This window comes from Grampus griseus (genome assembly GCF_964374135.1).
Source record: "Grampus griseus genome assembly, chromosome: 4".
NCBI classification, from domain to species: domain Eukaryota; kingdom Metazoa; phylum Chordata; class Mammalia; order Artiodactyla; family Delphinidae; genus Grampus; species Grampus griseus.
Window position 1 is genome coordinate 141,931,613 of NC_138997.1, and position 113,849 is coordinate 142,045,461.

Genomic DNA, 113,849 nt, shown 5'->3' on the forward strand with positions numbered 1-113,849 from the left:
GGCACAGGATCCGTGGGGGCAGGCAGAGCCCTGGGCTGGATTCCCAGCTCAGCAGCCACCATGCTGGGCACAGAGAGGGCCAGGTCCTTCCTCTCTGGGCACCCACTCCCCTCCTCACTGTCTCTGGGGAGCTGAGAAGGCAGGTCCCTGGTGGGCACCACCCTCATTCAGATGCCCTGGGGATGTCTTGCCAGGGCGTAATGCAGAGCAGTGTCACGCCAGGCCCAGGAAGCAGCTCTGTGTCTCCTGTGTCCCCTCCTCCAGCACCACCTCCAGCGGCACCTGTGCAGCCGCCAGCCGCCTTCTGCAGAGCAGTTGCCCGACCACAGAGCCCCATTCACGCTCCCCACACATCTCAGGCCCCCAGGGGCTGGCCCAGGACAGCCGGCGTGGAGCCCGGTGGCGCTGGGGGCTGTGGCCACCAACACATCCGCCGCCCCAGGCGCCTGGCACTTGGTCATCCCTGCAGGGAGGGTCAGTGCCCCACTGCATTCCCGAGCGCTGGACCCGACCCAGGCTCCTGCCGTGCCTGGAAGCTGCACCTGCTCCTGCACTGGCCCGAGAGAATGCGGGCCGCCGTGGGGACAGACGGCTCCCCCCGCCCCCCGCCGGCTACTTAGAGGTGGGCTGATCTGCCTGCCTGGCTCCCACTCCCAGACCCTGGCTGGGCTCCTGGCCTCTCTCTCCTAAGTTCCTGCTGTGGACCGAATGTTTGTGTCCCCACCCCCCAAGTTCACGTTGAAGCCCAACCCCCAAGGGGATGGTATGAAGCGGTGAGGCCTTTGGGAGGTGATGAGGTCACGAGGGTGGGGTCCCCAGGACTGGATTACTGTCCTTATAAGAAGAGGCATGAGGGACAAGTTCCTTCTCCTCACCCAGCACTGAGGACACAGCCAGAAAGCAGACATCTGCATGCCTGGAAGAGGGCTCTCACCTGACCCCAGCCTGGCATCCTGATCTCTGACCTCCGGCCTCCAGACCTGTGAGAAATGAACCTGCTGTTTTAGCCTCGCGGTCTACAGTGTTTTTGTTGTAGCAGCCCGAGCGGACTAAGACAGTTTCCCCAGCTGTTGCGGCCAGAGTTGCTGGTTGCAAGTGGCAGAAGCTGACTCTGGCCACTGAAGCAGGAAGGAATCTGCTGGAAGAATGTCAGGTGTTGAGTAGAACCCAGGGGAGGTGCGGATCCAGCGGGAGCTGCAGGAGATAGGGCGCCAGGGGAGCACAGCCACGCTCGTGAGACCAGACGCCACGCCCGCCCTGCGCCACTGCCCTGCCGGACTCCACAGCCGCCTTCCAAGAAGCCCCCCGACCGTGGGTCAGAGCTGTACCACCGGCTGGCCACACAGCCACGGGCACTGCTGCTGGACATCACTGCCAAGGACACTGCCACCACTGCCAGACTCCATGGCCCCAGGGCAGTGTCACCCCATCTGTGGCTCTGCGGCCGAGGGACCTGCCATCAGACGCTGCACCTGCCGTTCACCATCCAAATGAACTTTAACCATCACACGACTTTTCTGGCCTCTTTCCTCTTCCAGCCTGACGTTATTATGATGAGCCCCTAAATGAGATGATGTATGTGAGGGTCTCTCAAAATGATCACGGGTTTCACAAACACAAGGGAGTGATGGGGACCAGGGCCAGGCCGCCTTGTCTCGTATCTCCAGGTGCTCAGTGAGGCTGGAGAAGGACACACACCAGCTGATCGTGGGAAACTCTACGCCTGTGTCCACACGAGCGATACCCCGTGTCACTCCTTCACAATTCCCAGCTCCCCTCGGTCGGGTGGGGCCACATGAAGGGGCTCTGGCCAGCAGAGTGGGAGGAGGTGATGACCGCCACCTCCCAGCCCTGCACGTCTGCCACCCTCCTCATCCACTGCATGGCGAGATGGGGTGTTATGGACCCAACTGTGTCCCCGCTAATCCATCTGTTGAAGCCCTAACCCCCAATATGACTGTATTTGGAGATGAGATTTTTTTTTAATATTTAAATATCTATTTATTTATTTACTTGGCTGCACAAGTCTTAGTTGTGGCACGCAGGATCTTTTAGTTGTGACGTGCGGCATCTAGTTGCCTGACCAGGGATCGAAGTGCAGAGCCTTAACCACTGGACCACCAGGGAAGTCCCTGGAGATCGGATCTTTAAGGAGGTAATTAAGGTTAAATGAGGTCATAAGGGTGGGGCCCTAATCCCATAGGACTGTGGCCTTAAAACACAGGGAGAAACACCAGAGCTCTCTCTCTCTCTCAGCACACACACAGGGCAAGGCCACGTGAGGACACAGCAGGACAGCGGCCGTCTGCAAGCTGGAGGAGAGGCCTCCCCAGAGATCAGCCTTACTGGACCTTCATCTTGAACTTCAGCCTCCAGAACCAAGAGAAATTTCTGTTGTGTGAGCCCTGCAGTCTGTGGCCTTCTGTTAAGGCAGCCCGAGCAGACTGGCACAGACAGTGTGGAAGATTGAGTAAATGGCTGCAAAGGCCCCTCCCCTGCACCCACACCCCTTGAAATGTGACCTCCTCCCACCGAGAGGTGGAGCCTGCCTCTCTACCCCGGAATCCGCTTTGAGCAGCTCACGTCCACTCTTTCTTTGGAACCCGGCCACCACCATGTGAACGGGCCCAGGCTAGCCTGCCGGATGACAGAAGACGTGTGGCCCAGTCACCCCACGGCCCCAGCCAGGAGCCAGCCAGCCCCCGGGGGCAGAACCGCCTAAGACCCGCTGACGACCCAGGTACGTGGCGGAGCCAGCCCAGGCGGCGAGAAGCACCCCGCCAAGCAAGGCCACGTTACCAACCCGCCCGGCGTCGTGAGCTCAGTACGTGGCTGCTTGTACGTCGCTGCGTTTGGATGTCATCTGTGTCATCGCAGCAGCACTCTGATACACAATGTCTGGAAGCTCTGCAGAGAAGGAGCCTGGACCCCGCCGAGTCGCCACGGCCAAGGGCACCGGCAAACGTCCAAGCTGAACAGGAGTCCGCACACAGCAGGCGGGATGAGTCGGGGAGACGCCCCCACCCGCACGTGTGGTGGTGAGGCCGCAGCACAGCAAAGACAAAAGGCACGAAGGCTGCCGGGCGGGGTTGGGGGGGGCGGAGTCATGGCAAGAGAACAACAGTTCGACTTAAAGCAGATTTCTCAGCAGGAGTGACAGCAGACAGCGGAACACCACCCAAGTGCTGACAGCGAGTAACTGCTGACGTGTGAGGTGCGATGCCAAGCGAACAGCTTTACGACAATAGACGTGGAAATGGAGACAGATACACTCACGGAAGTGTAACTTCCTAAAGCTAGCTCAAGGAGAAACAGCGTTCTCCACAAGTCCCAGAGCATGAAAAAATGACTCAGTAGTTAAATAACATCCTGCAAAGAAAACACTGGGCCCAGGGAATTTTACAGGGGATTCTACCAAACTTTCAAAACACAGATCATTCCAGCTTTCTGCAGCCCTCCAGTGGATCAGGAAAGAAGGGACATTCTTGATCTCTTTCTACGAGATCAGTACAGCCATTCAAAGAGTATAAGACAGTCATTCCAAGAGTATACGAGAGGAAAATGACAGGCCAGTGTCACTCAGGAACGTAAATGTAAAACCCTAAACAAACTTTAAGTCAATCCAAGAAAAGCTTATAACAAGTATGACAGAATGCATAAGCCGGGGCCCCAGCAGCTGACACTACGTTAGGGCAATTCAAGGAGGGATTACCCACAAAGGTGTGCTCTTGGAAGGAACCACACCTTTGTACGTAAGGGGCGCAGTACGTGACTGTGTAGCCCCTGGCCAGTCAGAGAGCCGTGGAAACACCTCTAGACCTGAGGTGGGGGGGTTCCCTGAACCACGAAGGGGCGTCATTTCCATCTTGGGAGGATCACGGCCTTCAGTTAAGGGATCTGGGTGTATCCCTTGCTGGGGTACCGTCACAAAGCACCACAGACCGGGGGCTTAACCAACAGAAATCGTCCCACCATTCTGGATGCCAGCAGGGCTGGTCCTTCTGACGGTTGAGGACCTGCTCCAGGCTCTGTCCTTGCCTTGTTGAGGGGCCATCTCCCCGCTGTGTCTCTTCACATCATCTTTCTTCTATGCATGTCTCTGCGTCCAAATTTCCCCTTCTTAGGGGAACGCACTCATATTGGATCAGGCCCCACACTCTCTAAAGATCCCCTTTCCACATCAGGTCACATTCTGAGGTCCTAGGGGTTAGGACTCCAATATACGAGCTTGGGGAGGACACAATCCAACCTATAACACTGAGGCGACCCCAGAAGAGGGAGCCAGGGAAATCAGCACCCCAACCTCACACTCCTCCCTCCTCTGACCTCCTGCTGGGGCTCCCCCAAAGGGCGCAGGAGCCCACTGACACAGCCCATCAAGATCAGCCTATGGGGCACCGGGCACGGTGGGGAATAAATCTGGAGAAGCCGACGGAAGGTAGCTGGCTCCCACCCTGACTCGGCACGGCTCACTACAGGAGTGCAAGGCTGGCTTGACGTTAGACCATCTATAAATGCACGTCACCTCTTTAACAGATCCACGCTCGGCACTCGCAGGGGAGGAGGTCAGGGAGAGCTCACGTCAGGCAGAGGTGCGGTGGGACTGAAGCAACACGCTTCCTGGAGCCGAGAACAGGCGGTCGGAGGTCCGAGAGTCACGAGTGGGAACCGCTCCACCCTCCACGCTCCTGGGCACCGGCACCCGCCTCCGCTGCCCTGGCTGCGGTCAACGTGGTGGGGCTTCAGCAGCACGTCCCAGTCCGCTTCAGGGCTCTGAGCCCCACCCCCGGCATTTGGGGCGATGGGCACACACACTGCTGTCCTCCCAGTGCCTGTCTCTCTTCCTCCGGCTTTGGTGGGGGCAGTGCATGTCCCTGGTGATTTGTCTGGTCCTGTCATGACAACCCTGTTCCCTGCCCTCCCGGCTTCCTCTGCAGCTGGGTGTGGCCAGGGGACCCCATTCAGGCAACAGTCAGGCCTCTCGGGGCTCCAAAGGCTGAGTGAAGGGGGAGGGGCGGTGCAGGAGGGAATGTTCTAGGCAGCAGTGGGAGCACCGCCAGCAAGGGCCCTGGTCAGTTTCACGAACACAAGGAGGCCCGAGTGGTCAGAGTGCAGTTGTGGGGGCAGAAGAGGGGCTGGAGGCAGGTGGAGTCAGATCACACAGAGACTGGGGGTAGGCTCCCAGATGGGAGGGGTGACATGGAGGAAGCCCTGGCGTGTCACCCAGGACAGGCGGCGAGACCCGGTCCAGGTGGAGCTGTGGAGATGACAGCAGAGGGGAGTAGGACTGTGGGGAGAAGGACCCCACCCTCTGGGCTGCTCTGGGCAGGGGCCCCATGCCCAGAGCAGGATGGGTGGGGCTGGGGCTGGATGCGCTGAATGCCACCCTCTTCCTGACCCTCCCTGAGACCAGGGGTCCCAGCGCCGGGCACCGCTCTGACCCACCCCCATACACCCAGGTCTCTTCTCCTGACCACAAATGTCATCACATCCCCACCCTGCTGTCCCATCAGGGACACTTGGGACACCCCCAGCACCTCACTACAGCCCCCCCCCACACACAATTCCACCCTCTTTGGCCTCAGCCACACTTCCTTACTTTGATTCAAATAAGCCACTACCAGGGGCTTCCCCGGTGGCGCAGTGGTTAAGAGTCCACCTGCCAATTCAGGGGACACGCGTTCGAGCCCTGGTCCGGGAACATCCCACATGCCGCGGAGCAACGAAGCCCATGCGCCACAACTACTGAGCCTGCGCTCTAGAGCCCGCGAGCCACAGCTACTGAGCCCGCGTGCTGCAACTACTGAAGCCCGCGCGCCTGGAGCCCGTGCTCCGCGACAAAGAGCAGCCCCCACTCGCTGCAACCAGAGGAAGCCCACGCGCAGCAACGGAGACTCAACACAGCCAATAAATACATAAATAAACAAATAAACAAATTTATAAAAATAAATAAATAAATAAGCCACCATCAGCCTCCTGTCTCAGGACCTTTGCATGTGCTGCTTCCTCTGGCCCAGGATTCTGGGCCCTTTGGGCATCTCAGATCCCGTGCCCACAGTGTCTTGCCTGGCTGGTGCAACCCGCTACCCTCCACTCACCCTGGCATTGGGGCTCCTCCCTTCCCCTGGCTTCCTTCAGAGGAAGTCTCCAGTTCTCCCCACCTAGAAAACACGGCTGAGGGAGAGCTGCAGTCGGGCGGGCTGCCTCCTTGAAGCAAAATGATAGCCAGGGGTTTTCCCAAATAACCTGTCTTAAGTTCTAGCGTCCGCTGCCGTGGGACAGCCCAAGGCGCCCGGACCCAAGCCCCACTTGCCTGGGGGAGGGTCTGAGCGGGGTCTGGCTGGGCACAGCTCCTGCTCTGGAGAAGGTCTCGTCTGGATCCCCGTCCTGACTGCCCTGGCCGTGGGGCCAGACCCTCCCTGTGGGGTCACAGGCTCCCTTCTCCTCTGAGCAGCTGGGGTGCTGGCTTGGGGGCCCCAGCCCTGAAGCCACAGCATCCACAAAGCTGGGTCGGGGGTCACGGCCTGGGGGCGGGGAAGGCTGAGCTGGCGGCAGCGGGACAGGCAGTGTGGGCCGGGGTCTTTTTGGAAACACGTTTATTGCCAGTGAGGAGGGAACGGCAGGAGGCACGATGTCCCCAGGGGTGGTCTCAGGAGGGATTCACGGGCCGCTTGGGGGGCCGAATCCGGTCGCTGATCCAGTCCACGTAACGGGTCACGCGGGTGTAGACGCCGGGCTTGTTGAACTGCCCGCAGCCGTCTCCCCAGCTGATGATGCCGTACAGGTAGGCCACGCCGTTCTTCTCACAGGCCAGGGGCCCGCCTGAGTCCCCCTGCGCAGAGCGGCCGGTCAGAGCCTGGGGCCCGGCTCAGGAGGCTCACGGCTCAGCTCCTCGACACCCATGAAACAGTCCACCACCCCCTCACCCCAGGCTCCCTCGCCCCAACCCGGAACATGCCTCCAGAGGGGTCAACGCTCGAGGTGGGCTTCCCGAGAGCTTGGGCACAGATGACATGGGCATTCCAAGTAAGGGGGCTGCCCCCCTTCCCCCAACCGCATAGGCAGGGCGCCCTCCCAGTAGTGGGCTGCTGCGGCCCCCTCTCGCCTCCACAACCAGCAGAGCCCTCCTCCATCTGGGTCCCCCCTCCGCCCACCATGTGCACCAGGCGGCCCCGCGCTCCAGCAGACCTGGCAAACCCCTATTCACCCCCTGGGACAAGTGCCAGCGCCCCTTCCTCCATGAAGCCACCCCTGACTTCCCCCAGGGCACTTGCTGTACCACGTGGTTGAGTGCCGAGCCCCCCCCTGCTTTGCCACCTGTGAGTTGTGTGACCTGGGAAGAGTGAGCAGACCTCTCTGGGCCTCAGTCTCCCCACCTATAAAAGTGGGGAGTAAAGCAGCTTCTCCGACTCAGCACTGATGTGCAGACCCGAGGAGCTCTTGAGAAACGGGACACTGGGATCGGCCGATCGCTCGAGCCCATTTGGGAGGACTCTGGGTGAAAAGGGGTTTGGCCTTCAACGTCACGTGGCCAGCCCTGCCCTTGGCTGGACAGCTGGCCCGAGCCTGGGCTTTGGGAGCCGGCCTCTCTTGGGCCTCAATCCCCGCCCCCTGTGAGCAGGGACCCCACTCCTGGCCCCCGGGCCTCCAGCAATAGTGAGCGCCCATCTGGGGGTGCTCCCGGGGCGGCCGTCCCGGCTCACCTGGCAGGCGTCAGACCTGCAGTCGAAGTAGCCGGCGCAGAGCATGTTGGGGCTGACGTCGGCCCCATACACCTCCGGGCTGCTGCATTTGTGGTCGGCGACCAGGGGGACCAGGGCCTCCCGCAGCAAGCTGGAGTATCCACTCACATCTGACGGCCGACAGGGGGCACTCAGCCTGGGCGAGGCTTGCGGGGCCGGGCCGCTGCTCCCGGGGGGCACGACGCTGGCCCCTCGCGCCCACCCCACTCACTCTCATCCTGGTGGCCCCAGCCCGCTATCTGGCACTTGTGCCCAGCCGGGAAGGTGCTGCCGGGCTCAGGCAGGCAGATGGGCTGGACGAACTGGGAGCGGACAGCACAGCGCTCCCCCTTCTTCTCCAGCCGGATCAGAACTGGACGGGAGAGAGGCAGGGGGTCAGCCTGCGGCATGGGGGCCCACGATGGGCCGAAGGTGGCTGCTGGGTCACACGGGGTCCAGCCCCACCGGGCAGAGGGGCTGCGGCCTGGGAGGCCCAGGAGGCGACAGGAGGGCCAGCAAGGCTGGCCAGCCAGGGTTTCCTCCAGCCGCGCCGAGGCCACTCGGCCACACCAGCTGCTCTCGCTGCCCTCCCCCCGCCCTCCCCCTCCCTCCCACCCATCCCCTGAGTGTCTGAGGACCCTCCCCTGCCTGGCACCCACTTCCAGCCTCTCCTGGCTCTGGCCCTGGGTGTGCACAGAGCACACAGCACCGGTCCCGAGCCTCACCGAGGTCATGGTCACTGGGGTTGAACACCGAGTACAAGGGGTACGGGAGGTACTTCTCTATGCCGAACGTCTGCGTCACGGCCGTCGTGCGGTTGAAGAAGTGTTGGCCGAGCACCACAGAGACACTTTCCCTGGGGGGGCTGTGCAGTGGGAGCTGGTGGCAGCATGACTCTCGGGCCCCTGAGGTCAGCTCGCCCCCTACCCACGGGACACGATCCCAGGAGGGTGACGCTGTGCAGGGCCCCCGCCCCCACCAGGCCCTGGGAGAGACCTGAGCAGGGGCTGGGGTGTGGGCCGTAGTGCAGCAGGGAGTGGGGAGCTAGGGCCACAGCCCCCGTCCTGGCAGCACCGCCTCTAAGGCAGCGGCATGAATGACCCTGGCGTGCCTTGTGCAGGTCTCGGTGGGGTCTGCGCTGACATGCACCCACGTTGCTGCGGATCCCAGCTCTGGGCACCGGTTCTGCCCCACGCCCCTGCTACAGGGGCAGGCCTCCTGTGAGGTCACCCGTGGGCCCAGGAGCCTGAGTACTCCCCTCACCCCCCGCACCTGCGCACGAATGACCTGTCCCACCCACCTCCTCCAGCCCTGCTTGGCCCAGGCCAGGGACCAGGGTGCTGGGGTCCAGCCCACAGGGGACGGGCCCCTCCATCCAGCTTGGCCCTCCCCAGCCCCTCCCTGGACGTGAGCAGAGGATGCCTGCTCCCCTTCTCCAGCCTCTTAACCACCCCCATCCCATCCATACTGGGGAGGCCTCAGGGGTCCTGTTTCACAGGTCGCACAGCGGTCAGCACAGGGCAGGACGTATGCCCATTGCCCCCCACCCCTACGCTGTAGTCCCTGGGGTGACTGATGGGGACTCACCGTCGGACTCTCACGCTGCCAAGCCCCCAGCCCCCGCTCACGTCCCACTCCCTGGGATGCCACTGTCAGGCCCGTTCCCTCCCACTGAACCCTCCCTCAGAGAGAGCCCCCCACTCCCCACGGCAGAGCCTTGTTCTCGTCACAGCCGTGAGGAGCGGGGGACGGGTTGGCCTTTCTTGCCCTGAGCTCGCTGTCCCCCACCCTGGGGTGTGGTAGTGGGCCTCGCACCCCTGACCCTTCCCCCAGCCGCCAGCCCCAGCGGGCCCCCCGCTCCGGTAGCCCGCCGAGTGGGCGGGGCCTCGGGCTCCCTGCGCCCCACGGTGCCACCAGCTCGGTCTGGGCCGGGGGAGCGAGGCCGGAAGGGGCGGGCCCTGCGAGGCACGGGCCACACCCACCACCCTGCCGCGCACGCGCTGGCCGCCCCGCCCCGCCCCTCCCTGAGCGGGGAGCCCTGGAGCTCCCGGGGCGAGGACCAGGGCTGCGCGGCCACACGGGCAGGGACAGGGACAGGGACAGCACCCCGGGGCAGGAATGGGGCGGGTCTCGGCAGTCTCCATGCCCAGCACTGGGCTGAGCGCTGAGTCCCACCTCAGTCAGAGGGGCAACGGGGAACGGAGGGACCAAAGGACGGGGTTTACACGGGTAGGTGGCGGAACGTGGGGACACATGGGTGATGGTTAGGACAGGCGGGTGGGTGCGTAGATGGGTAGCGGGTAGAGAGTGGATGATGGGTGTATGGCCGGGTGGGGGAGCGGAGGCCTAGATAGCGGTGGGTGGAGAGGTGGATGGCTTGAGGGATGGCGCAGGGGTCGTGGACACTGGGGCCAGAACCGCTCACCTGTTGGAGAAGCAGTGGGCGGCAGACACCACCCAGCAGGTATGGACAAGGCTCCCGGCACAGAAGCTGTTCCCGATGTAGATGGCGGCCAGCCAGGGGTGGGAGCCGGGCAGCGAGGACGAGCCACCGATGATGCGTGGCCGTAGGAAGCTCCTCTTCTTGTGCCTCTTGCCACAGGTCTGGCGTCCGGCTGGTCCAGCTGCCGCGGGCCCAGGCAGGCTCAGCAGGGCCTCGGTGGGCGGGGGCTGGATTCTGGCAAGGGATCCTGGGAACACAGGTTACCCGCTCACACACCCCGGGTCCCTTCTGCACACCCCAGGCCAGAGAGGGTACTGGCTGCGTCCACCATCCTCAGGTCCCCCGTGGTTCACCTGCCTCCTGACCCAGCCTAGGCAGTTCGTCTGAAAGAGGGTCCCCAGCTCTGCGCCTGTGGGCACATGACTTACTCTGAGCCTCAGTTTCCTCATCTGCAGGATGGTGAGAACCGCACCCAGTCACAAGGCTTTGTGGGAACCAGGGTGGCCTGGCACACCTGGCAGGTATTCGTGTCCTTCCCAGCAGCCTGGGACCCCAGAGCCAACTCGGGATGGTAGAGAGGCCTGGAGCACGGGGCCAGGGGGCGGGCTGGCCTCATGGAGCAGCCCACTGCCAGGGTCTGACTCCAGGGTACTCACATTATCCACATGCACCCACACTTCCCTGTCTCTGGGGACCGTCCTGGCACAGTGCAGCCCGGCTGGACCACCCAGAGGACCCGGTGACCAGCTCGCCTGCTCTGACCTCTGGTGTCAACCCACTGCGTGGCCTTGGACCAGCCCTGCTCTGGTGAGCCTCAGTTTCCCCATCTCTCCGATGGGGCCGTGGTCCTCCGGAGAGAGGAGGCCTGGCATGCGGGTGGAGTGGGTTGGGCCACGGCGAAACCACGGTGATCTCAGCGGGGGCGGGGCCAGTGCTGCCCCCACCCTGCTGCTTCCCACCCAGCCACTAGCTGCGCGCACCGCAGGCTGCCAGGCGGCAGTACTCCCAGGAGAGCGCGCTGTCCTTCACCACGTAGCACCAGGGCTTCTCGTCCTTGTCCGGGTTCCTGGGGTGCAGGGAGAAGCAGGTGGGCAGGGGAGTCAGTCACGGCTCCTCAGTGACGGATGGGAGGAGAGAGCTGGGGACCCCTAGCTGGGTGCGGCTCCTGGCACTCTGCCCACCCGCACCCCACAGCCTTTGGCCCCTTCTGCAGGTGGTTCCGATCCCTGGCCCTGGGCTCCTCTCGCCACAAAGCCTCCCAAGCCGAGGGGTCAGGACCCAGGGACAGGCCCCGCCCACCCGGTGCTGACCGGCAGTAGGCGTGGGGCCCCAGGCCGAGGAGGGCCGCGGCGCCCACAGAGTCCACGTGCAGCTCCTGGTAGAGCAGGTCGGAGTTCCAGGCCAGGCAGCTGAGGCCCGAGGCCGCCGTGCTGGCCACGCCTCGGTACTCGGTGCCACTCCCCACAAAGCAGGACTGGGCCGGCACTGCGGGCGGCACGGTGCGTGGTGAGCCTGGGCCCCAGGACGCGGGGCCACGCAGCTCTGAAGTCGAGCGACTCACCAATGTTGCAGAGCCGCCCGGCGTGGTCTGGGGGGCAGGCGCATACAGTGGTCCCGGTGGCCACGATCAGGTGACAGGTGCCCCCATTCAAGCAGGGGCTGCTCAGACAAGCTGGGGGGAGGGCTCAGAAGCTGGGCCTCGAGGGGCAGGGGCAGGGCCTGGTTCCCACCCAGTGCCCGTCTCTGGGTGGCCCTGGACGAGCCCCTTCCCTGGGTGGGAGGCCCAGCGATACGGCCCGCCCCCCCGTACCTGTGTGGCGGGTGCCCTGGCACCGGACCTGGCCCCCCGCACACTCGCACTGTTCCACTTGGCCCCGGTGCACGCGGGCCCAGCGATCGCCCACCTCCAGGTACTCGTAGCGGCTCTCGTCAAAGCATTTCCCTGGGGGCAGCACAGTGAGCCGCTGCTCCCCGCGCGTGCGCCTGGCGGCCCCCTGCCCTGCAGCCCCCACCCTGCTCACCCGTGCCGCAGTCCTTGCCAGTGAAGGCCACGGGGCAGGTGCAGTGGTACGACTCGGGGTCCTGGGTGCTGGAGCATGAGCCCCCGTTGAGGCAGGGGCCAGAGGCACATGGGTCCAGGGCAGCTGGGCACACGCAGCAGGGAGGGGTGTGTCTGAGAGCCCGGCCGGGCCTCGTGACTCCCTCCCCACGCCATGACTCTCGCCACCTTAAAGATGCCCCTCCTGAGTTCCGTGGTGTGTACATGCCCTGGGAGTGAGCGCAGGCCTTCCCCCTCCTCACCACATCCTCTGCCCAGCTCTCAGACCCTGGGCAAGTGGGCCTCTGGCTCTGCATCCAGCACCCTGAAAGCCCGACCCCCATCAGGCAGCGCAGTCCTTTTCCGTGTGCCCTGGGACCCTTGTAAGCGGGGCTGCCAGCACCACACCCTGCGGACCCCTTGGGCCCCCTCCACGTCCAGGGCTGTTCCTGTGCAGCCGCAGGGCCCAGCCTGACCACCAGGGGGCGCTATGACCCCCGGCAATGGCCAAAACAGTTATGTGGCCCCCCGAGAGGGCAGGACCTGCGGGGCAGGGTGTTCCCCACTCCCCACTCCTGCAGGCCCCGAGGCCTGCAGTGGGATGAACCCCGAAGCCCCCTCCTGCACACCAGGCAGGACCCCAGCCCCGGGTCAGCTCTCAGGCCCCTCAAGCTCACCGCCACCACCGGCCCAGCCCCCTCCTAGCTTGCGCTCGGGCCCAGACCCCCGGCACCCACCTGGGCCCTCCCGGGGGGTGGAAGCCTGCACACAGTAGCCCCAGGCCCTGTCCCGGTCATAGTTGTGAGTCGTGGCACACCTGGGGGTGACGCATGCGGTGACGTGGGGGTCCCAGGCCAGAGACCCGCCCACCGTAACCCCAACTCACGCAGGGACCCACGCTGACCACTCTGGGGCTTTCTCCCATGCACTCCCTCATTCATTCATTCACTACATCCGCTGTGTGCCAGGCTCAGTGTGGAGTACGGAGGGCAGGGAGCGGAAGCGTCTCCAGGGCGGGCACGGGGCACAGGGACTGGGACCCACCACTTCCTGTGGGCGCTTCCCTCTGTAGTGCAGGAGTGGACCATGCGGCCGCCGTAGCGGAAGGGGAACCTGCAGGGCTGCCCGGCCTCGGTGAGCACTGCCAGAGGAGACACGGGGGTCAAGGGCTCCCGCGCTGGTCACCTCCCAGCCCCCATCACATACCCCACTCCCTAAGTGCTGCTGTGTTCCTCCAGACCCCCCATCTAGGTGTAGCCTGCCACCTCCAAGAAGCCTTCCTGACCCACCTGTGCCCCCAGGGCTGCTATTGGAGGGGGCTGCCCTGGGCAGGTGGGTAAGTCCTCCTCCACGGGGTCCCTCTGCCCTGGGTGCTGTCGCTGTGGCTGGGGTCCTGGGGGTCACCGAGGTTACGGGGATCGCGGGGGTCCTGGGGGTCACCGAGGTCACGGGGATCGCGGGAGTCCCAGGGGTCACCGTGGCGTTACATTCTGGGGGTTCCGTTGGGTTCTAGGAAGAGCCGAGAGGCCTGTGATGGGGTCAGTGTGGGATGAACCCCGCTCACACTCAGGCCCTGACTCAGTTTCCATATTGGGGCCCTGAGGTCTTGGAGTAGGGACCAGGGGACACTGGCTCTCCCACGGCCTCAGCTGGACCCTGTCCCCTCCCCTCCCACCGAGTCCAAGGAGTCAGGCTGAGCTGGCTCAGGGTCTGCCAGGCTGGCACCACTGCCCTCCAGGCTCGAACCCTGGGGGTCTGTTCTGGGGGACGGACGAGAGCAGCTGCGAGGCCTTCAGCGGCCCCCCCCCGCCCCCACCTCAAACACGTGGGCCCAGCAGAGGCCCAGAGAGGCGAACAGTCTCCATGCCCCTGGGTGGGGGCCAGCAGGTTGGATCCCCAGGCCCCCTGTCCCCCAGGCCAGCCCAGCACGCCCACCTCACCCCCGGAAGGCTGGCCGTCGCCACGCTGGGCCCTTCACCCACCCCACACCCTGCCCTGGCCTCAGCCCCAGGACCCAGAGTGGGCACGGAGAGCCCATGATCACAGTGCAGTGGGGTCAGTGCTCACCCTGCCAGCCTGGGGCTGAGCCCCTCGAGGCACCAGCAGCAGCAGCAGCAGCAGGAGCAGGGACAGCCCAAGTTGGGGGCAGGGGCTGGGGACCCAGGCCCAGCGCCCCATGGCTCCTCCTGGGCTGGCGTGAGGAGCAGCAGGAGGCGGGAGCAGAGTGGCCAGGGCAGGTGGGGGTCAAGGCCGCCTGGAAATGATTAACCCTGGCTGCCTCCCGTGCCAGGCCCACACGTCCCCCAGGTCTGCTGCCCAGCTCACCCTGCCTGAGCCAGCCGGCCCCTCTGGCCTCAGCCATGCTGGTCCTGGACCTGACAATGTCCTCGAGTCTCAGCTACGACACCTCCTCCAGGAAGTCTTCCAGGATGACACGGCAGGAAGGGGCCTGGACCCCCACAGCCCCAGCTTCCGGTCCCTACCTGGCCACAGGGTTGGCCACTGTCTATTTGTGAGCTATACTAACCAGAGCACCTACACATGCTGAGCCCTTTTGAGGGCCCAGGCCTGGAGCATGGGATGTGGCCCCTGGCCAGCAAGAGGCCAGGCACAGAGAGGAGGGTGTGTGCACCACTGCACACAATGCCCCCCTGGGACAGGGACCTCTGCCACCCTACTCTACAGCACCTCTGCCTGTGGCTCCCAGGACGAGCCTGGGGTGGGGCCTCCGGGGGGAGGGGGAGTGGAGCGGAGGAGGTGGGCAATACCAGAGCCCCTGCCTGCTGTCCTAGCTCCCCGTCCCCACTGCTCCTGGACCCGCTGGGGCACCCCCTCAGGAAGCCCTCTCGCCCCTGGGCTTCCCCTCGTAGCCGGGACCACCCGTGCCATCCCGCCTCTGTCCTGGGCTGCCCTCCTTCCCATCCCAAGCCCCGGCCAGGCACCAGGGCCACAGAGACCTGGCTTGGGGTCCTGCCCAGGTCTGTGAACGGACGCTGGGGTGTCACCCCCCAGACACGGCCACAGTTGTCGCCCCAGCTGGCCCCTGGTTCGTGACTGCACCTGCAGGCAGAGCTGCCACGGGAACCTCTTCTGCAATTTGAGGGGCCGCGGAGGCGGCGGGGGTGGTGGTGGTGGGTGGCCCGGTCCCCATGAGTCAGCTCAGCTGCCTGCATGGGGTGGAGAGAAGGGCTGGCCTGGGGATGGGCCCGGCGCTGCAGCTGTCTCACTGTGCACCCCCAAATCGCACTCTCTGGGCCCCCGTTTTCCCCTCTGTGCAGACGGAGCGAGAGCAGAAACCGAGTGGGTACCCAGCTTGGCACGCGGTGGGTGCCGGGCCCTCTCTTCCACGCGGGCACCCCCAGCTCAGAGCACAGCTTCCTGGGAGGACCCAGAGCAGCCCAGCGGCCAGGGCGCGCTCAGGCCTAGAGCCCTTCTGACAAACCTGACATGCATCTCAGAGGAGGGAGGGGTGCCGGGGGCCCCTCAGCTGCTCAGCGCCGGGGTTCCGCCGAGGCACCTGGGCTGATGGTGCCGTCTCTATCTGCCCTGCCCACCCAGCGTCACACGGCAGCCCTGCCCACTGGCCTGGCCTGCTACCCCGTCCCCTCCCGGCTCGCTCAAGCCTCAGGACCCCTGCACAGGCTGACACTCTTTCCCAGGCCTTCTGGGCAGGGCAGTCAGGCTTCCCCTGAGGTGGTCCCTCCAGAGACAGGCCCTGCCAGACCACCTCCCTAAATGAGGCCAAGGGCAGGGGATTGGGTCAGAGTGGCCTGAAGGGTCCCCAGGCCAAGCTCTGCCCCCACCGGCGGCCACCCCAAGAGGAGACCCTGCACCGAGCTGCACGAGGCGCTGTGACGTGGACAAGACCAGGGCCCTGGACGGGGCAGGACCACGTCCCACTGCCCACAGGCTAAGCCTCGTGCCCCGCGAGGCCAGCCTTATTTCCCTGCTCACCTCCGACCTCACCCCCAAGAGCCGGTTCTCCCCAGCCCCCTGCCGATACACGCACAGGGTCACGGGAACAACGGCTCCCTGAGGGCAGGGTCCGGGCCCCAGGACCAGGCACGAGGCCGACGATCTGGTCCTCAAAGACGCTTTATTGCTGGACACCGAGCGGGAGCTGGGGGGGGGGCCAGGGAGCCCTGAGCCAACGCTGGCGAGTGTCCGGGGCCAGGACCCTCCCCGCCCTCTGCTGGTTCGGCCCCCAGGAGTGGCTGAGGAGGCCCGTCCGAGGCCCTCGAGATAGGCTCAGCAGCTCCCTCGGGATCTCTGCTCTCCACGTGTGTGTCCAGGCAGGCGGCTGGGACGCCGGGACGGGAGGGAGGGCCGGCCAGCTGGGTCGGGTGCGCGGGCAGCAGCCTCAGACGAAGGTGGCGTGGTGTGGGCCGGCCTTGGGCTTGGCAGGTCCCCCCAGGATGGGGCTCAGGCCGGGGCGGTCTGATGTCAGCGTCCCGCCGGCCCGTGACCTCCGGGGGCCCGTCCACACCCCCGGGATGCTGCTGCCCGGCCCAGGCGCTGAGCCAGCCACACGGTCCACGTCGACGATCGTGCTGACTGGGAGGCCTCGGCTGCCTCGGGCCCCACCTCCTGCCGCAGGGAGAAGAGAGAGTCTGTCACCCGTCTGCCCACCCTGGGCTGGAGACCCCACCCCACCCACCTGGCACAGATGGTGGCAAGGGGCTCCTGAGACCCCCACGTGCATCCCAGGGGCAGGCGACTTCTGACCTGGGGCCCCCAGGCCTGGCGCAGGGAGCCCTCTGCAGTGGGGAGGGTCCCAGGCTGAGGGAGCTGCAGGCTGCAGGGAAGCAAGCCGGGGGAGGGGGTCTGGGGGCGCAGGGCCCAGGTTCCGTGTGGTGGGACCGGCGCGGCCCCTCATCTGTCACGGGTACACCCTGCACCCTGTCCTCACCCGGCGCAGCCAAGACAGTGGGGACGGCCCACCCACTAGGGTGCTGTCCGCCCAGCTGGGGCCCCCTCTGGGGAGAAGCCCGGCACCCGAGCCCCTGCAGCTCCCCACTGACGCCCTGGGGGCATCAGGGGCACCCGCCCCCAGATGACACCGCGCTGCCCCTCGCCAGGGTGGGAGGGGGGAGGGGTGCGTGGCTGTGTGTGGGTTTGCGTCACGGGAAGGAGCACGTGGTGCCCCTCGGTGGGCGCTGAGATGGCGGAGGAGCTGGGGCGGGGGGGGGGGGGCGGTCCCAGGGCCCCTCAGCGGGATGCAGCCGCCCCTGGAGTGGGGGGTGGCCGAGGAGGGCCACATGGGGGACGGTCTCGTGGGAAACCTCCCAGCCACCTCCGCTGCGCCTCTCAGACACCCCCACAGCCCGTCCCGCACCCCACTGCGGCTCAGGTTCAGGGCCGGGCCTCCACTCCTCCTCGGGGGGCTGTCCGCAGCCAAGGGGCCGTCAGGGAGGGGCTCCAGGGGGAGGCATGCTGCTGGGCTGAGGGAGGACCAAGCACTGGGTGTGGGTTGCCCCAGATGGGGCTGGACCCTCAGGGCACTCTGGGTCTCCATCCACAGAGCTCACTGCCCGGCGTCTCTGAGGGCTGCGGCTCCCAGTGGGGCAGGGGCCTGAGCCCCACCGCCGATGCCCCCCAGGGCCCTCGCGACCTGGCCACGCAGTTGTCCACCTGCCCGTCGACCCGGGCCTACCTCTTCAGCCACACAAACTCTGAGTCCTTCACGGTCTCCTACCCCATCAGCAACACCCCAAGCCGGGTGCCCCTTCCTCCACCCTACCCTGCCGCCTGCCCCCTTCCAGGCTGCTCAGTGGTCAGCCAGGCCTCTGTCTTCAAGTCCCCACCTAGGCCCCAGGAGTTCCAGGCTGCCTGAAACCGCCTTGGAAGCTTTTCGATCCCAGGCTGGGCAGCCACACCTCCCTGCCAACCACCCCAGCAGGCTGTCACTGCGCTGTCACCCTGGCTGGCCCCGGGGGTGCGCCCTGGGGGACAGAGGTGCAGTCCCCAGGAACCAGGTCGCTGCGGGCAGGGCACAGGGCACTCAGCAGGCGCCCTCAGCCTCGGCTCCCTCCACCGAGACCCCCAGGCAGAGCCCCAGGCCCTGGCGTGGCCAGGTGTAGCGGGGAGGCTAGCATGCCTGTGGGGTGCTCTCAGTGAGCCTGGGAGCCAGGGACCCTCAGGTGCCTGGGGTGCAGGGGGAGCCCCAGCCCCAGGTTCCCAGTGGACAGGCTGGAGGAGTCCAGGCGCAGGGACACAGGGTCCTGCTCTGGTGACCGCCCCTCCCGGGCCTTGCCGGTGGAGGTGAAGACTTTGCTCCCTGCGTGGGTCCGAGGCCTACGTGCGGGAGTGGGGACGGCCGTGGGGGTCAGGAGCCTCGCCTCCCCTTGCAGGAGCTGCTCTGTGGCCCCCAGAACCCCCGGGGCAGGTCCGAGCCTGTGAGAGGGCCTTGCGTCCTCTCTGATCTAACAGAGGCAGCAGAAGGAGCCTTTCCTGGGGCCTGTGGGACCCACCCCTCCCCTGCTTGCTGGCGGCTTCCCAGGGCCAGCAGATGATGGGGTGGGGCTGGTCTGTGCTTGGATGGGGGCTGTGCAGAGAGGCAGGGCTTTGCTCCCCAACCGTTGGTCCCCACCTGGGGCATTTGTCTGGAGTATTAAGAGGCCCGTGACCCCACGCAGGTTGAGGGGCACGGCCCTTTCCTGTCCAGCCCCGTTTGTACCCCCCAGGAGGACAGAGGCCGGCGAGGGGGAGGGGCCTCAGTCACGGCCTCTCTGACGCCTGGGAAGCTCGGGTGTGCTCAGGATGCAGACGGCTGCCTGCCTCTGTGGACGGGAAGCTCGTCCCCGGGCCAGGGACGGGCGTGTCACAGGGAGGGTGGCTGCAGTCCAGGCCCTTCCTGCCTGCCCGCCCAGACTCGCTCTCCTGAGGAAGTGGCAGCCCCAGGCCTGTGACTCAGTGTCACAGTGCCCGCGGTGGGTGGGCGTCACCCGTCTGCGTCACGGGCGTCACGGCCTCCGTGCCAGGGCCTGCCCGGGGTGGCTGCCCTCCCAGCTTCCCGAGGCTCCCTTTGGCTCTCCTGGCGGGGGCAGCAGCGTGGGGGACCCTGCAGGGCTCAGGGGCCACCGCTTCCAAAGGGAGCCGGGTCTGCCCTGTTCATGAGGGTCGCCCCCTGGGCCTCTGTCCCACGTCCCTCGGACACGCGCACGCGGGGCCGGAGCCAGCGCCGCATCCCCCGCCCCTCAGGCTGCCCTGCTGACCCCTCATCTCCCCAGGGACCACGGGCCCTGCCCCCCGGCTGATTCCGACTCTGCACAGTCAGGCCCTCCCGCCGGGCGCCCTGCTGGAGCCCAAGAGCCCCTCCTGAGAGCCCACCTATCAGCCCCTTGCCAGCGGCCAGGTCTGCTCTGGCCCTCAAGGCTCCACATCGGGAGAAGGTGCAGGCCGAGTCAGGACCCTCCTCCTGGGGCCGGCGGGTGCAGGGCTGCACGGGTGGAGCCAGGGCGGTGGGGGCAGCCTGACCCCTTGGCCATCTCCAGTTCTCCCTGGGTGCTGAATCAAAGCTCCTCATTCAGCAGATCTGTACTAAGCATCTAATGGGTGCCAGGACTCCCGCTCATGGCAGCACAGGGTAAAAGGGGGGGACGGTGACCGGGCAGTCACGGGGCCATACCGAGTGCAGGCGTGCAGACGGGCGGAGCCTGGGGAGGGGACGTGGGCAGCGGCTGCAGCAGTGCCGGCCCCAGGTCAGGGTGTGGGAGGTCACGCTGCCAGCCACTGGCGGCCCGTGGCTTCCACTCTGAGAGACCCAGGGGCCGGGTGGAGCAGACCAGCCGCAGGGCACATGGGGGAGACGTACGGAGAAGGGGACACGAGGAGGATGGACGCGCGAGGGGAGACCTGGGGCCATCGGCCTGAGCAGCCAGGAGGATGCAGCTGTTGCAACCCGTGCTGGGGTCTGGGGAGGCGTGCTGGGCCAGCTGGGTCAGCCCTGGGAAGCCCGTGGAGGCCTGTGGAGTGGGCCGGGTGCAGGCAGAAGCCCCCAGACATCTAGCAGGACTCAGGTCCTTTCTAGCCAGGGCAAGGCCGGAGCGCCAGAACACGCTCTGCTGGAAGGGGGGTTCCGGAGAGAGCCCTGGCAGAGGGCTGCCTTCGCCGGGACCCCCGGCACCAACGTGACCCCGAGAAGGCCAGGCGGCCCCCCACATGCACATCACGGTTTGCGCTGGGGAGGCTGGTCCATCCTCCTGGAAGGCAGGTGTGCGCGGTGCAGGTGTCCCCCGGCCGCCCAGACAGAAGGGCCAGGGCTCTGCTGGAGAGAGGGGACATCTGAAGGGACAAGTGCAAACTTGGCAGTGGTGGGGCGGCGGTGCAGGTTCAAGAGGCTGGGGCCCGGGCTGGGGAGATCCGCACGGCTGTCCCGGGAGGCCCTGACGCCCCAGGGGACGGGCAGCTGGATCCCCACTGTGGCTGCTGTCCCGTGCACAGCTGCACTTCCCCTACTGTCCCCAGCCCAGGGCTTCCGCCTCACCTGGGACTGAGCAGGTGTGACACGCCGAGACTGGCTGGGGGTCCAGGCTGGGGGTGGAGGGGGGGTGGCTGACCACTGAGCAGCCAGGTGCAGAGGGGCTCCTGGGACTCATGGCCAAAGCAAGGTCACGTGGTCTGGCTGCCTTCACTGCCAAGGTGAACGGTGTGGCCCTTATCTGGGCTTGTGGCCTCTGGTTAACGCTCCAGCCCCGTTCCCATGGAAACCAATTTACTAGGCTACAGCGACCCCTGGCAAGCGGGACAGCTCCACGCACCTGCTAAGAAGCGAGCTGAGGGCTCCTGACCCCACTCTGGTAACTGGACGTGCCTCTGGGGACCCTGGACACTGTGGCACGAGGCCCCCAAGTCGGGCGACTTCTGCCCCGTCCAGTGAGCAGCATCTCTTTGCGCTGAGGCCCCGGGACCCCAGGCCAGGACTGGTGGCGAGGACTCCTAGGGAGGGGCGGGTGGCCCTGCTGGCAGCCGTGTTCCTGCAGGAGGGGGACGGGAGAGGCCCGGCCAGGACCCTGACCCGGGCGTCCAACACCAGCACGGCCAGGCGGCAGTGGGAGGGAGGGAAAGCCTGCCCAGTGCCTGGCTGAGGGGCTGCGGTCACCCACTGGACAGAGCGAGGGCCGGCGAGGGAGGGCCCGGGAAGGGCACCAGACACCTCCTGGGACAGCAGGTCCCACAAGGTCAAGCCCTGCACCTGGGGTTCCCGTGTCCATCTGAGTGCTCAGCCGGGGGCCAAGGTGAGGACCCGCCCAGCCCAAGGACACCTGGGGGCCAGGGGAGGGGGATTGCTGGGCCGGGGCCGCCCGCCCACCCACCCGCCCGCCGGTCAGCCCTGAAGACAGCTCCTCTCTCTCCCTGGGAAGAAGATGCCCTTTGGGGGCGACTCCCACGCCCTCTCCACGTCTGCCTATGTGGACGCGGGGTCTTCGCCTGCTGGGTGAGCGAGCCCTGAGGCTGGCTCCGCCCCCTGCAGGGCCGTGGACGCCGACCTCGGAACCTGACGCTCGCGCTGCTGGGACAGAGGACTCACACCGCCACCCAGCTGGTCCTCCCCGGGACGGGAAGTGCCCACCAACGCCCACCAATGCCCAGAGTTTTGCTGGAAACCAAACAGGTAACAGTGGGGAAGGTGGCCCGGATTAGGACCAAATCCACGGCAGGCTACACTGGAAGGCTGCGTCCCGCAGCGGAGGCTCCGTGCCTGGGCCACACGGCCGTTCAAAGACCTCCATCCCTTGGCCACGTCGGGCACTCACAGGCCTCCCCGTACAAGGGTGCTGGGGACCAAGGGCCAGGGTGCAGGCGCAGCACGGCTCTGAGGGGACTCTCCGCACATGGGGACGCGTTGCGGGCAGCCCCCGACCTGCTCCGGGCTGCACGGCCCAGACGTGGCCCCGGCTCCCCGCCCCAGAGTCCAGCAGCATCAGCACGCTGTGTCTCTCACCCTGAACGGAGGGGCCACGGTGGCCACCACCTAGGAAACAGCTCACGGCAGCTAGAATCAGCAGGAGGTGTGGATGAGACCTGCCCTCTGGGCCCCGAGGATACAGCTCAGCGCCGGGTCCAGACGCGCGCTGGCCCAAGGGTGTCTGCGGCGCCCTACACTGGCGGGGGAACCTCGGGTCCGGTTCTGCGTCACAAAGGTGGACGCAAGGTTCACAGGACGAGCAGAGGATCCGTCCGGCGAGCCCAAGGTGGAGGCCGTCCCACCGAGGGCCTCGCAGGGCGAATGGGCACCGCACAGGAGGAGCGGAGGCCCTTCCCAGCTCCAGGAGGACGCGGCTGATCACAGACCCTCACGGCCCCCCTGCCGTCCTCCCTGCTCAGGACACCCACGGAGCCAAGCATCCAGGGTCTCCACCTGGGCTCCTACTCGTCAGGGACGACCAGTGCACAGGGCGGGGGGCATCAACGGCGACACACCCCGGAAATGCAAGAACTCACCGGTCACGCTGCCGGGCCACAGGTGGGAAGGCCGAGCCCCGCACTGGGTAAGGCACGTGGGCCCAACGCCCCAAGCCCGGAACGTGGAGCTGGAGAAGCCCGGCGGGAGCTCGGAGAAAACGGCTGGACAGCAGGCAGCCAGCGATCCGGGCTCCGGGTTTACGGGGAGCGAGTCGGAGGGATCCGGCCCGGCCGGCTCACCCACCACCACCTGGCACCCCACCCGGCCCCCAACCCCGGAACTCTCAGGGAGGGGAGAGCCATGGCCCCAAGCGCTCCGTGCCAGCCCCTCGCGGTGTCCCCGCTGTCACACCCAGCCTCCCGGCGAAGCTCGTTACTGCCGCCCTTACACAGCTGTGTCTGCGGGTGTGCATGAGGCGCTCAAGAACGTCTGGTGAGCGAAGGTCTGCTTTCGAAAGCCAGTACATTAAAGTAAACCCAATGAATTCCATTAAAATGTGCAATGTTTTCCCGGGTTAAAATACACCTGTAGTTTTCTAAAGAGGAAACAGATGTTCAAGTGAGAAAGGAAAGCGCTTTCAACCAGTCCAGTGAGGAGAGGCAGAGTTTATTTCTCCCGGAAGAGCACAGACTCAAAACACAGGCGAGACTACACACAGGTGTCTACGGGGAGAGCAGAGGGCAAGTCGGATCGAGGTGCAGGAGACATGCAAGGAAGGCCGCGGCTTCTCCCGGCTTCACGTCCGCGGGCTGTCTCCGTGGGGAGGGCGCCGGGAGCCCGGCCCGCAGAGCCAGTACCCCACGGGTACAGAGCCGCCCTGGGTCCCCACGGAGATGCGGCTGCAGGTCCGACAGGACCCAGTCCTGGGGCAGGACTCAGACCAGAGGGGGCCTCCCGCCACCCCCAACAGCAGCCACAGCTAGTGTCTGCCCACCACGGAGCCCGCCAGAGAGGACGGCGGCACCCAGGGGCTCCACGGGCACATGCCTGCGCGGACAAGGCTCCTCCCTACACCTCGGGGCCGGGCACACAGGCCGTGGCCCGAGTGCGGGGCGAGAGCCGCTTTCCCAGGAGGCCGGGGGCCTCGCTTCACCTGCTATTAACACTCACGCGGCTAAGGAGCAGCTCCACCAGCCCTGCTCACCTTGACACGCTCATGCCTCCGTTTGGAGGGCCGCCTGTGACCACCCAGGGTCAGGGAACCCCACGCGGATCCCAGCGCCCAGCACGCAGGCCTCCACCTGCTGTCTGACCGATGGGCGGAGGGTGAACACCCTCCCTGCAGGGTCAGCGCAGCCGTCCTGCTCTAAATCACACGGGCTTCACCCACTTGCTCAAGACAAACACTGTTGTTTTCAGCCTTGAGATTAAAATACTAAAACTGCTAGCTATCCAGATTGTAATAAAACACATACATTTTGCAGAAATTCCCAGGGCCTTGCTTGGTGGCATTACTGCCGGGGACCCAGGGAAAGACGGCGGGAGGGCACCGCCGGGCCCAGTGCGGGCACCGCTCACGAGCGTCACGCCACGGGGCGACACCCCCTCCGAGGCCCCGCCGCCCATCCCGGCCACACCCTGACCTCAGAGGCCGCAGGGTCCTTTTAGAGAAGGCAGAGGCCGCCACGACCAACACAGTACCTGAGGGGGCTGGCACGCTGAAACCTCCTTAGAGGGATTAAGGGGCGGAGGGGGTAACTTTGCACCGCTGACGCTTTCTAAGTGGGTGGACAGCACCGGCAGGCGACCCCGGGCGGGCGGGCAGGGAGGAGGGGGGTCAGAGAGGAGCAGGGGCGTCGCGCCCGTTGGTACCTGGTCTCGGAGGTGCGGCCGAGCCCGGCGGGGTGGGGGGCGGCGGCAGGAACGTGCTGTTAGGGCTGCTGAGGTGCCCCTCCCCCGTGAGCGTCAGGTCGGCCACGTGCTCGCCCTCCACGGTCTGGACGCCCCCGGCCTCCGCCGCCTGCGCCGGGGGACTGGGGGTCCCGGGGGTCCCAGGGGAGCAGAGAGGCGGGCTGTCGGCAGAGCCAGGGCTGGTGGCCGGGCTCTCGCGGGGCCGGGGAGCGCCCTCCTCGCTGTGGCCTGTCGCGGGTCTCGTGCAGAAGGCCTTGGGGGCGGCCGAGGGGGAGAGGGCGAGCCCCGGGGGTCCAGGTGGCAGACGCAGGAACTCGGGCAGCACCAGGTCCTCCTTCCTCAGCAGCCCGCGCTGGTCGTCTGCTCTGTTGCTCTGAGCTTTGGAAATGAGCTCAAAAAACTCTGTTGGAAGAAAACCCACGTTGACCAAGTGTTATCGTGTTTACCCTCCGGCAGGCACAGCAAAAGCGCATCTGGAAAGCCCTGTCCCGCCGCCCCAGGCCCTCCCCCTTCCTCCTGTTCCCGCCCGCACAGCCACAGGGAGGCCGCAGGCCGCAGGCGAACAGCTGCGCTCCTCCCTGGACTGGCTCCGGGCCGCCACGGCCCGCGGCCCATGTCTGCGCTCCGCCCGCGTTTGAAGCCTACGACCTTCCGAGCAGGAGGGAGGCCGCTGACCAGGCGCCACGGCCTGACACAGCCAGGAGCCCCTGGTGCCCGCAGCTGGTGAACCAGCCTAGACCCGTGTGTGAGGGGCCTCTCGGGGGCACCACGCCGGGGCAGAGGGCGGTCCTGATGGGGCCTGTGATCAGCGCCCGGCCCTCGACCCCTCTCCCCGCCGCGCACCCCGCCCCGGGAGCTCCACGGCCCCCCAGGCCGCCCCCTCCCGGCACCTCCGCCCTGCCGGGGACGTCCAGCTTCTTCGCTGGCTCCCCAGAGCTCTTCTTTTTCTTACCTGGGTGGATTCTCAGTTGTAACTCGAGTTCACCATCCAAAATAGATGGTGTCTACACTGAGCCTTCTCGAGGCTTAAGTTACACCCTGAGCTTCTGACCAGCAAAGGAGCTTAAAAACTCAAATCTTAACGGATCTCAGAAACGCGAGAACTTCAGGGCAGGCGTGTGCTTTACCCTGGTCCGTGGCCGGACGCCACAGGGAGCAGTGACTAGCCCAGCTGACCTGCCCAGGAAGTGCTCCCTGGGTTACAGCTCAGGGCGCAGAACAGCTCCTAGAGCTTCCCTCTGTCACGAGCTTTCGGAAGAAAAGGAAGTCCCCCACGCCTCCTCTCTGTCTCTCATGCCATCCTTCTTCTGTCCCGCAGGCCCGGGGGCGGCTCGGGCGTCCGGCCCCCATGGCCGAACGCACAGCCTTTCCTCAGGGCCCCGACAGCAGAGGCCAGCGAGGCCCGGGCCCTCCCACCAGCCTCCTCCTGGCGAGGACCCTCAGGGACGTGGACCCTGGTCCCGAGCCCCTCTCTGAGCCGGGACCCGGCTGTGAGGGGGGACAGAGGCCTCCTGCTGCAGCCCACGCGGGGGCTCCCTGACTCCTAGGGCCCGGCTCTCGGTCTGAAAACTGGGGCTTTAGTAGAGTTACACCAACAGCTGCAGGCAGACACAGGGGCGAGTGCTCAGTGTGACAGGTCACGGCCACCCCAATGTCAGTAACTCAGAGAAGCTTCTAGTGACTGGACTGCAAAACTGACACTGCATTCACGAAAAACGTGGAAGTTTTAAAAAGTACACATACCCTCTGCTTCGTCCAAATTAATTTTCTGATATTTTTTTTTCCCAATCTTTGCAATAGATTCTTCTCTCTTTGAAAGCCGGGGATCCCTAGCATTCTTTCCATTTTCTCCTTTAATTTTAATAGAATTAGACTTGCCTAGTGTTCTTTCCTCTCCCTGCGTCAGAAGGAAAGTCAAAGTTCCACTCACATTTCAGACACATGACAACACAGTTCATCAGTTATATAAAAGGGTCTTTGAAACATAGATGGCATTGATTTGGACTTCACATGCGTGGCAGAAACATCAATCGCAATGATAAGGATTGCAAAAAGAACAGCACGTAAGGCACACCCACCCAGCCAGCGATTCCCAGGCTAGTGGGAGCAGGCACCGCAAAGGGACCCTGAGAAGACCCCCCCACCCAGGATACAGGCCCAACCAGGGCAGAGAGCCGCTGGGGCCGCGCCCCTGAGCTTTGCAGGCAAGGAGCGAGGCGGGGTGAGGAGGGGAATTACCATCGCCGAGTGGTTTCTGGAGCTGGCGTTTACGGCTGCGCTCTGTTTGGCGGGCCCGCTTTTCTGCTTATCTGTGGGGGCTGAACATAGCAAGACAAGCTTTATAAAACTGCAGTGAATGCAGACCCGTCTCCACATCTAACACAATCACCAGCTCAAAGCTGTACAGAAGCCAAAGGTATCAGGGGCCCCTTGTCTACATGCGTGCTCAGGCCTGAGCACCCATGCGGGGTCAAGGAACAGAGGACCAGCCTCCTCCGCCCGCCGCGTCTGGGCGAGCTGTACACGACGGCGACAGGGAGAAGGCTCATGGCTGACTGTGCCCACTGGGACTCTGTGGTCCCGTGGTGAGTGAAAGTGCCTTTCGGGTACTATTTGGCACGAATGTCTTTAGAAAGTACGAGAGTCTCACATTTATTATGTATCTTCAAATACGGCCATTGCCCCAAGTCAGGGCTGCAGGCTGGCCCCCGCTGGCCCTCGTGGTCCACAGACCACTTCCCTGGCCCAGGATGGGCTGGCGGAGTCCCAGCCCTCCTGCCTGTGAGCAGTGTCCCAAACACACTGCACGCACCTGCCCGCAGCTATGCCTTCAGACTCACCTGCGCACAAGCGGGCCGGGAGGTCCGACCTTATCAGACCCTGGAGGGAGGTGCTGAGCACCCGTGCCCCACTCAGGCCGCTCGGCCCCTGAGGCCGGTTACCGTGCGGGAGAAGCGCACACAGTGTCCTCTAGAACCCAGGTGGCCCACAGGGGGACAGGAAGCAGGCACGGGAGCCCGAGGGCAGAGGGGCGACCGCAGCCCCGGTCACCCTTGGGGATGGAGACGAGTGATGGGTAGCCCCTTTCAGAGCTGAGCCAGCCCGGGGAAGGGGACGGCGGCTCCTGACATGGCCAGCTCCCTGCCCTGTTCAGTAGGCTCCAGAAGGCTCTCTCCAGGAGGCACGCCCCCGCTGCCCCCACCTGGGAGTGCAGGTCCCCGTCCCCAGGGCAGGGCTGCGGGGCTGAGGCAGCGTAGGGGAAAGGGCCCTGGAAACCACCGATTCCTTGTGCACTAGGCACAGGGGGCCCCAGCCCCCGACCTCAGCCGCTGCTGGGCCGACATGGGGCAGTGACGCCCCAGGGTCCCGGGTCCCTGTGCAGAGGGATGGGGAGGCCCCCCAGGAAGAGAGCACTTTCCAGGGCATGCTGGACCCTCGGAGCGACGCAGGGCGTTCGCAGGGCCTGCGCCCCTTCTTAAGGCAGAGAAGACGTGCAGGGGTCCTAGCCAGAGGCCCTCGTGCTCCCGGTCCCAGGGCCTCCTGCCCGCAGACAGACGCCCAGCCACGGCTGGACTCGGCCATGGCAGGGGGTCGCCGGGCCCCATGAGACCCTAAACCCAAGTGAGGCCATCTGCAGTGTCACTCTGAGACCACAGGGCAGCAGGGCCGGGAGCTTTCGGGGGGCCGAGCCCAGGGACCCAGGAGGTCGGAAGGACCAGGGAAGCGTCACCCTGCTCACCTTTCCCTCGGGAGGGGTCCTTCTCCTCCAAGATGACCCGCTGTCCGTCCAGACTCGAGATGGGGGCTCCGAGGTCCAGGGGCTCCTTCTCTCCACTCTAGAGGCAGAGACGGTGCAATGAGCGGCTCACCCTGGCTGGAGCTTTCCGGAACAACTGCGTGTGGCGCATCGGCCAGCAGGACCATCCCAGGCTTGATGGAGCCATGCGCCAGGTGACCCCAGGTCCTGTCGCCTCGGCAGGGCCAGCCGCAGACGCCTGACGTGCAACAACCGGGATCCCAAGCGCCAGCAGGCCTGCCCGGTACACAGGTGCCGCGAGGAGCCCGCGGGACAGGGCCATCACCCAAGTGATGGCTGCTGGCAGCACTGGGCCGAGGCGAGGCCCCGGGGCTGGAGGAGCGCTTGGTGGGAGCCGGTACCACCTGCGTCCACAAGTTGGGTGCTTTTAGGCGTTAAGCAAGCTGGCCTAAGTCTCAGCATTACCTCCAGCCTGGAGGAGAGGACCTCAAGCCCACCTCACTGGTCCTCAGTGCACTAGGAGGCGTGGGAGTAGGGGGGAGATGCCTCCCTGTGGGCAGGAAGCAGGCGCATCTGAGGCCCGGGATCCTGCCCTTCTCTCCTGGGGAGACTATCTTGCTGTTCAAGACCCACATCCTCTGTCGAAGAAAGAATCTGAACTTGTAGCCTGGCTCTTAAATTGCTAAGCGACCACACGCCCAGACAGAGCTCCGGCCGAGTGGGGAACGGACCAAGGCTAGCAGGGTCCTGCCTGGCTCACGACTTCGCGGCCCACAGTTCACTAAGGAGGGTCAGCAGGAGGGTCCAAGGAAAGCCACATGCTCACAGCCCATCCACAGGACGCCCCGTGCCGCCCTCCATGACTCTCGCGGTCCCGAGCCCTGAGGCAGCTGGACCACGCTTCCCGGTCAGGCCTCAGCAGCCCAGTGGGGAAGAAGCCCCGACCACTGGCCAGCCCTTTGGGACTGAAGCCCCCCAGCGACCCCACGAGCACGCTTCCATGACTCACCCCACTTTACAGATGGGGAAACAGGCACGGGGACTAAGGATCGCTTAGGCTCTCAACGGAGTACGAGCAGGGAGGCCACATGGAACCCAGGCCACGTCCCTCTCCATTCGGCATATTCTAGACTTTAGGACGGCACCCCCATCCCCCAGCGAGCTGGGCGGAGGGCTTCGGGTTACCCTCGGGAAGTCTGAAACAATTTAACTGGTCCTCTTGTTCACGTCAAAGTCTTGAACAATTCTGGAGCCCATTTCAGAGAAAATAAAAATCCTAAAAATACTTGAAATCGTAGCCCTGATAAAGTATAATTTCTAAAGAAAGGAGAACACAGGCCAACGGGTCATAAGTCACCGCACTTCAAAGCAAACGTGTGGAGGTGCGGGACCACCCTCCGGCTGTAGGAACGGGAACTCTGCTCTCATCCCTGCTTCACCCATGCACGGAGGAACCCGACGGCCCGGCTCCAAAACACCAGAGAGAGCTGTCAGACCCACGGCCTATGGGAAGCTGCACAGTGTCGCAGCGGATGCCCGACAGGCTGTTGCAGATCGGGTCACGCACGCCACCGCGTGCCGTCATCCGATCAGATTTGCAAACGGCGGGAGGCTGCAAGGTTTTCATTTGTTTCTCTTCTTGGTTTCCCTGGGCCCAAACCCCCAAGTCTCAAATACCAACCCAAATCCCAGAGGGCACGACCAAGGTACGAGGAAGCAGTAAGCATTTCCCCCACAGGGTGGGAAACAGGAGGGCGGCGGCAACGTCCTCCCCAGGGCCTGCTGGGTGGAGAAGCCGCACACAGGCGCTGGGTCGGCCCCACGGCGTCCTCCCGTTACGCCAGCCACAGCTCGCTTCGCGGACAACGGGGGCAGGCTGGGCCCCAGCAGGCATTGCTGAGCTTGCGGGCGGCTCGGGGGCCCGGGGGCCCCATGTCGCTCACTCACCAGCCGGGCCACCAGCTCGCTCAGGCGCAGGCCGTACTTGGCCGCCACGGGCCGCAGCACCTCCGCGACTGGCTTGCTGGGCTTGGCCTTGAGTCCCACAGACCGGTTAATCGGCACCAGATCCAGCCTGGTTGGAGGGGGAGAAACAGGAGCACGTTTGCCACAAACACGTGGCAACTGTCATGTGGACGTTCCGTCTCAAAAGCAGAGCAGCATGGCACCCACGGGCATCACCAAGGCAGCCCCAGGTTCTGCACGAGAAGAGAGCCCACAGGGGGCTTCTTTAGGGTCTCGTGGGGCTGAGCCAGGACTGTCACACCCGACAAGGAGCGGTCCCTCCCCACGGGTCGACCCTGCCCCGGGTGCAGCCCTGCCGTGGTCGCCGGCAGGCGGGGAGCGTGACCCTCTGGCCCCCGGGGTGCCTGGGGCCACGTGCGGCTGCCCCTCTGAGCTCACAGTAGAGCGGAGGCCAGCGGGGCAAGTGGTCAGAAACAGCCTGTGGCTCTGGAAGCCTCATGAAAATGGCAACTGCATTTCTCTTACCGAAATAAAGTGCGTTTTTCTAGGCGCAGGTCCCTAGACTCCAAGATGCTACTGTCCTGGTGCAGCACCAGAGGCTACGAACACATGAAAGGAAGAGAGACGGGCGTCAGTGGGAGCCGGGGCGCACAGCTGCACGGAGCAAAGTGCAGCTTCAAACGCGGCCCACCATAGCCGGAGAGAAGGCCTCAGCTCTCTGACCAGCTGCTGGGAGCCCGCAAAGGGTTCTGCGCAGCGAGACGGCGCTCTCGGGACCCACCTCCGCCACATGCATGGAGCACAGAGCAGAGTCGGCCGTGAGGCCCAACACAGGCCAAGGCGGCAGGGAACCCGCACGCTCAGGTAAATACACACAGGTTAGCCGGCTCCCCCATCGGCAGGGTCTCCCACAGGGCAGGCGCCCCCAGAGGAAACGCCCACGGTCTCCGCAGCCCTGTACCTTGTCCCCGCCCACCAGGAAGAGGTCCACGGCAGCCCCGTTGATGCCGTGTCGCTCGCAGAGCCCGGCCAGCACTTCCTTGATGGACAGCCCCGCCCTGACGAGCACCACGCAGGCCGTCCCGTCGGGGAGCTGGATGCTGCAGTGCTTGGCGGCCTTGTCCTTCTCGGGCGCCAGGGTCCTGCAGGCCTCTGGCTGGGGGGCAGGGAGACATAGGGGCGGGCGCAGGGTCAGGGAAAGTGCGGGGAGGCCCCGGGGAAGGGCCATGGCAGCTTGCACAAGCGTGGGGGGCCCAGCAGTGCGGCTCCCTGTGCACACCCGGCTCCACAATGCAGACACGTTCCGATAAAGGCACAGTGCGCTGTGCGCACACGGCCGCTACGCTGTGGGGCTGCTAGTTGACAGACAGCGCCACCCCCTCTCAGCTACAGGCACCGTCCTTGCAGTCCCAGCCTCCAAGCTCTGAGTCTAAACTTTTACAAGGGCCATGCTAACCAGCTTTCCTACTACAATAGGGTGGGCCTTCCCACTTTTGTTTTCGGGGGTCCGGTCTTGGCCTCCCTGACCCGGAAGCATGTGGAGTCACCCTGCAGAGCCCACTGAGGCCATCTGGGGACCAGGAGCTGCCTCGCCCATCTCTCAGCCTAGGAGCCGGGGACGGACAAGGCAGGCAGCCTCTGCTGCTTCTGGTCACCTTTCTGGCTCTTTCTGCCCGACCTCACAGGCCCAAGGCCTTTCCGAGAGGAATGGACAGACAGACAGCAGGTGGGCCGGAGGGAAGAGGCTGGGAGAGGGGCCGGGACGGCCAGGCCAAGGCTCAGAGGCAGCGGCACACACCTGAGGGTGTGAGGCCCCTCAGACCCTGGCCCCCAGGTCACGAGGAGCTGGCGGCATGGGGAGGCCGGGTGTGAGGGGCACGGGGGAGTCTCAGCTCCTTCCTCCGCAGGGCTGCCAGGGGGTGCGCCCTGCAGGCAGCCTGCAGCCTGGGGTGCCCTCTGCCCAGAGAACGCCCACCACCTCTGCCCGGCGCAGGGGATGTGGCCCAGCCCACCTGTCCCACTGCCAGGCCCTGCGGCGGGGGGCACGCCTGCAGGATGGGGAAGCGAGCCTTCCAGCGCGGCAGCACCTGCGACGTGATGCCTGTGCTGCGGGTGGACTGGGCAGGAGCGGGAGGCGGCCCCTCCCCACTGCGCGGAGCAGGGCTCCCACGTGCTCGGGGCAGGAGCCGGACCGGGGCCAGCCCGCGGCCGCGCGCCCCGTGCCAGACCTCTGGGTCCCTGAGTTACAGCACCGCTTCCTGGCTACAGACGGCTCCCCGCATGCCTCCTTCTAATGCCCGACTTGCCCTGGTTGTCACTTCCTTACCACTCTGTCCTCCAAGGGTCTGAAGATCTCTTTCTCCCAAATATTACTTCAGAAAACTAGTCTGCAGGTGGTAGACTGACTGCAAAATGGCCCCAAATGTGCCCTTCCCACAGAGGCACGGGCAACAGTAAACGTCCTTTGTCTTAAGCCGCTGGGTTTTGGGATGCTCTGTCAGGCAGCAATGGCTGACCGGTGCGTGGGCCACCCTCACGGCTCTAACTGGTATTGTTATAACTGAAGAAGAAATGACATCTACACTCACTACTGCCTGACCAGCTCAAGTGACTAGGAGGCCGGCAACAATAGGGTTTTCCAAAATTGCCACCAGACGCCAGCTAACCAGCTAGCAGGTCAGCCCAATGCCTCCTCCATCTAACTGGAAACTGGGCCAGACAAGCAACTCAGCAGGGCATGAGGAGAGAGCTCAGGGCCAGGCAGGACCCGGGCCCCCAGCGCACAGGCAGACACAGGGGTGTCTGAGCTCACGGGACGTGCAGGTGCTGAGACGAAGAGGAGTACCTGCCTGCTCCCGTGGGCGTCCAGAGAAACGTGCCTGAACGGGAACTAAAGGTCTCAGAAATGAACCCAGAGATATTCTTAGAGCTCAAGGGGCGCCCTCCCCATCCATGCAACAGCTCCCTTACGAGGGACACGGCTTTGCGGGGACTCACCAGGTCCAGGCTCCCGGCCGAGGTCATGGAGCCCTGCGACTCCCGGCGGCCCAGGCCTCCGTTGGCGTGCGCGGGGTCTGCAGGGACACAGGGACTCAGAACCCCCAACGGCACCAGCTTCACGCTTGCTCGCTTAATGCAGAAGCGCAGAAACCCCCCGAGTGTGGTCACGTCCCCCACAGCTCCACACCTCCTTTAGGCTGAACAGACACGCTCGAAGGACAGGAGCCAGGCTCGGAGGCCCTTCGGCGGCACAGCCTCGCCCCTGGCACACAGCCGGAGCCGGGAGCCACCGCCCAGGCCCGCGCTCTGCTCTGCTGGCGGCCGCGCAGCCCCCCGGCTCCTGCTGCCTCATCGCAGGTCAAAACGGAAGCAAGTGCAGGGCCTCCCTGCTCTTCATTTAATCTGGAATTGTCATCTCAACACGTGGCTTCACATGCCAGCCGGTTACGGCATCTTTTACCGACGGCTCACGTCCCATCTTCCTGTAAAGTCCTGAATGAGCTGACAATCGCGCCATCCGATGTCACTGACTAAGCTAACTGTAATCTAAAACTCGCGAGAACTCTGACATAGAAAGGACCTTTAAAAACACGGGGCCTAGGGCCCCGACCATGCCGCTGTGCCGGGGCCTGGGGGTGGAGCAGGGGCCTGATTACACGGAGGCCCCCAGGCCCCACTGACCCACCTGCCAAAAGCAATGGACTGGCAGGCGAGAGAGTCAGGACGCCTGGGGAGCGTCCTGGAGTCAGGACTTAGGGCCTTTCCGGGTGGCTCTCTAAAGACGTGCCGGGTATGGGGACCCCGGTCTCCTGGGGTCCCGCTCGGAGACACAGACCTAGAGAGGCAGGCACTCCCCCATCTCTGGTCCTCGGGGGTCCCTGGCCACACTGACGACACCGCTCCCACCCCCAGCTCCGGCTGCCCTTCCTTGTGGAAGAAGAGCTGTACCGGCCGCCCCAGGCAGGGCCCTGGAGCCTCAGGGCACTGGCAGAGGCCCACAGCCTCCCTACACTGCCCTCTGCAAAGTGGGCGTAAGACCTGCCTGCGGCCGGCTCTGAGCAGGAGATGAGCCCTCTGAAGTGCCTGGCACAGCACAGGCACCAGCCCCGCAGGTGCTCCAAGCTCCCTCGGTAGGCTGCCCCACCTAAACTCGGGGCCCGGGTCTGGAGCCTGCAGGTTAGTTCCCAGAAAATAATCCCTTTCCTGACAGCCTGTGGAGAAGAAAAGGCCGCCAACCCTCCCGCGTGTGCTTCCCACGCCCAGTGTGCGCCCCGCCCTTCTCTGCCCTGTCCCCACCACCACCACGCCCAGGCTGCTACCCGCCCACCCACCTCCCTCCCGGCGCGTCCCAGCCCTCGTCCCTGTCCCTCTCACACTGTCTTCTCAGCCACATCCAAGAAAGAAACCAAGGGAGAGAAGATCTAGGATGGCAACCTTTAAAATTTACAATAATAAAATTACAATTTTGAAAATGCTTGGCACCCAAACTATGGTGTCACGTTTTCTTGAAAAAATTACAAAAGCTCGTGTACCTCTCTGCACATGGCAGAAAAGCAAGAGGCAGTCTGGGTGGACAGAGGGCAGGACACCTGTATTTTCTGCTTTTCACTTGGTTGTATTTTCCAAATTTTCTACCAAGAGCACCCATTACTGCTCAAGCAAGAAGAGGGTGGTACCCGTCGGGCACCCTAGCCTGGGGGGTTAGAATGCACCATGCCCCCTCTCAGAGGGCCCTAGAGGCCCCACTTCCCCAGCCAGGCCGCCCCAAAGGGCCACGTCACAAGCACAGCCCACACGTCCTCATTTGTCCCCGAGAGGGCCTCGCCCCCGCCCCCCCCACCTCACACGACAAACCACGAACCGCTTGGACGGTCGCCTTGGTCCTTCTTCTTCTGGGACCGCCCGGCGCTCCTGGTCCTTGACCAAGAGAAGAACGCTCCTTTTCGTTTCTTCTCGCTGTCCTCATCTCCCAACTCTTCATTCAGGGACCGTCCTGATTTCGATTTTCCATTCAACTGCCGTCAAATGGAAAACGTCGTTAAAACAGCGTGAAGTTAATTTAACATCACATGAAATGCATGGGAAGGGAGCTGGAGCAGGCCACCAAGACACGTGCTCCGCGGGAGGGCCCAGGTCCCTCAAGGCCAGAGCCTCGGACAAGACGCACGGGAGGTGCGAGTGCTAAGAGGGCCTTGCATTCCCTGCGGGTGAGGGGATAAGCCAACAGGGGCGTCTGCTGTCATCTCTGCAGAACAGCTTTCATCTGGGGGGGGGGCCAGCGCGGCCGGGACGGGCACCTTCTTTGGCGTGGACGTGTTTGAGTGGTCGGAGCTGACGCTGTGTTTGGAGGTGGGGCTGCTGGGGACCTGCTGCGCGTCGGGCAGCGGGCGGCCCTCCACCTCCGCCAGGATGCACTCTTGGTACAGCGGCGATTTCAGAAAGCGAGTGTAGCTGTCGAACTTCATCAGGTTGAAGATCTGCCGAGGAAACAGCGCTGTCCAGTGACACACGGAACCGGACACTTGGCCCTGAAGGTGCGGGGCGGCGCCAGGCCGCACGCGCAGCAGGGCCTGTTCCCAAAGTCCCTCATCGCCCCTGGAGTCGTTGCCCAGGCTCCGTTATGTCTGATCACACTTATAACACGCCAGCCCTCGGTGGCCGTGCTTATGACCAGCCAGTTCCAACAACCCACATAAAGCCAGCGTCTGAGCGGCCTCAGGACAGCCAAGGTGTAATCTTGGAGAATCTTTACTTTGTTAAATAAGAATGAAACCAAAGGCAACTGGAAACCTAAAGGAAGTGAGACCTGTCTTGAAACTACCTTCCTCCATTTTCTTAAACCTCATTCACATGACTCAGCAACAGAAGTAACCCCTGCTAAGGCCAGTGGACATGTGCTCTAAAACACATTAAGTCCAATGCACACTTTTCATCACAGTGATGTCCTAAAACTGAAAAAAATCCAAACGTCCATCGATCTCTATGTATATCACCGCCCATGAACCTGTGATGACACACAGATGCATAAGGGAGAGTGTCAACAGTCAGGTACGCCGCGGTGGGGATGTCCTGCTCCAGCGCCCTGCTGAACCCTGGCTCTGAGATGGAGCCCAGGGGCTGGAGTGGGGCGGGGTAGGGGTGGGGGTCCCACTGGCTCTCTCCTCGCAGTCTGGTGCCTGCAGGGGCTGCTCTCCGGGACCCGAGTCCTCTGCCCGTGCCCCGGGCAGTCACCTGGAGCTGCTGCTCCTTGAACATGTCGGGGTGCGGGGCGCTGAGGATGTCGTCCGCCAGCTGGGCCTGGCTGTCGATGTTGACCGGCGTGGTGGCTTTGCTGCTCAGGAACTTACTGAAGATCTCGCGGGCCCTGTAGGAGAGCTGACGGGACAGCATGTGAGTGGGACATGCAGACCACACACGTGTTTTCTGACACGGGTCCAGGCAATGGAGACACATTTTCTTGGGGCCTAATAAATATTTCTTGCTTGGATAATAACTAGAAGTACCAGCCAGTATGAAACTTTTCAATAAATCAGCTCCTCTCCAAATTTTGTCAAAGCGCAATCTGAATGTTCCAAAGACCGAGGCTGTGCTGCTGCTACGGGGGCATCCGGGTGCGGGCGGCGCGGGTGCTGTCGCATGGTGTGGTCTCGCCAAAGTGGGAGGGAGGTCCGGGCAGCACGGAGCGTGAGAAGCAGAGAAGAGGCCTCCTCTGAGGGAGGGGCACAGGCTGCCTCAGAGCGGGTCACGCCGCGGGTCAGCACCCACACCAGCGGGGCTCACCTGCCCCCGCGCAGCCTGCAAGGGGGGCCGTACGGATGGGCATCCTTAGGATGGCCCAGGATTTTCTCTTAAATCCCCTTCCACACACGGAGTGGCAGCACATGTGCTGAAAGTTTTAGGGCCATTTATGCAAGCTATGTTTAGGCAAAATTAAATATCATATATATTAAGAAACATTCTGAAAAAATTTTTTTTAATCGTGTGAAAATATTTTTACACGGACTTTTCAAACCGCACTATGTGTGAACCTACGCTCAAATCACCCTGCCCTTTAACCACTCCCACTTCCCAGCCGGAAGAAACGTACCTCTTTTTTGTCGTGTGCGGGAACATGATGAAAATATTCACAGGCCTGCCAGAATAAAATGTTCTCTTCACTGAATTCCTTCCTTAGAAAATCCTACGAAAAACACCACAGATTAACCTTCACACCATCCTCGGAAAAGGGTACGTCAGTAGTGGCGGTGGGACCTCCCTCCTCTTGTGCTCTGTTTCATTATTCCCAGAAACCAGGGGTGCCAAGCGCCTCTCCAGAATTTACCTGGGAGCAAACTTAAAAGCCGCCCTCACTGGGACCACCTGGGCCTTCCCAGCTGTTTCCTTAGGAGCTGAGCATGCCTTCCTAGTAGCCGGCCTGGCTAGCAGGCAGCTGCTTCCAACGGTTCACAAGAAGCTCTGATGCCCCTCACAGCAGAGAGAGGCGCCCTCCAGCCCCTGGGCCTGAGCGTCCGGGGTAGAAGCAGGAGGACGAGACGTCTGCCCTGCCCAGCCCTGCCCTGGGGCCGGCTGCAGGAGGTGCCCGCTGCCCATCAGACTCACGGAAAAGTAGCGAACTCCGAGCGGGTCCTGCAGAAGCCGTTCGAAGGACACGGCCCAGCTGGCAACCCTCCGCTCACGCAGGCGCCGGCAGCTCTGCACGCTGGGGAGGCTGGCATTGCTGCTCAGGCTGTGGTTGCTCACGCAGTCCTTCAGGTCGGCGCCGTTCAGCTCTGTGGGGCAGCACAGACCTCACTCACCTGCGGGCCTGTCCCCCTCCTGCCCACGGGGCCCTCACCATCTGTCTTCTACAGGAGGTGCATTCAGCCGACACAGTGCGGCGAGTGCCCACACCGTGGCCGCATCGTTCTGGTCACCCTGGGTACTGGGCCGAGTGGGAACGACTTTTGTGTGTATGTGATCGGAAACCCGCTCCTCAACGTGCGCTGACACACTCAGAGGCAGGCACACGCTCACACATGCTCACACACGCTCACAGGCAGGCACACGCTCACACACGCTCACACACGCTCACACATGCTCACATGCTCACACACGCTCACAGGCAGGCACACGCTCACACATGCTCACACACGCTCACAGGCAGGCACACGCTCACACACGCTCACACATGCTCACAGGCAGGCACATGCTCACACACGCTCACACACGCTCACACACACTCACACATGCTCACACGCTCACACACGCTCACAGGCAGGCACACGCTCACACACGCTCACAGGCAGGCACATGCTCACACACGCTCACACACGCTCACACATGCTCACATGCTCACACACGCTCACAGGCAGGCACACGCTCACACATGCTCACACATGCTCACAGGCAGGCACACGCTCACACACGCACCCTGACACGCTCACAGGCAGGCACACGCTCACACTCTCCTCTCTCTCCTTGGGGCTGGGGTCCTGGAAGACCCCATGTCTTCACGTGTGATTTGTGTCCAGTAACAGGGGCAACAAAGGACTAAACACCACAGACTCCCATCCCCCCAAATTAACCTCTCCTCCCAACACACTTCCCAGTACACGTTCTATTAGAACCAGACAAACTGAGTGTAAAGGTTCACGTGGAAAACCAAACACGAAATGCTGGAAAACTACACAAAAGCACGGAGGCAGGGCCAGCCCCACCCAATGTTACACTCGTCGCACGCCGCATCCTGAACGATGCCGCTGCAGAAGCAGACGCGCCACTGGGACAGGACACAGCCGGATCACTCAATACACGCTACAGGGTCAACTGTGACCAGCTGGAGAGTGACCAAGTTGGCGGTCTTGCAATACGCACTAGAAAAAATGCCACACGGACCAAAGATTTAAACGTAAACAGTGAAGTCAGAGAAATACTAGAAGAAAGCATGGGACAGTTCTCTGAGATACCTGAGTGAGGGCATCCGGCAGGCTCCCGCCCAGAGCCGTCAGAGACAGACTGGAAGCCTCTGTGTGTGAGAGCAGACGGCTGGTGCCAGAGGCAGTGGGCGGGGTGGGGGGCAATGTGGGTGGAGGGATCAGCAGGTACAAACGTCCAGACGTTAAGAGAAAGAGGTCCTGGGGACAGACGGCACGGCACGGCAAGTGTAAGCAACGACACTGCATCGCGCGCGTGAAAGGAGCTAAGAGAGGAGATCTTGGAAGTTCTCATCACAAGAAAGAATTCTGCATCTGTGCCCAGTGAGGGAAGTCAGCTAGACTCACTGTGGCAATCATTTCACAATATATACAAATTTTGAAACACTATGTTGTACACCTGAAACTAACATAATGTTGTATGTCAACTACACCTCAAAAAAATCAAATCAAATCTCTGTAAAAAACACTGTAAGCTAAGGCAAAAGACAAATAAGAAACTATGGGAAATACATGTAACACGTTACACAGCTGAAGGACTAATTTTCTTTATATTTAAGAGCACCTACGCATCAATAAAAAAAAAAGATCAATAAACCAAAGGAAAGTGGAGGAAGAGTATGATCTGTCACTAAGTAGAGGCTTAAGATGCCCCCAGCCCCAGGGACCCCCACACGGAGCCAAAGAGAATGTGAACCGTGAACCAGCGTCCGGGGCAGCATCAGGGGCCGAGCAGAGAAGCTTCCCTGCTACGTTTCATGCTGATAAACAGGGTCATCCTCAAAAGATGAAACGGTCTATTTTAAAGACACTCGGTAAAGTATGAGCACCAAAACATTTTCCTCCAGCTTTTTCCCCTTAAGGCAATAATGGCTGAACTGAGAGTTGAGGGATGAACAGAACTTAACCGACCTCAGGAAAGCGGGAAAAGCCTTCCACAAGGGGACAAGCACGTGCAAAGGCCCTGTGGCAGAAGAAACACGGCTCACAGCCCGTGTGGCTGTGAGAGCTGGCAGGCAAGGCCAGTGGGGCCGGGAGGTGGGCACCCAAGCTGTGTGGATTTCACCCTGGAGGACAGCGATAAACAAGGGAATGTCAAGATGGGAGAAAATATTTGCAAACAATGCAACCGACAAGGGCTTAATTTCCAAAATATATAAGCAGCTCATACAACTCAGCAACAGAAAAACAAGCAACCCAATCAAAAAACGGGCAGGGCTTCCCAGGTGGTGCAGTGGTTGAGAGTCTGCCTGCCGATGCAGGGGACACGGGTTCGTGCCCCAGTCCGGGAAGATCCCACATGCCGCGGAGCGGCTGGGCCCGTGAGCCATGGCCGCGGAGCCTGCGAGTCCGGAGCCTGTGCTCCGCAACGGGAGAGGCCACAACAGTGAGAGGCCCGCGTACCGCAAACAAACAAACAAAAAACGGGCAGAAGACCTAAATAGACATTTCTCCAAAGAAGAAATACAGATGGCTAATAGGCACATGAAAAGATGCTCAACATCACTAATTATTAGAAAGATGCACTTCAAAGCCACAATTAGGTACCATCTCACACCTGTCAGACTGGAAAGTCTACAAACAATAAATGCTAGAGAGGGTGTGGAGAAAAGGAAACCCTCCTACACGGTTGGTGGGAATGTAAGTTGGTACAGCCACTGTGGAAAACAGTATGGAGGTTCCTCAAAAAACTAAAAATAGAATTACCATATGATCCAGCAATCCCACTCCTGGGCATATATCCAGACAAAACTATAATTCGAAAAGATGCACGCACCCCTATGTTCACAGCAGCACTATTCACAATAGCCAGGACATGGAAGCAGCCTGAATGTCCAGTGACAGAGGAAAGGATGAAGACGTGGCACATAGATACACGCTGGAGTACTGCTCAGCCATAAGGAAGAGTGAAACCATGCCATTTGCGGTAACATCAACGGACCTAGAGACGATCATACTGAGTGAAGTAAGCCAGATGGAGAGACAAATATCATATGATATCACTTACATGTGGAATCTAAAGTATGACACAGATGAACTTATCTACAAAACAGAAACAGACTCACAGACATAAAGAACAGACTTGTGGTTGCCAAGGGGGAGGGGGTTGGGGGAGGGATGGAGTGGGAGTTTGGGATGAGCAGATGTAAGCTATTATATAGAGAATGGATAAACAACAAGGTCCTACTGTACAGCACAGGGAACTGTAGTCAATATTCTAGGATAAGCCATAACGGGAAAGAATATTTTTAAAAAAGAATGTGTGTGTGTGTGTGTGTGTATATATATATATATATATATATATGTATATATATATATATATACACAACTGAATTGCTTTGCTGTACAGCAGAAATTAACATGACATTGTAAATCAACTATACTTAAATAAAAAATATTGAAAAAAAAGCCATCACATCTATGCTAAAAATACAACATTCCGTTAATAATAATAAAAAAGAAGGGACTTTTTGTCCTTCTGGCTGCACGTGGAGAGCGGCCAGCGGAGGTCGGCTGAGGCTGGATGGTGAGGACAGGTCGGGGGCAAACTGCAGACACAGCAGCTGAACCCATCAAGGTGTTGCAGCTTTTACTTGTCAAACAAAAGGTGTGTGGATTCCAACACGCAACAGGCAGAGCAATGCAGACCAGTGCACACAGGACACGAGGGAGGCGGGGGGTGTGTGGGCAGGCTTCCCAGGCGCCCACCCCTGCCCTGCCCAGCGCTGCAAGTTTGTGGAGGGATTGAGTGAAGGAAAAATGAACGCTGACCGAATACACGTGTTAAGGGAAAGATGACCCGTATACCAATCCATTTTTATAAGATTTAGCCGATATGAATTATTTTTGAAGACTCACAGATCAATAACTGACACTTTAAAAGTCTAATCGATAAAGAAACATTAAACATTACAATTAAAAAAAGAAAGGCCCCCCCTGGCCGCTCATTGTGGGCTGCTCGGCTCAGCCGGCCAGCGGCAGGCACACCCTGAGGCCTGCCTTTTCTGATGCCTTGGTGGGAGCAGGGCGGTTCCTGCCGTGGAGTCTTAGGGGCACTGGTGTCCTGCACAGAAAGATGCGCTGGGCCTGAGAAGGGGCGGGGGGGTGGGGGGTGGGGTGGAGGGCTGGGCTGGGCTCTGCCTGCAGACAGAGCCTCTCCTGGGAAGAGTCATTTCAGCTGGGGACGCAGGCCCGGGACCCCAGCTCTCATCTGACCCACGAAGTCAGAAAGTTATCGTGCGCTGGCTCCCCGGGCCTCCCCACAGGCTCTTTTGTTTCTTCTGGCCGACACACCCACACTGTTGCTTCTGGGACCTGAATGCCTGCTCCCTGGGCCTCAACTCAGGCACCAGGAGCTTCGAGAGGGGACAGCAGTGACCCTGCAGGAGCAGCTCCAGGGCCAGACCACGCTGCCTGAGGCCGCAGCCCCGGCCGTTTCCCTCCACCTCGGCCAGATCTCTGGGGATGTGCACACTCTTCAGAGTGGGAAAACTCGAGACAATGCCTGGCTGCGTAAAGCACGTCAGTACACAGCTCTTGTCATCGTGAGGTCTCCTGGTGAATCTCTAGGTGGCAGCTTCTTGCAGAAGAATGTGGAGAGCCATGTGGTGGGTGCAGAGCCCCTCGGGGATGACAAGATCCTAGCACTTCCGTGTGTCCATGACACCGGAGAGTCACCGGGCCTTGACAGCCATTGTCAAGTTCTGAATTTCATAATTCACGCCACCTTAAACTCACTCTGGAATTGCTCTCGACACAGAAGACAGTGCACATGTGTGGGAGGACTGCCCTTGAACACAAATAAAATTCCTTCGAACGCCAGGATTCCTACCCCAACTCCAAGGCCAGAACAGGTGATGGAAGAAACCCCACTACGTCTAAGCCACTGCCTGAGTCTCTCTGGGGTGTCAGGTGCTTGGAAAACAACACACTCATCCTCCAGCCAAAGAAAAACACGTCCATGGAAGACACCCCACATCCCACCTTACAGCTTCACTTTAGAGAGCGTTTCCTGGTTTCTGTTGTCGCAGTTGGTTTTCTTTTTTTCCTTTCAATTCACCAGTTTAAGTCAGAGAAATGCTTTCCTGGTGAGAAAGTTTTTGAAGTCTGTTTCAGATCTGCTGAAAACTAGGAAAGCCACCACCTTTACATTGGCTGGACAAACATGCAGGTTACCGTGTTGCAAATAACTTGAAGAATGCCTTACTATTAACATTTTATAGATAATTCTGTAACTCTAGGCTTTCACCCATCATTATCTCACCAGAATATCTCATCCAAACCATAACCTCCAGCACTTTAAATATTTAAATCACAACTCAAGGTCAGGTAATAGGGCTAACTGCCACCGGCCTCCAAGCGGACGGGCCCCCTCGGCACACATACCTGGAGACCGCGCAGTCTGCCTGCCCCCGCCAACCACGACAAGGCACAGACCAGAGGGACTTTACCTGGGCAGAGCCGATAAGAGCCACTGTGATGCCATTTAACCAAATACTTCCAACCATTCACCGCAAACCACCCCTCTGAATCCATACCAGGGTCAGCCAGCACAGCCCCCGGGGCCCCGGGCTCGGGCCACACACAGAGACATTGTTGCTTAGCTCACGCTCCCCAAAGAGGTAAATTAGTGCACTTTCTCCAGAGATCCCAGGCCACAGGCTGACAAAGGCGAGTCTCTCCCTTGGAGCTCACGGAGAAGGAGCCGCCAGTATACCTAACACAAAGCATCACAGGAGACGCATCCATAATTCAGAGCAGACCTTTAGCCTGCTGCTGCCACGACTGTGAATTATTCAGCAGGCAGAGAAGCTCCAGAGCTGTTCTCAGAGGCACAAGAGCTGAGGCTGAAGCCCCGGGGGCCTCTGGGCGCTTGTTTTCTGTTAAACTAGCAGCGGCAAAGGAAAAAAAAAATACTTTTTATAATAAAACTCTTAATTCCCCTATTTAAAACATTTTAATCCCATAAACAGAAAACTTATCTTTTTAATGAGAAGGTGATCACCTTCTCATTAAAAAATTGCATAGTATCAGGAATAAGTATTCGCTAAGTAATAAGCAACTACCCCAAACTGAACCACTTTTAAACCGCAAGGAGCACTTTGAGGTCAAAGCAAAGCATGCACGTGGCTGTCCCATGAAAGCTTTGTTTATAAAAACTGGCGGGGGCTGGATCTGGCTCTCAGGCTGAGCCGGCGGCCATAGATCCTTGGGTGGACACTGCTGCATAAACAGCTACAACTAGGTGACAGTTCTGTTAAAAAGGTGTTAAATCAATCTCAACATTTTCCAAGAAAACAATGCAGGAAAAGTGTTTAACGATGCAGCAGAGCCCCAGTGGGTCCCACTTTCCTATCAATGTCCTTTCTGACCTCACGTTTCTGAAGTGCAGCCATCTGCTGATGAGGCAGCAGAGCTCAGGGGTCGCAGAGGCAGTCAGGCCGGGACGTGGGGTCCCAGTCCCTCTGCGTCGGGCCCCTCACCTGCCCAGGGACTCAGGCAGTGCTCAGAAAGGCAGAGTTACTAGCACAGCTGATAAACTGGGGAGACAGGACTTTGAGCGAGGTCCGAAAACACCTCCACTGGACCTAAAGCTGCCCCTTTCTTAGAGCCACACGTGCCATCCTTTGGGGGCAGCTTTTAATTTTGACATAAATTAACCTTGCAGAAAATTACAAAAACAGTTAAAGGAACTCCCATACACCCTTTCCCAGATTCACTGGCCGTCTACATCTTGCTCTACCGGCCGTGTCATCCTCTCTCCTCTCCCCTTCACTCCCTTCCTCCCAGTCTCCTTCTCTAAACACACACGCCAGTAACTTTTCCCAAACTATTTGAGATTAAGGTGGAGACAGCATACCTCTTCACCCCTGAATACTTTAGTGTGAATTTCTGAAGTACGGGGACATTTTCTTTCACGACCACAGCACAGCCATCAAAACTGGAGAAAGTGACACAGGCCGAGTTCCAGTTTCACCAACGATGTCCTTTCTGGCTATTTCCCCATCCAGGGTCCAATTCAGGTTCGCTTAGTGGTTGTGTCTCTTTAAAAGCTCCCGGCCTGGGGCTTCCCTTAGTGGTGTGGTGGTTACGAATCCGCCTGCCAATGCAGGGGACATGGGTTCGAGCCCTGGTCCGGGAAGATCCCACGTGCTGCGGAGCAACTAAGCCCGTGCGCCACAACTACTGAGCCCGCGAGCCACAATTACTGAAGCCCATGTGCCTAGAGCCCGTGCTCCGCAACTAGAGAAGCCACCGCAGTGAGAAGCTCGCTCACCGCAACAAAGAGCAGCCCCTGCTCACCGCAACTAGAGGAAGCCCGCACAGCAACGAAGACCCAACGCAGCCAAAAACAAATAAATTAATTAATTAAATAAAACAAATAAATAAAAACAAACTAACTAATTAATTATTTTTTTAAAAAAGCCCCCAGCCTCTCTTTGGTCTCTAGACCCAGACATGGGCCGGCTCTTCTGTGGACTGCCCCTCAGTCTGGGCTGCCTGGTGTCTCCTGCTGACCTGGTAGGAGCACTCCGGGAGCGATGGGTGCCCCGCGCGTGTCCTCCTTGCACTTCTCTGCAGGAGAAGGGGCGTCAGTCCCTTGCAGCATTGGTGCTGTTTGGTTGGGGTGCCGGGCTCTCCACTGTGGAGGCGCTAACCTGCCCTCTGAGTTGATGGATGGCTCTTGTTCCTCGTCAAGCTTGTGTCCAGTATTTCAGCATCTGCAGAAGACTCTTCTTTATATATATATAAATTTATTTTCTTTATTTTTGGGTCTGTGTTGGGTCTTCGTTGTTGCGCACAGGCTTCCTCTAGTTGCGGCGAGCAGGGGCTACTCTTGGTTGTGCGCAGGCTTCTCATTGCGGTGGCTTCTCTTGTTATGGAGCACGGGCTCTAGGCGTGCGGGCTTCAGCAGCTGTGGCACTCGGGTTCAGTAGTTGTGGCTCGCGGGCTCTAGAGCGCAGGCTCAGTAGTTATGGTGCACGGGCTTAGTTGCTCTGCAGCATGTGGGATCTTCCCAGACCAGGGCTCGAACCCATGTCTCCTGCATTGGCAGGCGGCTTCTCAACCATTGTGCCACCAGGGAAGTCCCCACAGAAGACTTTCTGACACCATAATTCCTCCACATTTTACTGTATGAAAGAGCTTTCCCTCCTCGCCCACTTACTATAAACTCATTTATCTACATCAGTATGCACTCAATGGACTTCTGTTTTTATGCTCTGCCTCCCTTCAAGCCGGCACCTGGGGCCTTCTGGTAAGTCCCCATCATGCACTGAGCACCTCCTTATTTTCTGGTGTAAGAACATGTGTGGGACTCATTTTGTACTTTCCGTGCTCCAGACCAGGAATCAGTTTTGCTCCAAGGAACCCAGTTCCTTTCACTGAGGAGTGGTGTTTGGACACCAAGATCTGGACACAAGGGGCACTCATTGCTACTGGGGGTTTTTGTTGCTTCCAGGCCCTTCCAGTGGACAGAGCTAAGAAATACTGATACGCATACCCACACATGCCTATGAATACACAGGTGCACAACTATTTATCTACTTATTTCTACATGCTCACATCCATCTATTAAAACCATGAATTCATACTGACACCTTAAACCCCAACCCCAACCCTAACCCCAATACATTCTCCTGTCCCATATTTGTAACTCCCTCACCAGCAGCGGAGAACTGGGCTCCCACTATTCTTGGTGTATTTGCTCATCTGCTGAAGCCTAGAATACACAGAAGGTACTTTAAGAACTGATAACACGGACTTCCCTGGTTGCACAGTGGTTAGGAATCCGCCTGCCAATGCAGGGGACACGGGTTTCAGCCCTGGTCCAGGAAGATCCCACATGCTGCAGAGTAACTAAGCCCATGCGCCACAACTACTGAGCCTACGCTCTAGAGCCCGCAAGTCACAACTACGGAGCCCACGTGACACAACTACTGAAGCCTGCGCGCCTAGAGCCCGTGCTCCGCAACAAGAGAAGCCACCGCGGTGAGAAGCCCGTGCACTGCCATGAAGAGTAGCCCCCACTCACTGCAACTAGAGAAAGCCACGCGCAGCAACAAAGACCCAACGCAGTCATAAATAAATAGATAGATAAATAAAGTTATTTTAAAAAAAGAACTGATAACGCATACACTGCCAAAAACAAAACCACTAACTAGACTTTAATCTTTGTTTACAGTTCTTTTTGAGATAAAATCCACATACAGTGAAATATACAGTCCTAGGTGCAGGATTCCATGAGTTTTAGCATCACGTCATTTACTTTTTTTTTTTTTTGCGGTACGCGGGCCTCTCACTGCTGTGGCCTCTCCCGTTGCGGAGCACAGGCTCTGGACGCGCAGGCTCAGCGGCCATGGCTCACGGGTGCAGCCTCTCCGTGGCATGTGGGATCCTCCCGGACCGGGGCACGAACCCGTGTCCCCTGCATCGGCAGGCGGACTCTCAACCACTGCACCACCAGGGAAGCCCATGTCATTTACTTTTTAAAGCCTGTACTTGCTCATCAAGTGAACTGGTCCACCCTTCAAACCAGGCCTTGGGAATATCTGCCATTCGGCCATTTCAACGGTAAAATTCAGTTCTGGGGGAAAACCCAGGTGGAGACTCAGGCCCATGATGGTCATTCTGGCTCCGGGTGGCATAATGCAATAGACTGCATGGGCCTGGATATCTTTATGTCTTGGTTTTCTCATTAGGGGAGAAATTAACAATTGCAGGGCTTTGTGCAAGAGTACAAGTTAAGATCTTTACACCACGCATCTAAATACTGAAAAAATATCAAAGAAGCTAACGTGCTGTTAAGTAAGATATATTCTATTCTCCTCTCTTCAAACGCCCTGAAGTCTAGGCTTGAACTTAGAATTCTGGAACTTGCCCGAGTTCTGCACTGAAAGGTGGATGCACAGGGAGGGCTGCCCGGCCCTCCCCCCACCCCCGCCCTACCCGGCTCAGCTGCATGTCCAAGTCTGCCGCGTCCCGCCCACACCGCACAGTAGGCTCCCTAAGAGTATTCACTTCACTCCCCAGCTGCAGCCCTGACACGTTTTACAAATTTAAAGCAGCAGGCCTTTTTTTTTTCTCAAAGCAATCGCATATGGAAGCCCTGTGTGTGGACTGGGCCACTGGGAAGGAAGAAGATACAGAAAAGAACAGGTGGGGCAGACCTCGGCCGCGCTCTGCTTGACCTGGTGCGGCCTCGGGCAGGCAGCCTAGCACCTCCTTCATGAAAGATCTGCCACTATTTACAGAGCCCTTCTGACGATGAGAATGAAATGTCTCTGGAGCCTGACAGCACCTCCTCGGCACAGAGTCTGCAAACTACTGATCCATCAGCCCAGGTTACAAAGGAAGTCTCTGAAGTGTGAAGCCCCCCTACGACCAGCCTGAGCTTAGCTGGTGAAGGCGCTGAGACAGCGTCCACGTGCTCCAAGGGACGCTCCCAGTGTCACCGTTCACGAACTCCTGGCCAGATGCCACAGCCCTGGAGAGCAGGCAAACGCCTCCCAGGTCTATAGGGCAGCGCTCAGTGTACAGTATCCTTCCATATACTTCCCAGGGCCACAGGAAATGTGGGCCCAAACACCAGAAACCTAAATGCTGAGTCTTTCCTGGAGTCACCACCAGAGAGTCGATTTATAACTGTTCTGGCAGAGCAGAGCAGAACAAACTTTCCGTGTCTGAAATGACACAAGTCCTTCTGGAGACTGAAATGCCAAGCAGATGGGGGTGAGATGCTGGGAGAGCTCGCGAGGCCGTGTGAGTGGGCAGAACGGTAGCCAAAAAGGGTCAGCGTGGGAAGTAACGCGACACGCAAAGGGGACGTGTCACTTGTCACATGAGCGCTCGGGATTCAAGGCACAGTGCTAGCAACTGTGACCACACGTGGGCTGCCCACTAGCCGGCATCTGACCACAGGGCGCCTCCAGGACTCACCAGAAAGGGACGCGGGACACTTTTCAAAGATTAGCCCTAATCAAATTCATTTCGTATGTTGATTTGAATGAAAAAAATTCACATTATTCACTTACTAATTCCTTAGTGAAATCAGTGTATTTCATCTCAGTGAATAAAATACATACACTCTGTGAAGACCTCGTTTTATTCTGGGGCCAAGAGCCGCACGTGAAGTGTGAACCCTCCAGCTGTGGCCTGACCCTGTCTGGAGGCCACTGCTCAGTGCAGAAGCCCAAGGACCCCGAACGGGGGCTCCACAAGGAAGACTCAAAACTGGCGCTCACCCCTGCCTGCAGCCGAGGCACAGCTGCAGGTGCCAGGCCTGCACTGAGACCGTGCAGGTGGGGGGCCAGGCAACGGGCACCCTCCCCAACAGGACAGGGGGCTCGTGGGCTGACCATGAGAGAAGGAAAAGGATCAAGGGGATGAGATCATCAAGGACGCACGGGGCAGGCACCGCCTTCATCAGGGATGGCACTGGGAGGCCACTCCTGTCAGTGGGAAAGAGGTAATACCGAGACATAGGAAAGGCTTACTTTTGGGTCAGGTATAAACTGTACTTTCTGGCTGTGGCATCCATAGCCTGGGATTCTGGAACAGTTATGATTTCACATAATTTTAATAATGAAGATAATATGTCAGGTGCAAAACTAAACGAATGTAATACCTGTGTCTTTTATGTGACTTCCAAATAAAGCAATCAAATTCAGAAAGTCATTTGTCCCAGACTGGGCTCCAAAATTCTGGTCACCAGGCTGGCTCCTGAGGGGTCCTTACCTCGCCCCCACCTCACCCCCAAAGAAGGCAGGCAGCTCTCCTGCCCCTTCTCCTGCAGGAGGCGGTGCTGAGTGGTGGGGCTCCCAAAGCCCCACCCCTGGTCTGGATGTCTCCAGTGGGTGGCGCTCAAGGCAGAGGTGACCCAAATTGAGGTAGCATTGACAAACTAGGGGTCTGCAATCTTCAAAAGCGGCGTGAATGCGAAAAACAAGCGAAGAAGGAGGAACTGTTCCATTGAAGGAGATAAAAGAACCACGACAACTAAAAGCCAAATGTAATTCTGAACTGCATCCTTTTACCATAAAGATGACATTTACTATGAATTGGCGAAATGAACAGGGTGTGAGGATAAGATGGTAGCAATGTATCGGTGTTAATTTCCTAATTTTGATGGCTGTATTTTGGTTATGCAGGAAAATGTATTCATTTGTAAGAAATTCACTCTAAAGTATTCAAGATGGTAAGGGTATCATATCAGCAACTTACTTTCAAATGGTACAGGAAAAGTTCTTTGTCCTACAGCTGCAATTTTTGAAAGTCTGATATAGTCTCAGACTGAAAACAAATTACATGGTGCAAAAAATAAATAAAAATAAAGGTGCGCCCTCTCTCCCCCCGCCTGCCCCGAGGATCTGCCGAGCCTGACTCTTCTATGGAATAATAGATCAGGGCTCCACTACACGGGGGAACCCAACATCCTCCATGTTCTCCTCCTCAAACTGGACGGGCCGTTAAGATGAGTAAGAGGTAAATGGGGCCACGCCCTCCTCCTCATTTCTCAACATACATCTGTTGAAGGTCTACTTTGTGGCAAGCCCTGTCCTGGGAGCCAGAGCCTCCGCCCGGCTCTACCTGGCACAGCTGTGGTGGTTCACGGTGTGGGTTCCGGAGTCACACTGTCCTCCCCGTTCTGTAACGCTGCAGTAACAACCGTGTACTCATGCCACAGGGATGCTGTGAGAACTCCACTCCTCACCAAGTCACCTCACCTTTCTATAGAGCCACAGTAGTAACTATACTGGCATCCTAAGAGTATTGTGACAAGTGGTACCAGGCACATAGTAGGCATTCAATAATACTGGTTGGATAAATAGATCACGCGTTCCAAATACAAGCTAATGAGATGGCACAGGCTGAAAGGCATGTAACTTCAAATATAAACATCTTGCAGTTTTAATGCACAATTTATAAAATATTTTCTACTTAAAAATTTTAAACATAAAAAATAAAATCCCTTACTGATCATTACCTAAAATTCTAGTCCTATCTCCCCTCCCTAGAGGAAACCCACCTTATTAATTTGGTGTTGATCCAAATTTCTTGTTACGCTTTTACAAACATACATATGTTCCTATCAAAACAATGTATATTGTTTAGGAAAGCTACTACTTTTCATCTTCCTGAACTCCATTAGCTCTAAAAGTCAGGCCTGGCCATGTGACTGATATGCTGTGGGTTTTCTAGTTAGATGAGAATGTCATTTGTAAATAATGATGACTTCATTTCTTCCTTTACAAGTTTTAAAATTTCTTTTTCTTGCCTTATAGTGTTGGCCAGAATCTCCAATATAATGTTAAATAGTTGCTAAGATATGAAACATCTTTGCCTTATTCCTGGGTCTAATGTTTAACTATTAAGTATAACTTTAAAAAAATGAAATGGGTAGAAGCAGACTCACAGGTATAGAAAACAAACTAGTGGTTACCAGTGAGGAGAGGGAAGGGGGGTGCAATATAGGGGGAGGGGATTAAGAGGTACAAACTACTGTGTATAAAATAAGCTACAGGATATAACGTACAACACAGGATATAATGTACAACATGTTTTATAACAACTGCAAATGGCGTATGACCTTTAAAAACTGTGAACTACTGTATTGCACCTGTAACTTATATAATATTGTACATCAACTATACTTCAATTTTAAAAAAAAAGGAATGGGGACTTAATTTTATTAGATACTCCTTTGCCTCCACTGTGATAATCATACAGTTTTACCCCTTTAATCTATTAATATAATACAATCTGCTTATGTGACCGTGATATTCCTTTATTGAAGTGTAAGCGCCATGAAGGCAGGGACTTTGCTTTGTTCACCAATGTATCCCCAGTGCCTGTAACAGTTTTTAGAAGAGAGTAGGAGTTCTAAAAATAACTGTCGAATGAATAAATGGTGACTTGAGTGGAAAAGCCTCTAATGTTAAACTATCCTTGCACTCCTTGAATAAACCTCACTTCATAAGGATGCATTTAAAAAATGAAAACACTGCTGGATTCAATTTGCTAAAGTTTTATTTAGGAAGTTTCCATATTTGTTCACTAAGTTAAATTGGCCAATAATTCAATTTTGTGCCATACTTGTCCGGTTTTGGTATCAAGGTTATGCTGGCTTGATACGAGCAGGGTAGGGTAGCTTCCCATCTTCTATACCCTGTGTGGTAGACCACGTCAAGTCCAAAATATTTGCTGCCCCTGCTTGTGGGAGGGTTACCGTGCCCCCACCACAGTGTCAGGCTTGGCCTTGTGATGTGAGAGAGCGTAGCACGTCGTGCTTGGGAAGGAAGCACTGCCCGGCTCTGCCACAAGACTCACAGTGTCCCACAGAGGAACTGCTGCGACAGCGAAAACACGCAAAGTAAAACAAGGCCAAACTGCAGGGGGCGTATAATGTAAGTAAAAAAGAAATTTTGCTTTCTTAGAGCCACTGTGATTTTGGAGTTATTTGTTATTTGCAACATCATTTATCCCAAGCTGATCGATATACTCACCTATAAATTGGTTTGGGCATGTTGCCTTTTGCGGTGTAGATCTTTGACTTCCAAATCATTTTTGCTTATGTTGATTTATCTAACCAAAGTTTCCTTTTCTTCTTAGGCCAACCATATTTTCCTAAACGTTGTCCAATTGACCTGGTAATCAGATGCATTAGTATAAAGTTATTCGTAGAATTTTCTTATAACTTTAGTTCTCTGTTACCTTTGAAGTCATCTTTGTCTTCTTTCTTCTTCATTCTTAATGTTTTTTCCCTCTTTTTCTTGATCACACGTACTGAAGACTTATTTTTTTGTTGTATTAATCAGTTATATACTGTTTGTTTTGTTTTCCATTTTGTTGATTTCTACTTTATGGTTTTCCCTACCTTGTTTTGAAAGCTTATTTGCGTATTTCCCAACTTTTTTTTTCTATAATATATACATTTAATACTACAAAATTTTCTCTGAAAACCACTTTGACTATATCGCACTGGTGTTAATATGTAGCACTATAATTACTGAGCAGTTCTAAACTGTATTATAATTTCCAGCTTAATTTTCTCCTTGACCCATGAATTATTTAGAAATATAGTTTTAAACTTTCAAATGTACAGTTTATTTTGTACTGTCTTTTTGTAATTGACTTCTATTTAATTACCCTGCAGACAGTAGATGTGCTCTGTTACCCTGCAGACAGTAGATGTGCTCTGTGTGCTACAAATATATTTTTAATTTGTAGCAACTGCATTTCTGGAGTAGTACATTGTCAACATTGGTAAATACTTCATGTATCTTTGGGAAAAAAGTGTACTCTCTATTGGATGTAAAATTTTATATATATAAAATTTACGTTGTCTGTTTTATAATTCAACATTCTGTGATCTTACTCTATTTCTTATCACTTGATTTCTTAGTTTCTGAAAAAGGTATATTATAGTCTTCCCCTAAGAATACTTGTCCACTTTTACTGTAGTTCATCTAACTTTGTTTACAAGTGAGAGACTCTATTTTTGGTGCACACTGCCTGCTTTCCTCTTTTTTTATTGTTTTTTCACTTGAATTATTTTGTCTGGTGTTAATATTGCCATACCAATTTTCTTTTTCCTTAGTATCTACCTAAGAAAATAATTAATTTCATTTAATTTTTTCAATCTTCCTGTGTCCTTCTGTTTCAAAATTGAATTTTAAACAATCTAAAAGGAGAGTTTTCTCCTTTGATGTCCTTTCTCTTCCACTGCTCTTATAATCTTCTTCAGGACCTGTCCTAGGCTCTTTTCTCTATGTAGTTCTTCTAGGCAATTTTATCCACTCCTAGTACCGTTTATATTGGAAATGCAATGAAAACAGCAACAGTGATATTGACAATAATAACGGCAGCTATCATTTGCATAGCTTTTCATTATGTGCCACGTACTGTTCTAGATGCATCGCAGGTATCAGTTCCTGTCATTCTCACAGTAGCACTGTAAGATGGGTCCTGGTACCCATCTTACAGACAGAGAACTGAGGTGGCCAGCTGGTGGCAGAGTCAGGGTTTAACCCAGTCCATGCTCTGACTCGTGTGTCTTATCACCTCTCACGTCTCCAGCCGTCTTCCAGTTCCCACTTGTCTCATAGGTTTGAGACTTCTCTTTTCTGCATGATCTCTAATTACTCAAGCTTGCCAAGGCACTAAAGTCCACTGGTGGATTGATGACCCTTAAGCTCATGCTTTCCAGGCGCAACCGTTTCTGGCATCCACACTCAGTTACCCCACTGTCTACACCACATCTCCACCTGGAAATTGCGAACCATCTCAAAAGTCACAGGTCCAAAGCAGAGCTCTTGTTATTGCCCTGTTATCTGTTTCTCCCGACCCTGCTCCTTCCCACCCCTGCCGACGTGGTGACCGCCCCCCAGTGGAGGTCTCCTCACCCTGCGCTCTCCTCACAGACACAGAGTCATCCTCTCTCAGGTCTCCACTACCCCGGATGCTCCTTCTCGGCTTTTTCCTGGCTCTTCCCATCTCCCCAAACTCACATGAGGGACAGCCTCTGCTCTCATCTCAGGGCTTGGCTCCGCTGGACTCGCGGGCCTCTGGCTGGAGCAGGCCCTGCTGCCCGCCTCCATCTCTCCCACCACCAGAAGCAGCACATCCCGCGACAATCCACCGTCTCCCAGAGGCGAGCACGGCCTGTCCACCAGCCTCTCTCGGGTGCTCGGGTCACCTTACACGCAAGTCCCTGCAAAGTCTTGTACGTTACAAGGCTTTCCCTCCCTTCTCTGAACAACAGCATCTGTTTGAGGGTGACACGTTGGCCTGAAGTAATCTCGATTAATGCTGGTTTTAGATACTGATAGAGGTCACTCATCTAAAAGAAACAGTTTTTCAAAAGGCAAACAAAGCCAGATTTAGTATTTATTCCTGGGGGAATGACCTGAAGATTTTTAAAGAGCAAGACAGTAAGTGGCTACGTAATGAAGATCACAAGTGCACAGTCACAAAACAATGAGAAAACCAGCTGCCCTAATATCAACGGCTGTTAGCGGCTTGCGCCGCACTTCCAGTGAAAGCGTCACACCCAGATTCCAAAGTGCTGTACCCCCCCAGCTCAGACAGAAAGAAGCCAAGGTGACTCTGGAAAACTGGCAGTGACTCACAAGTTAGCTCCAAAATGTGTAAGGAAATGCAAAGGGCCTGGAATAAGCAAAACCATCCTGAGACTACACAACCAGATCTCTGAACGCACGACAGAACGACAGTAATGACGACACAAGGTGCTGATCCAATGACAAAGAGACCAATGGAACAGAAGCTGGAAGCCAGAAACAGACCCACAAATATACGATTACCTGATAAAGGTGCTGCTTCCTTTCAGTGGGGAGAGGATCGCCTTTTCAATAAATGGAGCTGGATCAACTGGGTCCCAGACGGGAAAAATGAATCTTGTCCCCTAACTCACAGCATACACAAATACCAGCTGCAGATCATCAGAGCTTTCAATGCAGAAGATAAAACAACGATGGCTTTACCTTCATGAACTTGGGAAGGGCAACGCCTGCTCTAAAAGGATATAAAAAGCATCACAGAAAGGGAAAATGATAAATTGGATGATACAAAGATTAAAAACTTTTGGTCACCAAAAGAGACCACGAAGAGGGCTTCCCTGGTGGCGCGGTGGTTAAGAAGCCACCTGCCAATGCAGGGGACATGGGTTCGAACCCTGATCCAGGAAGATCCCACATGCCGCGGAGCAACTAAGCCCGTGCGCCACAACTACTGAGCCTGTGCTCTAGAGCTCGCGAGCCATAACTACTGAGCCCACGTGCCAAAACTACTGAGCCCACGTGCCACAACTACTGAAGCCCGCGCGCCTAGAGCCCGTGCTCCACAACAAGAGAAGCCACCACAATGAGAAGCCTGAGCACCTCAATGAAGAGTAGCCCCTGCTCGCCGCAACTAGAGAAAGCCCGCGCACAGCAACGAAGACCCAATGCAGCCAAAATAAATAAATTAAAAAAAAAAAAAAAAAGAGACCACGAAGAGAATGAACAGGTAAGCTGTGGGGGAGCTCACCTGAATACATAAATCCAATGTATTTTTTCAAATTTCCTACAAATTTCAAATTTGAATTTTTTTCAAATTTCCTACATACCAATAAGGAAAAGTAGATGATCTAGCAGGAAAATGGGCAGAAGTCTTGCATGAGCACTGAGTTGAAGAGACAGAGATTAGAATCAGGCCAGGCCAGGCTGGAATTTGCAGGTGCCAGGAGGAAAGCTAGTGAAGAAAGAGCTCCAGAAATCTCAAAAGAGACCCCTGGAGTCTGTCGCTGAATTCTAAGGTGTGTGCACACGGGGCGAAGCCCATGAGGCCAGGCAAAGAAGAGCTGGGAGCTGCAGGATGAACGTTCCCAGAACTGACACAGGGTTGTGAGATTTCTGAGTCCCCACTAGCTCTGCTTGAATGCCTGGCCTTCAAAGGAGACCCCACACGTGTCAGGCTTCAGTAGTGGGCTAAACTAGCTTACAGTGAAAGCGACTTTAGATTTGGCCTAGAAAAAAAAGGCGTAAAAACAAGCCTCAAAGGGGCCAAGCCAAGCCCCAAGTAGCTGAACTGCCAATTAGAACAAAGCCCTATACTCTTCAAGGGAAGACAACAAAATCCCGCAGCCAGTCGAAAACCACTAGACATGAGAAGATGCAGAAATGTGACCCACGACCAGGAGAAAAATGAGGCAGTAGAACAGACCCAGGAGTGACAGCGAGGATAAGTGAGCAGTGAGAGACCTGAAGACGCTTAAAGATGTTGTAAACACGCTCTAGAGTTTAAAGGAAAGCGTGAATATGTCAGGAGAGAAGTGAAGGGTTCTAAAAGATCTGACAGGAACTTCTAGAGGTGAAAAATAAACCTCTGAAATGAACAGTCCACAGGATGGAATTAACAGCATATTAAACACTGTAGAATAGATCAGTGAACTTAAACACAGAACAAAAGAAACTATGAAGCATATGGAGAAAAAAAAAAAAAAAGGCTGAAAATGAACAAGTCTCAGTGGCCTGTAGGAAAAACCCAAGTCCCCAGAGTGGGAGAGGGGTAAACAGTATCTGACACTCAACACGCCCCAAATGGCAGATACACAACAAAACCAACCCAAGACTCATCGTAATTAAGTTGCTGAAAACCAGCGAGAGAGAAAATCTTACAAGCTGAGAAGGCAGGCCCAAAGGCCTCTACTTTCTCTCCTTAGTTTTCTTAATCTGCATAAAAGCTGCTTAGGTAGAGCTCTTGCAAAAAGCCACTGAGCCCTCCCCAACCTCAAGGTCGACTTCTAGACCTTTCCCCTAAATTATTTTGGCCAATCAGATTTTCAACCCAATCTGTGTAATACTTTCTCTGAGCAACGTTATACCTATTCTCCTGAGAGTGAATCTAATAAAATTTTCAAGCCACTTGGCAAGTCCTTAGGTAAAAAGCTTCCAGCATTTAAAACAATATTAATTATTTTAGTAAACGCTTCACTGAAGTGTAATACATACCAAAAAAGGGCACAAATCATGAGTGAACACTCGTGTGAGAGGCAGAACACGGGCTCTGGCGGGAGCTGCCTCAGGGTGACTGCTCCCCTGACGGGACACACGGCTTACTAGACCAGTCCTTACACTGCTCTGCATGCTACGGTTTCCTAAGAGATGCTTTCCCCCCAAGAATCAAACTAATCAATCCCCTTGGAGTGGAAGGAGACACACCTGCTTGCAGGTGGGGCCTCTGGGGGGAGGATGAGGAACGCACACAGGAAGGGGTCACAAAGGGGACCCCCTTCCACAGTGACTGCAGTGCTTTGGAGGAAAGGCCTCAGGCAAATACGCCCCAACGTTAGCTGGCGTGGCTTCTAGGAGGAAGGTATGTGGTCACTGGTTTATTACTTTTGAACTTCTGTTTGGTTGAAAAAAATTTCACAATATAAATAATTACTAATAAAAACTCTCTCCAAATATCTTGTAGAACTGGAAAGAAATCAGCACACTGCAAAGAATCTTGGCAGAAATCGAGTCGCTATCCTTCCAAAAACTAAACTCCAAGTCTGACTAGTGTTTACAAAATACTTAGTACTTCGTACCCTATAAATACACTATGCAACTCTGGGTATAATTTTTAGGTTCAAAGCAGACCATAAGGTATGTTACAATATATTAAACTGAAATAAAGACTTCTGGTTAAAACAACCCCTCCCACACAGCAAATAACAAATTAACATTCCATCTCTACTAGTTAGCAAACATTTTTGAAAATGTGCAATTAGGCTGCACTGTTCTTCTGATGAGGAAAATATGGCTTCACCAGAATTCTGCACAAATACCCATGACACCACTCTGAAACCCTTACATTTCTCCTTCTCTTTCATAATTTTACAGGATGCAAATTCATTGCCAAAAATACTAGAGATCATAGTACCTCATATTTTATTTTTAAAGATTTTTTTTTGATGTGGACCAATTTTAAAGTCTTTACTGAATTTGTTACAATATTGCCTGTTTTATGTTTTGGATTTTTGGCCGTGAGGCATGTGGGATCTTAGCTCCGCGACCAGGGATCGAACCCACACCCCCTGCACTGGAAGGCAAAGTCTTAACCACTGGACCACCAGGGAAGACCCAATACCTAGTATCTTAAAGAAGGGTGCAGTTTAACTCCCTCAATTAACAGGCACGTAACCCTCACCACCAGGCAGCTGCTGTAAGAGCCCCGGAAGCGGCCTGACGCGCAGGGCCCACTCCTGCACCGCGACCCCACCAGGCAGGCAGAGAAGGTGCCATCAGGCCTCGAGAAAAGACAAGACACAGAGAGAGACGACGGCGGCCTGAGAGCTTCCCTCCGTGGCCGCGGAGCGCACAGTGTGAGCGGATTGGGGGCAGGCGGCTAGCCAAGAGCTGCCCGGGGGGAGTCAGCTCTTTCCAGAGAGTGACCAAAGCAACAGGAGTTTTTCTGTGCCTTGACGTATTCTCTCACACACGATGGTGTTAAAGGAGAGACCCTCTAAACCCCAAACCCCTGAAGCAGTAAGAGTCACTTCTGGAAACCAAAGTTTACTGTGAACTTTAGTAAAGCGCGAGGGAAACAGAGCTGAGAGGCAGACCTGGATGGAGGGCTGAGGGTTGGCCTTAGGCGAGAGGCGGGAGGGGTCCCAAGGCTGGAGGTGGGGAATGAGGACCCTCGGCTGGAGATGGCCCAGATTGTGCTCACCATGGCTCCCCGGGTGTCCAGCAGGGTCACGGAGCGGGCAGAACCGGGAGATGTGGCCCCGCAGCCATGCCCACTGAGCTACGCTCAGCCCTGGTCAGGTGTGTACAAACTTTTGGGGAAGGAGCCCCGGTGGGCCCTGGAAAGCGATCTGCTGGGCCTGAGACCACTCACCGCCCAGCACCTGGAGGAACGGGCGGAGAGGACTGGAGGCTCTAGTCTGTGACCACCTACTTTGCTCTTTTGTTTCCTACTGAAAGTTATTTCAAAACAAGACAAAACAAACCGGCACACGGCAGCTGCCCAGGTAAGTGTGGGCCACCGACTCTCCTCCCCCCACGTCCAGCACAGGCGGGGGCGGAGGAGGGGCAGTAAAAATCAGCCACAAAGTTAGCAAAAGCAACCAGAAAAGACGGCACCGTCTGATGCCGTAAGCTTCAAACAAGAAAAAGAGAAAGAAAAGAGAAAAAATGAGAACGTTTTGACAGGTTCTGAGTCTAACCCATCCCTGAGTCCCCAGCAGGTGTCCTGGGGAAGGAAGGTGCACCGACAAAACAGGGAAAGTCAAGGATACACCCTTGTGGGTAGAGCCCAACTAGTGCTGAGGGTGTCAGCTCAGGCAGGAAGGACACGGGAGCTCGGCACTGTGGTCTCTCTGGGCTCAAGAATGTCAGTGCCAGAAAGCACAGCGTTAAGGGCCATGGGGACTGCTGACATCCACAGATGGGAGGATGACGTGATAGATGGGTAAATGGGTGGGTGGGTGGGTGGACAGATGGACGGATGGATGGGTGGGTGGGTGGGTGGATGGATGGGTAGGTAGATGGATGGGTAGATGAGTGGGCGGACGGAGGAAAGAAGGTATAGAATATGCAAAAAGCAAACACAAAGTCTGGTCTGGAAGAAAACACAGCCTAAAAAGCTTTAGAAATTCTTCATGTTCTATGAGAGAAAGGGGAGAAAGCACAGTTGATGAAACAGATTGAGGACAAAATCAATACTATTACAAAATGAATAAAAAGTAAAAGAAGAGGCAAGATATGTCTGAAAAATCAAATTAATAACATAGAAAAAAACCTTTTACAACTAAATTGCCTTTGAGTATAACTGACTGACTTTCTCAAAGAAGGAGCAGAGAACACTCTTGGGCTCTTAGAAACCTCCCTGGTGAGTGAGAGCATAGAGGCCGAGGGTCTGACCTGCTTAACGGTGGCCACGTGATCAGAACTCCTTCCGAAGATTTGCAAACCTATCTGATAAAGGATTAATAAACATAACATACAAGGAGCTCATACAACTCAATAACAAAAACCCAAATAAGCAGATTAAAAAACGGGCAAAAGACCTGAGGTGAATATATTCTTAGACACAGAAGACATACAAATGGCCAACAGGTACATGAAAAGATGCTCAACATCACTGATCTCAAGGAAATGCCAACCAAAACCACAATGAGATGTCACCTCACACCCATTAGTCGACAGTCTTGTCTATTATCAGAGACAAGAGGTGAGTGCTGGAGAGGGTGTGGAGAAAAGGAAACCCTCCTACACTGTGGGTGGGAATGTACATTGCTGTAGCTGCTGTGGAAAACAGTCTGGAGGGTCCTCAAAAGAATTAGAACTAGAACTACCATAGGATCCAGCAACTCCATTCCTGGTGATTCATCCAGATGAAGCAGGATCTCGAAAGATATATGCATCCATGTTCACTGCAGCATTATTCACAACAGTCAAGATATGGAAACAAGTTAAGTGCCCATGGAGGAACGGATAAGGAAATTATGGTGTGTGGATATATATATATATATATATATATATTACGTATAATGGAATATTATTGTCTTAAAAAAAAAGAAGGAAATCCTGCCTTTGCAACACCATAGATGAATCTGGAGGACATGCTAAATGAAATAAGCCAGACACAGAAAGACAAAAACTGTATGATCTCACTTCTATGTGGGATCTAAAACAGTCCAATTCATAGAAGCAGGGAGTAGAATGGTGGCTGCCAGGGACTGGGGGGAGGGGGACATGGGGAGACATGGGTCAAGGCATGAAAAGTGTCAGCTGTGAGATGAGTAAGTACAGCGTGGTGACTATAATCGTAGTGTTTTGTACACTTGACATTTGAGAAGAGTCGATCCCAGTGTTCTCACCACACACACAAAAGGTGCCTGTGTGAAGTGACAGATGTGTTAATTAGCTTGATTGTGGTGATCATGCCACAATGTGTATGTACATCAAAATATCACACCATATACCTTAAACACATACAATTTTTTTTATCAATTATACCTCAATAAAGCTGGAAAAAAGTAAAATAAAATAATTTTTAAAAGGGAAAAAGAAAGCCTCGCGTAGGAAGCAGTTACTGATATCAGAAGTGAGTCCGAACAACACGCACGGGTGGGTACCGAGCACGACCTAGGGCGCTGACCTCGTCTATAACCGGTTTCTCTTTGGCTGCATCTCACAGCCCAGGCTTATGACGTAGTCCTGGTCACTAAGGGACCATTGGCCCGACACCACATACTCAGCTGCTCTCCACGTTGACTGTAACTACCGATGAGTCTAACCTGCCAGCACACCTCTCAGCTACCAGTTACAAAGGAACTAACCAGCAAGCGCAGAGCCTCCACCAGACCCCCGTCCCCCTCTCCCAGTACTGAGTCCCGGGACTGAACCGGCTCAGGCAAGGCCCAGAGTTCATGGAGCCAACGTCAGTGCCCCAGGCTGGTGACACCCGGGCTCAGTGGCCAGGGCTCCGCAGCTGCCAGGTGACACGGAGCCCCACCGCTCCGCCTTCCCTGTCACTTCCTAACCTGCCGGCCCCCTTCCTGACGTCCTATTGCTTGGCCGAAGTTGTACTTCGTTGGAAAGGGGCAGACGGAGAAAAGCAGGGCAGACAGTAGACATAAAATCAAAGGCCGTCTCCATTCAGAAAACAAACAACAATTAAAGAATGCATGTCTTTCATCTCAGATATTATTTCTGATTTCAAAAGGTCCCGGTTTTTATGTTAGAACAATAATCAGAAATATTACAAAGTACTGCTTATTAATTTATGGCAACAGAGTTTAAAATCCACTCCAGAACGATCTGTCACACAGAAGAAACTGCACGCGTGTCCCCGTGGACACTTGGGCCGCGGATGCAGAAGCATCCTCAAAGGCCCTGGCCACGCCCAGCAGACAGTTCTGCTGCCGTATTTTACAGAATGGGATTCCACTAAGCTCGCTTGCTTCTTTTTTGAGAGGGTTTCACGAAGAAGGAAAAACTGAAAGCCACCGCCCTAACGGCCTAACGCAGGCCTTAGCCCCGAGGCCCTGCTGTCTGCCATACTGTAAATGCCCGAATTCAATATTCACTTGACAAACACCTCCTGTGCCATCGCTGTGCTGAAGCCACCGCGCGAAGGTCACTGTCCAGTGGGTGGAGGGAGCAGACAAGCCAGTGACACCGATAAATAATTAAAATGATGGTACCTCGTCAGCAGTGTCGGACGGAGATGAAGCCTAGGCTGACGCTCAAGTGAAGGCCGGGGTGGGCGGCGCAGGGCTCCGGGGGGCGCTGCCCCAGGCCGGGGAGACCACGCTGGCAGCGGACAGTGCTGTGCAAGCCCACCGAGACCCCACGCGTCTGAGGGGCCGCGGGAGACTAGGGGAGGAAGTCTGCCAGCCTGGGGGGTGGAGCGAACCGCGAGGGGCGGAGTTTAGGCGGAGGAAGTGGGAGGGGCCGGGATTCAGGGGGCGGAGACGGAGGAAGGTCACGGGGAGACCCTGGGGCCACAGCATGCTTGGGGAGAAAGAGCGAGGTTGGAAAGGCTAGGTTGGTATGTGTATGAAGCAGCTAGAGAGAACGTGCCCCGTGCCCCAGACCCCAGACCCCAGACCCCAGGAGCCAGAGCCGCGTCCCCCATGGTCACGTGCCTGCAGGTGCAGGCGTTTATTCGAAAGCTCCCTAATGCCCCAACTTCCCAACCTCAAGGGGCGGGTCCAGTATCGGCAGAGACAGCCTGGCCCTTCCAGGGTGTGGGAGCTGGGTGGGAGGGGAAGTCCTGGCGAAGCTGCTTGGTACTACAGGGTAAAAAAGAAAGAAAATAAGAGAGTAAACTTTAATTACAATAAAGCTGCCTTGTGCCAAACCCCCGGTTCAGGGACTGGAAGGCTCTCTCCCCTCTGCTCGGGAAGGCCTTACAGTGCCACCAAGCTGTGGCCGCCAGCTCCCCAGGGTTCCGTTCCCACACGGGGGGATCCGGGGTGAATAAGCGTTCGGACAATTTGCCACAAGGCAGGTCATTGCATTTTAAGCCTCTCACGTGCTAGGATGTTCTTCCTTTTCTTGAGGTAGAATCTGCCTCCCTGGACTCCCTCCTGGTCCTGGTTTGCCCTCCACAGAGACTGACCTCTAATCCTTCCTTCACAGGGTGGTCTCTGGCTTTGGGCCACTCTCCTGAGAAATCGAAAAGACACACTTCTGGTTGACAAAGATTGCGAAAGCAGCATTGTCCAGCTTCCTTAAAATAAAGCCACAAAACTAGCTATATGGTGAGAACACACATAATAAAGGTATGAAGTGTGAAATGAGTCCAAAAGTTAAATGAGTCCAAGTGACCTCACCGGCAAGGTGAACTGAACACAAAACATTCCTAAGTGCTGATTTATTAGTCACCCAAACCAGGCCGACGGCTAGGTGGAGGCCGCGCGGCTTGTGAAAAGGCTGCTCCCCAAAGCCGGTCCTGAGTCACTGCAGGACTCGTTTCCCATAGAAGCAGTTTGTTCCTGGAGCTCCCAGGCCCCCAGGAGCCGGAACCTCCTGCTCAGCACGAACATGAAACATCTCTGTGGACACACGTTCTGAGTTTGTGCCTGGATCCTCTCACCAGCCCCGACCGCGGATGGGGTAAGGTGACCCCAGGAAGCAGGTGTCAGGAACTGGAGGGTCCAGGGCTGAGACGCAGAGCAGTGCGCCGTGAGCCTGGGTCTGCAGTGAGGCAGACCTCAGAGCCTGGGCCCCAGCCTCTTAACTTGGTGTCTGTGTGACCCTCCTTCTGCCTGCGTGCTTCTACCTGTAAAGATGGCTGAGTATAACACACACCTCCTGGAACTAACGTGCAGAATAAATGAGATCGCTTTTTCTTCTTATTTGTAAGCAGAAAAGAAATTGAAGATGGAAAATAATAAAAGCATGGAAAAACTCAATAGGACACACACAACTGTCTGGTGCAGTCCCTGAAATTGAAGGCGTGCTCAAGAAATAGTGACCTTGCCCCCTCCCTGCTCTGCCGCAGAGGGACTCATGAGGGAGGGGCCCATCCTGAGTGGCCCGGGGCCTGAGGCAGGAAGAGAAGTAGGGACTTGGGGGTGGGGAGCCCCAGCAGGGCAGGGGGACCACTGCCACCAGCCAGGACACCACTTCCTTAGAAAGGACACAGGGCTGTGAGTCTGGGACTTCCCACACTTGGGAAGTTTAACTTTCCAAAAATTGTAAAATGAAGCATATAATAAAACTCCCCGGGGTTCCTGCATCTACCGCTGACAGAAGAAACTTTAGAGATGAATAAAGCTTAATAATTATGATTAAATTGAACATTTTAAATAAACTTCTCAAATGTATAAACGTCCTGCAGAAATGAATGCCTTCTAGCAGAAAAGATAAATGAGCGCACAGGAGAAAGGTGAACATGAACAGAACACTGTGAAAACCACTCACTTTATCCTGGAGTTGGTTACAGGTCCTATTTCCTTTCATTAGGGAAGCTTTTCCCACTCCTAGCTTAAGGTGATTAAATGACATGATTATTGTTGTACATAAGACAGGTAACATAATTCCTTTTATGAAAAAAATAAATCCCCAGACACAGACTTTAGGATCTGTCTGGTCTCAGCTTCAGGTATCTGCACACTTCTCGTACTTCCCACGGCTGGACTGACCCCAGCCGGCGGAGGGTGACTGGCGTCACCTTCCAGGCCGAGCCCCGCCGCATATCTGCCACCCTGTCTAAGGCTCATGACTGAAGTCTGTAGTTGTTGGACAACAGAAACCCTTGGTTTCTCTTTAGCTTACAATAAAGAGGGTAACGTTGAACCCCGTGACTCCCCAGCTCTGGCAGTACTTGGGACCCACAGCCAGCAAATAAATGAAAATAAAGTGCTGATACATTTTGACAAATTATAAAATTCAACTCTCAATAGACAGAACAGAGTAATTAAAAACAAGTAAAAAAAACCGAAACTGTGAGCATAGGACTTTTATGAGTATTATCAGAAATAAGGAACATTTGGAAGAAACTCTCCAAATCATTTTGAAGGGTTTTTAAAACTCACGGAACTAAAATGATAAGGGTTACATCGAGAAATATCTTAAGTGAAGTAGGATATCTCCGGCCATCTGCTTTTCGGGGAAGTCCCATTAAAAGAATCCCCTGAACAAAACCACTTAAAGGCAGAAAGTAAGCTTCCTCTTCATCCCACACCTCTCCAATTATCTACTAAACTTTTCCTAAGAAAGGGAAATTTAGCAACTGAGCGTCTCACCCGAATTTGCTCAAATTCAGGGAGAGCTCTACAATCTCCACTTGCTGGTTTACAAGCTAGTTCTACAAGGCAGGCAGCAGGTCTTTACCTGCTGGCACAGGAATGCGAGGGGACGGGCGAGGGTGCTGTCACACCCAGCACGTCCCTGCGATAAACTGCTTCCAAACCCCAGGTGGCAGCCACTGGGAGGAACGGAGAGCTGCCCCCAAACTGGCCCCGACTAAACCCTCCCCCCACCCAGGGAAGCAGAAAGGCCAAGAAAACATCGTTACGAGTGAGCCAACAGCAAATACACTCCACATTTGAAAACTTCGTTAAAAATAATAAAAATATACATCAGAAATTGTGACTTACCACCATCAGACACAGTTGCAGACTGAAAGAAAAGAGAGAGAGACATGAGTTAATTGGGCCTCATGACAGGTCAGGAGATGATAGCACGTCCACGTGAGGAGCAAAAGCAGACTCTGGCCGTTCCCGTTCTGGGAGCGGGTGTCCAGGAGACCAGCCGCCTCACTGGGGCGCGTCCCTGCGCTTCCTGGGCGAGCCGGGGAGCAGGCCGGGCGGAAGCAGCCCATCTCCACTTGGGGACAAATCCCAGCACGTTTGACATCGCCGTCTTAGTAACAACCTCGGTGAGAACCGTGTTACAACTTCGGTCTGATCAGCCCGGGCTGGAGTCCGTGAGGCGCACCCACGTCCAGGAGGCAGGCACCCTGCCCACTGTCCGTCCAGGGCCAGGCGCTGCCCTGGGCACATCACAGCCCCGCTCGGCGCTCTCACGCCGAGGCCCGGCCCGCGCAGGGGTGAAACCGCCCCGGTGGTAGCAGACTGGGGGCTCGCCCACAGCCAACCCCGACCACCAGGCCCAGCCACCCTGAGCAGACAGATGGGGACAGGCCAGGACTGGAGGGAGGAGGCCATCGAGGGAGGTCCTGGAACGACAGGCGGGCTGGGCTCCCAAAGAGCTCTGAGCAATCCTCCGATGGGGACAGCTGAGCAAGGCCCCCTGGGGACCCGCCTGTGGGTCAACAGTTCTGAGGTTGCAACCTAGGGAAGGTCACCTGGGACATGGAGGGAGAGGGCTCCGGAGAAGGAGTCGGGAAAGGGAAAAGCTGGGCGGAGGCAGGAGAGGGTGTCGGTGGCACAGACACCAGGGAGCCTTCACCGCGGGAAGGGGAGCAGGTTCAGTGCAGGGCAACCTGCTGCCTTGTTGACATGTCCTGGTCACGGCACAGGCACAGCTCCGAGAGCAGCGGGCAGGAGGGCCCCAAGGCAGGGACGGGGGCCAGCGGGCCGCTGGTGCGGTGCCGGGCACCGGAGCGGGCGTGCTGCCCTCTGCGTCTTTGCCCAGCGCTGGGCTGGGCGCAAGGAAACCTCCCAGCCACGCCCTAAGAATAAACCCACTGCAGAACCCCCAGGCCTTGCACGCCTTCCTCTCCGCAGAGGGAAGGGAGACCGGAGTGCATGGCGTGGAGGGTGAACGGGGAGCCCCTTCCCAAGTTCTGGGCCCCCCCAACAAGCAGAGGTCATGTTTTAAGACCCCTAAGGCCAAAGCCAAACAAGTGAGGACAGAGGTGCCCCAGATTAGCTGCTTCCGGTGGAAGCCCCATCCCCCCGGGGGAGAGAAAGCATGTATTTGTGGCTGAATTTTGAAAAGAGCCACCATGTCAACTGCATCCCCTACTCACTGTTTGGCCCTCCCGTCGCCAGCGCCAGGGCCCCCCAGACCTTGCCTCCTTGACTTCACGGAAGACAAGGGACGCTCTTGGTCGCAGCCCCTCACCTTGTGGGACTTACACCTACCCTCCTGCCCCCAAGGGTCTGTCCTCTGACAGCGAGAAGAAGAGGCTTCCTGACGGTTTTAGGATGGGGCTCGTCAGCGTTTCACACCATCGTGAGCCCTCGGTCAGAAATACTCTGGAACTATGACCTGGTACCTTATCCGTATATTTTTCAATAGTAAACACACAGGCTATTGTGGGTCCAGCTTTGAAACCTTCATCTTGCCAGACAGGCAGGCAGTGCGCAGGCCCCAGCGAGCCACCAGCCCTCACACGCCAAGGGCCTGGTTTCCACCGGAGAAGCGCGGGGTGCGTCTCCTTCCCAGGGTGGACGAGTGCACTGTGGGAGGCTGTCCTTCTGCCCGTGCTCACAACAAATCACCTATGATCGTGTTGTAAATTAAATAATATCAAAGGCAAATTACTCCCTTGAGATTATGAGAAGAAAATCTGCAAGGCCATACACAGAAGCAGAAATACTATCAATAACAATTTTGAAAAATAAGTCATAAAATGCAAAATCCACAAATGTGAAAGACGTGGCTCACTTCATGTTACAATCATGACTAAAACTAAAGTCTCAGGCTTCAGCAGACTGAACAAAATGCACTAAAAAATCTCACACGTATCCCCAAAATGAACTGAACTCAAGATCCAGGAGACAGGAGTGTGCCTGAAGCCAAGAAGGAGGTGGCAGCTGAGTGCGGGCAGCCCACGGGGAGGCGGGGTGGGCTGGGGAGCGTGGACACGGCGAGCAGGGCGGGCTCAGCGCATCTGAAGAGGCTCCAGCTGGGGGGCTGCCAGACTCCAGCGTGGGGGGCCACCAGACTCCAGCGTGGGGGGCCCTCTGGTGCAGTGTGAACAGATCCAGGTAAAGTTCCCCAAACGTGCTTTTAGAGCAGTTTTAGATTTATAGACACATTGTGAAGCTAGCACAGAAACAAACATGCTTTCTAACATACTGCTGCTCCACAGAAGCAAGGGGAACCGTGAAGGAGGAGAGAGGGGGAGGGAACAGAGAGCAGCCAGCAGACGCCAAGGCCGCCAGGCGGGACGCAGGGCTGAGCGGCGCGTGTCCACTCACTCGGACGCTCATGGGGCAAAGAGCCCCAACTCCGGCAGCCACAAACACAAATCCTCCGGGAAGGCCCACAGGAGTTCCAAGAGTGTGAGCCTGCCCAGACGTGAGCTCACAATTCAAAAATCCCCCCCCAAACCCAAGGAAACCCCACCATGAGAAAGAACCAGCAGAAATAGCAATTAACAGAATCTCAGACACTGGAAGGTTCTAATACAGATGTCAAATAACCATGAAATTGTGAAGAAATAAAAGTTGCAATAAAGAAAAGAGGAAGTAAGGTGGTAGATATGAAAAATAACCCAACGGAATGATTGACAATGAAAACTACAACTGCTGAAATTAAACACTCAGTAGAGAGGTTAACAGAGATTAGAGGTTGAAGAGAAAATTTGGGGATTGGAAGACAGACCTGAAAGAAATCACACGGATGGCAGCACAGAGAGGAGGCACAGGAAACAAGCAGCAGAGACTAGGCTGCACTGGGAGGGTGCACAGAGAGAAAATCCTGGCCAGCCTGCAGCAGGGCCAGCGAAACCCCCTCAGGAGTGAGAGCTGCTCTGCCCACAGGCCATCCCTCCGGGAACTTCTCCACGATGCCCACCAGGAAGAGGCATCCTGGGTCCAAGTCTCAGTTGTGCCGCATTTTCCAGGAGGGACTCAAAGTCTACAAGCCACAGCCTCAGGGATGTACTTCCTTCCCTTTCCCCACTTTGGGTAGCTGTCCCAAGAGTAGGCGTCTGTGGAGCCACAGGCTAGTGGCCTCTGTGTGCTGAGGGTTCTCCCCGAGCGGCCGGATATCCCCGCCCAACCAAGGCCCTAAGCTCTGCACAGAAATCCTTGACGAGAGGCAAGTTCGCTCTGGGATGGCTCCTGACACGAATCAATGCAGAAGGATCACCGGAACTAGGTACGCAGCCCTGCCTCGCGTCTCCCACCTTCTCTGTTCGCGACTTGTTATCCTGGCAACTGTCTCCATCCCAAGCAGACGTTAATCCGAAAGTAGAGCTCTATGGAGACGCACCTCAATATCACCTGGACACAAAACTACTGTCCCGCTCCAAGTTTCCATACTTTTGGAGAAGTCGATGATGACTTCCTGACCAGATTACTTAATTTGCAAATAATGTATAATTATCATTAACCTAATTCTCCCATTTACTCTCTAATATTTATTCCATTTATAAGCACACACCTGGGAGTGACAGAGCTGGGCCATCACGTGAACCGACGTGAGATATCCCCCAAAAGGGCCCGCTGGATCCCTAGTCAGCGTCTGATTCCTTGGCCGTTTTGAGAAGGATACGGAAGCAGGCTACGGAGCACATCGCAGGGGCTTCAATATCAGAGGAGGTGAGGCTGAAAGAGGTGACACAGCGCAGCACGGGCGACAGGTGCTGTCACGGGAGGGGGCGGGGGCGGGGGCCAGCGCCTGGCGTAGGGGCAGATGAGACGGTGCAGGCAAGCAACCTGCCGACAACAGCCTTGGGGGAAAGGCAGGCCACCCCCAAATCGCTTCTATTGACCTTGGGATCGGCACGTCCAATTCTGACCCAATTACCCTTGTTGAGCCTGGCTTGCACTTTTCAAGCACATCCTGGTTGACAGGGGAAGCATCGAAAATGGCAAACATTCAGAAACCCCCACAGATAATTCCCAAAGAAGATCCCCCACAAAGGGTGAGAAGGACCAACTGCAGCTCAACGTGACTTTTAAAGTTAGGCATCCCCCAATTTCCTGGCCTGCTTAGACCACTATAAACGTTTTCACAAACTAAAACTTAACTTGCCTAACGTTTGTTCTCATACTCAGTATAATTCGTATCAACGTGTTTTCATTAGCCTGTACTTCTTGGGTTCTTCCCGCATTCCCATATCACACGCTCTTCTTATAAAAAGTGCAGCTGCAGAAAACAAGCTGCCGGTTAAAAGGTGCTGGAAAGTGAGCATTTTTCTGTGCTTACAGTTTAAACACATACCATAACTAAACAGCGCTAAAAAGGTCTATGATATGTCTCCAAGACTGGGGTTTACGCTAACGTAAATACACTTGCTTTTAAAAACTTACAAAGTATTTAGACACGTAATTTAAGTTCAAACGATCTCCATGCCTCAGGTCAGCCTCTTACACCTGAGAGCTCAGTGTGAGCTGATTTGGATCTATTCCCAGCAGGAAATGTGTCTGGGCCACACATGTGCACAGATATTTTATTTTTAATTAATGTTTTGAACGTTCTAGATAATTTCTATGAAGAGTGCTATATGATTCTGGTTTATCAAGGCCGAGTCTGTCAGTGACATTTGACAATAGCAGTTATGAGCATATATCATTTCCTAATGACGCGGTACATGGTAATATACAGATATATATTTTCAATTTTGAGCTACTGACAAAATTTCCTACATAAGAAATATTAAATAACCATCTCTGGTTCTTAAAATAAGAGACCAAAGGCTTGTAACTTGCCTAAACGTTTTGAAAAAAGAGATAATCCCAATGATGAAAAGCCTTAAGAACCTAACAATTCAATTTGCATCTAATTTATATTCATTTGGCCTTTTAAAAGCTTGATCCTCTAAGTTGTTTTTTTTTTAATATTTATTTATTTGATTTTTATTTGGCTGCACCGGGTCTTAGTTGTGACATGCGAGATCTTTAGTTGCGGCATGTGGGATCTAGTTCCCTGACCAGGGATCGAACCCAGACCCCCTGCATTGGGGGCACGGAGTCTTAGCCAATGGACCACCAGGGAAGTCCCGATCGGCTAAGTTTTAAAGCGACTGCTCGCTGGACGGAGCACAGAAGAGAGCAGGGGGTATGGGGCAGGAAGACCACAAGGGGCGGGATGAAGGGCCATCGGACAAGGGATGGAGGGCCACCCTGCTGGTCCCACCCACACGCCAGCCCGCCCTCTGCCTAGAGCTCAGGGGCCTCCACAGCAGGCCACGACCCTCCACGGAGCCATCAAATCAATTCAGTGCATCGTTAGCAGCATTTGTGAAGAGATGAGACAAGATGGGATAGAACAACGTGAAAGCAAAACACCATGAATGCCCCGGGCTCTCCGCTGTTTTAGAGCCCGGCCTCAGAGCTGCACGTCTGCGTGCACGCGAGCACACACACCCCGTGTGTCCTGATGTGACACGCATCCCCTGCGCGGGCTGTAGTCCTGGGGTGGTGCGTGGAGAGCACCTGTGCAAACGTGGGGAAGCCGTGTGTGAACGGCTCTGAGAGCAGAGAGGCAACCTCTCCCTCCCCTTGGCCTGGAGCACCCCATCCGGTCCCTAGCGCTCACCTGCAGCCTCACCTGGAGAGCCCACTACCTGGGCTGCAGCTTCACCCACGCCTTCTCCAGAGAAGCCTTCCACAGCCATGACACCCTGTACTCCGGTTACATACAGGACACGGGGTGACCTCCCATAGACCTCGAGGGGCCCGAACCAAAGGGGCAGTGCCCGCGCCCCAGCCCAGCCCGGATCCACAGCATTGCACACACACTGTGCACACACACACCCCGCACTGTTCCTTCCCAGCAGTTTCAGCCAGAGACAGCTGGACGCAAGGCTCACGTGCAGCAAGAAGAGTTCTAGGTTCAAACCACGACTTCACAGCAGAGGGTCTCTGCGAGCCAGAGGCTGTGGCGACAGCAGAACGACAGCACCACAGGTGTGCTCAGTGCTGCCCAGCGACCAGCGGGGTGGCCGGACACAAGGCGGGCTGGGGCTCACCAGGCAGCTCACAGCGCTTCCTGGGAGGGGTGGGGACAGGCAGTGGGGGCCTGCAGTCGGAGGGCGCAGGGGCCCCAGCTCAGAATGCAATCTGTGCGTCTCCTGTGTGTGTGTGTGTGTGTGTGTGTGTGTGTGTGTGTCCCAAAGAGCTCTTCAATCTCCAATAAAATCAGAAGAAACCGAAAACCCACAATCACAGCATTTTCCTAAGAATTTAACAGCTAGTATTTCCACTGTGCCCTTGGAGAAGCCTCAGATCATTCATTACAAAAACAAAAGCCCAAAGGAACACGGACGAGGTAGCACACGGGCGCCACACCAACGCTAGGGGTTTGGGGTGAGCATCCAACTTTACACGAGAACCCTCTGGCCTCACTGCTGAAATGAAGACGAAGATCCCCTCCACACTGGCCAGCCCAGCGGAAGAAAGACCCACATCCCCACTGTGTAGACAGGGTGGGAAGTCTCAGAGGGTCTGGGACAACTTTCACGTCTGCATCCCCACAGGACAGCCAGACTCCTGCAAGTCAAGTTAACGTAAACGCTGGCCTCCTGGGATGTCCTGGGCAGGAAGTGGCACTGAGTATAGCCTCAGACAGGCTCGCTCACCGGGAGCTCCTTCTGGATAAAGAGTCCACAGAATTCGAAGCCCCCTCTCTTCTGAACTTGGAGCCCAAACCCAGGAAACGTTTGAAACGTTTTCTCACGGAGGCCGAGGTGCAGCCAGCGCTTGAAAACCTCTGCTCGGCGGAGCTGGAGCCCCTGCTCCCCAGGCGGGCCAGGGGCAGTGGCAGGGGGCGCCGGCCCTGCGGTCAGGGAGCGTGGGAAGTGGGGAACGCGCTGGGACGGCTTCCACTCACTCAACAGAACGCGCGCTCCTCCAGACGCAGGGTGCCTGCCACAAACCTGCAACCCAGGAGCTTATGCGAGGGGCTGGAGATCAATCCAGAAAGTCAAGTCCCCGCCGTCCCGGGGAGGCAGGTGTCCCGGAGTGCATGGCACAGAAGGGGGCCGACGTGGGGCAGAGCGAGCGGGGCCCCCAGGGCCCCAGGCAGGAGAGCCAGCGGGCGAGGAAGTATAAGGTCAGACAGACTTGGAGGGTCTCGGAGGGTCGAGCCCAGGGGCCTGCTGACCGCAGGGCTCTGGGGTCGGGGACCCCGGCAGGAAGCAGGGCTGGGCCCTTCCCCCAGGCCTCCCGCACGTCCTAAGGGACGCATCTCCAGATCTGCAGAGGTGGGGCGGGGAGGGCAGCCTCGAAGTAGCAGCGGGATGCTGGGACACAGACAGGTCCTGCTGTTTCAGGAGGAGGTGGGCCCAGCTTCCACACCTGCCAGATGAGAACCGTGTGCTCAGAGTCGAGGGGAGAAGCACTCACTGAGGGGACCCGGGAGAAAGGAGCTGCCTGCGGCCACGCAAACAAACAAGAGAAAGGAGGGACAGGACGCAGGGGAAGCCCAGTTCCAGGTGACCCAGCCCCTTACAGAAGGGAAGATGTGAACAAAAGGGAAGATGATCGTTTCCTTCAAGTGTACTAGGAGGCCTTCTTCTACAGATAACAAGAATCAGAGCGTTAAAAAGGGAGAAAAGAATTTGTGCAGCCCACAGATCAAGTGGGGTACAGTGGACGGTCCTGGACAGACCGAAGCCACTGCCCCATGCAGTTTTCAGGTGAAGAGGCCTGGGGCAGAGCAGGCCTGAGTGACTGGGGTGCACCCAGCATGACGGGATGCCCGCTGGCAAAGACCGCTGGACACGCAGCCCGGTGCCACCCCGGCTCTGGTCAGGACCACCCAGGGCGGCAGAAGCAGGAGAAGCCGACGTGGGGGGAGAAGCCCGTGAGCACAAGTCAGCTCATCTGAGCTAAAAAGAAACTCGGTCAACTGAAGGGCTCCCTGACAGCCCATGAAGCTTCTCCCAGAGAGGTTCAGAGAGAGCGGGCCCCGCGCCTCAGACACGCCAGCCCACAGAAGGGCGCGAGCTCAGATCTGCCCCTGCCCACGCCGCCCGCAGCCAGCGGAGGGCCAGCCGGGGTCCTGGCGTGCGCTCTGCAGGGAAGGGAGCAGCGGCCCACGCCTGGCCACCCTGCGCCTCCCGCTTTAGGTCCTCACTGCCCCAGCACACGGAGCTGCCTTCCTCCGGGGCTCCTCCCTGGGACGCACTGCTCAGCATCGCATCCCCTCAGCTGCGCCTGGACCGCGCCATCCGCTCAGCGGGCGCCCGCCGCCTTGGCCGCCATGCAGCCCGCCCGCTGCGGCCGGTCCTGACACCTCCCTGCTCAGCGCCGCCCAGAAAAGACTACTGTACCGTTTTTTACAGGGCAGCCTTTATTTTCAAATCCCACCCAGAGCCCAGCGCACGCAGGGGTGAAGCCCCTGGTGTCAGGCAAGCTCCCTCCGCGGGACTCCAGAGCCCAGAGGCACCTGCTGGGCAGAGGGAAGGCCGCACGGAGCTGCCACACCCGACTCCCAAAGACCGCCCGAGTGCGACGCGGCAGAACCTGTATGCACGCCCGGGACCCACAGGGCTGAGCGCCCTCCCGGAGCAGCCGGGCCACCGGAGCGGACGCCCAGGCGGGCCGGACATCTCCGCCCGGCGGCACTGGGTGCTGTGGACACGGACTGTGGGTCTGGCGCAGTGAGAGCAGAGCGGGGACGCAGGGTCAGGTCGGCCGAGGTGGTGCCCACGGCAGTGCCCGGGGCCCCCGACCTCACAGGGGGCTGCTCCCACAGCCCAGAAGGCGGTGTGGAGCCTGCCGCGGGCTGCGGTGGCGTGGGGTCACCAAGCTCTCCGGCCCGGCCCTCTGCTTGGCAGGGCTGCCTCGCCGGACGGCACATGGCCAATTCTGTCGCAGCCCTCCTGGGCCGCGGCCCGGCCACAGCGCGGAGCACCGCCGCGGCCCCCCACCCCAGTGAGCCAGTCAGACACGGCAGGGGCACTCGGGCACCGCTCCAAGGTCCGCAAGGGGGTCCAGAGAGGGAGCCCACTAAGCCTTCCTTCTTCCCGCAACGATTTCTCGCGCCTCCTCAATATGCGATCTTACTAGCCCCTGAGGCTGTAACAGCCCATCGCAGTGTGGTTTAAATATGATGATCACGTTGTTTTGGCAAAGGGGCAGATACATTTCAAAGTCTACTTATATTGGACCTCATTCCTAAAAGATGGGGAGGGCTTCCCGGGTGGCGCAGTGGTTGAGAGTCCGCCTGCCGATGCAGGGGACACAGGTTTGTGCCCCGGTCCGGGAAGATCCCACATGCCGCGGAGCGGCTGGGCCCGTGAGCCATGGCCGCTGGGCCTGCGCATCCGGAGCCTGTGCTCCGCAGCGGGAGAGACCACAACAGTGAGAGGCCCACATACCGCAAAAAAAAAAAAAGATGGGGAAACCAACAGGTTCATCTGGCCAGTGAGGGCCTTGCGTTCCTGCCGGGTCCGCGTCCATCAGCTTCCCTGTGCGCTTCTTAGATGGCTACGGGAGATGTATCCTCTCACGGCTCACGGGTTCTCCTCTCCAAGATGAAAGGCGCTACGAGGGACACAGCGCCCTTCACAAGTCATGGCTTTCCTTGAGCACATGCACACTGTGGCCGGGGCCCTAGGGTTCCTGTGACACACCCATGGTAGAAATGGACAATCTGAGGCTCAGGGGAGGCACAGAGCTGGCAAGGGGAGGGCGGCCTTCCCACACGGGCCCCCCAGCACTACTGCCCTTCACCCCAAGACGTCTCTCACTAGGACTGACCTGGAGGCCACGGCGCTTTCCGCCCCCTTTCCCACCGGTCCGCGGGCAGAGCCGGCCGGACCCGGAGGACTGCACACTGCCCTACCACCTTCCAGCCCATTTCCTATTGCTTAAAATATGACCTTACCAGCCAGATTTTGTTATTTGCTGGGTTGAGCATTTGCAAAATTTCAAAATGAATCCAAATCGTTTATGTAGGCAAGTAAAAGGCAGATTTCTAGTGATTTTTTTTTCACTCAAAAACCATTTTCTAAAACTTGCTTCTATATACCATGGGAACGAAAATGCAGCCTACATATATGTACAAGTTAGTAACTGGTCAATTGGTGCATATATCGGACACAATGTATCCAAAGTTCCCTCTTCCACCAGGACGTGAAATGGAGTGGACAGGAAACGTCAGTACTCCTGCAGAGAGGGTCAGAGGCAGGCAGGCAGCAGGCTCTCCCGTAAACATCGAAGCCGCCAGCCCACCCTCTCACGTGAGTTTTATCAGTACAAGGAGTTTTCAAAATACATAGTAAATATTTTTAAAATCCATTAAAATCTGCACTTCCTTCACAGGCAGGACTCTTGGCCTGTCCAGCAGACCTACTTCTATTTTCTATTTAAAGGGAATGATGCAGTCATTTTCCTAAACCCAACACCCAAACCAGTCACTTCTGAGCAAGGAGTTCCTCCTGCTGTTCTCTACAGAAGGCTCTAACTAGACATCAGGAGAACATTTTAAGATGAAACAACTCTCAGAAAAGAATGAATTTAAACTGGTACCCAGTAACTGGGAACAATCTTTTGTAAATAATTTAAATTTATGTTTGCCTTTACATCAACACAGCACAGCCACGAGAGGAAAATAAAAATTATTTTTTTTATTTAATCTCAAATCTTTTAAAAACATTTTATAGTAAGTTCAACTCTATAAGCTTAGATACTAATCAATCATTCCACACGATTGCCAGTAAGTAGTTCCCCGTGCATGTATATGAAGCAGAACCAGCTCATTACATTTTAAAACGCTAGATCTATGCAACCAGACCACTTTGCTGTACAGCCGACACTAACACGCTGTAAATCCATTTTAAAAAAGAAAACTACACTTCAATTTCAAACAAGAGAAAATGTTAGCTATGAAACAGTAATTTAAAGAGTAAGCAAAATTGTAATACAGGTATCTGGTCGAAACTGAATATCTCAACACAATTAATTCACTCATCTTCAAAATCTATCACAATCACAATGGTAAGGGCAAGGAAACACGGATGCTCTCTGTAAGGCTGACTTAGGACGCGGGCAGCGTCCCCCCGAAAGGTTGGGGGGGACCCGGTGTGACCGACCCCCAACCCAGCCTCGCTCTGGGTGTTGGTCTGTGGTCCCAGAGCCGGCCTTTTACCTCCACGGGACTCACTTCAGGCTCCACGATGTAGACACAAGAAAGACATTTTCAAAGTTTACACTTAAAAGCTACCATTCTCTAAACAGGCTGAAAATAAAGCAGTAACCAAGATGCCAAGTTTCCTTTAAACAATTCCGTTTAAGTGACGAGAAACATCTGGAGTTGCTTACCTGCTGACTGTTTAAAACGTGAGTCTCCTTTGGCAACCCTTTTTCCAAATTCATCTTAAGACAGGAGAACTTCTGACCCGCACCAGGCACGCAGCTCTAAAACACACCATGCAGCCCCGCCGCATGCCTGTGCACGTCAGAAAGTTTAAAGACATTTCAGATGAAGTTCCATCCTGCTCCCTCCGTAACCCATGGCAACAGGACACTGCAGGAAGCTGTGGTTTGCCAGGGATTCAGACTCTATCTCAATTGTCTCGTACAAAGAAAAAAAAAATCCGTTTACATAAATCACGCTGTGAGATCATTTTAAAAGTATTTCCTCTACCAAATCAGAAGAATAAACCTTCAGCTGATAGCGGTAATCGCTCAGTCGGCACAGCAGCTGCAGAGAATTTGTTTTTAGCAGCGTGGTGCAGTGCGCCGGCTAATTACAGAGGCTCACGAGTCTATTGTGAGCTCCACGTGCACACGTGTGCAGGGCCAGCCCTGGGAACCTGCCGTGTTCCTAAGACCTGTCTCGGGGCCTCGGCCCCCACTCCACGATCTGCCGTCTGCCTCCCAACACCTGACACAACCTGAACGCGAGGGGGCCATGGCAGGTCCTGGTTTTAAAAGGCAAGAAGGAAAGAAAAAGAAAACTGTTTCCAGAACCTAGGTATCACTGCAGAGCTACCTGCTAGCTTTCTGGACATTCGGGATAAACTGCTCTCCCCAAGGTGCTTCCCTGTCAAAACCTCTCCGCAGCAGGTGCCCGGGGTCTCGTCTGAGGGGCTCCAGGAACGGCCCTCGCTCCTGGCGTGTTAGACCAGGAGGACCTCGGCACGCATCCTGTCCAGGGCTGTGGGCGCAGTGGTGCCCATGGGCCAGCGGGCGGGGATGATGGCCTGGGGCTGGGGGTCAGGCTGCCAGCCGGAACGCGCCGAGCCCACCGTACTCTGTTTCCGTGGGAGAAACTCGCACACGGCCAGCATGAGTGTTCTGTGCACGGGCAGAACTCTCAGAGATAACCAGCGGGCACTGGCTCGGGCTTCCTCAGACAGGCTTTCTCACACAATAAATGTACGGAAGCAGGAGAGGGGAAGGAGCAGAGGCTGCCACGGTCACCCTCTCCGCCACCACGGAGCACAGGAACAGGCCAATGGGGGATGCCGGGGGCTGTGATGAGCCAGCAAGGGGGGTGGGGGAGACCTCGCCGGCTGGCGGACAGCAGGGGAGGGCTGTGTGGAGGGGCAGGGAGGGGACCCGCAGCCCCACCTCTCCCTCTGTGCAGCTGCCCCTGCCCCGGGAGGGGGGCTCCAGGACATAAGAAGCCACTCCTTCCAGCTCCCGGGGTCCCCGGTGCCCGCCTGGCCTGGAGGGGCTTCGAACCCTCTCCTTGGCAGGGCCTCATCTTAAAGAAAGGGGGGGCGCCCTTACAAACGAGGCCCTCTGGGCACACAGACGCCACGGCGGGAGGAGCTGTGAGGTACACGCTGCAGGCCTGCAGGGCTGAGACACGGCGCTAGACACAGCGACATCCTTTCCACTGCCCAGCCTCCCCTTCCAGCACGTACACACGCACACATGCACCCATCCACGTGCACACCTTCACACGCGCACACACGCACCCATCCACGTGCACACCTTCACACACGCACACACACCCATCCACATGCACACCTGCACACACCCATCCACGTGCACACCTGCACACACGCACCCATCCACGTGCACACCTGCACACACGCACCCATCCACATGCACACGTGCACACAAGCACATGTCCAGAGAAAACCCGCTGGAGGGCTCTGGAAAGACAACCATGGGGTTTTCAGTGATCAGTTGAGCCCGTGACTCTGTGACCTGATCATCCTCCTCGCTGATTTCTGAGGGGCCTGTACTAATTCACAGGGTTTTGGCGGAGGTGCTGGCCTCCCAGCCAGAGCGGGGGCCAGCAGCATCCTAGCCCCAAAGGCCCACCAGACAGACCCTGGAGATGACCACCAGGGACCAAGACGGGAAACAGACTGCAGGACAGGCCACGCCCACAGGGCAAGCAAAGGACCTCCTGGGACCCTGGGAAAACCTAGCACCCAGGTGCTGGGCCGCCCAGGTTACCACTTCGGTGTCAAACTTGTCTTTATTTTAATCATTTCGGACAGAAATATATGTGTCCCTGCAGAAGCAGAACAATTTCACTTTGCGTGTTTATCACGTTCAGCCCAAAAAGCAGCCCAGGACCATCAGGGTCCAGGTGCAGCTGTCCCCTCTGGGTTCTTCTGTCCCTCAGGCTTTCTCTGTCTCCTCCTTTGCTGTCCGTAAGGCAAAGAGAGGAAGGGGTGGGGCGAGAATCTGGCCACAGACTCCCCGGTACTAGATGGTGTCCTGGGCAGCCCAGAGCCCAGCTCACTTCCTGGGGAAAGAGAGGTGCCCGGAGCTCCTGGAACAAGTGACCAGGACATTCTGAGCACCAACCACACCCACCATCGCATCCTCCTTATTCCGGTGGGAGTGTTGACCCGGGGCCACAAAGCCCAGCACAGCCCCCGACAAACCCAGCAAGTGCTGGTTCGGGCAGGAGAAGAAAAGGCTGGTGGCAGCAGACGGCGTGGAGCTGCCCAGCTCAGCCTTGACAGGACAGCCCCCTCTGTGAGCTGAGGCCAGCCACCCTGTTGGCGCCTCCACAAGAGAGCAAACGGCTGGAAAGCAGGGGGGTCTGGGGGGCACCCCAGCCTGGAAGCCCGACGACAGCACCCGCGGGCGAGTCCTGCAGCTGGAGGAACACAGAGGCCTCTATTCCCTGGGGCCGCACCTGCCCGGGGGTCCGTCCTGAGCTAAAAATGGCATGAGAGTCCCTGTGGGGTGCGCAGACCCGGGTCAGGGCAGCTCAGGGAGTATGCTGGGGAGGTGTTCCGGCCAGAAGGGACAGATGAGAGGGAGGGGAGGGCATCCAGCGGGAACTGGGGACCCTGGCGAGCTGCATCCCCGGGCCAGGGGCTGCAGGTGGGGTCTCAGGGCCAAAGAGCTCCTTCTTCGTTGTGGGTTCCTTGCAGAGTCACCTGTCTCCCCAGGAGCCTCTCACCAGTCACCATCCCCCGCCCCACACCAGTGCTGGAAAAGGGAGGGCACATTCTCCTTAATACCCTGGACCCACCAGGGCTTCCCGAGGCTTCCGCCCAGCCCCGGGCACAGTTGGGCCTGGAGGGGACAGACACGCGCTTTACTCAAGGTTCAAAGTAACCAAGGGAGATGAGCGCAGACAAGCTCAGAGACAGGCCTGCGTCAGCCTGCCCGGCCCCTCGCCCCTTCACGAGGGCAAGGAGGCCGGCGAGGGCCAGACCACCCTCACTCGGGGATGCCCAGGCTTCCCAAGGAAGAGGCTAAGTGGGTAAAAGGCACAACCGGAGGAGGGTGCACAGCGACCGTGGTGACCGCCATGGGGAGATGCTCAGGAAACGCGGCCTCACCTGCCATCCCAGCTCCTCACCCCAGGCCTCCCACGGCCGCCTCAGGGCCTCGGCTGTGACCCCTGTGGGCGGGGACCCTCGAGTCTCCCCACAGCGCTGCCGAGGTGAGAAGTCTGACCATGCGCCATCTACCTGGCCCAAGCCCCCCACTCCCCAACCCCTCCCCTCACCCGAACCACCATGCGGCCCAAAGGGTGACCCTAACTGTCCCCCCTTCCTGCCCCGACACCCCTACTGCTCATTCTCGGCTTAGCAGCCGGAGGGACCCTTTCCAAACCCTGAAGCTGCCCTGCCCACCTCCTACCCATCCACAGCACCTGTGCCCCACCTCCCGCCCCTCATGTCCATGCATCCCTGCTGGGAGGCCAGCTCCTCCGGGGCAGGGGTTGGTGTCAGTTTTGTCCAGTGCTGTCCACAGAGCCAGAATAACGTCAGCACACGGTAGGCGTTCAAAAACCAGTCACTGAATGAGGAGACACTCAAGGTACTGAGAAAACCTAGTATACGTCCCTGAGTTAATAGGATCTTAAAGAGAATTAAGATCATTTCCTATGTGCATAGTTTAAAGAGTAGACTAGCATGTCAAAAACCAAAAAAAGCAAAAACTGGCGGTCCAGTGGTTAAGACTCCGCGCGTCCAATGCAGGGGGAGCAGGTTCAATCCCTGGTTGGGGAACTAAGATCCCACACGCTGCACAGTGTAGCCAAAAAAAAAAAAAAAAAAACTAAATAAAATTTTTTAAAAAATAAGCAAAAACTTCAAAGTTAAATTCCCCTAGAAATAGGAAAACAGCAAAAGTAAGAAATGGGTAAAAAGAGCTTGTTTTGAAATGTCTGAGTAGATTTCACCCTGGATAATGGGACTTCTGGAAATCGCCCAGTGTCCCAGAGGTGAGCCAGAGGTGGGAAGGAGTGAACCAAACCAGACAAGTGGCCACAGCCGGCAACTGGGCTCTCAGTCTCAGGTCTGAGGCCCAGCTCGGGGTCCTGCTGCCTTTGCTGTAGGGGGTCAGTCTCAGGGGCCAGCCCAGCATAGCTCAGGGAGCTGGTGCAAAGCAGCTCACTCGACCTCAGCCTCAGCATCAGAGGGACCAGGCGAAGCCCCCTACCCCCCAAAGCCCCCTGTCCCTCCAGAGCAGAGAAGTCTGGACAAGTGGCCAGGGAGGGAACCGCGTGGCCTCAGCGCCCCCTGCTGTCCAGTCCGGGCACTGCCAGTCCTGCTAACAACCCCTGGGCCCGCTCAGGTGAGAGCAACCAGCACAGGCTGCCTTTGACGGCCGGAGCAGGCAGGCACGGAGAAACTCCTGCCAACGGCCAGCAGTGGCTCAGCCAGCTCCACGCACAACATGGGTCAACGGCCTCCAGTGGGTGACGGGGAGCGGCAGCTCCCGGAACCTGGGCTGGGGCACTGTTCCCTTTTAGGCCTGCACTGCTCAGCTTGGGACCCCTGCACCCGGGGCCCACTTCGAGGCCCTGGGAGCCTTGAAGATGTCCCACAAACGCGCGAGGCGCTCTTTCTGAGACCGGCTCTACACACTGCCGGCAGGGGCGGGCCTGCAGTGCAGACTCCACTCTTCCTGCCCCGCCTCTCGGGTCCCGCCCTCCTTGGCGACCCCCCAACGTTAGCAGGACCAAAGCTCACAGAAACCCACCCGACGCTTGCACACCTCCCGTCTCGAGAGCCCTCCAGGGAGGACGCCCCCCACGGCCCCCGCCTCCCCCCACCTGTCACCAGCTCCTCTCCCCTCCCTCCCCCTTCGTCCCCCGCGACGCCGCCCCACCAAGTCACAGGGAAAGCATAGCCATGTCGCCGCTTCTCTCCACGGTTCTGCACTGGACATGCCACCACGAGCCACGGCCACACCGATGGAACTGTGCAGACACGTTCTCTGGTGTCCATCTGCTCCCGTGACACCTGCACACCACGAGGCAGCCGCAGGGCGTTCTAGCACGAGCCATCACACTGTGGGTAGGAGAGGTGGCCTCGTCTGGGAGGCTCACGACAACGCCGCCTTGAATTGCTGCCCGTCTCCTGGTCCACACGGTGCCGTCTCAGACACGAGGGATGCTGAGTCTCAGGACACCTGTGTCTTCCGTGTCCCTAGTGACAGCAAACACTCCCCCGTGCCTGGCAAGAGTCCGGCTGCTTCACGTCTGCACCAACATCCACGCCGTCCGCCAGTCTTTTCCACTCCAGACCTCCTGGGGTGTGGACCTCACTGGCTGCAGCTTGCCCCCTGGTGACTAATGTGGTTGGAAGCCTTTCCAAGGCCACATTTGCCACTGTGGATCATCTCTCATCAGAGGCCTGTTCGAGTCTCTTGCCCACTTTGCTTTGGTAGGTGTTGTGAGGAGCCTCTGTGGGTCACGCACTCATGTCCCCCCGCCCCGTCCTTGCCCTCGAGGGAAGGTGCGCTTGCGTGAACATAGGTTCCGAGTATTCGCTGAGTCAGAGTCAGCCTTGGTCTTTATGGTCAGTGCTTTTTGTGTTCAGCTTAAAAAGTCTTTCCCTCCCCAACACCACGGACATGCGCGTCTACTTTAACCCCTACTGACTCACGTTGTGCCCTTCCCAGGGAGACCTGCGACACAGCTGGATTCACTGCGTTTGCACGGCGTGAGGGAGAATCAGGTTCTCTTTCACTCTCTTTCCATGTTGACCCCTACTTACCCCAGCACCACTGAAAAGACCACACTCCCCCTGCTCTGCACACACGGCCTGACGTCCACAGGTGCTGGGTCTGTTTCTTGCTCTCTCTCCTACTCCGCTGTCTGTCTATCCATCTATCTGTGTGCCGCCACTTCCACAGTTTTACGTTTCTCTAACTTTATAATAAGTTTCAGCAGCTCATAGAGGAAGTAGGAAGTCTTCCTACCTTAGTCTTCTTCAAGAATATCTCGGCTACACTTGGCCCTTTGCATTTCCACAAAATTTTTAGAATCATCTTAAGTTCCACAAAACAGCTGTTGGGATTTTGGTTAAAATTACATTGAATCTAGATGTCATTTTCAAACTGTGTCCACAACTGATTTTTGTATAGTGATCATATATCCAGCAACCTTGCTAAACTTACTCATTAATTTTAAGAATCCATAGATTCTTTTGCATTTTTCCATGTTACGATCACATCATGGGAGAATGATCACACTGTCATTTTCCTTTGCACGTTTTTTTTGTTTGTTTGTTTGTTTGCGGTACGCGGGCCTCTCACTGCTGTGGCCTCTCCCGTTGCGGAGCACAGGCTCCGGACGCGCAGGCTCAGCGGCCACGGCTCACGGGCCCAGCCGCTCCGCGGCGTGTGGGATCTTCCCGGACCGGGGCACGAACCCGCGCCCCCTGCATCGGCAGGCGGGCTCCCACCCACTGCGCCACCAGGGAGGCCCCGTTTTTTAACTTCCATTGTTCTGCTTTCTTAGTACACTGACTAGGACTTGCAGTAAACATTTAAATGGAAATGGTAACAGCAGACACCTTTCCTCGCTCGATCTCAAAGGGGAAGCTTAAGTCTGACACATGCAATAGGCTTTTTTATACCCTTATCAGGTTAAGGACGTTCCCCTTAATCCCTATTTTGTTAAGGTTTTTTAACCGTGAACAGATACTGAATTTTACCAAGTGCCTTTCCTGCTTCTGTTAAGACGATACATGATTTTTCTACTCTGTTAATGTGGTGAATTACACTGACTGATTTTCAGATGTTAGAAAAACACTGTCCTTGGAACAAACGTGAACAGCTGGATCCAGCAGACATGATGTAGTCTAGGACCTTCCACCTCTCTCAGCAGTGAGCTGCCCCACAACCCTCCTTTCCTCTAAGGCGTCTCTCAGGTTTCGGTGCCAAGGTTTTGGAGGCCTCATAAAATGAGAGGACGTAAAGCCTCTTTACTGATTGTTTTGATAGGTTTCTGTTTCGTTAATTTCTGCTTTGACCTTCATCGCTGTCCAGCTTCTACTTCCTCTGCGTCTGTTTACAGCTCTTTTCCTAACCTGTTGAGGTGACTTCCTACTTTCCTTCATGTCTAACATTCGCTCATAAAGCTACAAATATTCCTCTAAGCTCAGTTTTAGCTACATCCCACAGGCTTAGATGTATTTTCTTTATCATTCAGAATATATTCTAATTTCCACAGTGATTCTTTGAACTCTAGATCACTCAGCCTCTCACGCCGGACGTGAGTGCGGTATCTCCTCTTTGCCACTGGTTTCTGCTACACCTGCCTGTGGCCAAGGACAGACTCTGGGTGAAGAGATGTCCATACCTGTTGAGACCTGCTTTATGGCCCAGCACATGGTCAGCTTCCCACGTGTTCCACGAGGAGGAAAGGATGAATTTACTGGGTGCCGCACACATGAGTCCAGCAGGTCAAGCTGGTCAGATCCCTTACCTCTTACTGAACTTTTCCTGCTCAGTCTGCCAGTTACTGAGCAAGGAGTTAAAAAATCTCCTACTGTGAGTACAGATTAGTCCAGTTCTGTTCCTACTTCTGTCAGTTTTTGCTGTAGACATGTTGAGACTGTGTAACGGAATGCAAACAAAATTTATAACTGCAGCTCCCTGCTGCCTCACTATGACGAAGGCTCCTGTCTATCTGTGGGGCGCTCTGCCTGGGAGACCACTTTGCGATCAGTGCAGCCCCGCGACCAGCCTTCTGATTAGTACTGCACAGTGTCTCCTCTTCTGTTCTTCCATTTGCGTTTGATGTGTCCCTAGCAAACAGCATAACCAGACTTTCAATGCTGCCCTGACAGTCTCTCCTTTCTAACTGGGATATTTGGCCCCTTTACTGTTATTGTAACTACCAGCACAGCTGGACTGAACCCCCTCACGGAGGCTGCCTACTTGTCCTTCCTGCTCTCCACCCTTTGTCTCTCCTTTCCTCCTGTCTCACCTTCTTTCAAATTCAACATTTTTTATTATTCCATTTCTTCCTTCTATTAATTTAAAATTTACTTATTATTTTATTATCTTAGGTTACCCTGGAGATTACAACATGCATCCTTACCTTATAAAACTCAAATTTTCATCACACCTTTGTCCTCTTCCTAGTGGAGATAAGCTCCCAGGAACAGCTGACCTCCATTCCCCTCTGCCAGTGCTCACCCTGCCGTGCTGTAATTTAATTTCATGTACTTTCAGACCAAACCAAACACAATTCCTCTTGTTTTACAGTCACCACTTTTGCGCCCCGTCCTGTGCGGTCCTTCCTGGGTCCTCCTCGCCCGGCGTTTAGAGGGCCCTCCATCTGAGTCTGCTCCAGGAGGCTCAGCCTGAGACACGGTGTCCCGAGGGCCCAGGAAATGGACTCGGAACCGGCCTCGTGCAGAGAAGCCGGGCTGGCGGCAGCCGCACGCAGAGGCCCCGGCAGGGACAATTAAAGGCAAGATGTGAAAGCTGGTGCCTCTGGGGAGGGGGCCAAACAAGGGTGTGAGGCCCAGGAACGGGGATGGCCCAGAGGCCGCCTAGCACACCTGCCGAAGAGTGTGGGACAGAGGGAAGAACAGACAGACAGGGAGTTCAGCAGGCCTCCCAAAGGCGAGTGTTGAAGTTATTTGTGCGTCTGCATTTTGAAATCTTCAGGCAAAAAGGTCGCAGAGATTGAGTCCCATGTCTCTAACATACTATTTTGACAAAAGAGGTTCACAGGTGATAGAAAGATCGTGTGCCCTGCAGTCCGTGGTCTAAAGAACACTGTGCCTGCGCGTGGCTTCTCATCTGTGAAATGGGGACACTCAGAGGGAAAGGGGAGGGGAGGTCTGGCCTGCTCTCAGATAACAGGAGACCCCTGGTGTCTGTCGTGACGAGAAGTAAGCGGTGACCGCAAGGCCTGGAGCGCTTGTCCGGAAGCAGACCTCGAGCCACCACCAAGCCACACGCGCTGGCTCATGGTCCCCGGGGGCTCAGGCCCCTGCAGAGACCCTTCTCCCAGGACGATGCAGAGACGACACCTGGTCAAACTCCCAGAGGGAGAATGCAGGCTTGGGGGGGACCCCCCTTCTTGGGACCCCAGAGCCCCGAGGCCCTGAGCAGGGGCCTGTTCCGGCCTCAGGGCCCCCGGGGGCTGCCCCACGGCCACTCCCGCTCCCACCTCCCAGTACCATGTGCCCCGCTGCCCCAAAACCCACCCAGGGGGCTTCCCTGGTGGCGCAGTGGTTGAGAGTCCGCCTGCCGATGCAGGGGACACGGGTTGGTGCCCCGGTCCGGGAAGATCCCACATGCCGCGGAGCGGCTGGTCCCGTGAGCCATGGCCGCTAAGCCTGCGCGTCCGGAGCCTGTGCTCGCAACGGGAGAGGCCACAACAGTGAGAGGCCCGCGTACCGCAAGAAAAAAAAAAAAAAAAAACACCCAACCAGGACTCTCTGAAAACCCTCTGGAATCAGTCCCCCTTCTCATCTGGATAATGAGGTGATTTCAAGGCCCTTTCTAGCTCTAACAGCCAAAGATTCCAGCTTAGCATCAGAACACAAACTAACTTACTGTTCTAAGCAAAAAAAAAACCCAAAGTCAATTTATTCCAGATAATTGTTATTGAGTTTGTAAGAAACTATGGTTAATTTTTAAAACATTACTGAACTCAGATGTTTGCAAACTCATGCTCACAGCAGCATTAGCCAATTAGCCAAGAGGTGGGAGCTACCCAAGGGTCCATCATCAGACAGACGGATAAACACAATGTGGGCCATCCATAGAGTGGAATATTATCCAGCCTTAACAAAGAAAAAAATTCTGACACCTGCTACAGCATGGGTGAACTGCAAAGATACTCTACTAAGTGAAAAAAGCCAGACACAAAAGTCAAATTCCTGAAGGCAGAAAGCAGGACAGTGGGTGCCAGGGGCTGAGGGAGGGGAGGGTGAGTGAGTGAGTGAGTGATGGGCACCAAGTTTCAGCTGTAGGAGGTAGGAGCCTTCCGGAGTTGACGGGTGATTTTTGCAAAATGATGTGAATGTACTTATTGCCCCAAACTGGACACTTAAAAATGGTAAATTTTATGCTCTATTTTACTACAATTAAAATATATATCTACTGACACCCTAGACAAAGGCAGAAAAAAGCCACAAAGAAGATATTTTCAAAACCTTTATCTGACAAAGGATTTGTATCCCCAAAATGTAAAGAACTACTACAAAATCTATTTTTAAAATAATAAAATAAATAAAATAAAAATTTTAAAACTACAGGAAGGACATGAATAGGCTACTAATTCAAAGAAGAGAAAACCTGGGCTTCCCTGGTGGTGCAGTGGTTGGGAGTCCACCTGCCGATGCAGGAGGCGCGGGTTCGTGCCCCGGTCCGGGAAGATCCCACATGCCGCGGAGCGGCTGGGCCCGTGAGCCATGGCCGCTGAGCCTGCGCGTCCGGAGCCTGTGCTCCACAACGGGAGAGGCCACAACTGTGAGAGGCCCGCGTACCGCAAAAATAAATAAATAAATAAATAAAAGAGAAAACCTGAACAGCCAAAGAGCCCGTGATGGAATGCTCAGTCTCACTCACAATCAGTGAAATGCAAATTAAAATGAGTTGGCATTTTATTGAAACAGGGAAAATTTCAGTTTGACAGTACCAAGTGTCGGTGAGCAGGATAGCAAGGCCCCTGGTCCTGCTGGCGGCCAGAGCCTGGGTGAGGCTCGGATGAGACTGTCACAGCAACTGACTCCCCAGAACACGCTCTCACAGCCCCGGCTGTGCACACGGGCACCTGCATGACACTGTCCGCTGCAGCTCCTCTCACAGAGGTCTGTTCCCAACCTTCTATCACGTGGCCAGCAACAGCAGAATGGATAAAAATTTGTGACATATTCATAACGGAATGCTACATAACAAGTAAAATAAACTAAAACTACAAGGTAAAACTTGAAAGTATAATACAATGTTATAAAAGTGGCAGAATAAGACATGCAGTATGATTACATCTGTGTATAAAATTTTAAAACACACAAAATGAACCAGTGAAAGGACCACAGCTGCCAAGATCCAGGGTGAGCAGGGAGGGACGACCAGGCGGGCACCTAGGATTTTAGGGCAGTGAGATGCTCTGTGTGACACTGTGATGGTGGCTGTGTGACCTCAATCCATCTGTCCAAACCTTTAGAATGTACAGCACAAGGAGTGGCCTCCATGCACGCTATGCAACCTCAACTAATCATGTACCCAGCACGGTGGCACATGGGAACTCTCTGTACTTCCTGCTTAGCTTTTCTGTAAACCCCAAACTGCTCTGAGAGTAAAGTCTATTAATTTTTTAAGGATTACAAATCAAAGAAGAGAACCACACAAGAGGATACTCTCGATATGTGTGGATCAATATCATATCTTTAAAGGGGGTATGGGGCTTCCCTGGTCGCGCAGTGGTTAAGAATCCGCCTGCCACTGCAGGGGACACAGGTCTGGGCCTTGGTCCGGGAAGATCCCACATGCTGTGGAGCAACTAAGCCCGTGCACCACAACTACTGAGCCTGCGCTCTAGAGCCCATAAGCCACAGCTACTGAGCCCACATGCCACAACTACTGAAGCCCACACACCTAGAGCCCATGCTCCGCAACAAGAGAAGCCACCGCAAAGAGAAGCCCGCGCACCATAACGAAGAGCAGCCCCTGCTTGCCACAACTAGAGAAAGCCCACGCACAGCAACGAAGACCCAACACAGCCAAAAATAAATAAATAAATAAATATTTTTTAAATAATAAAAAAAAATAAAGTGGGTATGAAACAGAGCAGGACCCTGGGGGGCCTCCTGGGGACGTATCCCCCAGTACCTCCCCCTCCCTCTTGTTTGTAGCAAAGCTTTAGCCTCCTAGGCCCTCCCCAAATTCCAAACTGCAAATTTAACCAGAGAAGTGAGAAAATGCAGAATCAAAAGAAAACAGTCGAACAAGACAAAACAATAACAGTTTAGCCACTGAACAGTGTCAAGGACCTCTAGTTCCTCCTCAAGGGCTCTAGATAACATCTGAGCTGTGTCCTTGAGCTGTTCTGCAGATACTAAAGCCCCCACCAGGTGGAAGAAGTTATGCAGGCTGCCCGCCAGCATGTAGACCCCCAACCGGCTGGAAGGTTGATGGCTGAGATTCCTGAAACATCACCCAGTTACCTCACCACCAACCAATCAGAGAACTGTGCACAAGCTGATCGCATACCCCATGGCCCCCTACCTCACGCTGCCTGTAAAAGCCCTTCCCTGAAATCCACTGGGGAGTTTGGGTCTTTTGAGCATGAGCTACCTGTTCTCCTTGTCTGGTGCCTGTACTTTCCTTCCCCACAACCCAGTGTCAGTAGATTAGCTTTTCTGTGCGTTGGGCAAATGGACCCAAGTTTGGTTTGGTAACAGGCAATGATAGGCCCCCAGAGGGTTCTTGTGTCTATTACGGCATCTGGCACGTAAGAGAGGACGGGACACACCGCGATGGTTTGTAGACCAAGGGGCAGAGGAAGAGGGTCCGGATGGGGCAGGAGCGGGTGGGGCAGGGGAGGGGCTGGGTGTGCACAGAAGCCCCACTTGAAGACTGAGTTTACAGGAGACGGAGAGGTGGTAGAAAATGGGTGGGATTCAAAGGAGATTCAGATGTATCATTTTTTAAAACCTGGAAAATGAAAGAAGAAACCCTAAAATGAAGTTACCTCAAGATCATCGAGGGAGCGGGTGATGCTCAGCCTCCTGGACCTCCCGAAAGATCTCCGGGCAGAGGTACGCTGAGCCGGCGGCAGGAGTCCAATGCCCCGCCCAAACTTGGAGCCCTAAAACAAGAAAAAGACGTCGTTACCCTCTTGGGAGGAGACACTAGTTCTGCCTGACACACCGCCTGGAGAGACCGGAGGAGAGGAGGCCTCAAGGTCGTCCAGGTCAACCTCACATTACGAACGAGTCACCACAACCAAAAATGCAAAGTTGAAAAAAAGAGTCATCCCAGGGCCCCCGAGCGTTTGCTGTGCCACTTCCAACTATGTGTCCAGAGGACAACCCCAGCCTCAAACTCCTCGTCCAAGGGCAACGGAAAAACATGTGCGCATGTCTGGGAAAGCACAAGTGGGCGGAGGAAATCATTAGTAATATAAAGGCTGGTTTTCAGCAAGCTCGTGCTTTCACATAATTTTAGAAGCATTTTAGGAAATTAAAGAATCTCTAGACATTCAGCTGGTGTCTGAAGACCAAACCAACCCAAATGCATGAAATAACCAGCCATTAAAACATCTTATTCTTTCTCTGGGAAACGACCAGAATTAATTCGCTGTCATCATGCCAGACATCTCCCCAAATGTGGTTCCAGCAAATGTCATCACATTTTAAAAATAAAAAGCATCACAGCTGAAAATCTTTGACTTCCTGGGTACTCAAAATCCTAAATGACCGGCTTCAGGCATCAAGGAAGCTACAGGTTTCTAAGGACTGCGAGGCCTCAGGCACTCTCTGCTCCCCACCTGCGCAGGGACCCGGGCATCTTGCAGAAAGACAAAACCTTGCAGCACTCCCTTATAAAGCTCTCGGGGCTAAGTTTCTGCACAGCCAACCTCGCAGACACCACCCCCCGCAGAGCAAGCGGAGGGAGAGAAAGATCCAGAAGAACTAACAGGGAAAGAGAGGGAGGGAGGGAGACACAGAGACACAGAGAGCGGTAGACACAGGGAGAAAGGAGCTGACTCAGGGAGAGGAGACGCAGAGACAAGCCAAGGCTCCGTCTCAGATGCGTCGTCACCACCAGCAAAGGGCTCCCCGGGCGTAGTATCGCGTCACCACATGTGTTCAGCAAACCCTAGCATTCCAGCAAGAGCCCAAGAGAGAAGCCGTGTGCACACTGTCCCAGCTAACGCATCCTCCGTCTCTGCGTGTCCACACCAGGCGGTGATGTGTCGCCAGCCTGCTCACCCGCAGTCCCCAGGCCGGTGGCGGAAAACAAGGGTGACACAGAGGGTGCTGGGAGCACAGAGGGCAACACAGACGCCCCACGGGGCTGCCGTGGAGCTGGGGCTAAGGGCAGGCGGGGGCCACTGGAGGGAAGAAGGCAGTGAGGGTGCCCGGCCACAGCCAGACCCCCACGGGCTCGAGAGCGTCACTCTGAAAGGGACAATGGGCACGGAGCCGTGCAGAGGTGAAGCTGCACCTGGGCTAGGGCTCGGCCGGGATGCCTCTAAGAAATCAAGTTGCACAGACGACCTGCCTGTCCCCAAATGGGCCCGGGGGACCGGGCACACTGCCGCTCGAAAGCTGAGGAAAAGCTGGCCTCCGAGAACCCCACCCCTGCCCCGAGCTGGGTGAGCCCGTGGTTCCAGTTGTGCCTCCGTTCCCGGGGACAGGCGCCCAGGCCCCGCCCCACAGGGCTGCTCTGTGACCACTGGCAAGCCCACTCAGGCCTTGTCAAGGCCCACACCCTTCCCCGCATCTGTGTCCAAGTCCCCCTTCTCCGCCCCCACCCCACCCCCGCGAGCAGCACCCTCTGCTCACTGCGGGGCCTTGTTAGCAAGTTACTAAATTTGACATATTCTCGAGAAAGATTTGTCTAAGAAATATCTTTTTCAAAAAATATGCCCAAAGCTGAGTCTATGTGTAAAATGTACCTGGAGCCCAGCGATCTCTCTAGAGACCCTCACCCCTGCCCCAGGGCCCCTCCTCGCCGCAAGGTGCGCCCCTTCAAGAGCCCCCTTCAGCCCCTTGCTGGGGGGGGGGGTCCCGAGGCTTCCACTCTCAGCAGGAACTGGAACCACAGACCCCCAGCACCACCCCCCTGCACCATCTCCCCAGCTGCCTGGAAGCCCTGGGAGCAGCAGGGGCCTTTGCTCTGTGTGTGCTCCCTTCTGGGACCACCTGCCTGGCCGGGTGGCATCTGCTCAGAGAACACACAAGAGCAAAACTGCGTGGGGGCCTGGGTGCCCAGTAACAGGGAGCCCATCACTGGGGACAGGGGGGTCCACGCGGCCGGAAGGAAAGCAGCCGCCGCGTTGCGGGACTGGGGCCTCAGAGGAGGAATAACGCCTACAGAGGTGTGAATCGACCCCGTGGTGACATTTCACCAACAGGGAGAAGCTTCAGCTCTTCTCCGGCTGCTCCTCAGCGAGAGTCCCTGCCCCCCACCCCGGTGTATGAAGACGGCTGTGCATCAATAAACTGCTGGAAAATCCCCGCTGATCTGGCGCCCCCTGCTGGCACTACATCACTCACTCTCCCCAGACAGAACTAAACAGTAGCGATTAGGCAAAAATGGCTACAAATCCGCTTTCTTCAAAGTCAACTCTACTTCTTAAATCGCAAACAACTCATCTTAACTGCTTGGGAAGGCGAGGGGCTGAGGGCTGCCCCAGCTCCGCCTCTCTGCCCGCAAGCGCCCCGTACGAGGGCCAGCCGCCGGCATGGACCTCAGCGTGAGCCCTTTGCGCTCTGGTACCCTGCTCTGGATGGTCAACTCAGAACAGGAGGGCGGAGGGCCCCTGAGGGAAGCCTTCGAGATGAGAAACAGCCAGCAGATGGAGTGAGGGCAGAACTGGGCCGCTGACGCCTGCCCGCCTGCCCACCACCCAGGGAGAGGTCTCATTTTAGCACAAGCAGTGACCTGGACCAGCCAGTCCAGCCTCCTCAACCTACAGATGAGAGCCCAGCAGCCAGTGAAGGGCCTGCTCGGGCCCACACGGCCAGCAGGGCCCAGACCCAGATCTCGTTGCACCACAGTCAGAACCAGAAACTCCTAACTTAAGGGTATAAACACTAGACCAGAAGCCCCAGTGGGGCAAGGGCTGTGTCCCCCCTCAACAGTGCCTGGCACACAGCAGGTGCTCAGTAAACACTTACTGAACAAATTAACCAAGGATGCCATTTAGCTTAAAACAGAGACCAGACCATCTGAAGACCTGCCCAAGAGAAGCCGAGGCGTAGGATTTCCAGCTGACATACTTACTTCTCCCGTTATATCAGTCAGAAAGCAAAACCACAGCAACTGGTCAACAGAGAATTTCCCACAAAGAACTGCTAACCAGGAATCAGAGAACTGAAAGGGCAGAAAGAGACTCCAAGATGCCAGGACGGGAAGCGGCTGCACCCCCGGGGCTGGGACAGTATGGGAAGAGGAGGACTTATTTAAACTCTGCAGCCAGATGAGGGGAAGGTGGGACCCGGACCTCGGACCTCAGAGGGGGCACAGGCAACGGCTGGTGCCTGGGGGGTGACAAGGCACCGGACAAGGCGGGGAAACCACAAACTGGACTCAGCGGCAGCGGCAGGAGGACCCTCCTCCTCTCGCCTGGCCGCTGGGAGCAAAGCCAGGTGGGGACCCAGCTGGCAAGGGGAAGAGGCCACAGACCCCCTTCCCAGAGCCCATCACAGAAGGCGGGCTTGGGGCTGAGGGACAACAGCTGAGTAACAAGCACAACTTGTGAGATCTGGTTGCTACAAAACTCTCCATATCAGGAAGAATTCTAAGCCCCAAATCAAATCAATTTTAAAATCAACAAAATTCCATTTCCAACACAACACTGGACAAACACAGAGCGGTGACTCTGGAATAACGTGTGGGGGCTGAGGAAGGGCTCCTGGTCACAGTGAATCACCTTCTCGAGAAAGAAGCCAAGACTGGGTGTCCTGCTCAAGGAAGAAAAGGGTGAATATGTAGGAAAGGACATCCAACTCGAGACAGAAAATTAAGGAATATGTTTGTTTATTCAATAAATATCTAAGAGCCAGGCAGTCATCAAGAGTGAAAACCTTAAAAAGACAGAAACAAGGTGTGTGGCAAAACGTCCAAGCCAATAAAGGAGGTGATGAAGAAAGCAGGAAAACCAACAACAGCCTTGAAAACAAAACACAAACAAAGGCAGGAAAGGAGGAGAGAGCCTAGGAAAAAACAGACTTACAGAAAGTGCACAGTAACATCATGGAACCAAAACTACACATGCCAGTAATCCCAATAAATATAAATGGACTAAATTTGCCAATTTATTACAGTCTTACTCTTGAATCTCAGAATGTCAAATTGGATCAGGAAAAACATGGAACTACCTGCCACTCATAGTAACAATCCTAGAACATGGAGAAATGGAAAAGTTTAAAGAAAAGGACAGAAAATGCTGACTCAGAGAAAGCTTGTGTAGCTATGTTAATAACAGACAAAATAGATCTCATCTCTAATAGGGTTTTTAAATAAGAGATTCAATACACCAAAAAGGAAGAAAGTGAGGAAGAAGAGGAGGAAAAGGGGGAGAAAAATGCCACCATTGATTTTATAACTTTATGAGGTTAGAATAAACTTGATATCAAAACCAGACAAAAACAATGAGAGAAGGGAACACTATAAGACAGTTTTACTCATAAACACAGATTCAAAAATTTTACAAAAATACTAGCAAACCAAACCCATTAGTGTATAAAAAGATAAGCACAAGTTAGGTTTATCTCAGGAATGCAAGCATGGTTCAATATTCAAAACTCTATCAGTGTAATATACCACGTTAGCATTTTAAAGGAGGAAGCCCATTTGATTGTCTCAATGAACACAAAAAGAACCAAAAAAGAAAGGCCAAAATTCAACACCCATTCATGATGACAAGTATTAACAAATACGAACAGAAGTAATCCTGGCAAGGCAGCTGCACAAAGAAAGCAGTGAATCAATTGTACTTTTATATATCACAAAAGTTAACATTTACAATTTTTAAGTAGGCACCCATTTACAATAGTAATAAAATGTATAAGGTACCTAGGAATAAATCTGGCCAAATAATCTAAGAAAAAAATCTAATTAACAACATTAATGAAGGTAGCTATAAAACTTTACTGAAAGAAAATAAAGAAAACCTAAATAAATGAAGAGAGGTACCATTTTCATGGATAGGAAGACTCAATATCCTACATACGTCAGTTCTCCCAATAAAAAAGTCAATAGCATTTTATTTTTTGGAGAATTTATTAGCTGATTGTAAAATCTATATGAAAGAGCAAGGCTCAAGCAAAGCCAAGATCAGATAAGGTGATTTGGCCTATCAGATACGAAGACTTACTACAAAGGTACAATTTTGAAGGTAAAGTGCAGTTGGGGTATTGACAGTGGAGGACAGAGAACTGAGACCCGCGTATGTGAACACACGGCACACGGCAGAGGGCACCACTGGGCCTCGTGAGAGCCTGAATTTAGTGCTCCAACAACTGGTCGTCCACATAGAGGAAAAAATGGACTTGCCACCCACCTTATTCCATTCACAAAAATCAACTCCAAAAGATTTTAGGGGAAAAAAAAGGAGAAAATCTTTCTGTCCTCAGGGTAGTAGTGAATGTGTTATGTCAAAAGTGCAAGATAAAGGCTGACAAGCTGGATGACATTAAAGTGAATAACTTCTGTTCATCAAAATGCCACAGCAGGGCTTCCCTGGTGGCGCAGTGGTTGAGAGTCCGCCTGCCGATGCAGGGGACACGGGTTCGTGCCCCGGTCCAGGAGGATCCCGCATGCCGCAGAGCGGCTGGGCCCGTGAGCCATGGCCGCTGAGCCTGTGCGTCCGGAGCCTGTGCTCCGCAATGGGAGAAGCCACAATAGTGAGAGGCCCGCGTACCGCAAAAAAAAAAAAAAAAAAAAAAAAAAAAAATGCCACAGCACACGGAACATGGAGAGGGCATTCACGGAACGCTTGTAATCTAATCGGCAAAGGTTAATAGCCAAAATCTGTAACTCCTACCAATTAGAGAGAAAGACAACCCAACAGAAAAATGGGCAAAGTTTTCAGTAGGTCCCTCACAAAGAGGAAATCAAATCTTTGTGCTCAAGGGAATGCAAACTAAAGCCGCAACAAGACACCATTTTACAACTAATAGATTGGCAAAAATTGGAGGAGTCTGGCGAAGGCAAGCTTCGGCAAGGATGTGGAGCGATCTGAGTTCTTACAGTAGCTGGTACGGGACTGCCAGGAAAACAGCATGTTTCTGCACGGTTACAGCATTCTGAGCAGATTTTACTGAGACTTGGGACCTGTACTAAAAGTTTCCACGTCCTGGGACTCAGCAGTTAAATTATGACCAAAGAGATGGTGAGAACTCCAGGTGAGACTGACATTTCAAAGGAATGAGGCCTGGAACACCTCCCAAAGAGGCTGATCTTATGTCCCTCCTGAAGACACCCACCTGCACTGCAAAGGGTGAGAGGAGAGACCCAGGATTTTTCCCCTGTCTAGAAAGAGGATTTGCTTAGAGTAACGGTTTCTCTCCCCTTAAGGAGGGGAAGGGGGCAGCACGTGTATAATCTCCTGGATCCCTGTTTAGGGAGTCGAGGGGTGATACCCGATGTGGTTCTCATTGCTCCAGTCCAGGGCAAGGACTGGGCACGGGGGAACCACTGTCGTATTGTACATCAGTAATTAAAGCTGTGTCTCTCCAGAGACCCGTCTACTGTCAATATGAACGGATACAGAGACCAAAAGCTTAACACCCGGCCCTGAGACAAACCAGCCATTCCGTTCTTTGGACAGACCCTGAGAAATGCCTTCATATACATGCCTGGAGACGTGTGCGAGAATGTTCACCAACGCATCATCAGTCATTTTGTTAATGGCCCTGTGTGTGTGTGTGTGGGTGTGTGGGTGTGTGATGGTGGTATACTCACACAATGGAATGTTACATAGTTAGAATGATGAACTGCAGCTGCAGATGGTATCATGGATAAATCTTTGAAATGATATTCAGTGATTTCAAAACAGGTTGCATGAGACTGTGTTACAAAGCCATTTTTACAAAGCTGAAGAAACAGCAAAACTAATCAATAAGGGATTCAAGCACTTCAAACACTTCTGATTCTGGCAGTGGCCACTTAGCTCTGAATAGTCTCCCTTTTCCTGGAAACTATACAAAACCAAAGAACAGCAAGGGGTGGCATTGCTTTGTGTCTCTGCTCCTTTGCTCCCATTTCCTTCACCTCAGTGTCCCCCACTCTCGTCCTACAGACTGCGTCCAGCTCTGGGAAGCCCTGCCCTGCCTATTCCAGGAGGGCCCAAGCGCTTCTCCCCTGCTCCCCCTAGCGCCTCCACCGGCCTGGGTCTCAAGGTCCACACGCAGCACCGAGCCCCCCAGAGAGCGCTCAGTGCACGTGGTCAGAAGGAAGGCCTTGCGCAGAGCGAGCCCATAGGGAGCTAAGGAGCCCAGAGTGCCCTTCCCAGCCCGGCCCCCGCCCCCGGCCCGGGCCCCTCTTCCCGGTGGTGTTATCTCCCCAGACCGGCTGACTCTCTCTCCGTTGTTCGCTTCCTTTCCTCTTGCTTGGGCAGAGAGTGATGCAATGTTGCCCAAGGGCATGGTTTACAAGGAGTGAAGATCAAAGCTGCTGTTTTTAGAGGGAATTATATCATGGGGCCCTAACCTGGCCTTTTTAGTATTCTCCAGAATTTTCTTAGAATCTATTTTAAAACTTCCTCTCATTGTACTAGAAAAACTGCACAAGACCTGTCTGTTGAATCCAATACTCTCCTGGCTGGATAGCTGATGATGTCATTAGCAATGCCATAGAAATACCACTACAGCTTCCAGTACCAATCCTCACTTTGCTCTCATTAAAAGAATTAAGAAAGTAATTTTCATTTGTTTCTCCGAAGGCATTATTTTTAGTAAGTAAAATATGTTCAGATTCCCATAATAAAAAAATCAAAACAACACAAAATAAAATTATAGTGTCCTGGACGCTTCCCAGTTTTCACTTACTAACCTGAGGTAACTACTACTATCTGTTTGGAGTGTTTCCTTTTAATTTTTTCTATATACTTACATATAAATATATGCATGCTTTAAAATGTCATAGGTTTATTTGGAGGGTATTGAAATATGTTACACAAAAGCGGGATCATATTAAATACGCACATGTGACCTGCTTTTTCGCTTCGGGCGTCTTGGGGGGCTTTCCACGTGCGTAATACCCCGCGCCACCCCCCATGGCAGAGCCCAGAGCCACAGTCCCCTCTCAGTGATGGACATCTGGGCTGCACACCTGTCTGTGCAGCCACACTTCCCAGCCCCCCCTGCAGCAGGGTGCAGTCACGTGACGAGGCCTGGACAATGAGAAGCAGCAAGAGCTTGTGCAGCTTCTGCTGGGGCTCCACTGCTCCCTCCCCCCCCCACCCATAGGCTCCCCCCTCCTCCTGCAGGCTCCCCCTCCTCCTGCAGGCTCCGCCCTCCTCCTGCAGGCTCCCCCCTCCTCCTGCAGGCTCCCCCCTCCTCCTGCAGGCTCCCCCTCCTCCTGCAGGCTCCCCCCTCCTGCAGGTTGGAATGTAGCGGAAGCTGTGTCTCCGTCTGACCTTCAAGTGGAGGCACAGCCGGGGAACCTGGCCCCTGATGAACGGGGAGCCCCCACACCAGCCCTGGGCAGCCCCACCCAAACTCTTAACAAACTTAATAAAATGGAAAAGCATCCATTTATAAACATTATTTAACTCTCGTCAACAATGTCATACACTCAGCTAAGTCTCCGGGTGATGCCCTCCCAGCCCCCAGCCCAATATCTCAGGGCTCCCCAAGGAGGAAACAGTTCAGGAGCATTGCCCGGGTCAGCGCACTAGGAGTCAGAGCATTGGATGTGACTGGGAGGAGGTCAAAATGCCGAGCATTCCCTCTGTAAACCTCCCACTTGACCAGTGTAATAAAAGAGCCTGAGAGGCGGAGACGTGTCCACCTGAACGAGCAAGTGTGGGAGAAGTGGGCCTTCTCCTTGGCCGGTTTCCCTCCAGGCTTCCACAGGAGTGAGGGGTCCCAGAAAGCCGGGATCTGGACTGCGCTAGGGTATAAAGGACCAAGAAGACAGTGACAAAGCCCTGGTAAAGGAGCATCCTGCAAAGATGGCTGACTGGACAGAGAACTGGTAGGACTCAGAGACCAGCTGGTGACTGAACGCAGTGGTGTAGCCCCTCTAAGAGCTGGCTTGCTTTGTGCAACACAACAGAAAGGCTGCGTGCCAGACTTTCAAAGGGAACATTTAATACAAAGGGCTGTCAAGTATAACGTGGAAGCAATCATAAACACAGAGACCACTAAAGACCATCCTAGCTGCGAGAGAGACAGAGACAGACAGAAACAGAGAGAGAGAGAGGGCGCTATGGGGAGGGCGTCCTGGCAGTGGCCGCTCCCCAGGCCTGGGATCAGCTGTGCTTGCCCCTCACTGGTCACAAGCAACACGCCTCAGCGGCACAGGCGGCCAAGGCTGGCTTAAAAGGAGAAGCTGGGGGGGGGGGGCGGCGGTGAGAAGTCCCCTAGGGGTGTGAAAAGCTCCAAGGTTTCCCCAGAACCCCCAAGGCCATGGAGGGCTGTGCCCATGCGCAGCGCTGCGGCTGCACCGGCAGGAGTGGAGGCCCAAGCGGGGCCATCAGCTGCCTGGCTGAGCACTGAAGGCTCCACACACACAGGCCCCTGGGCAAAGACCGAGACTGACTGGCTCCAGGCATCGAAGGAGATCTCTGCCCCGTCACTAGCTGACCTCTAAGCGAACCAAGCCGAGACCTCGCGGCCACACACAACAGAGAATGCACCGGACAGAATTTGCTCAGAAAAGCCCCTAAACAAACAGCAACAAACAGCAAGGTGGGGAGAGCGCATCTCCGCTCCCAGGACAGCTGGGCGCTGCGTGGGGCGCCCTGCTGAGTTTCTGGGTTGCGCGAAGATCAGATGTTGTGTGCAGAGGGCGCCAGATGCTGGGCTGAGCCAGGCGGCCGAGTCTCGCCTCTTAGCGCCCAGCGCACACCTCTTTGCCAGCGCCGGACCCTGGAGCTGGGCCTTGCAGACGATGCTTTGCTCTGCCGGCGCGGGCTCGACAGCCGGCTCTGCCAGCGGGGCTGCGCTGGTTCCCGTCGGGCTGTTTTCCGGGCGGCGGGAGCAGGCTGTGCCCACATCCTGCTCAGGACCATCGTTCTCCGGCAGCCTGTTCCCCGGACAGCCCTGGCTGCAGCCCCTCGGCCTCCTCCCCTTGGTGTTAAGGCTCCGCCTGGTTGCCGCCCTCGCCCCTCTGCCGCTTCCCCCCTGGGGTTCCGTTAGCGCTCGCTTGGCAGTGGGCCACCTCTGGTCTGGCTACCACTTCTTCAGGCTAACGTCTCCCTGTCCAAATCGCTGGTGTGTTTTCTGTCTCCTGGCCAGATCCTGGCGGGCACAGCCTGATTTTGCACAGAGTAAGACACTGAAGCCACTGTCACCACGGAGAGGAACTGACAGTAACTCCGGACACCTACTGCTCGACCTTCCACGGCCTCTGGCCCCTCCCCCTCCTGCTCCTAACGCCTCCTCCTCTTCGCATTTCCAGCACTTCCTTCCTCCATCCCCTCCTGGCCTGTCCTCCGCTCATCCTGACAAGCCGCCAGCCAGCTCGAGCCAGGCCAGGAGGGACACCAGGAGGCCCACCTTAGAACCCTGGAAGCTTCTGCCGCTCCAGCAGGGGCTGTGGGATTAGACTGCACTAATAATGCAGGGGAACCCAGTTAGCAAAGACCTATGGATACACGTGCAGAGATTAGAGCTGGAACGCAATACAATGTAATTTATTACTACTTATTTTTAGATAAATCATGTGTCCCATCACGTCACGCAAGGAACGCCACCTGACTGTGGGCAAGTCGCTCGATGTGTATAAACCCTACCCTCCTTGTCAGTAAGATAATGAGCTCATAGGGCAAGTAAGGAGATAAAGCGCGCTGCAAACACTGAACGCTACACTGCTACTTTCCAGCGCTGGAAGCATCAGTCCCATGTCAAGCACTTCATTCTTTTGTTACAGTATAAGCAATAACAGCCAATACCTTCGTTTTCACTACATTTTTGTTGAAGGTTAAAGAACATTAAAAAGAAGCCCAAGGCCCTCCTAAGTACAGTCCACTGCTCTCTGACAAAGGGGCAAAGACAATACAAGGGAGCAATGATTGTCTTTTCTACAAACGGTGCTGGAACAAGAGATATCCGCATGCAAAAAAAAAAAGTGAATCTAGATACAGACCTTACACCCTTCAGAAATTAACTCAAAACGGATCACAGACCTGGATGTAAAATAAAAAACCATAAAACTCCTAGAAGATAGCACAGGAGGAAACCCAGACGACCGTGGGTTTAGTGATGCCTTTTTGGTACAACACCAAAGGCACGAACCACCAAAGAAAGAACTGACAAGCTGGACTTCATTAAAATTTAAAACTTCTACTCTGTGAAAAACAGTATCAAGAGAATGAAAAGACAAGCCACAGAATGGGAGAAAATATTTGCAAAAGACACATCTGATGAAGGACTGCTACTCAAAATAAACAAAGAACTTAGGTGGCGCAGTGGTTAAGAATCCGCCTGCCAATGCAGGGGACACGGGTTCAATCCCTGGCCCAGGAAGATCCCACATGCCGTGGAGCAACTAAGCCCGTGTGCCACAACTGCTGAGCCTGCGCTCTAGAACCCACGAGCCACAACTACTGAGCCCGTGTGCCACAACTACTGAAGCCCACGTGCCACAACTACTGAAGCCCACACACCTAGAGCCCATGCTCCGCAATAAGAGAAGCCACCACAATGAGAAGCCCACGCACCACAACGAAGAGTAGCCCCCGCTCGCCGCAACTAGAGAAAGCCCACACACCGCAACGAAGACCCAACGCAGCCAAAAATAAAAACAAATAAATAAATAAATTTATATTTAAAAAAAGGAACTAAAGACCTGTTTCTTAAAAAAAAAAAAACTCAACAGTAAGAAAACAAACAATCTGTTAAAAATAGGTCAAAGATCTCAACAGACACCTCACCAAAGAAAATATACAGATGACAAGTAAGCATATGAAAAGATGCTCAACCTCACACGCCATCAGGGGAGACGCAGAGTAAAACAACAGTGAGATGCCACTACCTACGCGTCAGGACGGCAAAAACGCTGAACACTGACACCACCAAACTGGGGCCCAAATGTGGAGCAGCAGAAACTTTCCTCACTGCTGGTGGGGATGCAAAGCGGCGCAGCCACTTTGGAAGACAGTTTCTTACAAAGCTAAACATTCTCTCACCACACGAGCCAGCAATCCCACTCCTTGGTACTTACCCAGAGGAGTTGAAAACTTATGTCCACACCAAAACCTGCAGGCACACAGATGTTCATAACAGTTTTACTCATAGCTGCCGGAACTTGGAAGCCACCCAGGTGTCCTTCAGAAGGTGAATGGATACATCAACTGTGGTACCTCCAGATAACGGAATAGTACTCAGTGCTAAAGAGAAATGAGCTATCAAGCCATGAAAAGACATGGAGGAACCTTCAATGCATAGCACTAAGTGAAAGAAGCCAGTCTGAAAAGGCTACAGACTGTATGATTCCAACTATACGACAGCTGGAAAAGGCAAAACTATGGAGACAGGGAAAAAAATCAGTGGTTGCTGGGGGAGAGCAGGGGAGGGCTGAACAGGCAGGGCACGGAGGACTTTTAGGGCAGTGAAACCACCCTGTCTGATTCTACAATGGTGAGTACACGTCACTATCATCTGTTCAAGCCCAGAGAATGCACACCACCGACAGTGACCCTAATATAAACTATGGACTCCGGGGTTACTGACTGTGACAAAGGTGCCCTCTGGTGAGGGGCTGATGGTGGCGAGGCTGCACGCCTTTGAGGGTAGAGAGAACTCTCTGTGCCTCCCTCTCAATTTCATTATAAACCTAAAACTGCTCTCAAAAATAAAGTCTTCAAAACAAGAGAGACGACGAAGCCCAAGGTTTGACTCATGAATCTGCTTCCTCCTGACTGCTGAGCCTTAGACAAGTCACTTAGCCCTCAAGGACCGGTCACCTCGCCTGGAGAGCGGGGAGCACGGCACCCTGTCTCTGGGTGTCCTGAGGTCAGAGGCCCTGTGGGGATTGCCACCAAGTGAACGGGCACGAGGGTGCACCGCAGTCTGCCAGACAAACACCACTTATTCCTGCCAGTGTAACAGTTCACATGCACAGCGGCAATGGAGAAAACCCATTTGTGGGTTATGTTAAAAGAGGTGGTGAATTCCCCAATTTCTGATAACATTTTAGCCACCTTCCAGGGCCTTCCCTCCCTAAGCCCACACCCAACCAGGGAAGCCCAGGCCGAAGCTGCCGCCCACGCCGCCCACACTGCCCACACCGCAGGTGAAAGGAGAGCCCAGCCCATGCAGTCCCACCGAGGGAACGGCAGGGAAGGTGCGCACAAGGGCAGAAGTCCCGCTAGCCCGGCCACTGTAGGAATTCAGTCAAAACCTGCGTGACTACAACTGTGTTTTATACAAAAGCACAAATCTATGCTTAGATACATCACAGTGTTACATGGTCATTTAGGGGAGCTAAAACTACGGGAGGCCTGTCCTTTCCTTCGTCTTTAAGTTTTCTCTGATGTGTTCTACGATGAAAAATAGTAAGACTTGGGAAGGGGACGGATCCTGAACAGAACGTTCAACAAACTCCACGGCCCAGGCCACAGCACTCCTCCAGTCTTTGGAGGGTCTTCCTGTGGGATTTTCAGCTGCTGGGAACAAAAATGTGAACAAACGCAGAAAGGGTGTTTTAAATCACAAAGGTCCTCTGAGAACGGTTCCTTCCAAGCCAGCCGAGCTGAGGGCCAGCCCTCCTCTCACCCGCGGCTGCGTCTCAGCCTGCCCCGCCAGCACCGCCCCAGCCTGCCAGGGCCAGCCCTCCTGCCGTGCTGAGTCCCTCCCCCAACTCGGAACCAAGCTCCCGGCCCCGCCCCCAGCTGTTTGATGCTCAAGCCGAGCCACTGCCAACTTCAGCTGGCGTTTTTTTCGTAGCAGGATTTTCTCAATGAAGGAAACACCAAGGTGAATCTCCCCGTCCTGAAGCGACCAGTCTCTGTGCTTCCAGAATTTTCTCGCTTCAAAAGGGCGTGAGGCCTCAGCCACTGGGGCCAGAGACGAAGTGGGCTTCAAAGGGGCTGCCAGAACAGGCCCCTCCAGCACCCACGGCAGCAGGAAAGGGTGGGCAGCGGGGAGGAGGGCCTCACCCTGGCCAGGAGGTCACCATCTCTTCCACCACCACCTGTCCCACCTGACGTCCTGCCCCGCCCCGCCCAGAGCCAGGGCAAATCCAGGCGGATGTGCCCTGAAGCCGACATAGGCCGCCAGGGCAGCCACAGGAAGGCAGGACTGGGAACTGGGCAATGAAGGTGCCGTCGCACATCAGTAACTGACCGAGTTATGAGAGCACGCTCACCTTTCCTGACCCTCCCCTACAGGCTTACCTTTTTGTCTTCCTTAGTCTTTCTAACATTTCGATGGGGGCCGAAAATGTTCTGCATCCCGAGAGCCTTCCTGGCCCAGTCCCTTTTCTGGGTGCTGGGTGCGGGCTGCGCGGGGCTGCCCTCCAGCCGGTAGCGGTCAGCGGGAATCTTGCTCATGGGAGGGGGCAGCGTGCCACAGTTGATGCTGGACCAGCCGTCGGTGGAGTCCGTGTAAGACTCCTGGTCGCTGGTGTGCCCGCACTGCCACTCCTGCAGGACGTGGACCGGGAGCCATCGCTGGCCAAAGCCACCACCGGGGCCCGCAGCGCCCCTCTTGGAAGGAGGAACCGAGCAACGCAAGGATGCCGGGGGGGCTTCCACGTGAGGAGTGGGCCCCAGGTGCTTACCGAGGTCCCGGCACCTGTCGGCCTGCAGAGCGGCCTCAAACGGGGCCCCCTCGGGGTCGTGGCCGAAGGCCCCATTCCAGGGGCCGCCCCAGGGCTGGGAGCCCCGCCCGACCACACCCTCCCAGGCGCTGCCGCTGGGGCCGTGCCTGCTCGAGCTGGCGCCCAGGTCCAGCACAAGCACCCGGCTGCTTCTGTCCTCGTGGGTGAAGTTCCCGATGCCGCTGTCGCTGTTGCTGCTGGTGCTGGTGTTCTGGTGAGCGTCTGCGTCCCCGTCCGCAAAGGCCCGGGCCCGCACGCCCTCAATCAGTTCGCCCATGTCCCGGTACAGCACGGAGATGAACTGCAGGACTGGAAGCGAGGACGCAGGGAACTCCAGGCAGCCGTTGGTGTCAGGGTCGGCCGTGCACTCAAACCCGAAGCGCCGGGCGATGCCCTGGTGGATCTTGTGACTGAACAGGTCCGGGTCCACCATGAACACGTGGCAGGACGTCCGCAAAGCGCCCTCCTCCTCCTGCGCCAGGCTCCCGTCGTCGGCCGCCTGCATGGTCACCAGCCCGAAAAACCTCCTGTCGTCTGGGCACACGGCGCTGAACGCCAGCCTCTCGGCCGGGTATCGGGCCAGGACAGCGGCCTTGTCCGTGCAGAGCTGCACGCAGTCATGCATGATCTGCATGGTCACCAGCGAGTGGATCTTCTGCTCGGCCCGCAGGCGCCGCAGGCAGCCCCGGATGGCCTGCACGCTGTCCGACTCCAGGCTGCAGCTGGTGGACGGCAGCTCGATGGAGCCCAAGTAGCCCACGACCATGGCCACGTTCAAAATGCTCGCGTCCACCCCAAAGTCTTCGTGGGTCTCCAGCCCAACGCTGAAAACAGAATCATCGTTCACCACTCTCGGTATCTCCTCCTTAGCTAGCAGGCTGGTGTTTGGATTATTTACACCTTCATGGCCAAGGTCAAATCGCCCAGTGGCTGATTCTGAAAGGGATCTTTGTTTCAACTTCAAGGGCTCCGAACTGCTTGCTCGAAGACCAGGGTTTTCAAAGATCATGTTGAGAATCCCTCCGGACTGCATTTCCTCAACGACTCTCTCTGCTCTGTTTATACCTAATGCCTTAGAGTCGAGCTTGGGCTTCAGCCAGCCTTTTCCTTCATAAAATCCAACCTCTTCATCACTGGAGCAGGACTCCAGGTGGCCGATGCCCTCACCAATCACCATGTGCAGGACACCAGAACATTTCCCAATTAACTTCACCACGTCCTCATGGGATGCTGTCTTCACGTTGATCTCGTTGACAGCAAGTATCTGGTCGCCAGCACGGAGGCCCACAAAATCCGCAGGGCTGCCTCTCATGACACAGCTGAGCACACAGGGCGCCTGCCCGGAAAGCGCAAACCCGTACCCCGCCCTTCCTCTGGCCACCTCCACGCTCCGCATCCGGGGGGGCGCCGTCCCGAGCAGCGGCCGCTCCCCCAGGTCCCCCGCTCTGTACATCTCAAAGTGCTTCCGAGACCAGGAGCATAGCTCACTAGGCCGGCGGATCCGTGGTTCAGGGAATGCTGGAAGCTACCATGGTTCTCCTTGAAATAATGCCCTAAGGAAGAAGAATGAAGAGCTCGTTGTTAAAGATCTCATATTTATACCGCCTACTGCTACTACCCAAACATAAAAAGATACCTCACAACAAAACCGTCACAGGAAGAGTCTCTCGTCGCCACACAAATGCCAACGTGAAGGAGACACACTACCTCTGTGCAGCAAATCTTAAAGTCAGCCTAAGAAATCTTCCAAAGCAGAAGGCCTTTCCCAGGGCTGGCATCCTGCCCTACTCGGATCTCGCCAAGGCTCATCCCACCCCGGGTTTGAGGAGCACAGGACTCCCGCAGAATCTGCTTCCTCCCTGTCTGGATGGAAAGAGGAGAGCCCTTGGACCCTAATCACTCAAGGGTGTGGTCCAAGGACCAGTGCCCAGCTCCCCGGAGCTCCCTGCCATGCACTGAGCCAGGGGCAGAGCCGAGGGTGGAAAGGCAGCTGCGTGGCCCCTAGTCCAGCCCCGTCTTTGATCACAAGCTCCCTCCACGCAAAGTTCTCCCCCAGGAAGTGTTGTCAGCTTGTTTTCCCTCATATCCACCACCCTCGCTCAAGTAATTTATTTTGAACAAAGCACCATGTGGAGAAAACACATTAGTCTGAAATATTGGGTTGGCCAAAAAAGTTCGTTTGGGTTTTCCCATGTTACAGAAAAACACAAAGGAACTTTTTGGCCAACCTGATACTATAGAGGCTGCCTGACAGCACAGAGGAAACAACCAAAAAGAGCAAAGGAATTTAAACTTAACTGTTCCAGGGGGATGACTTCACAATAGAAAGTACTGGTTGTCACTGAAAAAAGACCCATGTCGGGATCCCCAAGACCACCGCTGGGCTTCCAGCAGGAGGACACGCAGGGCTCACGTATACTCAAGGCTCTGATCCATCACAGCGAAGGGCTGTGAAGCAGAACCACCGAAGGGAGAGGGCCTGGGGGCGAGCTTCCAGAACCCCGTCCCGTGGAGTCACGCGGGCTGCGTTCCACCCCCAGCGACACGCTGTCCCCAGGGAAGCTCGTCAGAGACTCAGAACCGGGACTCTCATTGGGGGCCCGCAGGCTCCGCAGGCCCCTCTGCCGGGCACACACCGAACTCCAGCCCCGGGGAGGGGGGAAGGGTGTCAGCACAGACACAGCAGGGGAGGCCCAGGGAGCCCCCCCATCCCGACACCCCAGCTCCCGGACGCCAGCCCAGGGCCAGCCCCGCACGCGGGCCTCGCAGAGGGCGGCAGCCAGGCCCGCTGGGAGGACTCCTCTCCCCACAAATCCCTTCAGAGATCACTTTGAAAAGCAATACAGTGAGTGATTGTATTGTGAAGATCCAAAACATAAGAGAACATGTTTTTTAAAGAGTATATGTTTTTTAAATAATTGTTTTAAAGTTGTCAGGAGAAATTCTCACGTCTTGGGATAAAGTTTCCAGTAACAGAAGCGTAACTCAGAGTAACTGATGTATACACACCAAAAAGTGAAAGAACTGGACAAAATGGAAAGTATACTATTCGATGACTCAGGAGCAGCTGCAAGTGACAAAACACTGACATGCAGGACGCATGCTTGAGTAGAATTATTTCATGACAATAAGAGTGAAAAGACTATTTATAAACTACCATGTTATTCAATACCTAAGTGATGCTAAATTAATCATTTAAATATTAGGACTGGAATTTAACTATTTAATATTCATCATTAAAAATGTGTATATTAAAGTCTGCCATGAACTATGCTTTAGGGTCTTCTCATTGGATCTTCTAAAGGGGTGTGGGCTACACAACACCCCAGAGACGCCACGTCCAGATCCCTGGAACCTGTCACCTCACGTGGCCGAGGGGACCTTGCAGATGTGATGGAGTGAAGGGTCCCGAGATGGGAGGTCACCCTGGATTCGCCGGGGGCGGGGAGGTGGGGGCCATGATCACAGGGTCCTGGCAGAGGGAGATGGGAGGGCGGTGGGAGGGGGGAGTCAGAGAGCAGAGCAACGGGCCTGGAAGGGGGGGAAGGGGCCTCGCCGGGGGCCTCCAGGAGGAACCAGCCCTGCCCGCACCCGGCCTCCGCCCGCGACACTGATTCTGGACTCCTGGTCCCAGACTGTAAGGGCGTAAATCTGAGTTGTTTCAAGCCACTGAGTTTGTGGTCACTTGTTTCAGCAACCACTGGAGAACTCGCAAAAGGGGAATCGCCCTATTGGTGGGGGGAGAGGATGCAGTGCACGCATGACACATCCCACCTGAAAAATGCTCACAACAGCGTCTGGCTCCCAGCAGTGTAGGCTGTCACCGTGAACTCACTGGGACAGGGTTAGCGAGGCCCTCCTGGTTCTTCCAGGAACAGAAAACCCCTGGCTTTCTCTTCCAAACAGTAACAGATGTTGCCTGTATGAAAAAAATAATTTCCCAGTTTTATATGCAGAATTACTCCATGATTCATCCAACCACCATGGAGTCACAACACTGTGTGACACAATATTCAATGACAGTCTTGTAGGTGGTTTACCCAAACATTTCTATTAGACTCTTACTGTCATGCTCTTCTATCGATTAAAAATAGTTTCTAATTCATACTAGTAATATCTTGATACCTAATAATCACATTTTGTAATCCAACCTACAGGTTAATTTTTCCTTAAACTGTACCAGTTAATAGTAAAACTGGTGGAACAGACAGTGAAATTCAGAAGAAACCACTGGGCGCTAGTTTCCAACCTCACCCGGCACGTCTGCCACCCGGGCTCCCGCTCTCGCTCCTGCGCTCAGAGGCCCCGGCTTCCGAGCTCTGAGCAGAGGCCAGCCCCGACCCACTGCGCACGGCCCAGGTGATCCACACGTGGGTGACAGCACTTGCAACACTCCGACTTGAGACCGTCTGCTACGGGCTGAGTGTTTGTGTCCCCAAGTTCACACGTGGAGATGCTAACCCAGTGGGAAGATCTGGAGGCGGGGCCTTGGCAGCGATCAGGTTGGATGAGGTCATGAGGGTGGAGCCCCCACGATGGGACTAGTGTCCCTGTGGCTCCAGAGGAGACCCGGGAGCCCCTGCGCTGTGCTCTCCACCATGTGAGGAACCAGGAAGTGGGCCTCACCAGACTCCGGATCTGCCAGCGCCTTGATTTCGGACTTCCAGCCCCAGAACTAGGAGAAATCAACGCCTGTGGTTTAAGCCCCTCGGTGTAGGGAATTCTGTTACAGCAGCGGAGCGGACGAAGACATCAGCTAATTAGCCAGCCTCCTTGTTTCGCAGAAAAGGTAACCAGGTCGGAAAGGAGTGCTTCTTCCAAGGGCCACCTCCCGATGGCTCAGTCAGCTAGGACACCAGGGCCTCCCCTCTCTGCACACCCCGCTACCACCGTCAGCCACTCATCCTTCAAACCAACGAGATCTAGAAATAAACACCAGGTGCCTACCCCTTTCCACGGTTTAGATCTGGCAAAAATGAGTCCTGTCCTGATGAATTTCTCCACTCACAGGCACCGAGTGAATGCCTACCTGGGCCAGGCAGCGCCCCAGACCAAGAAGCTACAGAGAGGGTCCCAGCCCTGCCCAGCAGCCCGCCGTCCCCAGAGAGGGAGGGGCAAGAGGAGGCGAACAGCCATCACTCCGGAGCAGGGCGAGTGCCAGCCCCGGCCCTATGCTCGGGTGCCCAGGAGTCTGCGGCAGATGCGCCGGGAAAGCCATCCCAGGAGGGGGCGACTGGCACAGCCGCAGTTCGGCCTCCACCTCTGCCCGTGAGATGGGCGATCTGTGGGGATGGCGCTGCGGGTCTCATGGCTGTGCCGCAAAGGCGACAGATGTTCACGGGGCAACAGGCCGAGCTGAGCACGGGGTCAAAAGACCAAAGCAACAAAGAACAACCACAACAGGGCGCGGAAACGAGCGGGAGGGAGAGAAGCTGAGGACCAGGAGGCAGAAAGCACCCAGCGCACGGAGGAGACGCGGGAAGTCCAGGAATGAGGGCAAGACAGCCCCGGAACGGCGGCCGTGGGGAAGCCGCACAGTCCACGGCGTGCGCCGCGCCGCTCTGGGGGCTTTACACTTACTAACTCGTGTGGGTGAAACGTCGCTATGATGTAGGTACGATTATTATTCTCATTTTGCAGAGGAGGAAACGGAGGCACAGAGAAGTGAAGTAACTTGTCTTCAGCTGCACAGCTAATCAGTGTCAGAGGTGGACTTGAACCCGGCTGTTCTGGGCTTCCTCTCTCCCCACGCAGAGGGGCTCAGAGAGGAAGCGGAGCGGTGGTGGGACGCGCCCAGCAGCAGACCCCTGCTCCTCAAACCCATCCCCAAAGCCACTGTGTCCCAGCAGCTACCTACAACCACCACCCCAGCAGTGCCCACAGCGCCAGCACCCGCCACACACCACCTCCCCCGACACCCCTCAGGGACACACGCGCGCACGGAGGACCCAGCACACCCCCAGCAGACACACGCCAGGATGCACGCTGGTGGTCCCTGTGTTCCGGCCGCCTCACCCCCCAGTCCATTCCAGCGCCCGTTCCCGACCCCTGCGAAGCCCTCCCGAGCCCACGGCCACTCCGCCTGCAGCAGTGCCCAAACCACCCGGGAGGACGCGCGGGTGGACTCCGTTCATCAGGGCCACTTCCGGGCCCCTTACTGCCACCAACAACCAACGCCCTCGCCAAGCTTTCATCCTGAAAGGGCCCCTTTTCCACTGCCTGCCACCTGACGCCCCCCACCGGCGTCGGGGAGACCCTTCACCTGTTCATCGGTGTCACCGGGCGCCCACTGTGTGTGAGACTGGGCCAGACACGGGGCTGCCTCAGGAGGGAACGGTCTCTTCCTGTGAAGACCTCTCCGCAGGGGACCAGGACCCGGAGGCTCCGACGGCAGCAGCTTCCCGAGGGCGTCTGCACAGCTGCTGCTCGGGCCACGCGGCCTGGTGAGCGGTTCCCAAGGGACCCTCCAGGGAGGCAGCCCAGCTGCTGCGCTCCGCGCATGGGGCAGCACTGTCAGCTCCGTTGTCCCTGTCCCCTCTCCCTGAGGACCCACTTCCTCTCTGAACTCAAAGCCCCCATGTGGGTGACCCCAAGGCCTGACCCCGGAACTCTCTCCTGAGCGCCAAACCCATTTCCTGAGCTCTCAGCCGCCCATCACCTCTCTCTGCGTGTCGACACCCAAACACACCTTTGTTGGAAGCACCCTTCTCCTCTTCCTCGGCCCCAACATCCGCCTAAGCCCACCCACCCTTCTAGGCACCAGGCAGTGCCTCGGTCATCCCCACTTCCCCCTCCAGGCCGTCCCTCCCACCCCGCCGCACCATCCCCCTGTCCCCAACAACTTCCACCCACCTGGACGGCCCACCCCCAGCCTTCTCCGTCCCCCCTCCTCCTCACTTCAGCAGCTGCTCTCGCGGTCACCCCTGTCCAGCCTGCTCCTCTCCGGCCACACGCTGCCCCCGTGCCCCGGAGCCCCCCATCGCGCCAGCCCCCTCAGCCGTCCTGCTTCTCCCGCCCACCTCCGCTCCCTCCACCCCGCCCGCCAGGCATCAGCCCAGGGACTCTCCTGTCCCCCGACTCATGTCCTCTGCCCCCATCCGGGGACCCCCTCCCCCGCAGGAATGGCCTGGGCTTTCTTCACAGCACGTGCTGCGGGGCCGCCACGACATAGGGCGCCCGGGCCCCTGTCCAAAGCCACGTTCCCAGCCCCGGGGCTCTCAGCACTCCCGTCAACCCCGCAACTCTCCTCTGGTCACTCACGACCACCCAAACCCACCCGGCCTTCGCCTCCCTGCCCTTGGCTCGTGGTCTGTCCCCTCCTTTCCAGAGAAGACACCCCGCAGGCCCTCCTTCTGCAGTGCACACCCTCCCCCTACGTCAGGCCAGCTCCTCCCCCAGGCCCTCGACGCCATCCCCACCACCTCGGGGGGCTGACACCGCCCACCTGGGTCTGAAAACACCCAAGCCTCTCTAGCCCTAAAAGGAGTAAAACCCCTCAGTTGACTCCTGAAAGCATTTCCTCTAAGATCAGGAACAAGACAAGGATGTCCACTCTCGCCACTTTTATTCAACATAGTTTTAGAAGTCCCAGACACAGCAGTCAGAGAAAAAAAAAAGCAAATAAAAGGAATCCAAATCGGAAAGGAAGAAGTAAAACTGTCACTGTTTGCAGGTGATATGATACTATACACAGAAAATCCTAAAGACACCACCAGAAAACTACAAGAGTTCATCAATGAATTCAGTAAAGTTGCAGGATACAAAATTAATATATAGAAGCCTGTTGCATTTCTATACACAAACAATGAACTATCAGAAAGAGAAACTAAGGAAACATACTCCCATTTACCACTGCATCAAAAGGAATAAAAAACCTAGGAATAAACCTACCTAAGGAGGTAAAAGACCTGTACTCAGAAAACTATAAAACACCAATGAAAGAAACTGAAGACAATACAAACAGATAGAAAGATATACCATATTCATAGATTGGAAGAATTAATATTGTTAAAATGTCCATAATACACAAAGCAATATACAGATTCAAAGCAATCCTTAATAAAATGCCAAAGGTATTTTTCACA

At 56.0% G+C, this 113,849-nt stretch overlaps 2 protein-coding genes across 4 annotated transcripts; both read right to left on the reverse strand.

The window, feature by feature from the left end:
- Positions 1-5,967: 5,967 nt before the first annotated feature.
- Positions 5,968-14,430, reverse strand: HGFAC (HGF activator). The gene is made up of 14 exons (XM_082653509.1): positions 14,270-14,430; positions 13,492-13,711; positions 13,247-13,343; positions 12,940-13,019; positions 12,186-12,308; positions 11,975-12,106; positions 11,726-11,836; positions 11,475-11,649; positions 11,145-11,230; positions 10,147-10,411; positions 8,447-8,586; positions 7,954-8,094; positions 7,704-7,852; positions 5,968-6,832 (listed from the first exon to the last, which is right to left on the reverse strand). The coding sequence occupies exons 1-14, from the start codon at positions 14,378-14,380 to the stop codon at positions 6,650-6,652; spliced, it is 2,013 nt and encodes a 670-aa protein (XP_082509635.1). The 5' UTR covers positions 14,381-14,430; the 3' UTR covers positions 5,968-6,649.
- A 2,068-nt stretch (positions 14,431-16,498) lies between these two features.
- RGS12 (regulator of G protein signaling 12) lies at positions 16,499-107,218 on the reverse strand (the record flags this gene model as incomplete). Of its 3 annotated transcripts, none has more annotated exons than XM_082652921.1 (17): positions 16,499-16,789; positions 24,420-24,860; positions 26,202-26,355; positions 26,697-26,767; positions 28,198-28,294; positions 30,163-30,289; positions 30,706-30,779; positions 31,142-31,336; positions 33,178-33,254; positions 35,042-35,195; positions 35,478-35,657; positions 36,412-36,555; positions 37,268-37,360; positions 37,780-37,949; positions 66,196-66,217; positions 90,794-90,910; positions 105,341-107,218. In XM_082652921.1, the coding sequence occupies 17 exons, from the start codon at positions 107,216-107,218 to the stop codon at positions 16,563-16,565; spliced, it is 4,221 nt and encodes a 1,406-aa protein (XP_082509047.1). In that variant the 3' UTR covers positions 16,499-16,562. The 3 variants fall into 3 exon arrangements, with proteins under 3 accessions (XP_082509047.1, XP_082509046.1, XP_082509048.1); XM_082652920.1 differs by having other exon boundaries at positions 26,697-26,776; XM_082652922.1 differs by lacking the exons at positions 16,499-16,789; positions 26,202-26,355 and having other exon boundaries at positions 24,754-24,860; positions 26,697-26,776.
- Positions 107,219-113,849: the final 6,631 nt, after the last annotated feature.

Bases quoted from the DNA above. Each gene is read 5' to 3' on its own strand.
- HGFAC (XM_082653509.1), bottom strand. From the start codon at position 14,380: ATGGGGCGCTGGGCCTGGGTCCCCAGCCCCTGCCCCCAACTTGGGCTG. The intron at 11,837-11,974 runs GTACGGGGGGGC...CCCTCCCCCCAG, and splicing joins CCAGGGCACCCGCCACACAG to CTTGTCTGAGCAGCCCCTGC. The intron at 10,412-11,144 runs GTGCGCGCAGCT...CTGTGTTCCCAG, and splicing joins CTGCCGCCTGGCAGCCTGCG to GATCCCTTGCCAGAATCCAG.